Consider the following 122,854-nt stretch of genomic DNA (forward strand, 5'->3'; position numbering starts at 1 on the left):
TGACATAACATTAAAATATCGCTATACTTGTTTATGGGTTCAATTCAGGGAATACTTGCCAAAAGTATCGTTTTGTTTCCAATACTTGTTAAGGGTAAGGTTTCACATGCCATTACTTGTTTACGGGTGCATTTTCAGATTATGGAAAATACATGTTTATTCGAGACCCCATAGTCGCGCATGGTATCCACTCATGAATGGAAGTGCCCCCCCGGGCGCGGGGCGCGAAGTAAAATTTCACTGTGTGAATTGATGTAAGAAACAAAATATTTTCAGCCACATACTCTATTCATGGGTAGGATATAATCATGTATTTTATTAAATAAGCAATGCCAGCGAGATGTGGGAGCGAACGATTTTTTTGGGGGGGGTATTAGTCTGCTATGCAGACTCTGAATGGCTCGTGAGGTGGGATCTGCTACTGGTTTGCGAAAGGGCGAGCGTAGCGAGCCAGTCTGCTATGCAGACTCGTTGAATCAGCTAAGGTACACACACTGCTATGCAGACTCGTTGAATGAGCTAAGGTACACACACTGCAGATGTGGGTCTACATTTGTAGACTAGGGGGGTATAAGTATGGCGATTTCCACCATTTCACTGATTTTCCTTATGCTTTTCCCCCTTTTAATTTTCTTTATTTTCTCCTCCTCTATCTTTCCCTATCCTTCTCCATGTTCTTCTTTATCGTCTCTTCCTCTTTCCTCCTTCCCCCTTTTTTCGGGGGGGGGGGGGGGGGGCCTTCGGGACCTGGATTCGCCTCTGCATGAACATTGAATTTCAGAACAGCTCTTTACCTTCTTTCAGTTGATAGGGAATGGTAACAACTTACAATGATAATATCTTTGATATTATCATATTATCTTTTAACAAGTGGAATGCCTCTGGCGGTCTCACCTGCATCACGCGATTCAATACAGCAGCAGTGCTGATTTTGAAAACTACTATAACTCGCACAAGATGTTCAGTGACACTTAGTTACTCTGATTTCCACGTTTTATGAACTAGACCAATACACTTACAGAGATATGATGGTACTTCAACAAATACCCCCAACGTGGCCAAAGTTCATTGACCTTACATGACCTTTGACCTTGATAATGTGACCTGAAACTCGCACAGGATGTTCAGTGATACTTGATTACTCTTATGTCCAAGTTTCAAGAGTCAGATCCATAAACTTTCAAAGTTATGAAGGTAATTCAACAGATACCCCCATTATGGCAAAAGTTCATTGACCTTTGACCTTGGTCATGTGACCTAAAATGCGCACAGGATGTTCAGTGATACTTGATTACTCTTAAGTACAAGTTTTATGAACTAGACCAACACACTTTCAAAGTTATGATGGTAATTCAACAAATACCCGAATTTGGCCAAAGTTCATTGACCCTAACTGATCTTTGACCTTGATCATGTGACCTGAAACTTGCACAGTATGTTCAGTAATACTTGATTACTATAATTTTCTAAGTTTCATGAATCTGATCCATAAAATTTCAAAGTTATGATGGTATTTCAACAGATACCCCCAATTCGGCCAAAGTTCATTGACCCTAAATGACATTTGAACTTGGTCATGTGACGTGAAATTCATGCAGGATGTTTAGTGATACTTGGTTAACCTTATGTATAAGTTTAATGAACTAGGTCCATATACTTTCTACGTTATGCTGTCATTTCAAAAACTTAACCTCAGGTTAAGATTTGGTGTTGACGCCGCCGCCGCCGTCGGAAAAGCGGCGCCTATAGTCTCACTCTGCTATGTAGGTGAGACAAAAACTCGTATTCAAGCTAGTTATAGAAAATAACTGATGATATCTCCTATAAAAAGCTTGTCAAATGGATTAACTTTTAAAAAGTTGGCAATTTGTCAACATAGACATTTAAATTTAAAGTTGTTATTAAACATGAACATTGAACTTCAGAGTTGCTACTCTTTATCTTCGCAGATTTTTTAATCCATATCATCAACCTTGACATTGATCTTGGGGTGTGAGAGTAACTTTGTTCTGTCATTCAAATCAGTCAGTGGTATACAGATGGGGGAGGGTGAGGGGTTTGAGGGCGCGCCCAAATTTTTCACGACCAAGATTAAATAAAAAAAACGAAGAAAGAAGGGTGAAATATGATATTATTTTTTGGAATATGATGTCAAAATCTATCCCCAAATTTGATTTTTGTAATAAAATTTCGACATTTTTGCTCGCACCTTTATAGAAAAATAGTTTTTGTCCAATGCGCCATATGGCCCCCTAAAAAGTGATGTTCGATGCATTTGTTATTATTCTCTGTCAAATGCATTGAAATACAAAGTACATAAAAATGCCACTGAATGTGTTATTCCAAGTCCGGTGTTGGTGTTGGAAGCACAATTTGGATTGCTTCCCCTAGCTCCAAAACCTATTCAGAGTTTGTAAAACTGATCCAGATCACATTATCGACACCTCAACAACTATAGTGAGTGACTTTTCAGGACCATCTTCATTTTTTGCTTGGTGTTATACTCGTGTAAAACATTGAACTTACACCAACACCAAAAAGTCAACACCAAACTTGAAATCACACAGTGTCTACGATGACCTTATAAAAGTTCGTTATAGGAGACATCAAGTGGAGTGATCTAAAATAAGCTTGCAGATAATCATCATGAACAATGAGTTTCAGGGCTACATTCCCACTTGTTTGATCTATACATCATGATTATACAAACAAACAAATACAAAAATACTTAAAAATATATAATCATACAATAGTAATAATTATTTTCTTGAAAATAATCATCGAAGGCATCTACAAGAGATATCAACAAGTGGGTGAGCTTTGAAATAAGCCTGCACTTGTAAACATGAACATTGAATTTCGAAATTGAGAGTTTTATCTTGAAATTTGCTTGATTGATCTAATTCGATGGCCTTGGGAGATAAAGCACACTTGTGTCTGGCCTTCTGTATTTTTATGAAGAAGTTCGAGACATTATGTCAACGTCTGCGTGATAAGAAACTTAAAAATATTATCCTGCAAACGGAGATTCCTGTCATACTTTTTCAAATTGGAGTGAAAAAAGACGCAAATAGACTGCGGTCGTTGTTGAATTATAGATGAAACGGTAAAATAATAAATCATATAATGAAGAGTTTTGTTCCAAAAGGAGCTAGATCCACTTTTGGTGTTTTTTGTAAATCAAGTTTTTTTAATTCACTACCTTTCCTTAGCCAATACTATTCTGTTTTGATATATATGATAGTACTATCATCTTAGATTAATTAAATAACGATTTAAAAAATTTAGCATTCATAATCAATTTTTAAACAATTTTTGAAATTCTATTTTTCACGGATTTAGCTCCTTTTGGAACAAAAATTAGTAACATGTCAATTTTAGCCAATTTAAATATGTTTGATTTTGGAAATTGAACACGAAACACGTAAATATGGCTAGCAGAGTACATTCCACAACTTTTCTGATGTTTATCCAATAAATTTTCGATATCTAATTCCAAACTGGAGCTAAATCCAAGAATATTCATAAAAATTGTAAAATTCCGTTATTTTCACCAAAATTTGCACTGATGGTGCGAACTTGTATCCAAAACATGTACCTGAAAAACTGAATGCATAACTTGATGTAAATAGGAAAGATAACCAATTTTAAATAACCGTATAGTGGATTTAGCTCCTTTTGGAACAAAACTGTAATTTGGATTTAGCTTCTTTTGGATCAAATTCAAATTTGCAATCAATTTTACCAACCTTTCCCCCCCAATAAAAAAAAATAAAAATGTGATATGTTGCATTGGATTCCTACGTCTAAGATATATTTCTATCAATAAATCAATTTTGGTCAAAAGTGGATTTAGCCCCTTTTATTGGAATCAAGCTCTTCAAATGTGAAAGAATTAGTAGAGTTGGAAAGTGGAACACGTGTGTATTTTTGTGTCAATCAGCTTTTCTTTCTGTTTTTTTTTAAATGAAATCCCCAACTGCCCAAGAATCAAGCAAATTAGAGTTGAAAATGTTACGCTTAAGACGTCATACAAAAGTACATTCCTTTGATAGTTGCACATCCAGCCCGTGCCCTCCCCTTTTGAGAACCATAATATAAATTTTTGATATAAATATGCCGCTCTTACAAGTGTGCCCCCCAACTTTTGAAAGTCACAGTATATATTTTGATGGGAATATGTCGTTCATATACACTACTGAGGACTATTTTTTTTGCTTGTCAAATTTTCCTCGGCAAAGTGTGCCCCCCCGTTTGGAAAATCCTGGATCCACCCACTTGGCTGATATACCAAGATTGGCACAGACTCTCTCTTTCTCTTTTCTTAATAGTTGGCGACATTGGCTCTTATTCTGTCAATTAACACATTATCTCTGTAATTGAGTCAATAAACTAAAATCTTGAGAAGTAGCCGCTGTAATAACGTGCCTCTTTGTTTATGTCGGGGGTAGGTGGGTTGGGGGCGATCCCCTTCCAGTGGCGTACTTAGGATTTTCCACAGGGGGGCAAATTCGTCCGCCGAAAAATTTGACAAGCAAAAAAAAGTTCGTCAGGGGGAGGGGGGGGGGGGGCAGGGATACGTCCCTTGCACGGGTTGTGACTCGTCAGGGGGAAAGTGCCTCCTGCCCCCCCCCCATAGGTACGCTCGTGTCCCCTTCCCTTGGGTCCGCCACTGATCCATGCATGCAAGGCATGAAAAAGGTCGATGAAAGTTCTGCAAAAAGCACAGGCATAAAAAATCTCATCAAAAATCGGATGTAGAATGGTGTTTGATAGCATCATGTCAGTGTGCCAAGGTCAAGCAATAATAGGGATTTTTTTTGCAATTGCATTAACGGGGATGGACTCTGTAACATGTTGAAGGGATGGTCCGGAACAAAATTCCGAAAATTTCATCAAAATCTGATAACAAATAATAAAGTTATTGAATTTTAAAGTTTAGCAATATTTTGGGAAAACAGTCGTCATGAATATTCATTAGATGGGCTGATGTTGTCACATCTCCACTTTCCGTTTTCTTATGTTATTACATAAAATCATGATTTTTTTCATTATTTCATATTTGTGTGAATAATATGTCTCCCTTATAATGAAATAAGTTGCAGCAATAAATATTTAATGCACTAAATCAGTTGCCAATCCAATTTTTCTAGTTCCTGTAGGAAAAAATTGAAATAACCTAATTTCATATGATAAAATACAAAAGAACAAGTGGAGATGTGACATCATCAGCCCACCTAATGAATATTCATAACGACTGTTTAAAAAAAAGATATTGCTAAACTTTAAATTCAATAACTTTCTTATTTGTTGTCCGATTTTAATGAAATTATCAGCATTTTGCTCAGTGAATTCCACTCTAGCCAGTTCGTAGTTCCTTTCTGCGCATGATCAAAAGATTCTACGCATGATCATCAGAAGGTCATTTGTACTAAAGTGACATGGTACTTTAAAATCTAATGAGATAAGCACCAACATTGATGTCTGATTATTCATATATTCTTTTGAATTGTCGTTTTCATTTACATCCACAAAAACAACAATGCTTCCACGAACGACTGGTATTTCACAGTTTGTCAAGTACATTTGCGCAACATGCTAAGATATGCATCAAAGTAGGAATGCAACAAATACCTTCATTAAGTGTTCATTGGTGTGCTATCCTAGTCACCTGGTCTATTCAATTTCTTCATTCTGCTATGTAAGGCAAGCTTACGTAATATCTCGCTTTGAAATCTGCCTATCATGATGAAAGAAATGAAAGGTCATTTGACCAAAATTGCCCATGAAGTAACTACGAACTGGGCCCCGTTGCAGAAAGAGTTGCAATCAAACGCAACTCTAAAAATCATGCGCAACTTGATTTTCAACCAATCAACAGCGCGTATTTTGGACTTGCGATTGATTTTTTGACTTGCGTTTAAACGCAACTCTTTCTGCAACGGGCCCTAGTCTATTAATACCGTGTTTACACATTGACTCGGCTCGCGTGTTGAATCCGCGAGCCGGGTTGAACACTGCGAAGAAGGGATCAGAGATCGCGTTTATACGTACATATAAAAAGGCGAGTTCAACACGGCTCGCGGATCTCGAACGGAAGAAGAATTATGACGTCGCAAATTAAAGGCGGGAAATTCACCGCCGGAATCGAATCTTGTCCGTGCGAACAACAACAATGCCAAAAGTGAAAGCGCGCTCAGTGACCTAGGTCAAGAGAGTTCGACACGGCTTTCTGTTTACACACGAAAAAATTGCCGAGTCTGACTCGGCTCGCGGGTTGAAACCTACGATTTTGGCGGATCGAAAAAGCCGTGTTCGACACGGCTCGCGGATCACACTGATCGCGTTTACACAGCATAAAATTGCCGTGTTGAGCACGGCTCGCGTGTCGAACCCCCGAGCCGTGTCCCTGTGTAAACACGGTGTAAGTTATAAATACTTTCAGTCCGGACCATCCCATTAAATCTATTGAATCTGAAAGTCAAACCGCATGCAATTGACATAGCTGAGAGTTTTTTTGTCGAAAGTTGGTGGACCAGATCGTTCTAATGTTAAGATTTGGACGAGACGAAAAATTGCAGATAATGTCGTTTGTCCCGATCGAGTCCAGGGGCCGATTGCACGAAAGGGTCTTTCCAAGGACCGTCTTTCGTGTCGCCCATCTTTTATGATGCGCCATGTGAAACGCATTTTAAATAAATCATCTGCAAACATATTTCATTCGTCCGTTATTTTAAACAAAATATTTGTTTATAAAATGATGTGATATATCATGAAATTGTAGAAAACAGAAAACAGACAACAGATTATCTGCATACTGGTTTGCGATGTGCTGAGTTCAGCACGCGAGCGGATTTGCATCGCTGCGGGATAAGATTTTTGTCTCAATACCCCTACCGATGTGTAGGCCTTCCGTGGACGATTTTTATCATGGATATCTAACAAATATGTTTATTTGAAATGGCCCTACCAGCGGACTAGTTTCCACCATGTGGAGTGAACGATTGCTGTGCTCATAATCTTTCATGATAACAATGCCTTGGAGACCACCTCCCGACCAGTAGAGGGCGTCATTGAAGTAAGTAATATCAAGGAGTGTTTTTCCCACCTTTTTCTCGTAGTCGGGGTCAAAAATGTGCGCATACAGGTGATTGGCAGAATATAAGTCGAGAGGCATTGTTAGGTCCTTGTAGAAGCTTTCATTCAAATGTGGGTAACAGAAAAATAGGCGTCTTGGCATCCCTAGAGTGAACAAAGAAAATGACAGCTTTTTTGTTTTTTGAATATTTAGAAAAATAAAATTATTTCACAGATTTTGGCGCCAGTAGACATATTCACTCATTCAATTAACAAGGTTATAACATTGACATTATATAGGGGCTGCGGTCGATCGTATCGGCCTCTGAATCTGGTTGTACAGAATTCCACATTTTCTAAGATTGGAAAACAACACTACTATTATTTTTATCATGATTCATGACTGCAATGTCGAAAGCGTAATAATGAGGAAAAAACTAGCTTATTAGGGCATAATATATTGCGTTACTTTCAGCCTCTTTAGCGCTGTACGTTATGCTCCACTATTTCAGAATGAGTTATTTGTTTAGTATTTTGATTGATATGCGGAAAATATATGAAATGGATGATAATGAAAAAAAAAAATCCACATACTAGATTTGTGAGTGTCACCACCATGACCATAGTCACAATGAGAACAAAAATGATTTGAAGTGAATTGATAGACCGAGGCTGAGGCCGCTGAGCATATTATTATGCCTTTAATTAATACGGTTTCATGACACCTGCTCCGGCAACATTTGCTCCTCTGTTAAATTTCACATACTAATGGTATGGCCAACTCCAACCATTGATTCAACATTTATACCCTAGGCCTATCCTAAATCTAAGCTGCCTTAACCATAACCCTATATCTTAGACGAAAGAAAGCCCGGGATATAATTGTCGTCGGATCAAATGTCGTGTCACCCCTCATACTTACTGCTAAGATCAATGCTCAATCCATTGATGACTGGTTTTAGTACATCATGATATACTGTCTCTGGAATACCAGTTCCGTTCAGTAGTATACGCTCAATTTTTGACTTCGTTGACCAATACAAGAATCTAAAAATATAAAATATGTCATGGAGGTGTGTCATAAATATGTTCATGAAATAAAACATATACCTTCACGAACGTTTAAACTATGACTTGCCAAAATGTAAGCTGAGAATTTCCATGACAATACCAGGCAGTTTGGGATTTGTGATACAAATTTGGGACGAAATTTAATTGGTAAAAAAATTGGTAATGCAGGGCATAGTCATATTCGGGGTCGGATCCAGAATTACCCAAGGGGGGATTTCTGACCAAAAAGGTCTTCACTACCAAATATTAATGGTAATTTACGGTACAAAAAAATAAATAGATAAATAAAAAGGCCTTCATTAGCGCATTTACGACGCCCCCCAAAATATGTAGCTCTAAAAGGGTAGGCAATTGCCGGATGTCCCCCACCCCCTGAATCCGCCACTGGTCATATCTTACACACATGTATGAAAATATTAAATCATTATGAGTTCATGTAAAAACCGATGAAATCTGTCAGTGTAGGCATGGCAACATCAACCCGGCTATTTCACATTCATGACCTGTTTTCACAAAATACTGCTAAACTTCAAAATTTCAATAACTTCGTTATTTGTTATCAGATTTCATGAACTTTTTATCATCGCGCTCAGTGAATTTTACTCTAATTATTTGAATATAACTATCTTAAACTCGGAGCACCCCTTTAGGAAATTGTTATCAATTTGTTCCGTGATTTTTGCTCTAATTATTTAGATATAATTATTTTCAGCTCGGAATACCCATTTTGGATAACACGCACCCTTGCTCCTCGTCCACTACCAAAGCCCGAGGAAAGGAAGCAAATCCGCTCACGAAATCAGTCTCATTCTTTGGAAATACGCTACCATTCCTAACATCCAAAGTCGTTATCATTCTTCCTGTTTTCGCGATGAAGAGAATTCCTAATGATTCCGCAAGTGCAATTGATCTTGGACCTAAACAAATTAAGAAAATAGATAAAATTGAAATTACCATTGAACATCGAGAAAGGAGCTCCAAATTTACAGATACAAACAAGGGGGGGCGGTGTCAAATATGCACTGTAAAAAAAAATGGGGACAATCTTAAGCACCACGAGGGTAATTACGTGTCAAACCAATTTGGGTCAGTGTTTTATGCGGGAAGAATTATCCAGAAAGATTAAAAAATAAGCAGCAATTTCTTTAGAACGGGCAAAGTTTCATCACACTGGATAAATATAAATCTCCAAGTGTTGGTTGGACACATATTTACCCTCATGGAGTATTTTTACCCAATATTTTTTAAAGTGTGCCTGAAGGCGACGAGCCCTATTGTTTTACAAGTGGAAAACTAACTGAGGTGAAAGGGGGAGAAGAAAGAAGGAAAAAGAAATAAATAAGAGTATATAAAATATGTTTGTTTCACAGAGCTAGCTAATATATCAGTCATTTGTTAAAGTGATTGGTTAACATTGGTTTGACTTTTAAAAAATCTGAGCTAGAAGGTCACACTTGTCACCTGTGTCTGTTACAAAAATGAAGCCCAGAAAAAATTGTGTTCTAAAATAATTATTTAGTGCTTCAAAAATTAAAATAAAAAGTGACCGGAAACACCATCTTAATTTCATCCCATACACTTACGTGTACTATTTAGGTGTCTATAAGACGCCTATTCACAAAATCGGGGTTTGCCTTGTAGTTATAGCTTTTCATTCTCATTAATGGTAGTTTTCAGGGTTTATTAGTTCTAATACATGCACTTGTACACATGTTTTATCTTGTTTTGAGAATTTTTTAAATCAGCTGCTCACAAAGTTAAACAATATCTTTAATGAGGTGAAGATTTTGTTTAATTGCCCACATCAATATACACTTCCCAAGAATTAAACATATCTATAATATGCTCTTTGGAATACAAATGCCTTTTTAGTAGGGGGTGCTTCAGTTAATTTGACTTGGTCTGGAAATATAATATCGGAGAAAAAACAGATTCTCATTCACTGTTTGTCTATACATCTTGGCGTATTTCAAGCATGTTAATCGCTATTCGAAGAAAGATGTTCACACTTAAAAAAAACTAGAATGTGAGAAACAATTTTAGTCGGTTCTGCGAGAGTGCAACTCCCAGAGTTGTCACTAGGGGTGAAACACCAAACATGAAAATTTTATATAACTAAGAAAACTTATCAAATTGAAAGTACCACCAAAATGTGTCATAACACGAACACTAGGTATTGATTTTTTTTCACTGTTGATCATCATTAAGCACGTCCGGTAGTGTTAGGTCTAACACCTTGTATTTTGTAGTGTATAGACGTACTGGAGTTTTCTTCAACATGGGCTTGATGGGTGACAGGTTCCTTGTTTTGCCCATCAGTGCCAGCACGATACACTTGGTGTACTTCGGTGTCAGTCCAGTACACCTTCTTCTCTACGGTGTCATAGGTGACGAAACTGGCCTCCATTGTGGAGGGGATAGAGGTGAAGTTTAAATCTTCATGGAGATCAGCAAGAAAAATTTTGTACGGAGTGATTGGATCCGTCACGATCATTTTTGCGGTCGATGCTACAAAAAAAAAGAATAGGAAATTAGATAGTAATTAATATTTTGCTTTCCATCAACTAAAAATATCCACAGTATTTGGGTAGAAACCGCATTGCGCAGACATCGAAATATGCTGACAAATCACAAATGGTTATAGATATGGTCACAAAGGTACGAATATCATCACTGTCCATATAGAGCAATTGTGGTGTTCGTGGATTGTATAGATTCGTAGATGGGACACAGATTCTTGCTGCCTCCTGAAAGGGAAATTAAACTTTGGGAACAATATTAGCTTGCGCGAAAACAGAAAATCAAAGAAACAGATGAACAAAAGTTTGAGAAAAATTGAATAGATAATAAGAAAATTATTTCGTCTAATACCCACTTGGTCTAAAATCACCTAAAGTCCGTATATCTTAGATGATTCTTTTGTTTTAATGAACGCTGTGGTGCTATCTTGCATAATACTTAATTATATACAAAACAAAAACAAAACACGAGATTACAGTGTGACAAGGTCATAAGCATATGCATAATCTAGACTGCTACGAAAGCAATATTTTGTGTTTGATTTACACTGCTTGCAATCTAGTTTAATAAGTGAATAAATATTTGCACCATATAGATAGGGACAATAGACTTTGAGGCAAGGGAAGTGAGAATTTGTTTCATTTTTGTTTTAATCTTACCAGTCGCTGCTGTTTCCATACTGGACATCGAGGTGCTATCTTGATTACTAGCTACTTCTGAAGAAAACAAAATATATTTGTAAGAAAAAAAGTTACGATAAATTGTCTAGCAATATTTATTGAAATTTATACATCTTGCCATTTAGAGAAAGAAGTGATGAAATATTTACACTCTAAGATATGGAACAGATAATTCGAGGGTTTGTAAATATTACCCGCAGCTGTAATCTTCGTGGTACCTAGCGTAGTAGTCATATCTGAAGAAAAGAAAAAAACAAATTAGTGTAAACAATTTGAAAAAGTGTTAATACATTGTGAAAAAGTTAAAGCATATCATTTTTTAATGATCATGGTAAATATTGTCCAGCAATACTTATTGCAATTTAGAGTAAGAAGTGGTTGAATATTTGAACAGTAAGATAAGGAAATAGATAATTTCGGGGTTTGATATATGAATATTTATAAATCTTACCAGCAATTGTAATCACCGTGCTATCTAGTGTAGTAGTGAATTCTGAAGTAAAGACAAAAGGGGAAAAATCATGATATAACATTTAACAGGGCATATATCAAAATTTCTTGCATCACGCCTGATTGCTTAGCATTTAAAAAAATGTATACAACTTGTAGTTTATAGAGTAACAAGTAAATAAAAACTTTTCTTTTTTTCGGCAAGACCCTCTGTTTGACTTTGAAGTGCAATAAATAAACTGACGTAATTTTATATTTTTGAATATGTTCCTTAAAATCTAATCATATACTTTTGATAGTTTTGACTTGTTTGTGTTATATTTGTATGAAACGGAAATCAATAAATCAAATAAACCCAAATGAAACCAAATCAAATAAATATTTGCACTGAAATATTATAGAGAAGAGAAAATCTAGACCTGGGGAAGTGGGAAGTGGTTTTACCAGTGGCTGTTGTTCCATAGTCAATTGTACGTGAGCTGACTGTTTCCATTTCCGTGTTCGCGATGCTCTCTTTCAAAATAGTTATTTCTCAAGGAAAATAAAATAAAACAAACAATATTAGACTACGTACAATATGATAAAGTTAATGCATATTAGAGTTTTTGTTATCACGACTGATTTTCCAAAACACTTTTTTAAAATTTATACAACTTGCAATTCAGAGTAAATACATAGGAAGCCTCGTAGTCTAGCGATTCTGACTCTAGACTCGTAATCAAAGGGTCGTGTGTTCGAATCCCATCGCGGTCTAGCGTCCCTTGGGGAGGTGTCGATCCAACTTTGCCACTCTCCACCCAGGTGTTAAATGGTTACCCGGAGAAAGAGAATATATTGTGTGCGGGCATGTCAGGATCCGATGACTATATAAGAGTGGATTACTATCATTCGCACTTTCAACTTTGCCTCTATTGTTCCTATGGGGGGGGGGGGCTGTTAAAGTGGGTAACAGTTAATTCTGTGGAAGAGACAGATCTGCAAATACAACGGGGGTCGTAGAAATTTTTTCGATATTTCGATCCAAAGTTGGACATTCTAAGCACTTATCTAACGATGAACACGATCGATCGTCACCTTACTTAAAAATTGAAGCAAACGCAAGGAGCAAGATAAAATTCTTTGATATTCTGACCTCAAATTTTGTCTTTCTAAGCATTTGGTAATAATGATCAGGATGGGCATCTAGCTATATGTATTTGATACGAGCGCGAGCGCCAAACTCAAGTGAAACTTGATTTTGGCGCCCTGGTCAAACATCAATGCGGCGCAATGGTCGAATATGAATTTAGTGCCCCTCCCTGGGTTGAACATGAATTTGGCACCCCAGAACAAACATCTAATGGGCGCCCCAAAGGTCAAGTAGGAATTTGCTCCTATGTCGAAAATCATTCCGGCGCGCCCATAATTATGTCGAACATGAATTTAGAGCCCCCTCCCATTTGTCGAACATCAATTCGGCGTCCCTAGCTAGATCATCAATTCAGCCCCCCTAGGTCGAACAGAAATTCGGTGCACTCCTAGATCGAACATCGATTCGGCGCCCATTCCCTCTTTTTCTTTTTTTTTCTTCTCTCTCTATCTCTTTTTTTTTCTCTTTCCCTTCTTCTTCGCCTCCCTCTTTCTTTTCCTCTGCTTTCTTCTTTTTGGCGCCCCCTTTTTGCCTACCCGGGGGCCTCGTCCCCCCATTATTCGTGCATGCATATACACAAGAGTATTATCGCATACTACGTTGATTGGTCGTACGGACATGTATTAAGTACGGGTAGAAGATTTGGGCCTAGATAATTATAATTACAACGACGTATTGACACACGAAGTTTATAAATACGTTTGCGTCCGTCGTATACACTGCAAAAACTCTGGTGTTGATTTAACACCAGCCCGGAATCTTTATATGTCCACGCCAGAGAATTATTGAAACAACACACCAGTTTGGAATCAAACCGATTCTTTTTTTAAAATACTAATTGGTGTTGTATAAAAACCTATGTATCTGGTGTTAGACTAATACCGAAACCGGTGTTGTTTAACACTTCTCTGGTGTGGACATAATACTGGGCTGGTGTTAAATGAACACCGGAGTTTTTGCAGTGTACGATTAATTATTGGAGCACCCTAAAGCGGAGATATGTATAATCACCTGGTAAGCTGCAAATGAGATGGCGACTGACGCTGCCCATACTCGCTGGTAGACGACCTCGTAGTTTGGGAATGAGTTTAGGTACGAGTTGTATCACTGTTCCATCGGGGCTGGTGATGGACTGGCATTCGTTCTGAGCGAGCACTGATACGTTCTTTTGTGGAGGTGCTGACGAATGACCTGGCGATGATGATGTCGCACGCCGTGATCGGTTCTCAATGTCCAAACCTGTAATCAAAGCTTTGAAATCAATAATAATGACATGTCAGGTAGCATATATATATATATATAAACAATCAAGAAGTTACAAAGTAAACAAATACATTTAAATAATGAGCCAGGACCTCTGAAAAAGCATCCTGTGCTTATAATTATTTGAGGCCCTAAATGACAATTAAGATATACAATAAAATACAAAAAAAAAATGATATTAAATTAACTTTGTTTAAAAACATAGCTAAAGGCCTGCACACCATACCTATTAAAAAACCACATACACCCGCAAACACACATTGCAACATAAGAATAAGGAAAGTGAGAAAGAAAAATTAGATAAGAGAGGAATAATAGAGGATAAAAGAAGAAGAAAATGGAGTCTACTCAGCTAAAAATGATAGTTTTTCGAAAATTGATCGTTTCAGTAATAGTTCGAAACGAGAGAGTGTTGAACATGACTTCAGATTGTTGCACAGTGAGTTCCATTCATGAACACCTGTGTACCGAATAGAATGAGTTTGCATTGTTAAGTAAGTAAAAGGAACACAAAGATTATTTCGCATACGTGTGTGGTAACTATGGAAGCAACAATTGGTTTTAAACATATTATTAAATATTTTGGGTAGAATTCCTCTGTGGTACTTAAACATAAAATGACAGATACGCCTAGTTTTACAAGATCATATTCAGGAATGATTTTTAGATTAAGAAATAATGGTAGACTGTGACTACAAAAGTCACTCTTTGTTATTAATCTTAGTGCTCTTTTCTGTAAAATATAGTGTCTCTAAAATACGTTTTACCCCATATCTCATTACACTAAGGTGTGGCAAGATTATAGCATTATAAATGTTAACTAATATTTTACCGGGTAAACAGTACCTAAGTTTTGATAAAACACCAATACTTCTTGAAAACTTTGAACAAAATTTTTATTGGCTCGGTATTCAATGGATTTTAATGTTTAGAATAGAAAATAATACACTTTGTTTTCTTACAATTTAAGGAAAGTTTATTACATACAAACCAGTCATTCAACATGTTCAATTCTTTGTTCATTGTAGCTGTAAGAGTGATTTTTTTATGTGAACCAAAACAACAGTATCATCAGCAAAGAGTGAAAATTTCAATAAATTAAAAGATTTCATAATATCATTAACATATATTAAAAATTGGAGGGGCCCGAGCACGGAACCTTGTGGTATACCTAAATTAACATCTAATTTGTAAAGATAAACCCCTGATTTCATATAAACTTATTTTTTTATTAAAAGAATGTAATGGTCGATGGTGTCAACTGCTTTCGACAGGTCCATAAAAACTCCACAACAAAACTTACCTTTCTCTATTTCATTTAAAATATAATCAGAAAAACATATCACACTTATAGAAGTGGAATAATTCCTCCGAAAACCAAACTGTTCCTGTATTAAAATGTCATTTTTAGTAAGAAAATCAGTTAATCGGTTCATATCACCTTGGATTGATGAAAAATATCATTGTAATATCTTTATTTGGAATATTAAACGAATAATACTTATAAGCTTATTTTCATAACATGATGAGAATTTGTATTTTTTAGACTTATTTTATACAATTTATTCTTACGACTTATGGATTTAAGTATGCCCTTATTAATCCATGGTTTCTTAAATTTAGATAAATTTTGTTTATTACAAACTGCCTGAAGTGGAAAACATTAATCATATGCATAAGAATTTTTTTCAAAAAAATTATTGTACATGTCATTAACATTAGCACAGTTTTCAGTACATGACCAATCAATATTTTTCAATCATTCTTTAGATGACAGTATATTTGCATTATTCATTAATCTCTTTTGAAATGATTTTTTCATTTGGTGGTAGTTATGTTTTATTGTTCATTTTTCAAAATAGAAAATACTGGGAAGTGATCGGAAATATCATCATATATGATTCCACTGTGGATCTTTTTGTCAAGTGAGTTAGTATAAATATTATCAATTAAGAAGCCCTATTTGCTGATATATGGGTCGGTTTTGATATCAAAGGATACATGTTGAAAGTATGCATCATATCTAAAAAATCATTTGTCTTCCTATGTGAACTATAATTAATTAAATTTATATTGAAGTCACCCATTATGTATATTTCTTTCTTTTCACTTCCCAATATTTCCAGTACATTATTCATTGATACAATAAAATCAGATATGTCACTATTCGGTGGTCGATATATGCATGCTACAACGATTGATTTGTTACCATGAGTAATTTCAATAAAAACACATCTCGTAATTATTTGTTATACATTAAAGGTCGCTAAGTAGCGAATAATTAAAGTTTTTTTTTAAATGTATAATGCGTGCACCGCCAACTTTGTTCTGTCTACACAGGTTAACAAGATTATTGTTTGTGATATTATATAAGTTCATATTTGTATTGAGATTAAACCAAGTCTCAGATACTGCAATAACACTAAAATTAAAATTGAGCGATGATAACAGTGCGTTAAAATGATCGAAATTTCTCTGAAGACTTCTGGCATTGACATGAAAAAGTGAAAAGTATATATATATGTGTGTGTGTGTGTGTGTGCGTGTTTGCGTGGGTGTGTGTGTGAGGGTGTGTGTTTGTACATATGCGACTTACTCGTGAATGGAAATAAGACCTACAGTTGATACAGATGGTATAACATTTTGCTCTTTCTCGTAATGCATCGTAGAATTAAGCATTCACGTATTTCGAAAAAAAAGACTTGCAAATGAGCATAATGATGATGAAAATAATTTGTCATTAGGCCTATATAGGGATAAATTCAATGTTGACGATTATGATTACAGCGATTGTTGATGTGTTGGTGATGATGATGACGGCGACGATGATAATGAGGTTCGTGATAATTGAGATGATGATGGTGATTATTTGGCGGCTAAGGTGGTGATAGTGATGATCATAATTGTGATGACGATGATTGCGGTAATGGCGACGACGATGATGAAGTAGACGACAATAGCATATTAGCATAACGGGAACAATACTTTTTCGTAATATTTGTACTCTTTGTCACAAATAAGTTCAGTTTTTACAACTTACTTATCAAGAGTACCAATAGAGTGATGATGCGTACATGTATATGTGTTACTTTTCCAACTGCCGGAAATTTCTAAAAGGAAATGAGATTAAACAATTTGATTTAATAATGGTAAAAACTACTCAAGTGCAGCAAATTTCTCGAGAGTTAATTAAAATTCGGAAAGAACTGCACAATAATAATAATTAAAAATGCTTGTCAATATTGTCAAATCACTTCAGTAACGATCAGTAGCGTACCTAGGATTTTCCACAGGGGGGGGGGGGGGCAAAATCGTCCGCCAAAAAATTTGACAAGGAAAAAAAAAGGTCTCCAACTTCACAGGAGGGGCCACCGGTGCCTCGTCAGGGATCAGCTGTGACTCGTCAGGAAGGGCAGGCATACGTCCCTTGCATGGGTTGTGACTCGTCAGGGGGGGGGGGCAGTCTGTCCCCCATATGAACGCTAGTGGTAACGATGCATTATTACTGCATTCTTTTAATCTTACACATCAACTATCAAGTTATCCCTATATTAGACTGAAGCGATTCAGAACTCACAATTGCCATTGCTCGTGTAGGTCACAATTGTTTATAGTGCATGGGCCATAATAGTACATGATATTTACCATTTTTGTAACATGAAAACATGAGAAATGTGGCTATATTCTAAAAAAAGCAACTCAGCATAGTCAAAGAAATATAAACAGTAAAAAAAATAGTTAATTCAATACTCGGATACAGACGCAGATGCAGAGCCACCGAGGTGGGGGGGGGGGGGGTGGTGGAACTGACTCATTGTCATTTTTGCGATATTTCAAAATATTAATAATAGGGAAAACGGCAAATCATGGAAAAGGGAGTAAATAAGAGATGGATTTATCGTTCAATTCTGTATCACCTCTATTCTCTATTGAGAAATGGGAGAAAATGCAATTTTCGGCCGTCTTGGATCACCCCCGTACCCTTGCCCCGCCCCTGATTATACTTACCATTTTGACCGAATGAAGATATCTTAATTGGAGGAATGACAACAGGTTGATGTTCTCATTTCTCGAAAAAGGCATAAGCTCAGATAATCGCAATCATGTTAATCCTTTGGAAACGTGTAATCAAACATCAAAAAATGAATGCATAAATATTCCGATTTAAAAATAAAGCAGGCCATTCCCTCTGATGTTGATGATTACAATTAAATAACTCACAGTCGTGCATCAATTACGTCCGGAATTTTTCAAAGAAAGTTTTTTTTCTTCTAACGAATTATTTTTGAAGTACGGAATATTCCGAGAACTGATATAAATTGTGATTTCTCAATAGTCGGCTATTTTATTAAAATAAAAATATGAAAAATAATGGCAGCTTCGTCCAAATTCTTGTTTGAGACTTTAAGACAGCGCATTGAACAGAGAATCATTCTAACGGTTGCGAGATTGATATTCGAAATGTGCAGAGGAGCAGATTAATGTATATTGATAAATCATAATCGAGGGTTCTAGTATCAAATACCTAATGTACCTCGAACAGCCAATTAAAGCGAGGAATACTGACGACGTCATGGGCGGCACCACAACGGACAGGGGCCGACTGCCCCTTATGATTTTTCACTTTGCTTGAAATTATGACATAACTTGGAAGAATATGAAAAAGGGGGACATTGCCACCATAGCGTAGGGGGTCAAAGTTTAGATATCTTTACAATACCTCTATTACCTTATATCAGAAAACGCATTACGTCATTTCTGGATTGTCTGCCCCCACAGGTATCAAATTACCTTTGCATCGACCCTATTTAATATAGAACACATATCTGGGGGCCGTTTCATAAAGCTGTTCGTAAGTTAAGAGTGACTTTAAGAACGACTGGTGATCCTTTCTTACGCGCTAAACCATCGCCTATGGTGTATACCATTTACCAAAAGAAAGGATCACCAGTCGTTCTTAAAGTCGTTCTTATCTTACGAACAGCTTTATGAAACACCCACCTGGAAAATATGTTAATTTCCCATTCTGTGGTCGTGGCCATTACCAGTCCCCACAATTGTCATTATTCTTCAATTCAATATACCAGTCCGATCGAATTCAAGGTGTGGTCATTCAAGGTTGCTCCATGATATTCTAAGAGAATAACAATCATTGGGATGAGAATAATTGATTCTCAATTTAGGGATATGGGCGGTTATTAAAAGTCTAAGCAGCATGTTTCTAATTAATTAAATCATATACACGCCCGGCTGTTTGGGGAGGGACTATTCTTAAGTGACAGATTTTTTTTTGTTATTGATTTGATGATCATTTTCCTTTCCGGGTATCATTGTGGAACATGGGTCTTATCGAATCCTTACAGAAACAGACATGTGCAAATAACCACCCTGGCCTATAGCTAACCCAACGAACTCAAATCAACTAAATATTTAGAACCTATTCTATCGCCTATTTATCAAGGCAGTTACCAACAAACAAACATCTAACAATAAAAAGAAACAAACCCAATAAATCCGGAAAAGAATGATCGAAGACGAATGCAGGAAAAGTGAAAGAAGATATTAATTAAAGTTTGCATAAAATTCATCAAGAAAAATTAAGTTATGGGAACTTCAAGTATTTTATGAAGTTATACAAGCAGCTCCCGATTGACACCAATCCAGTGAAATGCTATTTTCTAATAAAAAGTAAAAATTACCTTTACCAATAAGCACAATATTTCATTCAAACTTCGCCGAAGCCAATCAATCAATCAATCAATCAATCATTATTCAGACAATCAATCAATCAAACAATCCCTTAGTCAGTCAATCGGTCGATAACATTGACGTCTGTCGGTTCAACATAGCACATTGTTGCTATTAACAATGATGATGATAGTGATTGTTAGTTAACCCTATTCAACTTACTTGTGCAAGAGGAAGTAGTCCCCAAAGCATCCTTTTCACAGATCCACGTTCCCCTGTTCCTGCAATTCAGCCATATTCGTTCATAGGATCCTCCCAGGAACCTTACGGCAACGGCGTCATTTTCTTCTTGACTTTCAACAAATAGCAACGATGCCTGTCTCTCTCCGGCATAGCCTTGTAGATCGACACGTATGCTACTACAAGTCCTTTTTGCAGTATCATGACTCATGCCATAGCTTCCCTTCTGAGAATAACACTTTTGTCCATTGTAGAACCACCCCGTCGGACAGAGGTCTGAAAATGCTTCAGTCGAGTTTATTTACATGTATCTGCTAACTATTGTAATGTACAGCCGAGTAAATACATAAAGGAATTGAGCATTACAAATGCTAAATTATTATTGTATTAATATTGTTATTATCATTTAACTCTTGTAATCTTTCCGAACATCATCTTTATCAACATTGTTACATTGCCTATCGGTATAGTTAGAGGGAATACTATGGCTGTTATCATGATTTTTAAAAATCAATAGAAAAACTACGATTATTATCATAACTGTTTTTACTGTTACCATTATTTTCACAATTACTTGTAGATCTCGTTATAATCTCTCATAATTAGTATAAGTACGATCATCACTACCGTAAGTATCATTATAATTATCATTGGTATCATATTCGGGATGCCAATCTACCTGTTTCACAGTTGGTCCCCGTGAAATCTGTACCGCATGAACACGTGTACCCGTTTCCCTCTTCCATACAGATTCCTCCATTGCTGCACGGTTTGAGGGCACACGCACCCCCTGAAAGAAATATAAATGGTTGATAATGACTACTACAGTTATTTCAGTGGCTGCGGCGGTAGAAGCAGAGGCGGGGGGGGGGGGGGTTCGGGGCTGTGGCTTGATGGTGACCGCGATTTCTTACATGTCTTAAGAGAGAGATGTGGTCCTAAGTTAATTACTTAATATATTAATACATCAGGGAGACGATAAGCATAATGGAAATGATGCTCACGAAAGACCAGAATGCAATTAGGTCTTAATCTGTTGAAGCAACTTTTGGGGTTGCCTGTTGAGAAGATTTCTTAAAACTGTTGGATCGTTTGTTAATTACAATGATCATGATTAATGATGACCCATGAATTTTCTGAAGTTCATGTTTTACATGTAGATTGTCTTAATGCTCTACCAGCGGGTCATACATAGCGTAATAATCTGTAGAGTATCGAAGTGTGACGTCAGTTTCCATGGTGTCATGGCGGGCTGGTTCTAAACATAGTCGCAGCAGACGATCGTCTGTACACATTTGTATGAATTTGACTCGTCTGAAAAATAGGTTGCAAGCAATCAAATTCCGATAGCAGTCATTTTCACCTATTTCTTCCTATGAGGAACACACGCTTTCACTCGGCGGGCTCATTTGTTTTTAGAACCATGCCGCCGTGACACAACTGTCGTTATCGCTTCGGTACTTTATATAAATATCCTCGTCCAATATCGGTGCTGAGCGCCTAGCAGAAAGTCAAATTTTCATAAGTCCAATTTTCATAAGTCTTTGATATGACTCGCCCGGGGATCGAACCCACGTCCTCCCTTTAATGAGGCGGGCGCACCACCACTGAGCCACCATGCCCGATGGCTCCGTGGTGACGTATTAATGTATTGTCATACGATGTTTGATATGCGTCTGTGTTCGAGGGTCCTATGTTATCAACCATAGTAGGTTTATATGTCGTATGGATATATGATTTATGATTATTTGGTGCGCCTGAAAGTAGGGCTATTTTTAGTCACCTGGTAAATGGCATATGAGATGTCGACCAATGCTGCCCATACTCGCCGGAAGACGACCTCGTAGTTTGGGAATGAGTTTAGGTACGAGTTGTATCACTGTTCCATCGGGGCTGGTGATCGACTGGCATTCGTTCTCAGTGAGTACTGATACGTTCTTTTGTGGAGGTGCTGACGCATGACCTGGCGATGTTGATCCCGCTCGCCGTGATCGGTTCTCAATGTCCAATCCTGTAATTAAGGCTTTGAAATTAATAATGATATCAGAGTAGCATAGAACTACACTTGTATAAAAATAAGACGCATCGTTAATGATAAAGAACACTTAGCTCTTTCTCGTAATACATTTAAGATTAATGTTCGCATATTAAAAATAAGAAATGAAAATGAGCATGATGATGAGGAAAATAATTGGCAAATAGGCCTATCGGGATGATTTTGACGTTCTAGATTATAATTAAAGAGGTGTTATATGTAGGCCTAGTGTTGGTGATGGTGATGATGATGATGGTGACGACGACGATGATGGTGAGATGATAAATTATGATGATTTTAATGATGATGTTTATTATGATAATGCTGCTGATGATGGTGTGATTATGATGATGATGGCGGCTGTGGTTGTGATGATGGTGGTGTTTCTTGGTGATGATGAAAGTGATGATAATGATGATAATGATGATAATGATGATGATAGTCACGATAATGATGATGATAATTGATGATGATGATGATGATGATGAAAGTGATGATAATGATGATTATGATGATGATGATGATGACGATGATTGCGGTGGTTGTGGTGATGAGGTTGACAAAGAAAAAGAAAAGAAGAAGACGACAATAATAGCATAACGATTACAGTAGTAGTTTTTCGTAATCATTGGACATCGTGTCACACTTGAATTCAGTTTTAAAACTTACCTATCGATAAGCCAATAGAGTGATGATGTGTATTCGTGTTACTTTTCCAATGACCGGAAATTTCTAAAAAGGAAATGGGATTAAACAATTTGACTTAATAATGATAAACTACTAACGACCACTTATGAGTGTGGCAATTTCTTGAGCTTTTTCGTTAAGTCCTGGGAGCACTGGAAAATAATTTTAAAAAATGCTTGATATTGTCAATGCACTTCAATGACGATGCATTATTACTGCATTCTTTAAATCTTACACATTAATTTATCCCTTGATTAGCCTGAAGCGGTTCATACCTCATCATTTCTGTTCTGCATGTAGGCCATAATTATATACAATTATGAATACAGTTCATGGTAGGCCATGGTGCATGATATTTTACCATTCGTGTAACATGAAAACCTTAATGTGTTTATATACTTTAAACACCCAATAAAGAAAGAGAATTGTATCGACAGTATAAAATGATAAACGGGTACAGACGCAGCGCCATGAGAGGGCGGGGATAAACTGACTCATTGTCATTTATGCGATATTTCAAAATATTAATAATAGGGGAGACGACAAAAAATGAGAATAAAATAGAAAGGGAATAAAATTAGAGACGGCTTTGTCGTACAATTTTATATTACCTATATTTTCTATTGAGAGTTGAGGAAAATGCCATCAATAATTTTCGGCGGTCTTGGATCCAGAACTGCTTGGATCACCCCCGTACCCTTGCCCCGCCCCTGATTATGCTTATATACCATTTTGACCGATATGTTAATTGGATGAATGGCAACAGGTGGATAGACTCATTTCTAGAAAAAGGCAAAACCTCAGATAATCGCAATCATGTTATTCCTTTGGAAACTTGTAATCAAACATCGAAAATTATAAGGATAAGAATTCCGGTTTCAAATAAAGCAGGTCATTCCCCTCTGATGTTGACGTTTAAAATGGAATAACTCACAGTCATGTATCAATTACGCCCGAACTTTTTTAAAGATTTTTTTGCTTCTAACGAATTATTTTTGACATACGGAATCTTCCGAGAACTGATATAAATTGTGGTTTATAAATTTGATTTCTCAATAGTCGGGTAGTTTGTTGAAAAATATAATGTCAGCATCGTCCAAATTCTTGTTTGACACTCTAAAACAGCGAATTGAACAGAGAATCATTCTAGCGGTTGCGAGATTGATATATTTGCATATGAGCAGATTACTGTAATTACAAATACAATCGAGGCTTCTAGTATCAAATATCTATCTCGAACAATAAATTAGAGCGAGAAACACTAATGACAACATGGACGGCACCACAACGGGCAGGGACCGACTGCCCCTTATGATTTTTCATTTTGTTTGAAATTATGACAAACTTTTGGAAGAAAATGAGAAAGGAGGACATTACCACCATAGCGTAGGGGTCAAAGTTTAGATATTTTTATAACATATTACTTTATTTCAGAAAACACATTACGTCACATTTGTATTGTCGGTATCAAATCACCTTTGCACCGACCCTGTTAATGCGTACACCCTGTTAATGCGTACACCACAAATCTGATAAGTAGGCTAATTTTCCATTATTTGGTCGTATCCATTACCAGTCCCGCACAATTGTCATCAATGTATTCTTCAATTTAATCACGTTAATTTACCAATCCGGTCTAATTCATATTCAAGATTGCTCCTTGCTATTCGGGGAGAATAATAATCATTGGGATGAGAAAAATCGATTCTTAAGTTTCGGAAGTGCATGGGCGATTAAAGACTAACCAGAAAGTTTTTAATTAATGAAATCTTGTTGATGAATTTACACGCCCGCGTGCAGGTAAAGCGGGCAACAGACTGTTCTGCATTAAAAAAAAACAGCGCTTGAATAATTTTTGGTATTGATTTGATTATATTTTTTTTCAAGATAGTGGAACATTAGTCTAATCGAATTCGCACAGAAACGGGCTGATTCAATACATTGATCGTGACCATCACGGCAGCTTGTAATTTTGTCATTCCACAAAGCATATCACACCCTGTGCCTCAACGTTAATGAGCAAACAAAACAAAAAATCAATGTTGACGATGTCGTAGCCCTTCGCCACCGCGGCGTGTGGAGCATGTAGTCGCGCTCTGAAAACAAAAACAAGAAACAAATATACCAATTCGCAATTATTAGAAAAAAGTGTCTAAGATATCACACGAGACAATACAAGCACTGGCATTTTTACTTCAACAATTTTTTTTAGGTCTGGAAACAGTCAACAATCATCTTGGAAAAAATGTACATATTTAACGCAATACTAGTGTTATCAATAAGTTGCCCACAGAACTTTGGAAAACTTACAATTTTTTATTTATTGAAAATTAACACACGAAATTCATTCAATAGTGTGCATAAAATCCTCACTTTCACTCTAGAAAATGAAAAGTCGCCCCCATGACAAGCTCGGTCGCTTCGCTCCATGGCTATTGGGTTTGTTTAAATACTTGTCTTGCCCCCTGAACTGCCCCCTTTCTTTTTGCACCGTTGCCTTCTGTGTCCTATTTACCTTCTCTCATTTTTGTTTTGATGCCGGGGTTTTAAATATGGGCGGGGGGGGGGGGGCAAGACCGTTTGGGCCATCCACCAATGAGCTCTCAACCATTCAGTATTTCAAACCTATTCTATCTTCTATTTATCAAGGCGACCAACCAACAAACATCTAACAATTTAAAATAAGGAAACCAATTAATCTGGAAAAATGACCGAAGATGAACAGATGAATGCACAAAAAGTGAAAGAAGATATTGATTAAAGTTTGCATAAAATTCATCAAGAAAAAAAAATCACTTATGGGATCTACAAGTAATATGAATTGATACAAGCAGCTCTTGATTGAAACAAATCAAATAAAATGCTATTTTCTTGTAAAAGTAAAATTATTTTACATACAAGTACAAAACTTCATTCGAACCTCGCCCAGGAATTTTTTTTACGACAAACTTTTAAAATATAAGATATTCATATTCCATAACATTATGGGACAACTGCTTGCGTGTTAATAATAACCAATCCAACAATCCGTTGGAAAATGAATAAAAGAAGAACAAAACTTTTATATTTTATTGACCAGTACCATAGATTTTTCAGCTTCATCATGATCTTAAAAAATAATTTGGGCTCAAATGAACATTAAGTGTAATAACAATAACTTTTTGTCAGATGAGAGTTATTATTTTGTAACGTATTTTATATGAACGATTCATCTACATTACAAATGTTTTGAATAAATTCAAATACATGATGTGAAAGAATGGTGCTTCTTCTTAACAAAGATATCAAAAACATGAAATTTGACCAATATTTAGAACAGCAGTTTACGAGGTAGATATTATAACAAGTTTTGTAAAACGGATCCCAGGAGTACATTGAATGAAGGGAGGGCATATTATTGGGGTTACATTTTGATTATTCTCGCCCAAGTAAGTTACTTTGGTACCTCAAACATAAAAAAGGTTTCATATATGGAGAATGTTTGCTTGACTAATGAGGGAAATTGAAATGCTGTTAAAAATATATAAAGTTTTCTGAAAACTTGCCGTGAGTTGCCGGTCACAATTTTGATCTACGGCCGCCGTACGGCGAGTCAAAAACAGCAGTTTTATTTACTTTTTTCAAACTGCCTATGTAGCCTATAGCTGGTACAAAATATGTTAAAACGGTCGTTTGCGACTCGCCGTACGGCCACCGTAGTGTAAATGTGACCGAGGTATTAGTTAGATATGTACAGGTTTTACTTAAAACTAATCAGTCAAATTGACTAGACCATGCAGTAGTCAGATCGTTGGAAATGATATGACAATCACTGATAGTCACGTTTCTGACATTATAATCTAGCCAGAAATCACTCTGTTCGAGTAAAATACGACTAGAAAATAGTCAAATATGACTAGAATGACAGTTGTGCCCAGCTGATCATAATATTAACTAGTCATTTTTGACTGATTTGTTTTTAGAGTGTAAGATTCGAAGACCGATAAGAACTTTATCCCTATTGAGCAGGCAAATGTAATTTTTTTATTTCTTTTTACAACAGCATGCATGTGACCTTGCTGAGCATGTCAATTATTATTTTAATATAATTAAGATAGCAATCACTTCGCTTTAGCTATCAACAACGACTCTTGCGGGTTTCTCCACTCTACATCCATCATTAATTATGATATTAACGAATCATGAAGGATTCTTAAACCTGAGGGACGGATATTTCATCATATAGCTGTTCTTTAAGAACGACTGCTGAACCTTCCTCATGCGCTCAATAATCACCAATGAACATTTGGCCAATACATTCCCCCAATAGTTCGAGATGACCTTTGGGTTGCTTTTAGTTTGATTACTTTTCAGGCAACAATGGATATAAACATAAGGTGGTTTCAAATTAAATTTGTAAACAAAATATTGTATGTGAAAGATTATCTGTTGAAATTTAGTATAGTAGCGAATATGAAATGTACTTTTTGTATTGATAATGATGATTATGCATATATTTCGCCTTTGTATTCATTCTATTGTTATTTGGTCGAGAATAGAATCATGGGGCCGATTGCACGAAAGGGTCTTTGCAAGGACCGTCTTTCGTGTCGCCCATATTTTATGATGCGCCATGTGAAACGCATTTTAAATAAATCATCTGCAAACATATTTCATTCGTCCGTTAAAATAAACAAAATATTTGTTTATGAAATTATGTGATATATCATGAAATTGTATTAAATGTCATTTAAAAGCAAGCTAACGTCTTATTCTTTATCATAAATTTCAGAAACACCCCGCTTATAGCGTATCATAAAAGATGGGCGACGCGAAAGACGGTCCTTGGAAAGAACCTTTCGTCCAATCGGCCCATGGATATTTCAAAATACTCGAGAGGTGATCATATTAATGAATGACTAGTTTGTTTTTAGACTGTAAGATTCACAGACCGATAAGAAATTTATCCATAGTGAGCAGGCGAATGTAATTTGTATTCGTTTTTACAACAGCATGTATGACGTTGCTGAGCATGTCAATTATTATTTTAATATAATTAAAATAGCGATCACTTCGCTTTAGTTATCAACGACTCTTGCGGGTTTCAACACTCTACATCCATCATTGATCATGATATTAATAAATCATGAAGGATTCTTAAACTTGGTGGACGGTTGTTTCATCATTAAAGCTGTTCGTAAGTTAAAAAGGACTTTAAGAACGAGTGCTAAACAGTGGCGTACCTAGGATTTTCCACAGGAGGGGGGGGGGGGCCAAAAACATCCCCCCAAAAAATTTGACAAGCAAAAAAAAAATAAAATAAAGGTCTTCAATTTCGTCAGGGGGCAATAAAGGTCTTCAAGCTCGTCAGGGGGGGGGGGGCGGCAAAAAAGGTCTTTCAAGTTCGTCAGGGGGGGACAGGGATACGTCCTTTGCATGGGTTGTGTCTCAGGGGGGGGGCAGACTGCCCCCCCTGCCCCCCCCCCCGTAGGTACGCTAGTGCTGCTAAACCTTTCTCACGCGCTAAATAATCACCAATAAACATTTAATGGTGAATATCATTTAGTACAAGAAAGGATCACCCGTCGTTCTCAAATTTACTCTTTAACTTTCGAACAACTTTAATATAAAACGGCCCCTTTTTGTAAAGTAAAGTACGACTCTGTGAACAATATATGGTAATCTGTATATGAGTTTCTCAATTATTTTGATTGTGGAGAAGTGAAGGAAATGAAAGTGGTACATTTTTAGTCTATCAGAAAAACATTAAGCTAGTTTTTTAACCCCTTATGCAAGTATACTGAAATGAATCCAATCTCTTTTGATTAAAGAAGTGATTCTTCTATGCCACTTTCATTCACGTTTCCATTTGAATTTCAAATTTTCTTTGGTATCATATCAGAGCGACTAAAAATTTAGAGGTTTATAAAGAGACAGAATATATATTATCAATGAAAAATGGACCTATTTTGACAAATGAGTTCTTCAGAAGAGTTTGGTTGCAAAAGGGATTAATTTCACTCCAAGAAATTTTTTTTTTAAATTCTTCCATATTGCAATATTCTTATGCGAAACAGAATTTTCATGATACCCTACCATAAGAACATAAAATTGGTACGAAAAGAAATCTACCTGTCTTTTTTAAAAAGATATTTTCTTATATCTTATGATTTCAATCTTTTATATTGTAAAAACTTTTTTTGTAATTTGGCTCTGTGCTGCGATGGAAGTTTTATCTAAATAAACCATTCTGAATTGAATTGACTTCCAAAAAAGTCTGTGTGGACCTAACCCCTTTTGCAACTAAACTGAAATGGACTTATCACCCCTTTTGAAAAAGGTGATTCTTCCTTGCCATTTTAGTTCACATTTAATGGGAATTTCAACTTTTCGTTGTTATCATCTTATAGAGCTACTAAGATTCCATACATTGAGACAACCCCCCCAAAAAAATCCAATAAAAAAAAAAAAATCAAATTTGATGAAAAATGGACCTAACCCCTTTTGCAAGTGAGCTCTTCAATTTACAAAATGAAAAGAAAAATAGGCTGCTAGGTTCACTTAATGCGTATGACAGACGGCTGCTACAAAGAAGAAAAGTGAAAAACATTGGATTTTCAAGATGGTCGAAATACTAGGAGCCCCTGTAATAATATCTTGTTCGTATGATCCTTCTTATAAAGGTAAGACGCAAAGAATACAATGTTTGTATTATTTTACTGAATATGAATCGATCTTTCCAGAAAGTTTTTTTCATGTATTGTCCCACCTATTGAAATTTGCGTACAGTACCGTACCGTAATATAATTCAGGAACCGAATGCACGTGCACTCCACTCACACAACATGCGAGGTTAGTATGTACTAACCTCGTACAATAGACCGTGTTTGACCCTGGATTTCGAAGAAGTCGGCAAACATCGCTTCATTGCTGAAGTAATATTTGCCGAAACTCCTTCTCGCCACGCACCGGGGCTCTTGCCGGAAAGTAGTTTATTAAATATGAAAATAATAATAAAATAATAATCAGTCTACCGAGGAGACTACTAGGGTGTGAAACATTCTCTCTTCCTCTCTATAAATTTACTTGTATTTGGCTACTGCATTTTGAAGTTCCTCTTGAGTCTATGTACACGGGTGTCACCCATCTATGAATCGATAGAATATTCCAGATAACATGTTAAACATGTAACACTTATTAATAACACATGACATTCATGACATTATTTGCACCGAGCACAAGCCCAGAATGTCTGCATTAATTAATTGTGTCCTTATATTGGTTATGGTATACCATACATCATGTATTTTATATTACACACTTTTATTGTTCTCTTTTCAAACTTCGGAAGGAGAGGTCTGTTGACAGGCATCACACTGTCTTGATTGGGTATTGGGGGGGCCTAGGCAGTGCTTGTTTTTAACTCTTCATGCGTTGCGTTCGCATTATTGCACATCCGTAGGCGTGTTTCGTTCGCATTTTTGCACAACCACGCATTTCCCATAGACGTCCCCTGTCCCATTGTTTTTCGAACAATTGCATGCCCCAGAGCGTGGCTAGCTCCAATGTATAGCCTGGCATTTTTGTATACCGTACATGTGTACCAATCGATTGATCGCGCGTGCGACATTAGTTTAGCGTTCGAAGGATTATCGCACTTTACAAATTACAGAATCTTTGAGTTTTCCCAAAAAATCAATACATCCTGATCACAGCCGGAAGATCATTGAAAAAGGAGAGGATAAAATCAATAAAACCCTCCTCACAAACAATACCATGGCCAGGTTTATTGTTAGGAGTCTGTGACTCATGGCACGAATGTGAATGAGACCCTAAATTAATGCAACACAAAGGGGGTATACAGGTGAACGCATGAAGAGTTAATAGCAACAACGCGCATGCTGAGAAGCCCGTTCAAATTACTGATCCGGGTTGGCCAGAAAATAATATTCAAACAATCAAGGATTTGTGATGAGCCCCTTTCACGATCTCATTCAAATTTACTGAAAGCAGCGCTAATCCATTATGCGTCAAAATTTTATAACCACAAAAACGACAAATTGATATAGGCGTAAATATTCATATCTGAATGACACGCGCCTTAAAACCCAAGCGAACAACAACAACAACAGGCCCTAAACGAACAACAACAACAATAATCAGTAGGCCTAAAAAAAAAGCAAATTTTGCTTACCTCGGCCTCGAAAGTGACTTCGCTTGTCTCTTTCACGGAAATACAAGGAAGCCTGTTGGTGGCGCTAATAATTTCACAACCTTGATTCAGCTCATCGGTAATTTTATAACTATATCTAAATTCTTTGAATGCGCAATCCTTATGATTAATTTACTATTAAATTATGGGCACCAATGAATGAAATACCTTTAAAAACATAATTAAAGATTATTATTGGTGATGATAATACTCATTTGCAATTAATTTAAAAAGATGACTGATAAAAAAAAATGAAATAATATACGTGCCTGGAAAGAAACCAGCAGTACAAGCTTTGACGAACGTCAATAATACGTATACGGTATACCAAAGTCTAAACAATGAAAAGATTGGACACTTCACGGACTTTGCGTTGTAATGCCTTGCGTCGATATGCGTGTAAAATAGTGTAGGTGCCTATTCTTTCCCTTGTCGTGTCTTTGATATGAATATAAATCGCGCGCCCTCTTCAGGAGAAAATTGATATCCACGCTGATTGATTTCTATCTCCGTGAAATCTTCACTAAAGATCAAGAAAATATACATATTTTTAGAAAGAAACTTCAAGGAGAAGTCACGGAAGGATCTAAATGATTCGGTAAGTGTCATAGCAGGATGTGGAATACCAAATCATACATGATGTTTTATGTGGGCAAAGCCCACTGTATTTTGGAAGTGTCGTGTGTGTCGCGTGCGTATGACTGATATTCCTTCGCACGCGAGATGATATGAACCCATGGGTGGGCCGAATGCACGGAAGGGTTAGGACTAGAGTAGACAGCTGGCAGCCGTCTGTTTCGAGGAGTTTTTTAACATTTTTCAAAAAATAATTTCTCCTCATACACAGACGGCTCGCTATCGTGCAGCCACCATTAGGGGACTTGCAATGCAAAATCCCCCCTTCGGGGCTCTTCAATTTTTGTCTTTAATGAATAAAAATTTTGAAAATTAATGCTACCAAAATGCAAATTAATATTCCCTCTTGGCATTAATTGCCCAAAAATGGAGAAAATTAAGTTAAAAGGAACAAAAACAGTGACTTACCTCGGCTGTCGCGCAAATTCTCTTCCCCGTTTTATCCGATCTTAAGTACATAAACATATGGCCATTGAGTTCCCTGTACAGATCGCGCTAGAACTTCGGTCTCTGTATTTGGTGAGTGAAGCCAACGGAGTTTAGCTGAACAACCAACAAAACAGAGACCGAAGCTTTTGGTCTAGGACTAGAGCGTCTTTTGTGTCGACCATCTTTTATGATGCGGGAAAAGTGGGGTGATTCTGAAATTTATAATAAACAAAAAAATTTGTAAGCTTGCTTCTAAATCAAATTTACACAATTTCATGAGATATCACATCATTTTTACTACGTACGGACAAAGAAAATATATTTGTAATTGTAGATAATTTATTTGAAATGCGTTTCAATTGGCGCATCATAAAAAATGGGCAACACGAAAGAAGGTCCTTTTGTTGGTCAACGTAAGTTGCCATCTTGGATGACGTCATCATCCTTACAGACGTATTTACCAGTCGCTATATATTGCAATTTGTGCCGCTGCTTTGTGCTTGTGGATGTGCGTGCGTTCGGTACTTGTCGCTCGCATTGATTGGCCAGGATATCGAAAATTTATTCGGAAAGCCTTGATAAAGCACAACTCATTGACGGCTGCCATTTTTTCCTCTCCAGCAGAAAATTAAAAAAATAAGGAATAACCACGGGAATAACTCATCGGTAACATATATTTTTAATATTTTCTTAGAATTTACATAGTACTTATCAAAAGAAAGATTAGAGTCTAACGAAAACAGTGGGCCTTCGTTTGAGATAATATAATGTCATTTAGAATCTAAAAGAAATTAAAATCTGGACAAAACCCGTCCTCCGAATTGCTGACCAGATTACACATGCAGGCTGGCACTAACACACTATCGTCGGTGAATGGGGATTATAGTAAAATGTCAGAAATTGTTGAATAAATGCCCAGAAACGACGGGGATATATCGGTGTTACCGTAGGGAACCACCGCGCCGTTCACGTTCACTTTGTCTTTGTAGGGCAGAACTGACCTCCAATTTATTGGATTCAACTTCAAGAACTATGTAGTCACACGTATTGCGAGGTTAGTATGCTATACTATACGAGGTAAGTGTGCTATACTCACCTCGTACTACGAAAGTGTTTACACAATGGATTTTCTAGTTCTACATCGCTTCATAACAGGAATAATGTTAGCCATAACTTATTCCGCTACTCACCAGGGCTTTTTCTGGTAAAAAGCGTTCCATTTTCAATTTTAAAAATATTTCCTTATATAAAAAGCACGTATATAAAAGAGCAAAAATCGCTTACCTCGGCCTGGAAAGTGGATTCGCATGTCTCTTCCACGGAAATGAAAGGAAGGTCGTTGGTGGCGTTAATACATTCACAACCTTAATTCCTTTGCATTGATTTAGTTGTTATCGTTTTTGTGCCTAGTGTAGTGTATTTGATATGAAGATAAATCGTGCGCCCTCTTTAGCTAATAAAAGGGTTCACGCTAATGACCACACAACACAGAAACGAGGGCTGAGGTTTCTTCTTGAGTTCTTTTATTGACCGACCAAAAAACAGCCTCTGTATGATAACAAAATATAAACAAGCACATGATTGATATAATTACCACACATTACATAATACAATAGCGGTATCAAAAGTAATGCAACATAACAAATTTAGATTTACATTATCAATCAAGGCAATAATCTACATTTTCTTCATTAACAAAGACAAAGTAAATAAAGAATAATACCTCTTTCATTATTAGATATAAAATTGTATCAACAATATTTTTGTATTCAGAACTTTCCATAGACCATGCACTCACCGTTCAGAACACTAATTCCGCATTTGCTTCAACATCTTCAGCCTACTGTATATTGAACATGAAGGGAAGTCCTTGCAGAAGTCCTATAATATAAAGATTGATGCTGTGCATGTCACTTACATACACAACCATACATGTAAGTGATACATAACTATGGGAACATTAGATTTACTATCAACACTGACTTTTTATTAATTTTTTTTATTAAAAGTTGTGCAAGAATTACTCTAATAAATTTAAATCATCATATCAAAATGAACATTATACATGTAGCAATATAGAATATAACAAAGTAAACTCAGGCACATAACAGATCACTATCAGGTGAGCTTTCTGTCCAATCAAATATTCAAAAATTGGGTAATTTATAACATGCATATATGTATATATATCACAGTAATAACATATCAATGAAATAAACATTCATTTTACTAAAATAAGATTATATAATATCAACTTCAAAATCAAACTTTCTTCTGCAGGTACAAGTACATGTACATCATCCAACAACAAAAAGTAGGAATGCCCATGCTACTCTCTCCCTAGCTAACAATAAAAGGGCAATGGTGCACATCAAAGTACAAAAGAATCCCTAAAGAGCGTACATGAATTGGCATTACTACTACCCCCAAAAAGGTGGGAAAGAATTAGCCAATGAGCCGAGAGGGAAAGAGTAATAAAGATAAAGTTGGCAGGTATAATGTGAAATATAGATTCATTATATACTAGTATATTATATTCAAATGCTACTTGTACTGAAATGAAATGATAAAATATACATACATGTAGTATCCTTTTAACTAGTTTTCTAAAGAAATATTATACAAGGAAAACCCAATTTACAACACTAATTAGACAAAAAAATTTGGAAATAGAAGAAAGCTACATATTTTTCAATGAGAAGGAAAATCAGCACTTAAATGACGCTATATGAGGGATATTCATGATATCAGGGGGAATTCAGTTCACATCGTTCGGTAAGTTTCGTAGAAAGATTTGATTTTATAAAACCTCTTATATTCGCGGAAGGGCCATGCAATTGGTGCAAGTTTGCATGCGCTTTGCCTTCAATTTTCCTGTACACGGCAGCACGTAATGCACCCATGGGCGTTTTGTAGTCATAAGTCACAATGACACAAGTGTGCTTGTACAAATTAACGAGTGGTTCCCGAAACTAAGATTTGGCCAATACATTCCCCCAATATTTCGAGATGACCTTTGGGTTGCTTTTTGTTTGATTCCTTTTCAGGCAACAATGGATATAAACATAAGGTGGTTTTTCAAATTGAAATTTTAAACAGAATATTGTATATGAAAGATTCTCTGTTGAAATTGGTATAGTAGCAAATATGACATGTTCTTTTTGTATTGATAATGATGAAACAATTATTTTGCCTAATGAACTCATTCTAATTATGTAATTTGGTCAAGAATAGAATCATGGATATTTTAAAATACTCGCGAGGTGCTTACTTGAATGAATGAAAACAAATTGTTTGGATTTTGTGGTACAAATAATGCTATTAAGTGTATCATGATGATCGTAAGAAGAGAGATATATTTAGCCAAATTGAGAAAAGAGAATTTACCTTCATTTACCCAAATTATGTCGGCTTTAAAACTTTAATTATGAAATGGAAAAATATATATGTATGAACCAAATTTTAGAGCAAATAATTTCAGAAAGAAATGGTTTTGTTTCAGAAACTTTTTCGAACAAGCTTGCAATCTGTCACCTTAATAAACATAATTATTACCAATGTTTATTTCTTAGATATATGTATCAGATCTCTTTTTTTTGCCAAATTTGTTTTGGCTGTGACAATTTATTGATTGTATAGTCACTTTGACTATATGTCTATGTATTATGAATTATACCGTGTTTATACTGTATGTCTGAAAAATTGTAAATGTTTATACAGTATAATTTTAAAATAAAGAACCCTGTGGAAGGGGGAAAAAATCAGGGGGATCTACTAAATAGTTGATATATACTAGTATTTTGCTCCCTTTTGTTGATACATGTAGGAATGTAATTTAAGTAACTTTCATGGCGCTCACGCAGTCTCACACCGGCAGACGTAGAAAAATTTTTCCAACAGTATTTCCTCCCAAATGTCACAGCAAGTCTCTCAATTACATATCAAGGTCAATATTCCAACCACTTTTCCAAATATCGCGATCAGGAGTGGCTATATTTTGGCTCAAAAAACAAATTCTCATTCAGACATTGCTTCACTCGGCCTGCCTGGCTCCCCCCTCAGTTTTGGTATGGACTGAAGTCAGCGACTAAAATTTCTGCACGTGGCTCATTACTACATGTACATGGAACTTCATATCAAAATTACAGTGAATTCGAGTGTTGCGACAGGATTCGAACGAATATGCCAAGATCGTAGCTATAATACAGCCGCTCGTGATGTTCGGACAAGTGGTGGTTGTATTCACCTTAAACTGTGACTGAGAGACTTGCTATGACGTCTGCAAACAGTAGGCTGTAGTGGTGGGGAAATTTGCTCGAAGTCGGCCAGTGCAAAATTGCATATCACATTTTTATTATGTTTTTAATAGATGTAGAGGGTTATTTGTATGTAAACATTTATGACAAATTAATTAGCTTTCTAAATTACTGAGCCTGTTCTACATGTACATGTTCCTACAAGTAAATATACCTTTGATATGATTCACTGATTATTATGTGCTGAAAAATATCTTAACCAAGGATACGTTTTTTTAAATGTCATGATAAATTAAAAATTTAATAGGTCCAGCTCATGAAACTTGGACATAAGCGTAATGGTGTATCATGGAACATCCTGCCTGAGTTTCAGGTCACATGACTAATGTCAAAGGTCAATAGCATCAATTAATTTTTGCCATGTTGGGGGTATTTGGGAAATTGCCATCATTACAAAATTTAAGAGTAATCAAGTACCATTTAAAATACTATGTTGGTTTACTTTCAGGTCACATAACCAAGGTCAAAGGTCATATAAGGGAAGTGAACTTTGGACATGTTGATGGTACATGTACATGTATTTGTTGAATCCTGCCATCGTAACTTTAAAGTTTATGGATCTAGTTCATAAAATGTGGACTTGAGGGTAATCAGGTATCACTGATTGTCTTGCACAACTCTTAGGTCACATGATCAAGGTTAAAGGTCACTGGGGTTAATGAATGTAGTATCTCATCATATAAATGTTGCTTTTTAAGATTTAATATAATACATGTATAACTATTCAGTACATTAGTTGCTTTCAAAGTCAGCAATGCTGCTGGTGTGAATCAGGTATTAAATGCGGGCAAGACTGTCAGAGGCATTCCACTTGTTGTAGTATTACTTTTTCATGTTAGGCATATTTTGAATTCATTATTTTCTCCTTTTTAGAAGTTCACTTAAACTAATGTATGAAATTGATTAGATGAAATGCATGCATTTTTAATGCAAAGTGCACTATTCGTGCATACAACCTTGTAATGCAAACCATGCAAGTTCTACCAACCTCCCGGGGGGGCCACTTACATTGACGAGTGGATACCATGCGCGACCAAAAAAACACGTAAAAAGGATGTCCTTTTCACGATAGGGCACGTTAACGTGATAAGGGTGTCAAAAACACAAAAATAATGAAAAAAGGGTATCTATTTCGCTAGGAAAATTACGTGTTTAGGGTCGAATTTGCGGGAATGATAAAACAAAATTAGAATGTTTTATAAAGGATGTAATTTTTGCCCCAACACAGAATCTGATTTGCGCGAGGTGTAGAAGGTTGGGTTGTACTAAACCAAATACGGTAAAGCTGACGACCGAAGGACCCCTAACAATAAAACATTCCCGTACTTGTTTAGGGGTTCATTTCAGGGAATATTTGCCAAGAGTATCGTTTTGTTTCCAATACTTGTTAAGGGTTGGGTTTCACACGCCAATACTTGTTAAGGGGTGCATTTTCAGAATATGGAAATTACGTGTTTAGGGTGCTTTTCGAGACCCCATGGTCGCGCATGGTATCCACTCGTGAATGGAAGTGGCCCCCCCGGGGTGGGGTCGTACTAAACCCAAATAAGGTAAAGCCGACCACCGAAGGACCCGTAACAATAATACATTCCTGTACTTGCTAGGGGTTCATTTCAGGGAATATTTGCCAAGAGTATCGTTTTTTTTTTCCAATACTTGTTAAGGGTGTGGTTTCACACGCCAATACTTGTTAAGGGGTGCATTTTCAGAATATGGAAATTACGTGTTTAGGGTGCTTTTCGAGACCCCATGGTCGCGCATGGTATCCACTCGTGAATGGAAGTGGCCCCCCCCCCGGGACCAACCTACATACATGTAATGTACTGACTATATTCATCCTCTTGCAGTAGTAAGCCATATATGCAGAAAATAAACAAGGAAAATTAATCAATCTAAAAGTTAATTGATTGTACTCTTCCTGAATTAAAGGGGGGTGCTCCACACTGAAAATTATACATGTGGTTTGTACAGTGACACACTATTTGCTCTTGTGACAGTATTTTGTCTCTGATAAAGGGTTAGAGTTAGGGTTGCAATAAATTTTCATGTTACGCTAATATAAAGATAGGGTAATACCCTATCTTAAAGTTTATGTTAGCGTAACATGAAAATTTATGTAGTTTTAAACCCAGCATTGAGGTTGGTCTTTCAGTTAGTGTGTGAAGTTTACAGCAGAGCCATTTTCCATGGAGCAAATGTCAAGGAACTTGTTTGAACAGATTGAGTAAAATCAGAGTATCAGACAAATACAATACTGAAAAAATAATCAAAATTGGATGAGGAGTAACAAAGTTATCAGAGTTTGAATTGAATTTTCAATGAAGCAGTTGTTCTCATGAATATGCAACGATTGAGTTGATGATGCTACCTTGGATTATTGTAAGCTTCCAGAAAGGTATATTAACCTCTTTAATGTGATTATTTCAAACTGTGTGATGATAGTTTTGTTTGTGTTTCTTTCCAGTTGATGTCTACCTCCATGACCAATTGTGGGGAGGGTCAATGACCTCAAATGACCTGGCTATAGAGGTCATGACCTTAATTTCTGAGCTGGAAGTTCTCTGTGATAAAGAATCGCATCAGGTAAGATTATATCCCAGCCCTTCAAGTCAAGTGGAAAGAATCATTTTTTTTATCAAACCCAGAATATGAAATAATCCTAATTTAGGGACTATTTTTTCACATTGGGGCTGATTTATTTTTGCTATTTCTTTCATTTTAAGAGTTAATTTCATTCTCCAACAGAAAATATCCCCATTCAGTATGTACATGTAGGATATATATTATCTCATTATTCTTGAATAGGCCTATTGTTTGTAGCAGAAACATTTCGGTTGCCCGAAAGTACATGGACATGTACATGTATTTCATTTGGGGAATCGTAGAGGTGATTTGGCAGAACTTTTTATAAAAGCAAAATCACCAGAAATCGCATGTTGCCCTCATGTATTTGATATAACCTTTTGATTTGGGATAAATTACATTGCCTTTTAATGCTTCTTTATTTAGCTGAACTACTAAACATCATGCAAATTGAGATTTGATGGTTTTTAAGTGATTGATCGAAAACCACTCTGAGTTTCAGAATACCGCTTTGTGCATCCATGCCCTCTATTCCTCGAACGGAATGTATTTGTTTCAAATATTTGTTTGAATTTATAACTTCAGAGGTGGGTTAAGTATGTGTTATGAACTTTTTTGCTGCTGTGACATTACACACTTGATGTGCAATTGAGACAAGTTGGAGTGTAGGATGAGGACACTTGGTACAGATACACTGTAGGTGAACTTTTTTTTCTGCCTGTCAATTATGTTATCATGGATGTCAATACACTGTACCGATCAGTTTACCATCAAAGACTGTCCTGCCGAGTTCCTATGGGAGTTACCATACACAGAAACAGAAACTGAAACCAAAGTGCATGGAATATTAGTGGCGAGGAAAGAAAACTATTATAAAAGCCAACGTTGTTGCTGTTGCTGCTGCTACTACTACTACAATACATGTACATCTACTGCATGTACTACATGTACTACTACTACTACTACTACTACTACTACTACTACTACTACTACTACTACTACTACTACTACTACTACTACTACTACTACTACTACTACTACTACTACTACTACTACTACTAAGTACTACTACTACTACTGTTACTACTACTACTACTACTACTACTACTACTACTACTACTACTACTACTACTACTACTACTAAGTACTACTACTACTACTACTACTACTACTTCTACTACTACTACTACTACTACTACTACTACTACTACTACTACTACTACTACTACTACTACTACTACTACTACTACTCGTACTACTACTACAATACTTCTACTGCATGTACTACTACTACTTCTATTACTACTACTACTACTACTACTACTACTACTACTACTACTACTACTACTACTACTTGTACTACTACTACTACTACTACTACTACTACTACTACTTGTACTACTACTACTACTACTACTACTACTACTACTACTACTACTACTACTACTACTACTACTACTACTACTACTACTAATACTATTACTACTATTACAACATGTACTACCAATACTGCTACTGCTACTTATACACCTGCTCTCTCTCACTAACTTCTTCTTCCCATTATACGGTCTGTAATTCTGTCTATTTGAATAATAGTATACAGAACAAACATTTATTCAATATGTAGGAATTTAATTATTCACCTTCATTTTAGAATATGATATTTTTAACTTAAAACAAATCAAAGTTATTAAGTCCTACATGTACATAAAATGTTTGGTTTTAAGTGAATCTTCTTACTGTCCTGCTGATGATTCTGGTCTAGAGCCCTCTATTGACAGATACATGTACATGCATATTGTGTATTTCTTTTTTTTTTTTTTTTTTTTCTTTCTTTCTTTCTTTCTTTTGTTCTTTCGTTCGTTCGTTCGTCCGTCTGTCTTTCTTTCTTTCTTAAAGTCTTTCGTCCATCTTTTCGTCTGATTATTTCTCTGTAATTTTTTCCTCTCTCCCTTCCTCCCTCCAGGGAGGAGTGTTACACACTACACAATATCTGCTGTGTATGCCATGCTTACAAATATCTTTTGGCAATTTTTTATGTTTGTGTTTAAATGTCTTGTGCATTGTCTTTAAACAAGATCTAGAATGCTTCTACAGAATATTACATTTATTTCTTTCTTTATTAAAAGAAAATATTACACGTATTTCATATCACAGGATGGCAATCAAACTAAATATCAGAGAGGAAGCCAGAAGAAGACCTACACAGCTACATTTGAAACACAAGGTATGTCATTAAATATTCACTACCACGATCTGATACCTAAAGCATATAAAAAACATCGGGAAATGCTGTAAATTTGATCAAAACTTATGAAGTTGTAGAATTGGAGGGTTAAGAAATATTTTGTGAACATAGCTAGTACATGTGTATGCATGGCATCAGGAATTTAGTTTTGCTGATGATGTCATACCCTCATTCGTTTTTGATTAAAATTGCATTTATTTGATATTGCCATGCATGTGCGTATGTACAATTATTGATGTAAGATATAGTTTATAGTTTATTTATTTTTTAAATTATAAATGAATAAATAAAATAAATTAATGACTGAATGAATTTATTTATTTATTTAATTATTTATTTATTTATTTATAATTTTGTTTATTCAATTATTTATCTATTTTATTTATTTATCTATTTATTTATTTATTAATTCATTTATTAATTCATTTATTCATTTTTTTAAATTCAGTTATTTATTTATTTATCTATTTATTTATTTATCAACGATATTTATTTATTCATTTATTGATTTGTTTGTTTTATTTGATTTAGCCTTTGTACCTCCAGTATGATGTTGTAAATGAATTAGTATGGCTGAATTTTTTTTCATCACTGGGAGAAAGCTTTCTTACCAGCTTGGGTATGCTTAATTCGATTTGATTTGATTTATTGAGAAATATGATGAACACAACATTGCAATGTCAACAGTAGGCTAGCACAAGACATCATATACATGCATATTACAGATTTAAGGAACAGAGTTTAAAAGATTGGATTACATCAGTTGATTGTTGTATTAAAGTATAAAATGGGTGTGCTTGCTGAAAAAAAAGCAAAGCTTGTACAAAAGACAGGCCCCGTATAAATTTGGTTTTTATTTTTATTTTATTTCATTTTTGTCTTTTTACGGTAATTTACACAAAAGATCAAGGTCAAATCAGTTGCAATTTGCAAAGTATCAGCAACTGAAGGATTAAAAAATTGTAAAAATTACAATATGAGAGGGAGAGAGACAGGGAGAGTAGTGTGGGGGGGGGGGGTGGGCGTACAGATGGGGGACAGAGGGAGGAGTGCAGTGCAAATGTTAAAAAGAAGCCGGGCAGGAGCAGGTACTTCAGCTCATTGCAGTCAAAGAAATAAATGTGCCTATAAAGGAACTGGAATATCATCGTTGGACACATTTCTTTTATCACGAGAGCATACATAACTCGATCTAGAAAACATGCCTGACATAAAGATTAGTGCTTTTCCATGTATACAAGGAGTTCAAAACTTTATGAGAAATGCTCGACTAGACCCTTCGAAGCGGTTGCAATAACTCAAGTCTACAATGTGCATGTACATGCTGCTCCTACAAATGGGAGGATATCACTCGACATGGGTGCACTGGGCATACCCAAAAGCTTTTTTTCTGTGAGAGAAAAAAAAGAGCGGTGATATAAGATCGGGTGAAAACACTTGAATGCAATTGGGACATGACAACGGCATGGCTGTCACTAGCAACGGAGATCGCTGTCACCAGACCACTTAAACTCAAAGGACTTTGTAATAGCCAAAGCTTTGTGTATATGGGCATGTAATTGGCTTTGGCTTTGAATGTATGGTACATGTATACATGTAAATCTTTAGGTTGCTAGATTGTTTGAATATTTACATTTTGACAGTACAGTGTACTGTCTTAGTCTTGAAGTACTAGTGTGTAATAATTAAAACAAGTCAAAATATACATAACAAACATTATTATTTGGCAAAACAAATTTTGAAACAACACTTATTAACCCCAACCCCCCATGTAATTGTTGGAGGTGCAGTTCTCACCACCCACAACCTCCCCCTCCCCAAAAAAGAGGTAAGTGAAATGGACTTGGTGGATAGAAATGACCTGAAGCAATGATCGTAGTGAGTCAAAAAAAAATTGAAAAAATAGGGATAGATATCTAAACAATCAAATATATGTCAGTTTCACTATAAATAGTATTGTATCTCTTCTTTAATTCAAGACATAATGGCGAAATCATGCATGAAAAATTATTGAAAAAAATAACTTGGTTTCCTTGTTTGGTTGGACACACTATACAATGCAGAACATTTGATTGTTAAAAAGTTAGCAGGGTTTGCAATCTTGACCATAAAACACATATTCGTTTCATCAGTGAATATATTCAGTGAATATGAATGGGTTGTATGCACTTGAACGAAAGCTACCACCGCCATTCCATTAATTGTTTTATTTACAATTTCGAGGTGTGATAGTGGGGTAGAGTTACATCTTGATATTGCTATTAAGCACCTGATTGGGATGTGACCCATTTTCAGTTTCCCTCATAGTGGATCTATTAACCTCTTTGCGGTTTCGTCCATGTGTTTCATCATCAGCTTTTAATAGCGGACTGTATTCATTTAGCAAAGGTCATCCGTATTGGTTTCAGTTAATAGCTTGTGGATTAGACTTGTGGAACCTCCTTTCGAGTGAAGTCGATTGGTGTATCGCAAGAAACCATTGATTGCGAGTCAAGTTTAGGTCCCACAATTAGATGAAAGTTATTCATTTGATAGCAAATTTGCGATGAATTGATCGTGTGCTTCTTGAGTCAATAATTTCAAATTTAATTTCTTTAATTGAAAATACTCTATTACTTATCTGAATATTGCAATTGATTGCATTACAATATGGGTTTTTGTTCAGTGAGTTCCTACATGCACATGTACCAGGATGTTCTGTGTGAGAACTCATTGCATCACCCTTGTCCCCTTTGCATTCTTATGGGGGAAAAAATCATGAAAAAAATCTCATGGAAATTAAAAAAACTTCTATAATGTATTCTTGAAAGACATATAGGAGACAAAGAGAGTTTTCATACACTATCCTTGCAAAATTAATTAAATAAAATATGACTTTATCGAGCACCCCCTAAATAAAAATTGTTCTCCAATACAGTGTAGCTTAAAAATGGCTAAATCTGCGTCTCTTCCTACATGTAGATAATTTTAGAGCTTACATGTATTTCATTCTGAACATTTTTTTCTTGCATTGTGCATGTACAAGCAACCCTCTGCTTAATCTTGTAGAATGATCAGTAATGTAACAACAATATGACATCATCCGAACATCATTAGTTTTCCGCCATCTTGTTTTTTCAGCTGCGCTGCTCCGGGACAAACTGGAGAAACTGATGGCGAAGCATCCCGATCCCAAGCCGAACAGTCTACAGGTAAGAGGTTGCTAGTCTGCAAGTGCAGACTCAAATTTTCACTTTGAGCAATTATATTATGTCTGTAGTGAAGACTAGACTCCAAACTCTCTGTTTGAGTCAAATAACTGTGTATAGACCTTTGGTAGAGGCAGCCACTGTACATTGTGAATATAGTTGCGCTACTTCAGACTCTGCGTTGTGTACTATGCGAATTGCGAAAACTGAAAGTCTTGGCCTGCAGACTAAGAAGTTGTAGCGCTGCATGGAGTGGGTTCACAGACCATTTTTAAGTTTTTAATTGGATGTCTCCCTCTCGGGGCCAACATTCAAGGTCTGCTCGTTGTTTGAGCACTCAAATATAGCAAAGATTTGAGGAAATCACTTTGGCTCATTCTTGAAGGAAGGTAATGCAGTTTTAAATGAATGTAAGCAAAATGTGACTTTGGATCGATGGGGCAATGTTTTTGAGGAAATTACATCTCTTCTACCCTTCGTAACTAGAATGCCTTTGAACATGCCAACATTAAAGTCACCTTCTTTGATAATGGTCAAGTCCACCTCAGAAAAATGTTGATTTGAATACATAGGGAAAAATCAAAATAGCATAACGCTGAAAATTTCCTCAAAATCAGATGTGAGAAAAGAACGTTATGACACTTTAAGGTTTCCCTTTATATTTTTCACAAAACAGTAATATGTACAACTCAGTGATATGCAAATGAGACAGTCGATGATGTCCCTCACTCACTATTTCTTTTGTTTTTCATTGTTTGAATTGTACAATATTTAATTTTTTACAGATTTGACATAAGGACCAACTTGACTGAACCATATATTATCAAACTATGCTAATTCCACATGTTCAGGGATGAATAAATCGCTGTTTCACTTGACAATGAGGAGAAAATTAGAATATTTTATGTAATAAACACAAAATAGTGAGTGAATTACATCACTAGTCTCCTCATTTGCAAAACATCCAGGATGTGCATATAACTGTTTTGTAAAATTAATTGAAACTTTAAAATGTCATAACTTTCTTAATTTACATCCAATTTTGATAAAATTTTAGTGTTGTACATGTACTTGTTGGATTTTTCTCTTTTTATTCAAATCAAACTTTTGTTGGGTTGGACTTGTTCTTTAAAGATGTATGTTTGTGTTCTATGGCAGTACATGTACATTAATTTGATATAAAAAGTCCCTGGGTTACGGATACTAAATTCAATCATAAGGCAATAGGTCTACCAACGTATGAAAGATCCCTCTTTTTAATAGTCTTAAGGTGTAATATCATCCTCATTGGATACTTATTACATGTGCATGCAGATGCACATAGAGCAAAATACTTTTTAGCTGTTATGCCTCAGTTTGGCACCAGGAAAAAAACAATACACGGTGGCTTGGGGAGATATTGCCTCTGAAATGTTCAAAAGGGTGTCACACAACATTTGCTCCAGCGGCAATTACTCAGGGCTTAAGTTTGTCTATTGATGTATGGTTAGGGTTGTGATAGGGTTTTATATAAGATGGTTACAGGTTAGGTTTAGGTTAGGATATTATGGTAAACCTGGGGTTGAAGTTGGTCATTCATTTTAGAGCGGACCAAGAGCCAAGAATCCCCAATCACTACAAAGTTAAAGCTTATACAATGTTGCAGATTTTGGTAGTAGGTTGTAAAAAGTTGCCCAGAAAACTAAGAAATGATAATTTTGTGTCTCCTTGACACTAGCTAGGTTACGTTTTTTTCTCCAAAGACATGAAATTGTGGTGTGTTTTTGTGAACAAAAGCTTACTGCCCGTGTGCCCCAGTTACCACACTGAAAATAATACAATACTACCTGTGTCAGCAAGAAGGCATGGCCCTAATATTAAATCATTTTGAACTCTTAACGTTTGATATTACCTAAAAAAAGTTACTGGAAGAGTGCATGTTCTTGCAAATATTATTCTTTAAACAACTCTGAGTGTAAAGGAAAAACAATTTTCTGATTCCTTGGGCAATAATTATCTTGCGTGAAAGCATTCAAGTCATACGCATTAACCCCTTGAAATAAAGGCAAAAGGCTCTGTCTGTAACAATATAAAGAGAAGGCAAATGCCATGGCTTTCTAAAGTTTATTTATATTGCCTGGAATAGCAGTCGCTTCTCTTCCAGACCGAGCGGAAAATGTGCAACGCAAAGGTCATTCATTCATTCACTCACTCATTCATTCATTTGAGTGAAAAGCCAATGTAGTTCATTCAGAAGAACATGGATGTGGATTTTGCCAGAGGGCTGTTGCTACAGTGTAGTAGTGCGCTTTGTTTTTTGTGAAGTGGATAATTTGGTGGAAGATAAATATTAAGGAAGCGAGAACAGCGGGTGCAGGGGTATGAAAGAGACTTGCAGCGAAAGGAAATGCTTGTCTTACAACAGCATAATATTAGAACATGAAAGCAAAAGGATGGGATTTTCAAAAAAGTTTTTTATATCAAGGAAAAAAGTAGACAAATGAATAGATCAAATCAAAGTTTGACAAAGTCCTGAAAAATGATAAAAGCAAACAATTGTAGGTCTCCAAAATGTTGAAATGTGAATTCAACTGAAAGAATAATATGTGCATGACAGTTTTAAATGGATATAAAGCAAAACAGTAAAGATAAATTGTTTCAAGTTAAAAAAGTGGAATCAAGAAAGGCGGAAGTAAAATTAATTTATCACGGAATTGAAAGTCTACAGTAGGGGAATCATAACGGAGTGTAAAGCCCTAAACTAATCCAAATAAAAAAAATATTGACTATGAGGTAATAAAAAATAAAACAACTTCTCTATATATTCTGAATTCATCTTTATGTAACACATTAACATCTGCACCTGATTTATTTGTAGTCCAAAATGCACAAAAAACAAAATATGAAAAAACTGTTTTGTTCCTTTTGATTTGATTTTATTTTATTCATATATATATATACATCATTTTAAACATAACATATTCATTTACTCTTTTATGAGAGCTTATTTCATATCTACAGTAGATTAGATTATTGAGTGTTAAGAAATGGAATTTCTGAAATTAATCACATCTTGTGATATACCTAATCTAGCTTGATGAAAGCATTGATAGATTTAACCTATTCACTTCAAAAGAAATGTTTTTTTTCTTATCTTATTTAATATTCATTCATTTATTTATTATTTGTTTATTCATTTATTAGTTTTTGTTTATTTATTTTACTTATCAATTAATCAATATGTTATTTATTCATTCATTGACCTATTTATTTATTCATTTATTATTATTCATTCGCTCATCAATCTATCTATCCATCAATTCATCCATCCATCCATCCATCCATCCATCCATTTATCTATTCATTCTTCATTTGTATTATTTTCTTGATTAATATGCTCAAGTCAACAACTTTAAATTGGGAAAGGTTTGTATAGTGAAACTTACCTGTTTTAGTATGCTTTACTCTCCAAATTTCAAAGTTCTTATGAAGAGAGAAACTCTTTGGAATTGCAAATAATTCTATTTAATTTTCTGGTTTTGTTCAGGCCGAACCAGCAATTTGACCACTTCAATATCGAACAAGGAATCTATCCCTGAATTCATCAATCAGTGTCTTAATAGTGCAAGTTATTGAATGTGCTCCCTATGAATCTGCAGGGAATCAAATGAAATCACTCGGACCACCGAGGGCAAAAGCCCCACCTCGCTAATGAAAATACTGATTATAAGTTAGACTAAAGCACTCACGACTTTTTACAGGATTTAATACATATTGTAATCAGGAATGAACATTATAATGAAGGAAAAAATGGCCTCTATTTGGAAAACCTTAATCCCCCTGGCCCCTGCCCTTGTCGTACATGTTGTTAAGTGCCTGTCTTTTAGTCCTTGCTGATGCAACGAACCCCATCATGTCTAAGAATGCAATACTATTTGCCGACAACCCAAGAAACAAAATATCCCCTGGTTGCTGCCTGCCGGGGCTCGGGAGATATTATTGTACGAGGCGCGTGCATTGTAAGCTTGAATGTAAGCATTGAGCCGGTGGTTGGTGAGTTTTTAATCATTCCATCCCAGTAGATAGTGTTTCCCCATCTTCAAGGCCAGGGGTTCATGGCCGTGAAAAATGAGGTAAGCCCGGAGAGCGACAACATTCGCCTGTCAGCGTCAAAGGTTTGATTACCTCGTACGTAGGGCATCTGGGGCATCTAGTCTTGTACTCAGACTCCTCTTTTGTGTCATGTGCAGGTCAGAGTTATTGGTAGTCCAGATTGGAGGTTAATAATGTATGGACTTTCTCTATCTCAAAGCTTCCAATCTCTAACCCAATGCTGATCCCCTCATCTATCAGGAAGGGAAATAATAGGATTGGCAGTGGGTTAGGGATTGGGAGTCAGGAGGCGGTCTGTGACAGCTTCGGCAAAAATGGCTTCCAAACATTAAAGTCCATTCTGGACTAAGTAATTGGAGGCAAAATCAATTTCATAATTTTTTATCAGAGAAGTAAACTTCAGCCCCTATCGTATGAACCATTCATATTAATAACTTTCAATGTTTTATGCTATTCATTGTTGATGAAAGTAAAGGGAGTTTGGTCAAATATTTGATTTCAAAAGCTCTTCACATCCTGGAAATGCCGTCTATTGCCGGAGAAAGTTGGGTAGGGGTGGGGGAAATTCTGGAGTATCCTGATGAGATAATTATCTAAGGAACATTTATACATGTACATCACTGTGAAGGTGGAGTCATTAAAAAATTCAGAGTGAATCACTCAGCCCGTTTAAGGGTACATGCTAAAAAACTTATGAAATCGGAATTTCCTATCTTTGATTGAATATATATATATTTTTTCTCTATTATGTGAATGTATAGTCTTTAAAAACAGTCACAATGATTCTCTTGCAGCCCGTTTAAGAGCTCAGTATGTGCAAAAAAGTTTTGAAATTGGCATACATGTCCCTTTGTTGATTTAACTCTAATGGGGCTTTGCAAGAACTTACAGTGCAAGTTCAATTACATCATCAACTTCCATGCAGTTCCCCATACATGTCATGCCGATCATCATCCCAAGTACCTTATGTTTTGTTATTGGTTGAAAAACAGTCTGTATTTGTAGACTAAGATATCAGTGTCTCCTTAAGAAAGAGAGTATCTGCACTAAGGGACTCAGAATGATACAGGGAATGCATTTACATACATGTGCTTGAAAAGTAGGTTTTCTCTCTCAGTCTCGGCTTGTGTTGTGTTCACTGTCTTGGGGAGAAAGATTTTGAGTTTTCCACCAAAACTATTATTAAAGAATTTCTACCCTTTTTCAATGGTGATAGAGGTGTAAAATATGAAAAAAAGCCAATATAACCCCCCTTCCCCTGAAAAAAACTTTTGTCAAGGCTCTTTACTTTATGACAGCAGTTTCAAACTACATACATGTATAAAGTGGCCAATGCTTTGTGTTATAATTTATCAATCTCACCATGTGCACTGTATATTTTAGGGTTTTGGGGGATGCCGTGCGTTATAAAAATGCCAATGATTATTAGATTGATTACAGAGAGAGAGAGGGAGAGAGAGAGAAGTATGAGATAGAAATAAGAAACAACCCCAAAAGTAGGGGATGAAGGAATACAAGAGGGACATTTTCAATTCCTGCAATTCATTTTTAGGGCATATTGAATTGTCCCGTTCATAAATTCTTCTCCCCTGTTTTGTGTAGATTATTTTTTAAACTTAGCTATCGAGCATTCCCTTTTTCACTTTGCTGGCATATGATGTACCTCGAAGCTACTTGCTATGTGATTTGGAAAAAAATCATTTATTGAGTAATCCCTCTAGTTTCAAGGGTGTTTTAAACTTTCTGTGCACACGCTTTTTAGAGTCAGCGGAATTCTTATCTTGCTTTTAAGAAGGTAATTCCAATTTGGTAGGATCTTGAAAACTGTTTGTCATTGATTCTTACCTGTACATAGACTCTGGTACTGGAAACAACATAAATTGAAATGCCCACAGAATTGAACAAAGCTTATTGAAAGGTAAATGCTAGTTTTGGTAACGATATCAAAGTGAGTTCGTACAGAATCCAATGAAATGACCACCAAAGTGTCTGTATAAATAAAACGTTTGTGCCAAAGGATTCTGGAAGAAATTGTGTAATTGCTGAGAAATCAGCAAATAAGCACAGCAGGATTCAGGTAGAGCGTCGGGCCCGACATTCAAAGCAATAATTATACACTGTCCCACGTGCGCTTATCTGTGTTGGGGATCTTCAGTCTGAATATTTTTCAGTGTAGATTTCAAGATTTTACAAAGTTCAGTTTATGTATTTGTACCAGATCTAGATCCTCGATGATATACTGACAAGTAAGCCTTGTTTTACAGACTTTCTCATGAAATCAGTGTTTACTGCAACTACTGGAATTTCTCTTTAAAAAAATGGTATCTGCCAAACAATTTTTTGGGGAAATGTAATTTACAGAGTAATGAACAAATGGATTTATGAAAAATATTGAAATGTGCATCAAATCTATGTCTAACATAAATACACTTTTTTCCTGTGTTAATAGCTACACTTGGAAAAGCATGTAGTAATTAAATTAATTTCACGCAGGCCTTAATTATTAAACTAAACGTTTTTGTTCTAAACAAACGTTCTGGCATATGATAAATACTTCAGGATTGCTTCAAACCATTCTATACCATGCTTAACTCAAACTTAGGCAGTTGGTACTTTTGGGGGGTTCAAAATCAGAATCACCTTTGTAGGAAATTCAATCATTATTGCAAACATTTATGTCAGACGGGAATGGCTTGAGCTTTATACAGACTATAATGGTCGTTTTAACGATCTTTCATCTTTTAAATGCTTATAATCACAGAGCCCTGACTGAGGTAGACCAGCTTTTAATGTTAATATTATATTTTTATCATGTATCTTGCCATCTGTAACTCGTAACACATTTTCGTATTTTTACCTTGTATTTATTCCCTTTTTCTGTATCTCATAATGTCCTGTTACTATGTTTTTCGTGCATTGTATGTATTTTATTGCTGATCAGGCCACTCTGTATAAATATTCGAGAATAAATAAATAAATAAATGGACATTCATACGCATCGTCATATCTAAAATAGAAAATTTGAATCTCAATATCATATAGTACCACATTATAAATAAAAAGTCTCTGTGTTGTTGCATGCTGCTATACTTCTTATCATATTTGCTGGTTCCCTCAGGCAAGGAGTATAGTGAAAGGTACTTCAATTATTTTACCGCTTTCTATTTTTATTCTCATTAATTTTTATAACTTTCATTTCATATAAAGTTTCAGGTATTGCACTTTGCCTCTCACCTCATTAGCATTTTTCCCCTTCTTTTTGCTACAGTTTACTATGCTTCTGAAAATAGGGTTGGTGCATATGCACTCCCTGAGGTACACCAAGATAGAAAGTGTATTCATATAAATGTGTATGTATGCATTGTGTTGCATTCTGAACTACATTCTGGAGTATTTTGAAACAACTTCCTCATTTTCATGCCTCATTAAGAACAAATATTTACCAATAATTTCATTCTCTCATCTCTTCAAAACCACTTTTCGATTCTCCCATGAAACAGGCAGAAATAAACAACAATCATCTGAGTCTACATGTACAGTATGCGTGCATGTACCTTTAGCTTCTTTTTGTTTGCTGATGAGAAAGGCAGCTGCTTGAATTGTTATTTTTTAGTATGAAATTAGGACCTCAACTGAAGCAGCTCCTTGTCCTACTACATATCTCTTGTATATAATTGAAAATATTCATGAGATGTCATTGGAATCACCTGTGCTAATGCATTTCTTACAACAAATACCAGGTTTATTTGACTATTAAATCTGTGCATATTGAACCAAAGTATTCTGTGGCTCTCTTTTTGGCTGAAAAACAAGAAATGACTGTTTAGGCTTCAAATTCTAACTACTGCTACATCAGTAGTCATCTTAATGTCAGGTAAGTGCCTCCAGCTTCCTATAGATGCAGTGATTTAGACAAGCTTACAGCTTCTTTCGTACATTTAAATCGTTCTATATTCTGAGGCTGTGCAGAAAACTGTGGCTGTCGGTCGGATTTATTAGGGACTGCATTTCAGTAGTTGACTCGCCCAGAGCGTTTGTATTAGGCTTTCATGAAACAGGTGGCGACATTCCAGTGATGGCTTAATAGGGATGATGGCGTGTTCTTACTGCTCAATTAACGTCACCAAAGGGAACTAACATTTAATTGATGCGATTGAATTCATGCTCCGAAGATATTCATTTAACACTTGTGAGTTGTGACTGAATGTAGGTTTTAAGTGAACAGCCCCCTCTCGTGATACAGTGTCTTATAGTTGATATCTTGTGATACATTTGGCCATGTTCAGATAAGTTGTCCCCAATTGACTAACAAGTTTTCGTTTTCAATGTGGTGAGGCAAAATTACTCCTCTGAGACTATGCATGTACTTTAATTTTCCAATATACCTTTGCTAAATTTCTTACATACAAACATTTTTGATATGGCTGATGAATTTCATTGTTGCAGCTCTCGTAGATTTATGTGTATTAATTTGCGACAGCGGCATGCTAAGAGTTGAACTTCAAGAGTAAGATTGGTTTTCAAAAGATGCAATCACATGAACATGTAGATAGACAGAGTACATGTTTACATATTAAAGTCAGCATCATCATGTGTGCACAAGTATGTAGGCCTATAGCAAAAGCGTAGTTAAAATCATTATTTCAACGATCAGGAAGTTATAGTGTGAACACGCTGAATGGGCACAGCTGCACAATTACTTCATCCAATATAACTACATTGTTTGTAGTCACTGTATAAAAAGTGAACATAGCCCTAGTCCCTATAGTTACACGAATGTTTCACATTTATCGGCTGCTGTAAATGCATTCATGGTGCCTCCAGGCCAGATATGAAATGTCAGTCGGATGTGTTATTATTCCATCATTTAATATCTGTCTGCCGTTATATCATAATCACGCCTACCGCTATAGACAACTCCCCCCAACTTGATGAAGTTGGATGCATTTCATGTAGGCTACATGTATATTCGACCTACATTTAAATAGATCAAAGTTCTTTCATTAAGATTGCCTTTCACGAACATGGATGTCCAAAGCTGAAAGAAACGTCATAGTATCTTTCTTCTTTCGAATATTACTCCGTTTATATTAGGGCATTCTTAGAGAAGTTTTAGTAGTTTTTGAATAGAGACTTTTCATTTTCTCAGTATGTACATTGTTAAGATAGCATTTTTAAAATTGTAACATGAAATATAATGTAGGCTTTCCCTTTTTGATTGCTTCGTTTTATTTAGCCCCCTCTCAACTATAGAGAATAATGCCGAAATTTAAATTTGAATTTTAGATTAAGTATCTTATCATTTTCAGCAACCCTTTTATTTGTAAGAAAGAGCCAATAGAACTAGAATTAAAATCTTAGTATGGGTGGCATGATCATGATGATCATGTGTTTGATCAAGGTTAGCAAAACATAAGCGCTTGCCCGATAGGCTGGAGCAAGTAAAAGTTATAGTCGGGCAAGTGTTTTGAAGTAAAGACCAAAACTACTTGCCTGAAGTGGGCAAGCAAAATTCTCACAGTAGAGTGACCAAAATTAGGGTCGATATGATATACTGACCCTTATTTTGGTCATGGCAGGCAAGATAAAATGCAATAACAAAGTAGATCAGTTCATGTCAAAAGAGATAAAAAGGTCAATGCTTTATAAAACCGCACAACTTTCTTTTGGAGAGGTAAAAAAAAAAATTCAATGATTTTTTCGCGCAAGTGGAATAGATTTTTGGGCAAGTATATTCCAACTATTTTCAAATTCACTTGCCCGACTCGGCAAGTGCTTCTAAAAAGTTATGTAGCACCCTGCCTAAACAAGAATACAATTTGGAGCATTCATATTATTTTCATAGAATTTTTTTTTACCTGTATGTAACAAAAGATGCTCAGACCTTAGAGTGTAAATCATGCATATGTACTGTGTGCCATTTAGAAAATAAAGCATTCTTTTGAAATGCACAATTGGATCTAGACTTTCTGGAGGGTTTTTTTTCTTCAAAAAAAAAAAATGCTCTGGTTCTGAGTGCATAGTGTACATGTAACAGTTGTGTTTTGACATTTTGCAACTTCGTGTTTGAAAATATGTTTTTTTTTTATTCAAAGGTTAGTGCCTACTGTTTGACATTGATTCTCATAAAGATAATATAAAGCAATTTGCTTTGCAAGAAACAGTTCAAGCATTTTTATAGCTTTAAAAGTTTCTTGTCGTGATAAGGGAAACAAATGTGCACTGTTAAAACTGTGGTGTTAAAACTGACACCAGTTCTATAGAGGACCACACCCTGAGGTGTCAAAATTACACCCTAGAGACTGAACATAACACCAAAGAGTATAAATGTAACAACGAAAGGTGCTATAATAAATACGTGTTAAACTAACACTGTCAATTTAACACCGGTGTAAAATGTGGTCCTCCACAGTATGTACACTGATTGACACCATTGTTTTTGCTGTGTCCAAAGGACTAAAAAGATCCCTTTGAAGAGAGAAAATAGAGAGAGAGGGAGAGAGAGTGATAAACAATAGAGGGAGGGCTAGAAAGAGAGGGGAAGGGAGAGGGGGGGGGGGGGCAAGGAGGAAGGGAGTGGTAAGAGAGGAAGGGAAGGGTGCAGAGGAGTTGTATAAATCATCGTCCAACCTCATTTTTTTTCCAAATTTCAACTTCAGAATGGATTTTCCATCAACCTATAGTGTGATTAAAGAAAAAAAATGCTGGTTAAATAATTTGGCATACTCATATGTCCATAAAGGGTTTAAAAAATACATTTATAAGGTGGTAATTTCATTTTTAAAGTAATTTAATTCATGGATTTACAATGTATACTTTCACCAATTTTGAATGCGATAACCAATAGAAGACATGCATGCAGATTATATTCAAAGTGATTTTATAAAGTGATGAATTTTAACAATGATTATGCATAGACTACTGTATTAAACTTGCTTTTGAACACAACTCTGAAATTATTGCATGTAAATCCTAAATTGAAGCTTTTGATTGGCTGAACGTGTAGGTTGGTTAGAAATTATGCAACATGCACCCCCATGTACAAGCTTGGGATACTTAACTATTGAAAATACTCTGATACCCATGCAGCAAACAGTTTACATGCATTTTCTCTATCCTAATTTCAAGATAATATATAAAAATATGTCCTCTATACATTGACATTAAGAATATTTTGTGATTCTTTGTGTCTCTTTTTCTCCCACCTGAAATATAAGAAAACATGGTTTAATGTTCAGATAAACATGCCTTTTCCATCATGTAAATCCGTGCGTAATATCTTGGATGAAATCATCAAGAGGTTAGTGACATCACTATGAGACATACGTCAGCAACTTCTCGTTAGAAAATAGAAACCACTTAAAATGGTATCTTTATATCAAAATAGTGACATCCCGTCTGACAATTATTTCCTTTTATTGTGAAAAGCTTGATTACATGTGTTAAGAACACCATGCAGTATGTTTGTCTAAAGCTGTGCATTTCCCCGATGAGTGAATTTTGCTACACTTAGTGATATATCCCGAGACTCGTATCAGATTCCTAGATTATACCATGATGGAGCTATTTTTATGTCAGGGAATTCATTGTCTACTTTGCTTTTAGCTTTTCCATAAAATGTGGTTTTCCATGAGCATATTAGTAAGAAATGCCTTTCAGAAAATGTTTCGCTAATTTTCAATCTGTAAAAGGGATCACTGAACATCGCTGAACCTTGATGAATTGATTTGAAAAGCATAATGACAGATTTCAATTTTTCCATCATGTATGGTCTTTGATGAAAAAATGGAGACACATTTTGTGTCTAGTTTTTGTCATTTCAAATGGCTTATACTCAAGACATCCAGTCACTTGATAATTGTCATACTGGAATTTGGCTGCATATTCATATACTTTTTGGAAATAAAAGACTATTTAAACAAAAATGCCACGATAGCATACAGTACACTGATGGAAAGTTGAAGATTTTAAATGAAGTATATGAGTAATTAATAATATTTCTTTTACATGTACCTTTTATAATAGGAAATTTTAACACTTCCAAAGTTATTTCAACTTGGCAAAGTCAAAGTGAAAAGAGATGCATCTCTACTTTTGATGTTTTTGAAGAGTGGATATCACCGGTGAGAATTTTTTCAGAAACAAATAAATGAATAAGTAGATACCTGAATGAATGAATAGATAAATAAATGAACTTATTGATAAACCAAATAAAAAATGAAGGTCAAAATGACCACACCTTGTCTCACCCCCTCCCCCTTTATCAAAATACGCTTGCATCACCCTCTATATGATTGAACCATATTGAACAAGTAGTTATTATCTATTATTTAAACCAATTTGCTCTAAGAATATAAAAGAAATTGACTCCTTGTTTAATATGTTAGATCACCCTTGTAAGTATTTACATCAGGAGGGTATATTCATATCTGAAGAAGATAGCTTCAATCTCTATAGCGTCAGAGCCCTGTATAATGCAATGTTTACCAATAACAAATGTTAATTTGCTGCACTAGCAATCATTTTTTTACACTAGTTTATAACAGTTCTTAATTTGTCATTGGTACTAGCCTTATGGTTCTAATTTATATATATAAAAGGATAAATAAGTAGTCCATTAAGATTTGTTTGATATTTTTAAATAAAAATGGTATATATAAATTGATATCTTTTTTTATCATTTTGACCTCAACGTGAGCTCATGTAAGATCATTGATGCTGACCCAGTACTTCTATAATTTGGTTTACACATAATAATATTTTTTTGTATTAGTTAACAATTAAATGTACCCAACTCATACTGACTTAGTCATTCTATCCATTCCTACACACTTCTATAGACTATTATAGGCAAAGCTCATTTCCCTTCTACTTTCAAGGGGATTGCTTTTCTACATGTATATCTGATTTTTAAATTCCATACATAACATTTTGTGAACTCCCCATGATAGGCCATTATTAAGATACTGCTGTCTCTCTGTGCAGTCTGCCATAACATTGATAAAATTGCTTCACTGGATCTTCCAAGAAAATCAATAATTCAATGTCGAATGTGACTCAGGGACTCATTCCCTTCATGTCGTTGAGATGCACGATGAGTTTGTTTCAAAAGCCAATTCTCCCCGCTCTGTCTGTCTTGTGTCTTCTGAAACGGTTAGGTTTCTTCCCCAAAATAGTCTCTCAGGAGATGCACTAGTTGTTGGTAGGTCCCTGACCTTAAGGCCTGGTGACACCGCCTGAGCATCGTTGGAGCGGTCGTGGAGCGGTAGGGATAGAGGGTCGAATTTCGCTTTCAAAATTGGGGGAAAAAACGAAAACATAAAAAAAACAATCAAAATCGAAAATGTTTGAACGGTAGTGAGCGGTGATGATTTTTTTTCTCTCCGCTCCGTCACTGCTCAAACAACGCTCGGGCGGTGTGACCATGCCTTTACAGGAGATTTGATGAAGAGTTTCTTTTTGTTCATCAGCTTTGGTGAGTTTACATTACCCAAGGCCTTGTCATCCACTCACGTCATGGTCTGCTTTCATTTAGTCCAATGCCATTCTGTCCAACATTTCATCTAATAACCATGTAGACCTTTAACCATTTGTTCTAATCTTCACTTTGTCTAATCACCATTTCGTTTCACTACCAGTTGGTCTAATATCCATTTCAATTTCATTCCTTTTGCACAATTTAACACCCTGGTCCAATTAGAACAAATGGTATATGGACTAAATGGCTATTGGACCAACTGGTTATTAGACGGGATGGCATTAGACTAAATGAAAGTATACCATTTTGTGAGTGGACGAACTGATGGTAGACCAAATGATAGTAGACGAGTTGGCAATTGGAGGAATTGGCATTAGATCAATTAGGAATGAACCTCCTTGTGTATTGGTGATGGGAGGTGAAGTTTGTGGTTCTAAATTTGACTACATGTTCATTAAAATATGTCTTTTTTTTGAAGTCAAAATTGCTTTTAACCAGTTAGCCTACTGAGTTACCATAGACTTTGCACAGTGGTCATCCAGTTTCCGTAGGCAACGGGTTAGGGTTACAGACTTCGACATCGGGAATAAAAACCTCCCTTAAGAATAGACGAGAACTGCACTGTTGTATCTTTACCATCAAGCTTGGGTTGATTAACAGTAGTCCTTTCCATTGCCACATTACCCCAGTTTATTTTTTTTAAACAAAAGGAAATAAAATGTATTTTAAAACTTATTTACTTGTTTATTTATTTATTTATATTTTTGAAGGGGTATGTTTGTATTATTTTGCTACAATGATATATTTTTTTTCAGAAACATATTCTGGGAGTGCCTTGGGAATGTGTCATCAATACAATGTAAAGTTTATACAGAAGTCAGGAGTCATTGGGTTGAATTAACGAGCTTCTAAGCTCCTTGGTTGAATGTTTCCCTCTGTTGATCTTCTTGTTTAATACCCTCATCACGAGAACCATTTAACTGGCTTTTAAAGTGCTCTCAAAAGCCAGTCACTGCACTACCAAATGGCATCATTCACAATCGACTTATTTGTGTTTTTGTTATCAAAACAGCCTCTCTGTAATTCTGCCATCCCCCCTAAATTCTGAAAACATATGTATTTATACGATCCTGTACTTTCCCGTTGCTCCGGAGGGACTTGCTCTCAGATTTGCCAGTTTCCTTTTAACCCAGTTTGTCTAATCCTTTACCCCACTTTGGCTGTTCTCTGAGCATCACCTCTGCACCTTTTTGTTTCCTTCTCCTTTTCCCCCTCTAGAAAGTTGTTTGACCGTGTGCCATTTACAAACATGGTTTTCAAAAACATTGCAAAAGCGTCATTCCACAATGCTGCTGGGAGCACTGTACATGCACCCCAGTAAAGCCAGGGTAATACTGGGGGCATATTGGACACCTTATAGTCAGACAAACAAGCAAGATTAAGCATTTGCATTGAGTTTTTCTTTATAGAGACTCATATTCATGGTTTTGTTTATTATGACAAAAGTATGATATGCTTTAACCTCTAAAACAGATAACCGTTGTTGCATTCTTGTTATTGAAACACCACTTTGCTTTTGACAGATAGATTGTCCGTCTCCCATATGCTAATTGGACCTTTCATATGGTATTAGGTATCAAAAGATAGAAGGAAAAATTGAACAACCTTTTTATTGTTGCATATCATATTTCATGAATAGTTCGTTTTCACAAGTAAAATACATTCTGTGCCCCAGTTTTCATTTGTTTTCCATAGGACGCACTGTATTATGGTGCCCAAGGCATCGATGTACTCATATTTCTCAGATAGTAGCCAGTGTGTCTGAATATGCTGTATTAAGATGTCAATGAATTACTTCGTATTCCATATATTTACCTAATGCTCTCTCTTGTCCTTTCAATTTCCTGTCTACATCTTTAGAGGAACATTAGATCCCTGCATATTGATTGAGGTCAGCACCCCATTTCTGCTTTCTTTTCCCATAATTTTGAAGCATGTTTGGAGTGTGTTCAATCGTGAGGAAGATTGCCAACATGTGGTTGTTAACATTTGTGGATTTGCATCAGCTGTAACCAGCCACGCTATTAAACTGACGATAAGTCTCCAGGGAAGGTTCTCTGTAAGAAGCCAAAATAGTAAGTCGGGGTTCAAAAAGTAAAAATTACAAAATCTTTCAATTTCTTGTCTACATAGAGGAACATTAGATCCCTGCATATTGATTGAGGTCAACAACCCATTTCTGCTTTCTTTTCCCATAATTCTGAAGCATGTTTGGTGTGTGTTCAACTTCAATCAAGAGGAAGGTTGCCATTGTGTGGTTGTTAACATTTGTGGATTTGCATCAGCTGTAACCAGCCACGCTATTAAAGTGACGATAAGTCTCCAGGGAAAGTTCTCTCTAAGAAGCCAAAACAGTAACTAAGTGTTCAAAAAGTGAAAATGACAAAATCTTTCAATTTCCTGTCTACATGGAGGAACATTAGATCCCTGCATATTGATTAAGGTCAACACCCCATTTATGCTTTCTTCCATAATTTTGAAGCATTTTGCAATCATGTGGTTGTCAATATTTCTGGGTTTGCATCAGCTGTGACCAGCCATGCTATTAATCTGACAATAAGTCTCCAGGGAAGGTCCTCTGTAAGAAGCCAAAATAGTAAATCGGGGTTCAAAAAGTAAAAATTACAAAATCAGCCTATAATTCTGAAAAAGTAATTCTTTTATATCTTCACACTCTCAAATTTTGAAATTGTTGAATAGAAAAACAAGATACAAAATTTACTTTTACACCATATATGGTGGACTGCTTGTAATTTCCATTGAGATGGTACAGTGTGCGCATCTTATGCTTGGGTTAACCCCGAACTTTATTTCTCTTTTTTTAAAGAAATTCCTCCTGTAAAAAAGGGTTTTTAAAATCAATTTTGATAAGTTATAGATATTCTAAAGCTTAGGGTGTGCTTTTTCTAGTTCAATGAAAATCTCATGGTAAATTTGGGTAACTTATAGTTGAATTTTTATTTTGGGAATTAGAATGGTTTGCCACATTTGAAAATGGGAATTAGAAGTGCCAAGTCAAAGATGGTCAGTTGATTAAAGTATATTAGAAAATCTAGTTATGACCAAGTGATTGCAATCTTTTTAGGATGATTATATACAGGCAATTTGTAGGGGTACATCGTAAATATTTCATGACAGTTTTTTCCCATATAATCTTTTAAACCATGATGTTTCTTTTCTGCACAGAGTCATAGAACTTGTAATTGGACCCTGTATAATATAACATACAATTTCATAATTGTAAACAAAATTACACAGAAAAAAGAACAATTGTCAAATTTTGATTATGTCTGCTTATATTACAGTTACAGATCCCCACTGAAAATGAAAGCAAACTGTTTGATCAACAGAGAAATTGTATGATATGATATTTCAGTTTCCCTAATAATCCATGATAACTGACATATCAGTCACAAGATGGCTCTTAGCCAAGATTATGAATATTTTACCCATGATTCATTTGCATGTTCGTTTGAGAAAGAAATCAGTAATACAGTCACATTGAAAAAAACAAAACCTTTCACCCATTTAGCTTGTGGTCTGATATAATTTTTAGGCCAGGGTTTATAGAAAGTGTATATTAATTGCACATCATCATGATCACATAAAGCTGGTTGACAAATATCTATTTTATTTAAAAAAGTCATTGTCAGTCACTTTGTTGGAGTTTGAGAACAGGCTCACAAGTTACGATTCACTTGTTTTTGTTTATTTTCCCATTTCCTCCAGAAAATGTACTCCTTTTTTCAAAGTAGGAAATCACATTTACCTTTTCCTCATTCCCATTTCGGTGCGGAAAACAAGTCCTGGGGCCGGTCGGAGAGGCATTCTTGTTGAGTGCAACCCCAAAATCAATCGCAACTCCACAAAATAAACCCTTCTGATTGGCTGAAAATTGAATTGTGTCTGATTTGTGTAGTTACATTTAATTATAATTCTTTCTGAGACAGGACCCAAACCAGAAAGATCTCTAGGTTCACCTAACTTGTGTACTTTAACACACTCTACACCTACTCTTCTATACTCCAAAATCATGTCTTGTACGGTTGAGTATCTTCACCTGCTTTCCGTCCTCCTCCCCCACCCATCCATGAAACAAGGTGGGCGGTAGGGAAACCCAGGGGCAGGCCAATGTACTTGGCTTTCTCGTTCTTGTTTTTGGTTCGCCCAGCAAGGTTTGAGAAAGGTTTGTCCGAAGTGTTTGACCCTTCTTAACCTGTCCTCTTACTTTGGGGGTTGCATATTTTTTTGTGTTTTAAGATTTGTTTGTTCCCACAGTATTGTGCATACTTTTGACTATATGTACATTGTGTGTAACACAGTCTCTCTGTCTCCCTCTCTCTCTGTATCTTCCTCTCTTCCTTTCTTTCTGTTTGCTTCCTTTTTAACCCTCATGCTCTCAAATTTCTATTTCTAATATATACTCTTTTCTCTCCCTTTCTCTTTTACCCATATTGCATATATCTCCTTTAGTTTTTTCTTGCTTCTTCCTTCTTTTATTGCCACTCTCTTTCACCTTCTTTGAATTTTCCATCTCCACCCCTTCCACTTCCTTTCTCACCATCTCTCTCTTATGGTAATTACCTGCGTCTTTCCTTGCAGTTGTTCATTTATTCTAACTTGTATTCCACAGGTATTTTTGTACTCACTCACTCACTCACCATCATCACTTGTCATTCACTAACCCACCCCTCCCCACCCCCTCTCCCTTCCCCTCACCCCTTTCCCTCTCTCACTTATATACAAAGACTTTATTGTTCAATGCCTCCTATTTACCTTTTGACTGAACTTACACTGTAAACAATTGTGGTGTTGAAACAAAAAAAAATAGTTTGTGTTCCTAGAACACCACACCCTTAGGTGTAAAACTTGACACCATAGAATTTGAACATAACACAGATGGATATAAAGATAATAACCAATGGCATTGTTATTACACCACAGGATGTTATGTTAGGATCAGTGAGTGTTAATCACCTCAAACTTAACACAGAGTTATTGTGACGGATGTCCCTTTGTATGCACGCAGGATAACTAAACACCACACTTTTGCAGTGTATGAGTTCATATCTACCAAAGAAAGCGAAGGATCTTTTGGGGTATATGAAGAACCTGGGGGCCATTTTATAATGCTGATTTCTAAGTTAAGAGCAACTTTAAGAACGACCATTTGTAAATGATATTGACTATTAAATGTTCATTGGTGATTATTTTGAGTGTAAGAAAGGTTCACCAGTCATTCTTAAAGTCACTCTTAACGTACACACAGCTTTACTAAACACCCACAGGTATCTTTTGGATCAAATGGATGCACACTAATTCATTGTTTCACTAGTGTACACGTAATCCATCTCTGTAGATCCGCTCTCATCTTATACCCTATCTTCATTTCAGATTCCACCCTTTCTTTATACTTTAGTCTTCTGGTCATCTGTTTTTCATTTCTCTGTCTCTATTGCTCTCTTTCCAGTTTATTTATGCACAGTAATGACACTCTTCGAAATTTTATACAATGCTGTTTACATGAACCTTACAGTAGTTGTATATTGGTTTAAACAACCATGCATAATTCAGCGATATAAGAATTGAATATTAGAAATTAAACTTTGCTTAAGATTCTAATCACTGGTTTAAACTGTTGAAATGACTACTATAAGGTTTATATTGTAAACATTGCTGTGTGTTAAAAAAGTTAAACAGTGTTTTTACTGTTGCCTATATCTTTCCATTTCAATCTCTCACCTGCTTTCTTTTCTCGCCCTCTCTCTTTCTCTTGCATCCTTTCTCTCCCTGTTGCCATGCAAAGTGGTTATATTTTAGGCTCTTATTTTCCCCCCAAGACCTGAATAAACTCTGTTTCTATCTTTGCTCGCGGGCATTGCCAATTTGAGGAGAGGTTTCGTCTTACACACAATTTTCTTCTCCTCTGTCAAAGAATAAAGCACTGAGGCAGAAATGTACTGAATCTGTTGGGAAGGAGGAATGATTTTTTTTTTAAAAACCAGGGGGCCGTTTGATAATGTTGTTCATAAGTTAAGAGCGACTTTAAGAATGACTGGTTAACCTTTCTAACGTGCTGGTGTATGCAATTTAATAGCACAAGAAATTTCGGTATACTCTTCAATAAAATCAAGTAGATAGACAGACGGATGGGTGGATGGACGGACAGACAGAGAAAGGGATGTATAAATAATACAGACATATAAATATATAAATAAATGAATAAATAAATATAATATCACATATCATATACGTACATCACATATCTACATGTAGCCATATCTTTTTCATTTGGAGGCTTTTTTTACCTGGTTGTGGTGTCTAACTGACCTATGTTTATGGGGTCAGGTAACTATATAATCATGGTAATGTTGATCAACAGCCAATCAGAACCAAGGATACTGTCATGTAAGTTACCATTAAGTTAACATAATGGTAAATTTTTATGCAACGGGGCCCAGAATATCTACAGTGTAAATGCCATGATGTGGGGTTAATTACCTTTCTCCACCCCCTGAATTAGCATATTTGACAAAAATGTCCTCAGTTTCTTAGACAAAACATATCTTCAATTTCTGAGGCATCTAATTCTAAACCTAGGAGCTCATTTCTACATGTATAGCACTAGTTTATTCATGCCTTGTCATGGTGGCCAATGCATTTATGCAGTGCAGTATGTACAGTACATTGTACATGTATACTGTATAGCCCCTATGGATAATTAACATTTTTCGTTATTTAAGATATATTTCACAAATATCCGTAAAACCCATAGTACAGGAATAAAAGCAATATAGCTCTATGAAGCTGCTTGCTATTGTTGACCTCGTACCATCTAATATCCAAGAACCCCAGGACGATAAAATCTACTTTTTGGCTGAAAAAAGGCTATAAAAATTGAAAAATTTAGGTATAATTACCTTTTAACTCTAATATTGCCTGCCCCCAAATATATATGAAAAGACACCAAAACCAGAGAAAAAGACCACCAAATAAAGAAGTTGTGGCCAAAACTGTGATTTTGGGTGGTTTTGGCGGCCATTTTGGATTTTGGCCCGGCACACTTTTTTCTCGGACCCAAGACAAAAAATACTGTCATTTCATGTTGAGATACATTACAAGGAATAAAAAAAAACTGTTCCCATATTGAAATTACAAAAAAAGTATTTTTGACCCATGTATAGCCCACTCCTAATATAAACAAACAAATAAGTGAATAGATATAGTACTAGATGTAGTAGATTTAGAGAATGAATGAATGAATAAATAGGTAGATATACAGTGCGTCCCAGAAAAAACGAAACCGAGATTTAGCGATGATTTATCATGACTTAATCATAAATAAAATAGACAAATGACCTATCAATGTAAAGCTTAGACTCTCCTCTTTCATCTGGTATTACTTAGATTATTTCTCATTCACGCATGAGTGAGCAAAACAATTCGAAAAGGGGGTACCAAAAAGTCACTTGGCGGGCCGTATCTGTGTTTTAAAAAGAAAACCTCATTTTGAAAAAGTTCAATATCTGCTCTTTAATTTGATACCTCAATTACAGAAAATGGTCAAGAAATGACAAAGTTCTGGTTATTTGAAATAAGGCTCGAATTTCAATAATTTCAGAAAATGAAGAGGTTTTACAGGCTAGCGTTCAAACTAACTCGACACTCCGTTTTGTTGACGATCAGCCATGCATGAAGTCTTTTGTTACCGTGCGATAGCTTCTGTGGGAAACCAGTGAAAACAAGTTTATTTAATGAAATTAGGGAAATACAACCATTATTTCGAGAGATCATAACTTTTTTAATTCTTGTCCATTTTCTGTGATTGAGGTATCAAAGAAAAATGCAGATATTGAACTTTTTAGTCATGTGATTTTCTTTTTGAAATTCAGATACCCCCCGCCAAGTGAGTTTTTGGCATCCTCTCTTCGAATTGTTTTTACTCACTCATGCGTGAATGAGGAATAATCTAAGTAATACCAGATGAAAGAGGAGAGTCTAAGCTTTACATTGATAGGTCATTTGTCTATTTTATTTATGATTAAGTCATGATAAATCATCGCTAAATCTCGGTTTCGTTTTTTCTGGGACGCACTGTATAAGTAATTCTAAAGGCCTACAATTGCAGGATTCTTGTACCATTACTCATTTCACATATTCAAAGGTCTGAATAATGTTTGTACATCTAAAGTAGTTTCTTGGAAAAAAGACTTTATATTAAAAGTGACTGTAATTAAAGTTCAAACCTTTTTCTAAAAAGGGACACCTTTGAGTACCTTTGCCATTTCTATCTTCGCTAATAAACTTGAAATAATAATATGTATTTTAGTTTACGGTTTGTAACTTTATTACTTTGCAGAACTGAGTACAACCTTATGAACACAACCTTTTCTTCCATTCCTGCCAATGACTTTGTAAGCGTTTGTATGTCGGCCTATAGGAAGATATGTAATATGTTTGTGGCTGTTTATTTTAACTGTAGCAAATACATGTTTTTTTCATGAGAAGATAGAAACATATTTTTGCATTATTTCCAACCATTACCCCCTTAAGTGGTTAAGAATTAAATGCTTTATTAGACTGATAACAGTAATGATGACAGCAGATTTCTTGGAAATGTAGAAAAAACACCACATGATTAGGTGGTTTCAGACCGCCTCGAAGTTCGCCAGTTCCAGGTATTCTCTGATCGGGAAATTTACCCCGATCAGAAAATACCAGGTATTTTGGTAATGTGAAAGCAAACTACGCGTAATTTCCCCGAAAGAAAATACCCGCTAAATAGTAGGTACTTGGCGAAATTACGAGAACTTTCGTGGGGATTTTTCCAAGGTCGCAGGTATTTTGGCGATGTGAAAGCAAATTACGGGAACTTTTATCCCAGCGTGTCGTTGGGCGCGGCGGCGTGGGTGGCTGTTGGGCTAGTGATTTTGAATCTCGCGCCTTGACTGCTAATCAGACCACACTGCGCATGCTCGTAACTTCGGGAACTTATCCCGAAGGATGTGTTTCGGGGCGGTGTGAATGCAGGAATAATTAACGGGTATTTTTTAGCCTTAAAAAGTTCTCGTAATTTAACGGGGATTCTTGTGATCGAGGTGGTTTGAAACCGCCTAATGTGTACATTTAAAACAAAGTGTTATTATCCCTACAGGAGTTTTGTTCACTTTTTGCAAACATAGTGAGAGAGGGAGAGAGAGAGAGAGAGAGAGAGGAGAGAGAGAGAGAGAGAGAGAGAGAGAAAAGGGGGTATACAGAGGCTGGTGAAGATATTTTTCATCCATTCTTTTTGAGAAAATATTTTTTTTTTGCCATTCCAGGTTTATTATATAATTAATCAAAATTCTGATAGTGCACTAGGCCAAATTCTAATTCAATGTAGTGGAAACTGCAAAACATATACCGGTATCCAGTAAAAACAATCTTATATTTGATATCTTCCACATGATAACTCTTTGTGGGCTTACAAATCTCCCTTTTTTTTGGGGGGGGGGGAGGGGTGGGCTACATTTCACTTACTACCTTATTCTGCAACATTGGATAAGCATTAACATTGCTTACACTTTTTTTTTTGGGGGGGGGGTCTACAAAAACTTAAAAACAGGCTTCAAAATACCATGGCTATGTTGGTTTCCTTTAGACGTTGACATTAATGGTCAAACCTCAGGGTCTGTTTACACTCTTGACATGCTGACTTCCTGTTATATTTGTGTTTGAATGTGGTTAGTTTAATGGTTCCACAAGGTTAATATGCATGTGTGTGTTCCCATGGCTACATCTTGATTTTTCTTTTCGGAGTGTGAAAATTTCCTCTCAAATTTGTTTGTATTCATTGCTGAATTCAGTTAGATGAAAATTGCTGTTATTGTACCGTTGCTTATTAGTATTCAAGATAATATATTTTTGTATAGACCTCACGTTGATTGTCATTCATGTGTACATGAATTTGGGATCTTATTAAAACACACTGACACTTCATTTGACAACTAGTTTACATGCAAAATCATATCTGAGGTAATCTCAAAACTATAAAAAATTACATTTTTTGAAACATTTAGAAAAAAAAATAGCAAAAACGTACGCTCCAATATGATTCAGTATCTATGTTTGTTACATTAGTCATGACAAATACTTTTTTCAGGTAAATAAGAAAAAACTTTTTACATTCTTTTGGGTGCATAATTTCAGTTTGTACACTAACCTTGTATTCATATCAAAGAGAAATTTGTGTTTATTTCCTTTGCAACAGAAAAAAGGGAAGACAATGACATTGCATATTAATACAAGCTAATAATTGAATTTATTATATAGCGCTTTTTCCAGAGGATACAAAGATGTAACTCAATAAACTTGTAGGAAAATAATATATACATATGATCATATAAACAATTTTAAGAGATAAATGAAGAGATAGGAGGGGGGGAACAGAATGAAACAGATCTGGAGCAAAAATGGAAAGGAGAGACAAGAGAAGAGCATAGAAAAAGAACAACTGATAAAAGCCGAGGTTTAAGTGAGTTCATTTGTATGCTAACTCCGGGCTGATTTGCAAAACTCCTTGTCCATGACATCATCGGTGGTGAAAACTAAAGTGTTGCCCGCGGCAACTTATCCTGTCCAGTTTGCGAGTTCATCCCGTGGCCTAATGCTCAATTTGGACAGATCGTGTAAGCTTCTGACCTCATGATTGGCATTTGTATCAAATGATGCAGCCGCCACAGAGTCCTCTTTAGCACATATTTTGTGTAAACTGCATGAAATGCACACCCTCTCCCGAGGCATTTCCTAATTTTACTGCGCGTGGGCTACATGCGACCTTGTGATGCAAATATAGGTAACGTGTAAATGTTACCTGGAATGGAATATTCTTAACCCTTTGAAGCCTGGGTTAATTGTGACCCTCACCCTGAATTATTTCCAGATATCCAGATTATCGGCAAAATGAAGGAATGAATGATCTCCTATACTCATGATTCGAGTCCAGCCATACCAGCGGCACCTTACTCCGCTGGTACCTGGCCTGACCTGGTTGATGTTACTAAGCTTCCTGTACTTATGATAATCTAAAATTTTGTCTCAAAGTCACTGCTTTAACAGAAGTGTTATTCAACAATATTTACGCATAGTCCGTATACGACTTGCCATGTATTATCGCTTGAGCCTCCTTGGTAGTGTATTTGGTTCATTTTTTTTATAAACCCTTTTAAATGAAAGCCAATCGTCAACAAAAATATAAACTGAAGTTATTGACTGAATATCTCTTAAATGACATAATTTTTACATGAAAAAACACGTATCCCAATATAATTTGTTTCTTCCTCAGTTTTCCATTTGTTGCATTATAATTACTATTACCGATGTTTTTTTTCCATGTTTAATACCCAACCTTTTTAACTTTGCTGATGTGGTTTACGGTACACCATGTGGAGTGTTATAGAAGCAGTGGATAGAAGAAGAGAGGAAGTGGATAGGCGAGAAAGTGGAGATTTGAGAATAGTCCTGAAAAGGACTGTAAACCAGAAGGAATGTTGAGTGAGAACAGCTTGAGTAGTAGAGCTGATGAGGAGATGCTGGCTTGCGTCGGCGAGTAGAGATGATGAGTAGTAGAGAGACTCGACGTTTCGGACAGGTTGACTGTCCGTCTTCAGGACGGCTTCTATAACACTCCACATGGTGTACCGTAAACCACATCAGCAATTGTACATGCCACCATGCAAACCTTCAAACAACACCTTTTTAACTTTGTTCCTATCTCCCTGTCTTCATCTTTTTCATTTCGTCTTTCGTTCCAACATGTTTTCACATGTACTTTATTCTTTCTCTGAGGCTTTCTTCTCATATGCTGAGTATTTCAATTTATTTCATATATGTATGATTATTTTGATATTTTCCTATTTTGTTCCAAGTTGTATATTTTTAAAATGTCTGTATATAAACCATATGTAAACTGAATGTAATTCAGCCTTTTGCTGCTATTTTCAGTAAATAATGAAATAAATAAACCATTCAATCAATCAATCAAGTCACCTGATATCTAAAACCCTTGCGTTTCGAATCACATGACTTGGAAGCCGGTATTCCAGCTTTCCGGGTATGCGTGTTCATGGTGTAGCCAGTATTATTTTTTCGGGTTCAAAGGGTTAATGGATCATGTTGGTTTAAACAAAATGGCATAGTAAGGTAATTTTTGAATGTCTTTGATAGAGAAATTTGGAATATGATTCTTGTCTGTAGTCTGTATTGAAAACTGCAAAACTGCTGTTTAGACTTACCGTGCGGACACCGAAGGGGGAATGTGCCTGCAGCATAAGTATGAGTGGAACCAAAAAGTGTGAAAGGCTTATTTTAAACATGTGCTTTTTGAATCATAGACTTTCCTTTTCACTTCTTTTTCTTTAATTATTCAAACAAAACCAGCATTATGGCTCAGGGCAGGGACACTTGAGTATTGAATCAATTTATGAATGTACAAACCCTTTCTTGTCTGATATTTCTTTCCAGGAGTACCTCTCACAAACTGGACTAGGAACACTGTACCCCCGGTCAGCCCACTACCTTGAGGGTCTTCGGGGGAAGTCACAAGCTCCAAAGAAGTCTCCAATGGATGGTAAGTCAGGGTTTTCCAATTTAAATCTGTAAACTTTACAGGTACTCACTACTCCTTTATGCTTTCCAGACTGCAAAAAACTGAGGCGAGCATCAAGGTCAATCATGTGGCCTCAGAGGCCTGCAGCATGACCTTGGACCCTTGGCTTTGGCCTTGGGAAGTCAGTCTTTGTCCTTGACCTAGATCACTGCACTGGTCGCAACTTAAAGGGTATACAAACCAGCAGCCTAAGCCCTACCTCAATCCTGAACTACTCATATCTGACCAGATTCATTACCCATAATGCAACATTCCCAGCAGTGTAGTCTTGTAATATAGGCCCACTTAAGTTATGTTAATAGCAAGTTGCAAAGCAGGAACCTTACGTACAAAAACAATTCAACTTCTAGATTGAAGTATGATTTTTTGGCTAATCCTAACTAATGGTAATCTCAAACATTATATTTTAAAACTACTTTATAAAAAAACACACAGTCAATCAGAGTCCACACACAGTGCTGGCCAATTCGCCCCCTTTTAAAATAAAAATAATAATAAACAGTTCTTGTATAGCGCATATCACAATTATGAATAATGTCTCTATGCGCTTCCAAAGGACTTGGATATTATTACCCCAGCTGTAGCTTGGCTGCCGTAATTACTATGATTACAGCGCACACGCATTTCAAGGAATAAATTCCTGCCAGGTACCCATTCACCTCACCTGGGTTGAGTGCAGCACAATGTGGATAAATTTCTTGCTGAAGGAAATTACGCCATGGCTGGGATTCGAACCCACAACCCCCTGTTTCAAAGTCCGGAGACTAATCCACTGGGCCACAACGCTCCACCTAAGATTAAGTTTTAAGATTTTAAGATTTCTTGTTGCATGTGATATTTGCCATATCACTGCATTGGTCTGATCATGTACATCTTGTGTGTCATCAGTGAGATTATGTATTAATAAAGCCCACCTTGTGTGTGTGACATCTAAAGCGTGTCTTTGTGAAACAGTCCCATAATTTGATACTCACACACTGCATATGCAACTAACAGAGAAACTCCTTTATTTTTATTGAATAGTGCCATCTCTTGGCAAAAGTTACTTTTCCAGATTTGAAATATAATGTGGGGATCATATGACCTGCATTGGCTTAGCAAAATGACCAAAGTGTATTACCTGCAATGACTTTTAATCACCGGACCCATCTCCTTTTCTCCATGTACACTTCGTCATTTGGTGTAATCTGTAATGCATTAAATGAGTGTAGCTGAATTTACAAATTAACATTATGTTTTGTTTATGAATATGCTAAGTAACAACAATTCTTTGCTAGACATATGCAGTATTTCATATTTAATAAAGTCATAATTTCAAATGGGACTTCATAAATTGCTGCAGATGAATAATATATGTTTGGGTTTCCTTTTGATGTCTCAGTGAATATCCGACTTATGCATGAATGTATGTGTGCCTGTCATTTTGTGGTTACGTTATCAATGAAAGCTTCTGCATTTTGTAGAAAAAAAATCAGTCTTGGTAAAATTAGTTATGTCTGTGATTTTTCAGTGACATGTCCTCAGAACCACATTCATGTGTTTGGACATAGACATCATTACTGAGGCAACATGGTCATGCCTTTCAAATTAGGGGGGGGGGGTTAACTTGCGTTAATGGCAAGATGATCTGTCAGGCAATCTCTTCTCTAAATCTCAAAGGATATTCTAAATAAACAAAGCAAAATAGAGATTTTCCCTGATTACTATGAAATACCAAATCCTTGTATCTGATTGCTTTATTATAGATCAAATCTTTTACTAAAAGCCACAGGCTATTCCCCCCTCCCCCATGAGATGTCTAAATTGAAAATACAGTTACGATGGCATGCCAAGACTATGTTATGCCAGTCTTTTATGAGTATTTGACTCTTTTTAGATTATTCTGCTGTGCAAATCCTTCACTTGAGTTAACCGGAAAGGGGTCTGAATACACTGACATGTGTACTGAAGGCCCTCTCGCTCAGATTGAAATTGAAACCGCAAGTTTTGAATATGCTAGTCTTTTTGTGAAGACCCACTTGTTGATCAAATTTTCCATCAGGGTCTGTGCCTGCAGACTAGTATTATGTCACCCTAGAAGTAATAGACTGGTGTTGCAAGCATTCAGTTGTTAAATTTGTATCTGTTTCTTGCATCCTGGATAATTAAAATAAGATAATACCAGCATAAGCATGCAATTTGCTGAAATCTTCTTTCTCAGGGTACTTGTCACATCTTGCCGTAGTCAACCAAGTCAACGCACTTTGCAAACAGTTGCATCACGATGCCCAGAATCTTAGCAATCACAAATACATTGCTCACCAAGTAGCCCTTCTGTATGTAAGTATTCCGGATAAATGTTTAAATTCAATGAGTATTATATACTATTATTCAATATTTACACGTATTAAAAGGACAGAAAAAATGAGACTTATCTAGTGAGAAATTTTAACTGATGTGAATTTCTAAAATGACAGAAGTGAATGAAAATAGAGGGAAAGTAGAGAAGAAATCCAGACCTGCTTTTTGCCATCGATCGTCAATTGTTTTCCAACAGTATTTTAGAACCAATTACTATTTTGAGACCTCTTCTTTCACGGGTTTTTCAATAATCATCAATGATCTCTCATCAGATAGCCCTCAAATATGAGACTGTCAAAAGATTGTCAAAAGACTAATAAACCTTCGAAAATTTATTGAAAGACTACTGAAAGACTGTTTGGTTTGAATGTTTAAACTGTTTAAAAAAAGATACAGAGATCACAGTGACTAGTAAGAACCCTGAAAGATAAGTCTGGTATATAGAAAGACCTCATAGATCACTGAAAGTCCAATGAAAGCTCTTTGAGAGATGAAGCAAGTTGCATGGTCTTTCAGTGGTCTGAATGTAGGCTTGCTCTCTTTGCAATGACCCCAAAACACCAAAAATGAAAGGTCTATGATTAAGATGTGTATTTTGCTCTGTTGCTAGATTAAATTATAAGATACCTTGTCAAAAGTTTTTAGCAAGCATTCCACTATAACCTTTTCATACTGGCTTCCATGCTTTCCCCTATGGTTTTGTCTATGATGAAGGATGAGGATTAGAAATGAAATGTCCTTTTCTGTAATTTTCACTCAAAAGACGCATCTCGACTTTTGACGAGGTACCTCGGCGACTAAATTGAGTGTGATTGTTCTTGATAAGATTAGATGAAATGATACTCTTCCACTCTAAGCTATACATTCCAAGTGGGCATATTTTCTATTCTTCTCTCCTAGCAATCTTTGAATCAGCTTGGAAATGTGAAGGCTCTCCTGAGCTATCGTAATAACATCGAGGGTATGTTCAAGAAGCTGAAGGCTGCCCTGGAGTTGACAGCGGCAGATGGAGACTCGGTGCCTCACCTACCTGATGAATACAAGCAATGGTGAGGTTGATGGCAGTCATGGTTTTGGTGGTGGTAGTGGTGGTAGTTTTTGTGGTGGTGATGGAAAATGTGTTGGTGTGGGCTGTGTTAGTGGTGTGGATGCTTTTGATGATGGTATTGATGGTGGGAATCGTGATTGACATGGTATTTGTGTTCTTTTGGAGGTTATGTGTCAATGTTAAATTGGTGGTGATGCTGGTGGTAATGTTGGTGGTGGTGGAGAACAAAAAAGAGTTGGAAAAGAAGAAAGGAGGCTAATTATGATTATATTGCTCATATAGCACTGAAGACATCATTATCAGAAGTGTCTGAGTGTCATTCATGTGTAATAGATGCAGCATAAATATTGCATGATTACCAGTGTTTTTAATCATCTGATATCTCTTTCCACTGAAGGATTTGAATTTTTTGCCAACCTGTGAAAGGCAAGTAGCGGTTGAATGTTGTATGTTCCCAATGGAAATACATGTATTTTGATTTTTGTGAACTTTTTAATATTTCACATCTGTAATAACGAAATGGCACAAATGTGGGATGAACCCATTAAACAGTGACGGGGCTGCCGCGGTTGCTGAGATTGAGGTTTATTAATGAAGTGGCACAAATGCATTCTGATCCATCATACCCGACTTCTTTGAATATCACAGTCAGTGCATTCACTCAGTGAGGGGAATCATCCTTATTAAATGTTCACCTGTACCTGTATTATTCATCAGTAATGCCCCAATTACACTGATGGAAATGAATGCAGGCTGACAGAAGCTTATATAGGTACCAATGTCAGACCATAAGTCATTTTGGAGTCGGTTTCGTTGGTGTGACTATAGCAAGGGTGTTGAAGATAATACTGCACTTTGAAAGTGGCAGTGCGGTATACCCTAAGAGATAAGTCTTTTTGGAATGATTTTGGTTCCATTGGGGGCTCATTAGGCAGTGCTGCACCAGCCCGAGTATGCTCAATCTCGCAAAGTCGTGATTTTAGCCCAATCAACCCTCTTTGTGATTAATCTTGAGATTCAAGAAACTCTTTCTCCACCATCGCAAAAAGAGCGATTCCTGCTAGGCATGGATGCATTATGGTCTAACGTCGTGAATAAAAAAATAACGAGTATGTCTGCATCTGCAAATTAATGGGATAATTTGTAAAAAAGCACAGATTAATCCAGCCAACTAGTGTGATAATTGCGTCTCCATTACAGTTCTGGATAATTTGCCTGATCAGAAATAACGCGCTAATTTTAAAACTCGGGCTGGTGCAGATGGCCCTATTGAGCATCGATGGAAATTCATGTATTAATCAACTAACCATTTGTTGAGGGTTTCCAAGAAAATGCTCCACTTTGTCAGAGTAGTGCCTCATCCCAAAGGAAACTGCAACATTTCCATTGGAACTTGTTGCTCATTTGTGATAGATCTTTTATGGAAATGAATGCATTAAGAATTATTAGTCATGTGTCAGGGGTGTCCGAGTATGCCTTTCACGTTTCCTTCAACATAGCTGTATTCCCTTAGCATCTTTTGTCCAATGAGGGGATGTCTTTTATACTGCATGTAACTGGGAATTTAAAGCTAAATGAAAGTAGTTGCAGTAAAACACTTCGTGAGAAAGTCTGTAAAACCAATGTTAAGTATGACTATATCATCGTGGATCTGGTACAGTTACATAAACTGAACTTTGTGAAATCATAAAATCTTAGCTGAAATACGAACACACTGAAGATCGCCAACACAGATAGGCACACATGGGACAGTGTATTATCATTGCTGGAATAAAGACCAGACGGAAGTGACTGAATCCACGCTTATTTTGCTTATTTCTCAGCAATTACACAATTTCTTCCAGAATCCTTTGGCACATATTTTTTATTCATCCAAACAGACACTTGGGTGGTCATTATATTAGATTCTGTAAAAAGCCATTTTGAGATCGTTACCAGAACTGGAATTTATCTTTAAGTGCAACTCTAAGTCACACTTACATGTAAATCTTTGTGAAACAACTCCCATGAGGTTTCAGTATAAAGTGTTTTTGGATTCTACACTAAACCGATCTTGTTCTTGTTGCTATTTATGGGAACACTCTCAGTGGGATGACATGTTTCGCGCGAAATTTTAAACTCCAGCATATAGGCATTCCACATACAGGCTCGCTCGAAATGTGCGAAGATCGCTTCTCAAAGAACAGTTGCATCCTCACTTACGCTAAAACCAGTTTAAGGAGGCAAAGCGATCTTCAAAACTACATCGCGAGTTGGTTTTCTGAACTGGTTTGGAACATTGCTTTCAAGACTGCTTTGACCGTTCTCATTACATGTCAAACTAGTTTCCAGTAAATTAGTTTTAGAACGGTATCTATAGCACTTTTATGGATCCATGCAAATGAGGAAGGATCACAGAACAGCTTTGGTGATGTCTTGACAGGAACATGTTGATGGTACAATGTTCTGAAGCTTTAAGCTGTCAGTTACTTTCCCTTATGAGGATCATTTTAGTTAGGCTCATACCAATAGAATGGTATTCATAAGATGAACACATATTGTCATACTTGCAGGCAGGGGGGGGGGTAGGAAGGGGAGTTAGGGATGTAAATGAAGAGGGGGGTGGGTAGGAAGAGGAGTTTGGGATGTAAATGAAAAGAAGGGCAGATGAGGATTTTAAAAATAGAAAAAAAACACAAAAAAAAACAGGGATGAGGAGAGGTTGAGGTTGATGTAAAATAGCAAGAAGAATTTGAAAATCTTTCATAAGGGGAATATAGAAGTGAGAAAAATGAGAAGACTTTACTATATAGCAGATAATTGTAACGAGACAAAAACATGGTGAAGTATGAGATTTTGTTGTGAACGTAATGTAGGTCTGAATGCTCGGTTTGAAAAAAAAAGCATCATTGATGATCTAATCTTATTATTTTCTTAACGGATATATATGTTTTGTTCTAGTTGTATTAGCTCCAATTCCAGTGATCTAGATTATTCAATTTATTTCAAGTTATGATGATACCTCAGGAAAATCCCATACCAGTCTCTGTATCATAGTCATAGCACAGTGATATTGCAAAGACCTAGTTTTTGCAATTTTTTTCCCTATGCCTTTATTTCGAAAATATCCCCCATTCCACCCCCTCATAAAATAAAAATGAAAGAAGATCAAAATGAGAAACAAATAATGATGCCTCGGGAAATAGATTCATGTTTCTCTACAGTATAGGTCTATGATTCATGTAACATGACTTATGTGATATGAGTATCGCTCAGTTCCATTTCATGGCAAAGAATCAGAAATTTGATATTTGTCATTATAAGAGAATAGCAAATTTATACCAGAATTTATCTGTAATGACCTAGTTCTAGTAGTCCTAATTAATAATGATAGATCCCCATGTGACAGATCTAATTATATGAGAAATGTCAGGACTGCTGATTCTTTTCTGGAATTGAATCTTTTTTTTTTAATTTGTGGGTATAAATGAGCACTGATGAACATGAATCGGATCATGAATAATCCGATGCAGGTGCTTCTTCTTTCATTAGGAAAGAAAAAATAAGGAAACTCCCATTAATTTGACATTTAGAACAGGGTCAGACAGCAGTCTTTCATTAGCACAGCATGACACCCCTAAAAATAGATTGAAATCCATATCAACATAAACTGTTTGTTTGCCAAAGCTGTAATCTAGATCTTATTTTACATTTTTCATGTACTCCATTTTTATCTACAGGTGTATGTGAATATTCTAGTTTTCATGAATTAAACGAGAGCAAAAAATTGAAAGTACATGAAAATTGGGCCAGTAAATAAAAAATGCCAATGAAAAGAATTTGAACGCAATTCATGAGATGATAGCAAAGGTAATGGTCATGATGGTGATGATGCTGCTGCTGATGATGATTATGATGAAGGTGTCGATGATGATGAAGATGATGATGATGAGGATGATTGGGATGATGGTGATGATCGTGATGATGACGGTGACAATATTACCGACTATGATAATGATGATGATGATGATTATGCTAATGAAGATGATGATGATGATGCTGCTGCTGAAAAATGATGATGATGTTGATGATTGTGATGATGATGATGATGGACATGATTATAATGATAATGTTGACGCTGATGATTCAAATTGATTTAATTTGCTTCTCTCTAAAAAAAATAATACAGTGCATCAAGATGAAATTAATAAAACGATTCCATAATAAAGTAAAGCAAAACAACAATTACAATTGTAAAACAATCAATAAAATGACATAATACATAATGTAATAAATGAAAAAAAAAATTGGCCTATCGTGGCTACTCCCTTATTTAAAAATGATGAATAATGATAATGACAACGATGATGATGATGATGATGATATGACAAACTTGTCGGACGACAAATGTTTGTTAATGACAGCAATGATGATGATGAACGATGATACATGTAATGACGAAAGTGATGATGATGAAAATGATAATATGACAAACTTGTCGGACCACAAATGTTTGATGTCACACTCCCCTTTCTGCTGTGATTTGCTTAATATAAGACCTCATTGGAAAGAGTCTAACAGGATTCCATTTCATATGGCAATCAAACTTTACCATTTTGTAAATGTCTACACTTTGACTGGGGGACACAAGATTTGCTCCTACGATTATTGGGGGGGGTTGTAGTATAGTGGTTATGACTTGCGTGTCAATCTGAGGGACGTGGGTTTGATTCCCAGCCATGGTGTGTTTTTATTCAGCAATAAATTTACCCACATTGGGCTGCTCTCAACCCAGGCGAGGCAAATGGGTACATTGTACAGTAGAAATTCCATGAATGCTTGAGCGCCTAGGCAGCAAACCTAAAACCAGGGTAATACTAGCAGGGCCAGCTTGGAGACCAGATTTTGGAACTGAAGTGGCTATCCTGGGTAAATATACCATCATGATTATTGATATTATTATTATTCCTCCTTTCTTTATTTCCTATTAATAGATGTAAGGTTAGGGTTGTGATAGGGTTTCATGTTAGGTTTAGGGTAGGGTATTGCATAATCCAAGGTTGAAGTTCAATTAGTGTGTGAAACTTGTAGTGGAGCAATTGTCGCAAGAGCAAATGCCATGGAACCCTTCGACTGAGACACAATATCTATATTCTTTTTCTTGACAGGTTACTGGAGCTGACAGTATCGCTACAGGAAGTGATGTCATCATTCAATTCTTCTTTCAATCAGCCTCTCCTCCCGGCAATGGGATTCCTCCAACAAACGCTCTGAGAGGACGATAGAAGAGGAATGAGAATCTGGAGATATGATTGTGAGACATTTATTTTCCCTAGAACACTGAACATTACTGCTCAGAGTTCCTCTGATCCTCTAAACCTCTTCTTGGGGTAGTCCAGTTCGTTTTATGAACTCTCCTGGTGACAGTGTGGCAGAGGGTCTTTGCAACAAAGCCTCTGACAAAATGATTGATAGAAGGATCAAACTAAGGAGATTCGCTTGTGAAACAGTTCTTCCCATCAAAACACTGAACGTTGTGGCTCAGAGGCTAACTCTGATCCTCTAAACCTCTTCTGCAGGTAGTCCAGTTCCTTTTTACAAACTCTTCTCCCAGCAATGGAGTTCCCCCAACAAATGCTCTGACAGAATGATCAACAGAAGGATGCAATCTTCGGAAAGGCTTTCATGTGGGAACCTTCTTCCCTGCAGAGCAATGAACATATGTGGCTGACAGATTTATTCTGATCCTCTAAACCTCCTCTTCAAGTAGTTCAGATCCTTCTGGGAACTCTCTGGGTATATAGATAGGTGGAACATGGTGAACACAATGCGATATAGAACTTGCTGTCATTATGGTAAAACACAAGTCCTAGACCCAGTTTGTAAACCCCCTGTCTGACCTTCCCTACATGTGCTCAGTGGATTACTGAAGGTTACTAAAGAGACACTGATTTTCAGTGTTGACCTTTTGGTGTTTGTGTCAGGTCAATTTTTACACAATTATAACACTAAACATAAAATGAAGGTGGTCCCGAAAAGTCACTCACTAGTTGTTGGGATGTCAATAATGTGATCTGGATCAGTTTTACAAACTCTGAATAAGTTTTGGAGCAAAGGGAAGCAATCCAAATTTCAACACCAACACCAAGGCCAACACGGAACTTGAAATCACCCAGTGGGTCTCTTCCAATTTCTCTTCCAATTTGCTAATCTCCTGCATGATCGGTCACATTCTTATTCAACAGTGTCTGAGTAGTGTCGGGTAAAAAATGGTGGAATGAAATGAGGTACATTTTGCCTACATGTACGCATAGTGTCAAAGTCTTTATTTTCTTTATTTGTGGTTCAATATACAACCCTGAGTAGGGCTGAATATTTTTGTATTTCCGAGGTTGCATTCTTTGAACGTTTGATGTGCTATCCAGGTGATATTCAATGTGTGAGGCTTAGTGTAGTCTTAATTGTTTTAGTCTTTCTGCATTATTTGAAAATATGCCAATGATCTTTAATTGTGATCTTTTGAATCCTTTTGTATTTTTCCTGTATATCTAAGCAAATGTATATTCAGTAATTGTTTTTTAGTGAATGCTTTTGGAGCTATTCTGTAATAGGTCAACTACTTATTTATCGTCGGGTATATGTTTAATGCAAGGTGCTGGGTTGCAATCAAATTATTTTAGGGTAGAGTACATGTAGTACAAGTATTCTTGCTTCCTTCAGAAAACCATAATCTGTTTCTAATCAGGATTAACAGGACTGTACCTTGGCGATATGATTACATGTGTTTACGTTACCATCCAAAAGACGTGACTCATTGATTGACGTGGGAGGTGTTTCACATAGAATTCAGCGTGACTCTAGATTCTTTCTTAAATGCTGATGAGCTTGTGATATGAATTCCCCAATCTTAATTATGAGTAGCGAGCGTCCTCTTAGCATGGTTTTAGTTCTTAAATGGTACTCTTTTAAAATGAAACAAATACAAAGAAGCTCTTATTTGGCCCGATTGATCACCACACACAGCTCTGTACCTCGTTCCAAACACCGATTAAGGTCACATGGAAGCCCAGTGATAGGGTCCCTTAAAAACAACCTCTAATACGGGAGGCTTTTCATTTGATATTTAACATGTTTTGCTTTAACCGAAACTGTATTTCTTACAACACATCTCGGAGTATGAGAGAAAGACATGTGATTTGTAGTTTTATAAAAGATTCATAAAATGGCAATATGAATACTTGTAACACCTTTGAAAAAAAAAAGAATTACAATCAAATACTCTTCTTAAATCATGTATGCAAGGAATAAGTTAACTTAAAATATTTTGTAATCAATCATCCCAAATGATCCAGTCGATTACCCCTCTGTTGATGTCGTCAAGGCCTTCTTGAGTGGGATGCAGATGTAATCACCAAAATCATTTTTTAAATTGCTTACACATAAATATATGTGCACCTGCACTGCAAGAACAAAAGTTTTTATGGATTAAAGAGAAATTCCAGTAGTTGCAGTAAACACTGATTTCATGAAAAAGTCTGTAAAACAAGGCTCAATTGTCAGTATATCATCGAGGATCTAGATCTGGTACAGTTACATAAACTGAACTTTGTGAAACCTTGAAATCTACGCTGAAAAATGTTCAGACTGAAGATCCCCAACACAGATAAGTGCACGTGGGACAGTGTATTATGATTGCTTTGAATGTCGGGCCCGACGCTCTACCCGAATTCTGTGCTTATTTGCTGATTTCTCAGCCATTACACATTTCTTCCAGAATCCTTTTGCACATACGTTTTATTTATACAAACAGACACTTTGGATTCATTGGATTCTGTACGAACTCATTATCGTTACCAAAACTAGCATTTACCTTTAACAGGATATGTGAAAATCATACACACATAGGCAGTCCATGCAATATATCTCCTTCATTTAGAAGCAGAATTTGCACTGGAAGAGGAAGAAGAAATTCACTGACTAAATTATTGCTTTATGACATGCTCCTCGAATGACGAATTTTGAATCTGATTCATTACGCAGGATTTAGTGTCATAGTATTGCTAATGAATTGAAACATTCCTGCTTGAACTGTTTAAAGTTGGGTCCAGTCTCATTACAACATTTTGTTATAACAAATGCATAATAACAAGTTTACTATCAGCCAATCAAATTGAATGATATCAGTAGCTTTAAAGTTTTTATTTCAAATTTTTTATTATGACAAGTTTTATGAAATGGGGCCCCTCGGCTTCATAACACAAAGTTTTGCAATCAAGATCATTGGGGGCAAGTGTGTTTTCTTCACAGCACTAACCAGTAACCGATTAGAAGTATTCTTTCACATTTCTCCTCCATGCAATCCATCGCAAACCCTTGTGATAAGAAGCCCTTATTATTCTTTGAAATGTGATTCTGTATTCTTATGCAACATTAATGCAACTTACCAAAAGTCTGTGCTGCATTTCTTTAGCAGACGACATTTTTTTTTCATAGCAGCTTTTTCTGATTCTTTGTTATTTTGTCTGTGAAAAAATGCCAAGATTGGTGATGAATTGCTGCGTACAGAATTCCTGCAAGAACGTGCGACTCTGGCATTTTCCAAGGACCCTAGATTGCATGGTCACATGAGAAAAAAACTTATGTATGTAGATATGATCTTGTTATTATTCTTTTCTTTTAGTGCATCTTTTAGTGCATGCTAAGGTATGTTATTCTAACGTTTTTCACCTTGAAAGAAACTGATGCATATATGCTATGCAAGTTTGATTCCTTGACTCTTTTGTTGCATCACCCACCAATTTTTTTATATGTAATTAATGGTAACTGGAGCAGATTGATTTTTACTGCTTGTTGCATATATAAGAAGCAGAGCAGCAATCAATAATTTTTGACAAAAAATTGACTCGCAAATGAATTCAAGTTTTCTGCCATTTATTGCAAGTTTCCTGCAATTGATTGCAACTTTCCTACTATTGATTACAAGTTTCCTTCCCTTTTATTGAAATTTTCCTGCAATTGATTGCAAGTTTCCTGCTATTGATTACAAGTTTCCTTCCTTTTTATTGCAAGTTTCCTGCAATTGATTGCAAGTTTCCTGCTATTGATTGCAAGTTTCCTGCAATTGATTGCAAGTTTCCTGCAATTGATTGCAAGTTTCCTGCCATTGATTGCAAGTTTCCTGCAGTTGATTGCAAGTTTCCTGCAATTGATTACAAGTTTCCTATCTCATTTTATCTGTTGGTTTGAGATCGGTTTCATCGGCAGGACTGAAGCATTGTTATCTAAAGCTGAATTGTTTTCTAATAATTCTTCATATGAATGTTTCAAGTGCTAAAGGCCTTTATGAAAATAATATGAAAAGCCGACAATAAAAGCGAAACCTCAAAATGAATTTTAGGATATATTTTTTTCTAAACCATTCCATTACCTGTGATCATAACTCTTAAGTATGTAGGAAGGACCTTGTTTCTGTTCTAGTAACTCCCATAGGAACTCGGCAAAGCAGCTTTCAACGCCAAGCTGGTATATAACCAATCATATGTGAAACATTTGCCCTCTGAGTTAATCAGTCATAGTGGCTGACCTTATGGACGACAGTGATTTATAGAAAGAAAGAATATGAAATCCAAAACTTGCAAAGTTACTCCAAAATGAAAAAAAAAACCCAGGAATTGAGGGCCTTTTGCATATGAAAACCCTCCATATGTTGTTATATTTGACTCAATTCATTTTTCAAAATCCTCATGTGTATTTGTGCTACTGAGCATGTGCATGTCCGTGAAGTAAGTATTCCAGAAAGCATGCTTTAACTTTAGTTTAAATATTACTTTAAGAGTGATATTTATTGTCATGCAATATTATGTAGGATTTGCAATTTTGTTGTGTAATTAGAACAATCTGTAATATGTTTCTACATGTGGAAGTAGAGTGTGTAGTGTGTAAGAGATGTTCATGTACATGGTGCATTGTTTGTTATTAGATCTGTAGAACGGGTCATTAAAATGGATAACATTCAGATATGCAGTTTTTGTAGTTTGTGTTTAAGTTTTCAATGGAAATATAGAAGATGATGAGTAAATAAAGTCTGATGTAAAATTAAGAATAGTTGCATGTACTTGATGGACAATTTTTTAATTATAGCAAATGATAGAGGTAAAACAAAAATCAATTATATGTTTGGTAAATTCTCACAAATTAAAGCATATGCCACTTCGCCGGACGCAGTGGTGGCACCCTCCCCCTCCCCCCCCCGAAAAAAAATTTGAAGAAAAAAAAAATTACTGGAAAGATTCACCATGTGTGCATGGAATCCTTCAATTTCACTTTTGAAAATGGAAAAGTGTTTCCATGACAAACTCGGTCTTTTCACTCCTTCACTTTTGACTTTCTGAGAATTTTTTTATGAGTCTTGCCCCCCCCCCCTTTCCCCGGAAATGTCTGTGTATGGCCATTCCACTAAGTGAGATTCAAATATTTGATAATACTCTAATATTATTGACATTATTGACCCTTTACCAAATAAAAGATTAAGAGATTAAGATGGGCTTTAAAGGAAACAGAAGGAAGTTAGAATGAGGTTAAATAAGGGGGAATTTGATACGGGGGGGGGGGGGGGGGAGTTCATGGTACAATTTCTCTGGACTCGGATTATCATTGAAAACTGTGATGAGCTACTGAAAACTTTGGCCCCTATTCAGAATTCGGGCTTGATTTATTTTATTATGTTCTTTTAAATCTTAAAGTAATAAAAATGCAAGGCTAAAACGAGCAGATCACTTTGCTCGGTCTCTCTCCTTTAATTCATTATTTTGAAAATAACCGTTCTTTGCATATTATAGCTAGTGCAACAAGAAATGACAAGAATTCAAATCATTTTGATGAATTTTTCAGTTTAGAAATTGCGGTCACCAAACCGACACAGAATAATGACACAACCTCCGGTAACCTCTTTTAATGGGGATTGAAAAAAATGTAATAAAAACATTCAGAATAATACGAAAACCAGCGCGGTGTTAAAAGAATTGAATTTCAAGTAATTGCAGGTGTCTTTGTTAGCAATCCACGCTGTCAACGTCCCGGTAGGTAGTAGACAGCATTTTAAGATTGGCAATGGATCGGGCATAACCTCGGGATAGCAATGTACGTGCTAGTGTTTTCACTTCTGAGAATTCTCGAGTTTCTATTCCACGTAGAGTCTATTGTCTATCAACATTGTATCAGCGATAATCCCATTGTGACACTTTCGCCATAAGATTGATATCTAAGATTTTTGTTTTCATTTGCTGCCTGTCTTTCTCTCACTCTCACTCCTTTCCACTAAAAAGCAGAAAGCAAAGTTTATCCGATGCCGTATTTTTCTTTTGATACAAAGTACCCCGAATTTCGATGTTGATTTTTATCGTAAATTGAATAGGATGAAATTAAAAGCAGATGAACATCTTTCTTTGAAACTAGAGGTAAATCCTTCAAGGAAAACAGAGATGTGATGTGATGATAATTAGTGAGGCTGAAAAACGGGGAAGGGGCGTATTAGATGTGGATGAGAGGTAAAGGGAGGAAAAAAGAATGCGAAGAGGAAAAAGAAGAGGAAGGAGGAGAAGCAGAAGAAGAAAAAGAAGAAGAACGGAAGAAAAAAGAATAAGATGAAGAAGTAGAAGGAGGAAAAAAGGAAAAAGGATGAGAAGAAAAAAAAGACGAAAAGAAAAGAAGATTTTTCTTAACAATGCCTACCCTACATTTCTATTATTTGCTATTTTTCATATCAGCAAATGGCGAAAATGCGAACCGTTTAGTTAAGTATTTTTCAAACTCAAAAGCATTTAAATCAAGACGATAAATCCACCTTTCCTCACACTGTGCCCTGCAGACCTCACCTTCATGTCAACACATCACCTTACTGTTTCAATACCCTACTTCTCCCCCCTCTCTCTCTTTCCTAGAAATAAAAACATCTTCAATCGGTATCGATATCCTTACTCATTAAGAGTTATTTTAAAGTAATTGGCCCGTATTCTGAAGTCAGGTTTAACTTAGGCCATGCATGGTCTAACTCTGTGCTATAATTATGGGAAGCCAAAAGTGTCAACATTTTTATTAAATTGTATGCTTCTTATATGTTTACTGTGCTCTTTCCTGATTCATCGATGGTGCTGACAATAATCTATTTATACTTCCTACACAATTATGAATGATTTGAGAGCCAAATGAGCTGAAATATTATCTCTCTACTGTTATAGGGATTTATGTAATAATGGGCTATCCATACTTAAACCACAACTGTAAAAAACTTGCGCTTAAGTTAAACCCGACTTCAGAATACGGGCCATTGTGGTTTAAGTATGGATAACCAATTGTTACATAAATCACTAACAGTAGAGATATCATACTTCAGCTCATTTGGCTCTCAAACCATTCATAATTGTCTAGGAAGTATAAATAGATGATTGCGTTCACCATCGATGAATCAGGAATGGGCACAGTAAACATAAGAAACATACAAATTAATGATAATTTCGATACTTTTGGCTTGCCATACTTAAACCACAACTTTAAACCTGAGTTTAAGTTAAACCTGCTATCAGAATACGGGCCATTGAGTTTATTGAGTTTATTTTTGTCCTCTCATTTTCCTAGCCTAACATTGGCATGTAATTGATGGACTTCCTAACCAGTTCCAGTAGTAAGACAATTGCAGGAATGCATCCTTATTAGGAAAGTGCTTCGAGAGCCCACGTGCTACCTCGCGCTCGCAAAGGTGATCCTCTTGACAATATCATCTTCGTACTCAAGACCTTTGCAATTCATTGTCTCCGAAATATTGACGCATACTACGGACACGCTACCCATGGCGCCATCTCGTATTTATGATTGCATTTGATACTGGTGGAAGTAACATATCACTGAGAGCATGCTCTTTGGTATCTCATTCCCGATTATTACATCTCTTTTTTGTGTCAAAGAAATTTAGGCAATTTAGAGAAGTGGGGGTATAATGTTCGGTGTGCCCTTTTATATATAGGAGCACTTGAAATAACGATTGTGCTGAGAAGATAGTTTAAATTCAGTATGCATAATAATAATGATAATGATAATAATGATGATGATAATAATGATAGTGATAACGGTATATTTGACCAGGGTAGCCACTTCAGTTCCGAAAACTGTTCTCCCAGCGGGTGTACATTCGGCCAGTGCCCCCCCCCTTTGAGAGCCATACTCATTTTTAAAATGTAAATATATGCCGTTCTTATATAAGACTAAGTGTGCCCCCCTTGAAAGTCACAGCATATATTTTTAATGGGAATATGTCGTTCACACACAAGTGATGACCCCTTTATTTTGCCTGTCAAATTTTCCTCGGGAAAATGTCCCCCCCCCTGCTTAGGTATATATCATGCATGTTGCACAGTATGCACACTACATATGGTTCGATCTAACTTTGATGTGAACCTCGAGTGCGTGCACATTGTGTATGTAGTTAGTTGTCGCCAATTTACCAGACATTTGCGAATGCAGATTAGATCTCAAACTGTTTGTTTCGAATGTGCTATAGAGCTTTGTGTTCAAATTCCACGAAACATTTTTCATCAAAATTAACGTTTTCTTCCAATTTTGGTAGATGGGCCCATGTAAGAAATCTGATATTTGGTCCTGGAGTAAAAAAGAAAAAGGGTGAGAAGCGCTGCTGTAGATGTTTTTGTAGTACGAGAGGGGTACAGAGATAAACAGGCTAACGAGGAATAATAGCAATCAAAATTATGATTTAATGTACTTGGGTAAAATCGAATTAGGTCTGACATTCAATGTCGAAATAATAATGAAGTGACATAACGAATAACTGTCCCGTTCCATTCTAAGATGGCCGCCAAAGAAGGTCGAAATAGAAAGCTCTTTTGCATCTCTGACCAGATGATAGATTTCATAATTGAATCATGTCCAAAGATTATATTTGTGACGGGTTATTAAGATGTTACATTAATTTCATATCCAATTTGTGTCCTTATACTTTAAAGGGCAAGTTCACCCTGACAAAACGTTGGTCTTAATAGAAGAAGGAAAATTAGAGAAAGAAAACATTGGTGAAGGTTTCACGTAAATGGATCGAGGAATTACATGATTCTTTTTTTTATTTGTGATGTCATATACAAACAGTTTCCACATATTATCATGTAATATACTCTCCATAAATACCACTTTCTTATTGGAACCTAAATATTCTTTTTTTATATTAGGGGGGGGGGGGTGAAACGATGTGTCTGATACCTTTAACGCATCAATTAAATCACTTTCAGTGTTTTTATTTTAATTTTTTTAGAACATGGCACTTAGGGGATTTATATCACATGGCATATGGAGGAGCTCCTCGTTTCTGATGTCACAAACCCCATACCCTCGTAACTCTGTGGCGGATTTTCATCAAACCTTCCCTATCTTATTTCCCTCTAATTTGTGGCATTTGTTCATTAAAATCAACTTTTTGTTATATAGGCTAAACTTCCTCTCTATAGAGTAGGTAATGGTTTGATAAAGAGTGAAATTTCCTTGTGACATCAAAACGATGTTGCTGATTATTAAAGCTGTATCGGAAAGGTTACTTAAAAGCTTCTTAGTTTGATATTCACGATATTAATAAGTGACGCTGTTCCTAATTTTGTTCATCATTTTTGAAATGTCACACAGGGAAAAAAAATCGCCGGATTTAAAAAAAAAATTAAGTGTTTATTTGGAAGTATTATTTAACACAAACTGAAGAACATCGCTACATCGAAAATATTCGAAATATATATTATGATCATGAAGATGGTAACGATGAATGTAATCACAGTGGTGACAATGACGACACGGATGATATCGATGCATGGTGATCCTGACGATGACGATGATGATGGTGGTGGTGGTAGTGTTGAGGATGATGACAATGATGATGATTATAACGAGGATGGCGATGACGACGACGATGACAAATATAATGATCATTATGGTGATGATGATGTTCAAGAGAAATACCAGTAGTTGCAATAAACACTGATTTCATGAGAAAGTTTGTAAAACAAGGCTTAATTGTCAGTATATCATCGAGGATCTAGATCTGGTACAGTTACATAAACTGAACTTTGTGAAATCTTGAAATCTACGCTGAGAAATATTCACACTGAAGATCACCAACACAGATAGGCACACGTGGGACAGTGTATTATTATTGCTGGAATAAAGACCCGACGGAAGAGACAAAATCCGCGCTTATTTTGCTTATTTCTCAGCAATTACACAATTTCTTCCAGAATCCTTTGGCACATATTTTTTTATTCATACAAACAGACACATGGGTGGTCATTATATTAGATTCTGTAAAAAGTCATTTTGAGATCGTTACCAATACTGGAATTTATGGCAATGGTGGTAACGGTGATGAAAATTAGTAATAAGATACAAATAATGCATGTTACACTGTATTGATAATCTTAAATTCCAATGACGAGAAAGATACTCTTATTTTAATACGAGGAACGATATGAGGGCTTATTTTGATGGCATACGATGATCGGATAATGATGTCAAAGTTAGGCAAAGCATCCCTGAAAGCATTTTTGAATTCGTTTTATGTTTGAAACATGAGAACACCATCACGAGGCGAGTAACAAATAGCGTGTATTAAATAATAATCAAGATTATGGAATAGCACGTCTTCAAGTACCTCGTATTGAAATTCACACCGAAACATATCCCTTAAACCGAAATTTGTCCGGATTGATTAGCAAGGCAGAAGAGAGTAACCACAATACCACGAAAATAATGTCCTGCTTTCATTTCTTGGGGAAAGCTCATATCTTTGGGCCCCGGGGCCGTTTTTTCTTCTCGATCTGCAATTCCGAAAACATCCGGACTAAACTCTTGAAATCTCAGGCAAGGGTATTTATGGTTGGTTTATGTTTTCATGCTTCCCGCGCCCAGCGGAGATGGCGATAGCACAATGGATGAGCAGAATAGTACACGGGCGGGTGAGTCGCATTACGGATGCGGCTCGTGTGAAAGTAGTGATAGATTGAGGAGACGATGAGGAGGAGGAGAAAGAAAAAGAAAGATGTGAATGTGTGGGAAGAGGAAGGTGTTTAAAAAAGGGATCTGCACGAGAAGGGCAGAGTTTATGTTATGTTTGTATATACATGTGTGTGTGTGTGTGTGTGTGTGTGAGAGAGAGAGAGAGAAACAGAGGGAGGGTTGTGTGCGTGTGTGTGTGTGTGTGCACGCGAGCGTGTGGATGTTGGCGGCAAAGACCTTGTTATGTTGCGTGCGTGTTGGTGTCCGTGATTGCGAGGGAGAGAGCGTGGGAGATAAAAATTGACAGAAAGAGATAGAAAAAAAACAGAGGGAGAGGGGGGAGACGAATATGTAGATAAAGTTAGGGGGAGAGTAAAGAGAGGAAGAATAAAAGATAGAAATGCAAAGAGAGAGAGGGGGGGGGGGTGGATGTGAACATGTATCAGAGACGCGATTATACATTTTTCAGTAACTGCGACTTTTACGTAGCTTTAAAAAAAGGGACATTGGGCCAAACATGCATAACCAACCTGTGAATAGAATAAATGGAGTTACAGATATGTCATGTAGAATCTATTTCAATTACAAAAACGGACGAGTTCACCAAAAGATGGGTTACACTGCTTGGCTGGCCTAGTATAAAACATTCAATAAACAAACACCTTATTACGAGAGAAAGAGAACTCAAATAATTTACGTGCAGGCAATAGTGGAATAAAAGATCTTCAAAATAAAGATTTGAAAGAAAGAAACCTGGAACGGACAAGGATGCATTTCCCCTGAAAATTGCCCGACTGGGAAATCATCCACACATTCTTAAGTAATCTCCTCCATAATGTTTTCCTTTCTCTCATGAAATTCGATTTTAAAGCGCTTGCGGAACTCGTATAATACTCGTCTTTAGTTTTCAACAGTAGTGCTTAGAATGGATAACAAATATTGGCAGATATTTTGTAAATCTGTTATCTAGGATGATAATTGGGAGTTTAAGGTGATATCGATATCGACAAGTCCTAAGACCCAGCAAATGCCATCGGAGTACATGTAGGCTTATACTACCAATGAAGTTACAAACTTACTTCTTTTCGGACATAAGTCAACTTTTGCTTTAGAATGATAATATAAAAAAAGGTCGGCTAATGAGTGTGTATGTGTGAGGGTGTGCTAGCGAATTTTAGCTGCTGCATTCCGTAATAATGATAATAATAATAATGATGATGATGATGATGATAATAATAATAATAATGATATACATTTCTTGTATAGCTTATATCACATGTGAATAATGTCTCTATGCGCTTCCAAAGGACTTGGATATTATCCACCCCAGCTGTAGCTTGGCAGCCGTAATTACTAAGATTACACGCATTTCAAGGAATAAATTCCTGCCAGGTACCCATTCACCTCACCTGGGTTAAGGGCAGCACAACGTAGATGAATTTCTTGCTGAAAGAAATTACGCCATGGCCGGGATTCCGTATGCATGTGTGTGTGAGGGTGTGTATTTGTAAAATGGTGCTAAAAGTTAGTGAACATCACCAGAAAATGTACACATCTAAAGTGTTCAAGTTCTGCCATGTTTTGTATTTAATTGTGAATTCAGGCGATGAACTATTACATTCAGTAAAGTTTGTTTCTCTGGACTCGCCGAACATTGCGTTGTTGTTGTTATACATTCAACACTCAGCATGCAAGGAGTGCATTTTGTGTTGCGGTTCACAAACTTTTGAGCTTAAAGGTATTGTTTAACTTTGTGAGCAGCCGATTTAAAAAATTCTCAAACCAAGATGAAACATGTGTACCAGTGCATGTATTAGAACTAATAAACCCTCAAAACAACCATTATTGAGAATGAAAAGCTAATACTACAAGGCAAACCCAGATTTTGTAAATAGGCGTCTTATAGACACCTAAATAGTACACATAAGTGTATGGGATGAAATTAAGATGGTGTTTCCGGTCACTTTATATTTCAATTTTTGAAGCACTAAATAATTATTTTCGAACGCAATTTTTTCTGGGCTTCATTTTTGTAACATATCCTAGACACAGGTGACAAGTGTGACCTTCTAGCTCATATTTTTTAAAAGTCAAACCAATGTTAACCAATCACTTTAACTGTAAGTCTGCGTGCTTATAGAGAGCATAATAGTACGGGAGGGGGAGCATTCAAGAAAAAAAATATTCTGTGGGACTTTGTACATACATGGAAGAAGAAGTAGTCCACGGTCCCGAGGTGGCACGTCTGTGTTCATACTCTGATGTCGGTTAGCACAGCTTCTGCCACCTGTGTGTGATCTGATGTGCAAACAGACGAGGTCAAACTCCTTGTTATCACTCGAGTTCGACAGAGCCCGCCAAAAGCCGATGTAGGCTCCTGATCAGAGGTCGAAGATTTATCATCCGGGATCATCGACGGATTCGTAGTCATAATTGCCCATCGATGATGCCCGAAAACTTAGGTTAAAGAACAATTTGACATGAAGGCAACAAATACATTAAAAGATGTTAATAATGTGGGTAATAGAATTTTAAAATTACACCTATAATAAGTAGTGCCTTGTAGAAGACCATCAATTGCTAAAAAGAATACAAACTCGTCAATTTGATTTACGGGATAGGCTTGAGAGTTCAGCGAGGCAAAGGATCCGAAAAAAGAATGTCTCCTTCCTTTGACATGTGTAACCGACCTACTTGTACAGTTGTAAATGGACCGAACATGGCCAATTGCTCAATCTATTTTCAAGCTCAGTGTTTTTATGGCGGGAAACTCAGTCTTAAAAAGGTTTAAGAATGAAGAAAATGTTGACCTACTTTCTTCGAGCGTCATACGAAACCTTAAAAGGAAAAAAAAGCACAAGTGCAAGAAAACAAAGAAGAAGAAGTAGAAGAAGGAAAGGGAGAAGAAGGAGAAGACGAAGGATAAATGAGGAGAAGAAGAAAATTGGAAGACGAGGGAGTAAAATATAATAGTGTACACATTTATATTGCCGTGTATTAATCATGGTAATCGTCAAAATCGTCATTTACCAAGCAAGCTGATGATGAAGAAGAAGAAGACGAAGAAGAAGAAGAAGAAGAAGAGGAAGAAGTAGAAAAAAGGAGGAGGAGAATAAGAAGAAGAAATTTGGAAGAAGCCGAAGGAGTAAAACATAATAGTGTACAATAATTATTGCCGTGTATTAATCATAGTAATCGTCAAAATCGTCAGTTACCAAGCAAGCTGATGAAGGAGAGGAATAAGAAAAAGAATAAAGAGGAGGAAGAGAAGAAGAAGGAGGATAAGAACAAGAACAATAATAATAAGAAAAACAAGAAGAGAAGGAGTAAATATAATAATGTACATTTATATTGCCGTGTATGGTACTTGTCAAAATTGTCAGTTATATAAATTACCAAGCAAGCTGATGAAGATAAATGAACTGACAGAGAGAGAGAGAGAGAGAGAGAAGGGGGAGGTGGGAGGGGGACAGATGGGAAGAGATAAAAAAGGGGGAGATTTGGGTCGAAAAAGAGGGTGCATGGGCTAAACAAGCGGCCAATGGTACTGACATCGACAACCACATTCGACCAGAAATGTATATATCACAGTCTGATAGTGCGAAAAGTTTTATTTATCCAATCTAACATGTTCAGCTTTTATAATTTCGGGGGAAAAAAACTATGAAAAACAACCCAATCCAAAAAAAAAGGATGCAATTCCAATAAAAATAAGAACATTAAACATCACGGATTTTGATCCCCTGCCCCCCAAAAGGATAGGAATGGTTATTACTTTATCAGGCCATGAGAAAAAGAGGAGGCACAAATGACTGTTTGGCTGAAATAAATTAAGGGGGGAGCACGTACCCTTTTATTCCCTTGAATCAGTGACCGGAAGTAACTGAGGTAACATTAATGAAAAGTTCATCCGAACTCATTCCGAAAATGATTACTTGGACCAAGTCGTATTTACCACTGAGTCCTCGTACACGTGCATTTTTTCTAAGCTATAATATGTACACATCTACTCTAGATGTGATATTGTTGAACTTAAATCTGGAGATGGAATTGGAACTCAAAATATGGGAACTGAGAGGGGGGTGGGTGGGTGGGGACGTGGAGGGGCATTATTGTGTAAGTCTGATAAGGAATACAATGTCTCGTTTTTAGAGTTAGAATATATCAGCACTTATATCGCTTCCGAACAGGTTTATATCTACTTTAGATAGGGAATCAAATACGATGATTCGAACATTATTTAAGACATATACTCCGTACGGATTAGATGTAGCAATTATCTTTTAAAAAACGATTCCATTATCTGAAAAAGATATACCTTCAGCTTTCTGTGAGAGAAGGTTGTAATTTGATAACCCCAGAATGTAACTAGAGAAAAGCGTAATAACAGGAATGTACGGAGCCAGCAACACACTGTCCCAGCAAAAATAAAAGATTTGAAAAATGTATTTCCCACCTCAGCTTCGGGCACTTTTTGAGCACAAAGAATGAGATGGTGATGAAGATGTCTTTGGGGATGATGGTTATTATGAGGACAATATAAAAACAACATACTCGAATGTAAAGGGTGCATTACCTAACATTATTTTGTCAAAACTCGTAGGGCAAGTACCGGACTGGTATCGAATTCCCCATAGAACTCTGACAGACAACATTGCTTTAAATCCCATCCCACATTATGGGATAGCTTGGCCTGTTTGAACTTCCAATATTGATTTCACCTTTCCAAATCACAGAACGGTAAACACGGAACACCTGCCAAAACTTGCAACACTTTACCACATTAGCTTCTATCACTAATAAGACAGATGCGGGGTAATTCAAACATTCGGGAAGAATAAAGGGGAACGGAGGGGTAGTTGTGTGGGCATGATGTGATGGGAAGGAGTGGCAGAGTCAACGAGAGAGAGAAAGGGGGGGGGTCGTGATGACAAGGGAGACAGACAAAACTAGATGGATAGATAGATAGATGGATGGATGGATAGATAGAAAGATAGATAGATATGTAGGTAGGTAGATAACGCTGGATCAATAGATGGATGGAAAGATTATAAATAAATATACATGTATATCACAGATAGATGGATGGATGGATAGGTAGATAGATAGATAGAGATGGATGAATGGATAGATGGATGGATGAATAGATAGATGGATGGATGAATGGACGGAAAATTAGATAAATATGCATGTATATCAGAGATAGATAGATATATAGATCGATAGATAGATACTGCTGGATCGATAGATGGATAGAAAGATTTAAATATACATATATATGAGAGATGAACCGATAGACAGATATGTATAGATACCGGTGGATCAATACATGAATAGATTGATGGAGAATTGATAGATAGATGCTTAGGTACGCAGATAGATAGATAAATAGGATAGATAGATAAATTAGACAGATAGATAAACTAGATAAACTAGATAGATAAATAGATCAAGTGATAGACAGATATATAGGAAAATAAGAATTAAAAAGGTAGATCTGATAGGCAGACAAACAGATAGATAGATAGATAGGTAGGTAGGTAGATAGATAGATAGATAGATAAGAAGACAGCTATAGATAGATAGATATCGGTGGATCGATACATGGATAAATAGATAGATTAGATAAAGAGAGATAGATAGATTGATGGATACATACATACACCAATAGATACAGTGCAATAGATATGGAGAGACAAAGATGGGAGGTATAGAAAGAAGATTGAAGATGCGGGGATTCGGGGTGAAATCACATTCGCAATGTTTAGTGACTAACATCCCGATACAAACAAAACCAAATCCCAGACGTGTTAAAACCCAATCCACCTCTAACACAGAAATGTGTGATGTCTGACAACATGACCTATATTCGTGTAAGGTTGTGTACAACCTTACAAGAGTAGAAGGAAATCAAAGAGGGGGGGGGGGGGGGGGGGTGATGTACGCATAAAGAGGGGTGAGATGGAGGGGTGCGGGGAAGAGGGAAAAATTGAAACGCCTAGCCCTCGCAAGTGGTTGCCGCCCCCCCCCCCCCCAAAAAAAAAGGTTTGCGTTAGCCGTAATTGAAAGGATTTGAAAATAAAACGAAATCTTCTTAGGACGGTGACCAACATCAGGATTTACATAATAATGCTAGAGATTTAGATTAAAATTCTACAAAGTGATTCTGATATCAATGTGTAGTCCTAGCCCTGGGCAACTGACGCATCGTATTATTTGATTTCACTTTTACATGTTAAACCATCAGCTCCACTTGATGCTCCAAAGTATTATTATTGAAACGAAATTCCGACAGACTGAGGGTTGTATTTTTTACTTGGTACACAATCATGAAAATGCCACTGCAGTAAGTTGTAAGGAAATCGTTTAGGCGCCGGCAAGCCCCTATCATATCGCTGCATAGGGAAAGTGCCATTTTCTGCACACAGAAAACAAACCCCAAACAACTTAAAAACGACATATGTACAATATGGAACATACAAGATGACATTTTATCAATGTGTAGATGAAAACATCGCGCGATTGCCTTCAAGCGAAAGATGTCTCGTCAAAGCTTTCACAATGGATCGCAATTAAGAAAAGAAGAAATGAAAGACTAAGGGGCTTTGGAAATCGGCGCGGTTGTTTGAGAGATGAAACGAGGGTGTGTAATTTCCTGCCCGAAATTCCCGATAGAACTCTCAACCTTAAAAAACAAACATTTTGCCGATGCTTGTTGGATTTTCCTCATTTTGATATCAAACACGGCAGAGCAGTTTCTTATGGAGAAATACCGCCCCCTTCATTTCATAGAGCAAAATTCTTGAAGGGATGAGCACCTATGAAATTTTTTTGGTTGTGAAATTATGTGCCGCGCTTTTGAAACGCATTAATGTTTGAGAGTCTCACTGCAGCGCTGGGTCCGCATTATATCTTCATAATTAAAATTAAATCGATTGGTGTGTAAACAAGCTACCAAGGGACCGACGGATAAGGTCCTCTCCGAGAGACCTGGTAATGAAAATGTAAACACCTTACCAAAATATTAAGTTTTCATGATGTGTCCAGTTTGACAACATTTAATTTCAAATGCTTATATATATTTTTTTTAACAAACAATGACCCCCGCAAATGAACCCTATGATATACCGCTATGAACCCCCCCTCCAAACAATTGGCATCAAGACATTCAAACACAACCATTTCACAATGTTTAGACCATCTTCCCCCTTACGCTTTCATTTAGCAGTTTAAGAGTTTCAACAAATTTATTTTTAGAACATCGCAGGATCAGTTTTCGATCAGTAGCATGGGTAAATTCAGACACCAAAGACTTGTCATCTATCCCATCCCACACCAAGCTGCCACGGCTTGTGTTCATGTCATACACAGGAGATGAGATAACAATCTTTGTTATTCTAGCTATAGTCTGCTTCTCTCTTCCCTGTAGTCCCATATGCACGAAGCGGTATTGTCTGTTTTCGTTTAGCGCAGTGTATTATTGCCGGCGGGTTGTTTGTTGGAAAAGAGACCAGATGCAACTCATTTTTTTCTCACATCTCGTTCTCATCCCCACTGTATCTCTTAAGCTTCCTCTTTGATATTTTTCTCCTCTCATTTCTTCCTCTGCCTTTCTCATTCATCTTCCGATTTATCTTTCAGCATATTTTCTTCTTCTTCTTTAACTTTCTTCTTCTAATTCTTCTTCTTTCCTTCTTTAAATTTCCTTTTATTCTCCTTCAAACTTTTTTCTTTCTTTTTCATCATCATCATCATCTCCTTCTTCCTCTCCTTTATTTTCCCCTTCTCGTCTTCTTTTCTTCTTCTTGTTCTTCTTCTACTTCCCCTCCTTCTTCTTCCTCATCCCTTTCTGCTTCTTTTTCTTCATCTCCTCCTCCGCTTTCTTCTCCGTTCCCTTTCTACTACTTCGTTTTTTCTTCTTCTTAATCTTTTTCTTCTTCTTCCTCCTCTTCTTTTTCTTTTTCGTCTTCTTCTTCTCCATACTCTTCTACTTTATAGTTTTCTTTGTCTTCTACTTCATTTTCTTCTTTTTCCATTTCTATTTCTTCTTCTTCCTCCTCCTGCTCCTCTTCTTCTTCAACTTTTTAAAAGTCTACTACTCCTTTTTGTTCTCTTCTTTGATAATATCCATTAATAATATTTTATTTTCTTTAATATATAGCTTATTTCTGTCCTTCTATGTTGTCCTTTCACTTTCACTAGGTCGGCCAGAATACATGTGTATATCTTTATTAGATATGAACGTTTCGGTAAAACTTTTAAATTTCCAAATGAATTACATTTCGACGTAAGGAGTCGTCTTCAATTCCACAATTAGCTGAAAGCATCGTTTAGCATCGCAATCAAAACACATCACGCGTAATATCATGATCTATATTAAGAACATTTTTTTAAAATAATTTAGGAGGTCTGATCGTTGGAGACAAAAGTTTGTTTATCTATCATGAAAGCTAAACTATATTTTGTTACCTGTTACCATCTAAGGTTTTTTGACACATTGTGTGTATACCATACAGTTTAGTTTTAGTTTAGTTTATTATTCTTTATTTAAAAATCATACCCGTCAAAAACGACGGCCAGCCTAAGAAGTCCTATGAGTGATGACATAGCACCTTAAAAAATTACAACCATGACAACCATATTCTAAAAAGGCATTTCGTCATGAAAAGCATATCATGTACGATTATACATAACCAAAAAAAACTAGATTTTAATTCGTCATTAGGACGAATTAGGTGGTCTGTCATGATTTTTCATTCAGTGTCGGCTGATGTTGTATGAAATGATTTTTTAGATATGATTCATAATCTTGATCATAGACATTCTAGGAATAAATTTTTACCATTGCTAAATGTGATTATTAATGTGGTGATAACAACCGTCAGGATTACAATGATAATGCAATACGGTAAATACGACATGAAGTTTGGAGCACGTATAATGCCTTAAAACTCCTCAAAAATTTGATACGATTTACCGAAATTGGCTTTCCAAAATTGCGCTATGAAAGGAGCCTTCTATTTCAGAGCAGCAAATTTTTAATCTACAGTTTCATGTTTTGTATGGAAAATCTTTTTAAAAATTGTTTATTCTGTCAACAATTTTTCTTTTAAGCTTTCAAACAAGAATTTTCACAATGTTCAAAACGTCTGGTAAATTTGAATTATTTTTAATGAGAAATTTTGCAATGCTACAATTTCACAGCATTCACTTCAAAACTCACTAGTGATGTATCTGATGAAAGAATTAAGTAGATTTTTTTTTTGGGGGGGGGGAATGTTTGCAAAATTTCTGAAATTCCTAAACATTTCACATTATATTTTCCGTCAAGAATTTTCAATATCGATTTATTAATTGTGTATGACTTTAGCATTAACTTGAAAATTCTTTCTTGATGACTTTACAAAAAAAAAGTTAGGTGAAAGATTCAAATACAGGCAATTTTCCCGCAAAATTTCAAGAAAATATTTATTTAAGTAAATTGCATTTTTTTTATTTCACAGAAGGTATCTGAAAATCTGTTATATGTTATATTTAGTGAAAATAACCAAATAAAAAAAAATCTGGAAATTTCCACAAAATGTCCGGAATGAAATTTTTCAACACAATAGCTTCTCGATATTGTAGCGTTTACTAAGAAAATGCATAAATGATGTTTTACAATGTTAAAATTAGCTCTTAAAAAGTTCCGGAAAAACTACGAAAAATGTCCTACATGAAAAACCGCAAAACCAGTGGGCTTAAAATTTGCAGGAAGACCGTAAAATTGACTAATAAAACATTTTCTTTAAAAAATTCGCAAAAATTAGGCCAAGAAAAATTTGTCGAAAATTTAAACAGCTCACAACATATTGATGCTGTGGTCAAAAGTGAAAATTATTCACACGTTATTTGTAGAGAATTTTTTCGACTACATCATATCAAAATTTGAGAAAAAACTAACCACTAATAAAAAAGATACGGTCAAATATTCATAAATACGTTGACGTATATTACAAAAATGTGTAATTTTTATTTCTAACACAATTTTGTGGTTTTTACACAATCTCCAAATGAGATATTTACTCTATCCAAGAGTGAGGTAAAATTGGGGGTCAACGGACTCCTTGAAGAGCTACAGTGAATTTTATATAGGCATATTTTTGCCCACTTTTGACTTGTTTTGCGAGTTTGCATGCGCGTGTAATGAACATTTGAATTGACGCGCATTTGCGTATTATTGGTCGTAAGAGGCTGAATGAGGTATCAAATTAATCGGAAGATCATGGACAGTGAACAGACATAAAATAAATGACGACCCGAAGATGCATACCGATGGTAGGAGCAAAAACGCGCACGCATACCTGTGCGCGCGCAAATTTTTGACATGCTCAAAATGGCCTGAAACGTACCCAAATTTGACCACGATTGATTTGGGGAATTTTAAAATTTTGACGCGCGCGTACGTGCGCGTCGTGACCTTTGCATGACCTCTGTTGACATGTCCTGATGACTTGTCACCTGAACTTGATATGATGCAAAAATTGATGATTTTTTATGATTAGTTGCGATGATATGATCAATCATTTAATTTTACAAAATGGCGCCTAGATGACGTCATCATGATTTGATAACCTTGAAAAGTTTCGTTTCGCATGTCCATAATGATTGCCATACATGACATGAAAATCAAGAAAATTGACATGCCCGATATTGAGATAAAGTGGTTACTAGCTTTGGCAATAAAAATAAAGAAAATTCTGACGAATATAATAGGTGATCTGTCATATTCATGACAGACCACCTAATAAGGAAAAAAAAAAAAAAAAAAAAAAGAGAGTCAAGCGAGGTTTGAACCACCGACCCTAGCGTTACCAGGCAGGTGCGTTATCCAGTCGACCACGATCTTCCGGACAGACAGGGAGCGCAAAACAGGAAACATATTGTCAATGTAAATTGTTGCAAGTAGAAAAATGTCATGATGACAAACCTAGTACAAATTCCAGTTTGGAGAATAGTACAAGCTTTAAAATGAAACAATGGACATATTTTCTAAAGGGTACATACTAAGGTAAAACATATTGAAAATTTGGCGAGAAAAGACCAATATTTACGAAATTAGAATCAATTTACATGAGTGGTGTGACATCATGAAACAGAAAACACTAATTTTTAGTTCCGACGCCATGTTGATGACGTCACGAAGTTTTTAAGGGTCAAATGTGGCATAAAATCATATCTCCAATTCATACTCTATTCGAATAGGAAAAAAAAATTGGGGGTCAACGGACTCCTTGAAGAGCTACAGTGAATTTTATATAGGCATATTTTTGCCCACTTTTGACTTATTTTGCGAGTTTTTACGCGCGTGTATTGCACATTTGAATTGACGGGCATTTGCGTATTATTGGTCGTAAGAGGCTGAATGAGGTATCAAATTAATCAGAAGATCATGGACGATGGACAGACACAAAATAAATGACAACTCGAAGAGGCATAGCGATGGTAGGAGCAAGAACGCGCACGCATACCTGTGCGCGCGCAAATTTTTGACATGCTCAAAATGGCCTGAAACGTACCCAAACTTGACCACGGTTGATTTGGAAAATTTTAAAATTTTGACGCGCGCGTACGTGCGCGTCGTGACCTTTGCATGACCTCTGTTGACATGTCCTGATGACCTGTCATCTGAACTTGATATGGTGCAAATATGAATGATTTATGATGATTAGTTGCGATGATATGATCAATAATTTAATTTTACAAAATGGCGCCTAGATGACGTCATCACGATTTGATGACCTTGAAAAGTTTCGTTTCGCGATTCCACAATAATATCCATACATGACATGAAAATCAAGAAATTTGACAGGCCCGATTTTGAGATAACCTGGCGACAAAATTTGGCAATAAAAATAAATAAAGTAAAATCTGACGAATATAATAGGTGATCTGTCATATTCATGACAGACCACCTAATAATAAAAAAAAAAAAAAAAAAAAAAGAGAGTCAAGCGAGGTTTGAACCACCGACCCTAGCGTTACCAGGCAGATGCGTTATCCAGTCGACCACGATCTTCCGGACAGACAGGGAGCGCAAAACAGGAAACATATTGTCAATGTAAATTGTTGCAAGTAGAAAAATGTCATGATGACAAACCTAGTACAAATTCCAGTTTTGAGAATAGTACAAGCTTTAAAATGAAACAATGGACATATTGTCTAAAGGGTACATTCTAAGGTAAAACATATTTAAAATTTGGCGAGAAAAGACCAATATTTACGTAATTAGAATCAATTTACATGAGTGTTGTGACATCATGAAACAGAAAACACTAATTTTTAGTTCCGACGCCATGTTGATGACGTCACGATGTTTTTAAGGGTCAAATGTGGCATAAAATCATATCTCCAATTCATACTCTATTCGAATAGGAAAAAAAAATTGGGGGTCAACGGACTCCTTGAAGAGCTACAGTGAATTTTATATAGGCATATTTTTGGCCACTTTTGACTTATTTTGCGAGTTTGCACGCGCGTGTAAGGCACATTTGAATTGACGCGCATTTGCGTATTATTGGTCGTAAGAGGCTGAATGAGGTATCAAATTAATCAGAAGATCATGGACGATGGACAGACACAAAATAAATGACAACTCGAAGAGGCATAGCGATGGTAGGAGCAAGAACGCGCACGCATACCTGTGCGCGCGCAAATTTTTGACATGCTCAAAATGGCCTGAAACGTACCCAAACTTGACCACGGTTGATTTGGAAAATTTTAAAATTTTGACGCGCGCGTACGTGCGCGTCGTGACCTTTGCATGACCTCTGTTGACATGTCCTGATGACCTGTCATCTGAACTTGATATGGTGCAAATATGAATGATTTATGATGATTAGTTGCGATGATATGATCAATAATTTAATTTTACAAAATGGCGCCTAGATGACGTCATCACGATTTGATGACCTTGAAAAGTTTCGTTTCGCGATTCCACAATAATATCCATACATGACATGAAAATCAAGAAATTTGACAGGCCCGATTTTGAGATAACCTGGCGACAAAATTTGGCAATAAAAATAAATAAAGTAAAATCTGACGAATATAATAGGTGATCTGTCATATTCATGACAGACCACCTAATAAGGAAAAAAAAAAAAAAAAAAAAAGAGAGTCAAGCGAGGTTTGAACCACCGACCCTAGCGTTACCAGGCAGATGCGTTATCCAGTCGACCACGATCTTCCGGACAGACAGGGAGCGCAGAACAGGAAACATATTGTCAATGTAAATTGTTGCAAGTAGAAAAATGTCATGATGACAAACCTAGTACAAATTCCAGTTTTGAGAATAGTACAAGCTTTAAAATGAAACAATGGACATATTGTCTAAAGGGTACATTCTAAGGTAAAACATATTTAAAATTTGGCGAGAAAAGACCAATATTTACGTAATTAGAATCAATTTACATGAGTGTTGTGACATCATGAAACAGAAAACACTAATTTTTAGTTCCGACGCCATGTTGATGACGTCACGATGTTTTTAAGGGTCAAATGTGGCATAAAATCATATCTCCAATTCATACTCTATTCGAATAGGAAAAATAAATTGGGGGTCAACGGACTCCTTGAAGAGCTACAGTGAATTTTATATAGGCATATTTTTGGCCACTTTTGACTTATTTTGCGAGTTTGCACGCGCGTGTGCACATTTGAATTGACGCGCATTTGCGTATTATTGGTTGTAAGAGGCTGAATGAGGTATCAAATTAATCAGAAGATCATGGACGATGGACAGACACAAAATAAATGACAACTCGAAGAGGCATAGCGATGGTAGGAGCAAGAACGCGCACGCATACCTGTGCGCGCGCAAATTTTTGACATGCTCAAAATGGCCTGAAACGTACCCAAACTTGACCACGGTTGATTTGGAAAATTTTAAAATTTTGACGCGCGCGTACGTGCGCGTCGTGACCTTTGCATGACCTCTGTTGACATGTCCTGATGACCTGTCATCTGAACTTAATATGGTGCAAATATGAATGATTTATGATGATTAGTTGCGATGATATGATCAATAATTTAATTTTACAAAATGGCGCCTAGATGACGTCATCACGATTTGATGACCTTGAAAAGTTTCGTTTCGCGATTCCACAATAATATCCATACATGACATGAAAATCAAGAAATTTGACAGGCCCGATTTTGAGATAACCTGGCGACTAAATTTGGCAATAAAAATAAATAAAGTAAAATCTGACGAATATAATAGGTGATCTGTCATATTCATGACAGACCACCTAATAATAAAAAAAAAAAAAAAAAAAAAGAGAGTCAAGCGAGGTTTGAACCACCGACCCTAGCGTTACCAGGCAGATGCGTTATCCAGTCGACCACGATCTTCCGGACAGACAGGGAGCGCAGAACAGGAAACATATTGTCAATGTAAATTGTTGCAAGTAGAAAAATGTCATGATGACAAACCTAGTACAAATTCCAGTTTTGAGAATAGTACAAGCTTTAAAATGAAACAATGGACATATTGTCTAAAGGGTACATTCTAAGGTAAAACATATTTAAAATTTGGCGAGAAAAGACCAATATTTACGTAATTAGAATCAATTTACATGAGTGTTGTGACATCATGAAACAGAAAACACTAATTTTTAGTTCCGACGCCATGTTGATGACGTCACGATGTTTTTAAGGGTCAAATGTGGCATAAAATCATATCTCCAATTCATACTCTATTCGAATAGGAAAAATAAATTGGGGGTCAACGGACTCCTTGAAGAGCTACAGTGAATTTTATATAGGCATATTTTTGGCCACTTTTGACTTATTTTGCGAGTTTGCACGCGCGTGTAAGGCACATTTGAATTGACGCGCATTTGCGTATTATTGGTTGTAAGAGGCTGAATGAGGTATCAAATTAATCAGAAGATCATGGACGATGACAGACACAAAATAAATGACAACTCGAAGAGGCATAGCGATAGTAGGAGCAAGAACGCGCACGCATACCTGTGCGCGCGCAAATGTTTGACATGCTCAAAATGGCCTGAAACGTACCCAAACTTGACCACGGTTGATTTGGAAAATTTTAAAATTTTGACGCGCGCGTACGTGCGCGTCGTGACCTTTGCATGACCTCTGTTGACATGTCCTGATGACCTGTCATCTGAACTTAATATGGTGCAAATATGAATGATTTATGATGATTAGTTGCGATGATATGATCAATAATTTAATTTTACAAAATGGCGCCTAGATGACGTCATCACGATTTGATGACCTTGAAAAGTTTCGTTTCGCGATTCCACAATAATATCCATACATGACATGAAAATCAAGAAATTTGACAGGCCCGATTTTGAGATAACCTGGCGACAAAATTTGGCAATAAAAATAAATAAAGTAAAATCTGACGAATATAATAGGTGATCTGTCATATTCATGACAGACCACCTAATAAGGAAAAAAAAAAAAAAAAAAAAAAGAGAGTCAAGCGAGGTTTGAACCACCGACCCTAGCGTTACCAGGCAGGTGCGTTATCCAGTCGACCACGATCTTCCGGACAGACAGGGAGCGCAAAACAGGAAACATATTGTCAATGTAAATTGTTGCAAGTAGAAAAATGTCATGATGACAAACCTAGTACAAATTCCAGTTTGGAGAATAGTACAAGCTTTAAAATGAAACAATGGACATATTTTCTAAAGGGTACATACTAAGGTAAAACATATTGAAAATTTGGCGAGAAAAGACCAATATTTACGAAATTAGAATCAATTTACATGAGTGGTGTGACATCATGAAACAGAAAACACTAATTTTTAGTTCCGACGCCATGTTGATGACGTCACGAAGTTTTTAAGGGTCAAATGTGGCATAAAATCATATCTCCAATTCATACTCTATTCGAATAGGAAAAAAAAATTGGGGGTCAACGGACTCCTTGAAGAGCTACAGTGAATTTTATATAGGCATATTTTTGCCCACTTTTGACTTGTTTTGCGAGTTTGCATGCGCGTGTAATGAACATTTGAATTGACGCGCATTTGCGTATTATTGGTCGTAAGAGGCTGAATGAGGTATCAAATTAATCGGAAGATCATGGACAGTGAACAGACATAAAATAAATGACGACCCGAAGATGCATACCGATGGTAGGAGCAAAAACGCGCACGCATACCTGTGCGCGCGCAAATTTTTGACATGCTCAAAATGGCCTGAAACGTACCCAAATTTGACCACGATTGATTTGGGGAATTTTAAAATTTTGACGCGCGCGTACGTGCGCGTCGTGACCTTTGCATGACCTCTGTTGACATGTCCTGATGACTTGTCACCTGAACTTGATATGATGCAAAAATTGATGATTTTTTATGATTAGTTGCGATGATATGATCAATCATTTAATTTTACAAAATGGCGCCTAGATGACGTCATCATGATTTGATAACCTTGAAAAGTTTCGTTTCGCATGTCCATAATGATTGCCATACATGACATGAAAATCAAGAAAATTGACATGCCCGATATTGAGATAAAGTGGTTACTAGCTTTGGCAATAAAAATAAAGAAAATTCTGACGAATATAATAGGTGATCTGTCATATTCATGACAGACCACCTAATAAGGAAAAAAAAAAAAAAAAAAAAGAGAGTCAAGCGAGGTTTGAACCACCGACCCTAGCGTTACCAGGCAGGTGCGTTATCCAGTCGACCACGATCTTCCGGACAGACAGGGAGCGCAAAACAGGAAACATATTGTCAATGTAAATTGTTGCAAGTAGAAAAATGTCATGATGACAAACCTAGTACAAATTCCAGTTTGGAGAATAGTACAAGCTTTAAAATGAAACAATGGACATATTTTCTAAAGGGTACATACTAAGGTAAAACATATTGAAAATTTGGCGAGAAAAGACCAATATTTACGAAATTAGAATCAATTTACATGAGTGGTGTGACATCATGAAACAGAAAACACTAATTTTTAGTTCCGACGCCATGTTGATGACGTCACGAAGTTTTTAAGGGTCAAATGTGGCATAAAATCATATCTCCAATTCATACTCTATTCGAATAGGAAAAAAAAATTGGGGGTCAACGGACTCCTTGAAGAGCTACAGTGAATTTTATATAGGCATATTTTTGCCCACTTTTGACTTGTTTTGCGAGTTTGCATGCGCGTGTAATGAACATTTGAATTGACGCGCATTTGCGTATTATTGGTCGTAAGAGGCTGAATGAGGTATCAAATTAATCGGAAGATCATGGACAGTGAACAGACATAAAATAAATGACGACCCGAAGATGCATACCGATGGTAGGAGCAAAAACGCGCACGCATACCTGTGCGCGCGCAAATTTTTGACATGCTCAAAATGGCCTGAAACGTACCCAAATTTGACCACGATTGATTTGGGGAATTTTAAAATTTTGACGCGCGCGTACGTGCGCGTCGTGACCTTTGCATGACCTCTGTTGACATGTCCTGATGACTTGTCACCTGAACTTGATATGATGCAAAAATTGATGATTTTTTATGATTAGTTGCGATGATATGATCAATCATTTAATTTTACAAAATGGCGCCTAGATGACGTCATCATGATTTGATAACCTTGAAAAGTTTCGTTTCGCATGTCCATAATGATTGCCATACATGACATGAAAATCAAGAAAATTGACATGCCCGATATTGAGATAAAGTGGTTACTAGCTTTGGCAATAAAAATAAAGAAAATTCTGACGAATATAATAGGTGATCTGTCATATTCATGACAGACCACCTAATAAGGAAAAAAAAAAAAAAAAAAAAAAGAGAGTCAAGCGAGGTTTGAACCACCGACCCTAGCGTTACCAGGCAGGTGCGTTATCCAGTCGACCACGATCTTCCGGACAGACAGGGAGCGCAAAACAGGAAACATATTGTCAATGTAAATTGTTGCAAGTAGAAAAATGTCATGATGACAAACCTAGTACAAATTCCAGTTTGGAGAATAGTACAAGCTTTAAAATGAAACAATGGACATATTTTCTAAAGGGTACATACTAAGGTAAAACATATTGAAAATTTGGCGAGAAAAGACCAATATTTACGAAATTAGAATCAATTTACATGAGTGGTGTGACATCATGAAACAGAAAACACTAATTTTTAGTTCCGACGCCATGTTGATGACGTCACGAAGTTTTTAAGGGTCAAATGTGGCATAAAATCATATCTCCAATTCATACTCTATTCGAATAGGAAAAAAAAATTGGGGGTCAACGGACTCCTTGAAGAGCTACAGTGAATTTTATATAGGCATATTTTTGCCCACTTTTGACTTGTTTTGCGAGTTTGCATGCGCGTGTAATGAACATTTGAATTGACGCGCATTTGCGTATTATTGGTCGTAAGAGGCTGAATGAGGTATCAAATTAATCGGAAGATCATGGACAGTGAACAGACATAAAATAAATGACGACCCGAAGATGCATACCGATGGTAGGAGCAAAAACGCGCACGCATACCTGTGCGCGCGCAAATTTTTGACATGCTCAAAATGGCCTGAAACGTACCCAAATTTGACCACGATTGATTTGGGGAATTTTAAAATTTTGACGCGCGCGTACGTGCGCGTCGTGACCTTTGCATGACCTCTGTTGACATGTCCTGATGACTTGTCACCTGAACTTGATATGATGCAAAAATTGATGATTTTTTATGATTAGTTGCGATGATATGATCAATCATTTAATTTTACAAAATGGCGCCTAGATGACGTCATCATGATTTGATAACCTTGAAAAGTTTCGTTTCGCATGTCCATAATGATTGCCATACATGACATGAAAATCAAGAAAATTGACATGCCCGATATTGAGATAAAGTGGTTACTAGCTTTGGCAATAAAAATAAAGAAAATTCTGACGAATATAATAGGTGATCTGTCATATTCATGACAGACCACCTAATAAGGAAAAAAAAAAAAAAAAAAAGAGAGTCAAGCGAGGTTTGAACCACCGACCCTAGCGTTACCAGGCAGGTGCGTTATCCAGTCGACCACGATCTTCCGGACAGACAGGGAGCGCAAAACAGGAAACATATTGTCAATGTAAATTGTTGCAAGTAGAAAAATGTCATGATGACAAACCTAGTACAAATTCCAGTTTGGAGAATAGTACAAGCTTTAAAATGAAACAATGGACATATTTTCTAAAGGGTACATACTAAGGTAAAACATATTGAAAATTTGGCGAGAAAAGACCAATATTTACGAAATTAGAATCAATTTACATGAGTGGTGTGACATCATGAAACAGAAAACACTAATTTTTAGTTCCGACGCCATGTTGATGACGTCACGAAGTTTTTAAGGGTCAAATGTGGCATAAAATCATATCTCCAATTCATACTCTATTCGAATAGGAAAAAAAAATTGGGGGTCAACGGACTCCTTGAAGAGCTACAGTGAATTTTATATAGGCATATTTTTGCCCACTTTTGACTTGTTTTGCGAGTTTGCATGCGCGTGTAATGAACATTTGAATTGACGCGCATTTGCGTATTATTGGTCGTAAGAGGCTGAATGAGGTATCAAATTAATCGGAAGATCATGGACAGTGAACAGACATAAAATAAATGACGACCCGAAGATGCATACCGATGGTAGGAGCAAAAACGCGCACGCATACCTGTGCGCGCGCAAATTTTTGACATGCTCAAAATGGCCTGAAACGTACCCAAATTTGACCACGATTGATTTGGGGAATTTTAAAATTTTGACGCGCGCGTACGTGCGCGTCGTGACCTTTGCATGACCTCTGTTGACATGTCCTGATGACTTGTCACCTGAACTTGATATGATGCAAAAATGATGATTTATTATGATTAGTTGCGATGATATGATCAATCATTTAATTTTACAAAATGGCGCCTAGATGACGTCATCATGATTTGATAACCTTGAAAAGTTTCGTTTCGCATGTCCATAATGATTGCCATACATGACATGAAAATCAAGAAAATTGACATGCCCGATATTGAGATAAAGTGGTTACTAGCTTTGGCAATAAAAATAAAGAAAATTCTGACGAATATAATAGGTGATCTGTCATATTCATGACAGACCACCTAATAAGGAAAAAAAAAAAAAAAAAAAAAGAGAGTCAAGCGAGGTTTGAACCACCGACCCTAGCGTTACCAGGCAGGTGCGTTATCCAGTCGACCACGATCTTCCGGACAGACAGGGAGCGCAAAACAGGAAACATATTGTCAATGTAAATTGTTGCAAGTAGAAAAATGTCATGATGACAAACCTAGTACAAATTCCAGTTTGGAGAATAGTACAAGCTTTAAAATGAAACAATGGACATATTTTCTAAAGGGTACATACTAAGGTAAAACATATTGAAAATTTGGCGAGAAAAGACCAATATTTACGAAATTAGAATCAATTTACATGAGTGGTGTGACATCATGAAACAGAAAACACTAATTTTTAGTTCCGACGCCATGTTGATGACGTCACGAAGTTTTTAAGGGTCAAATGTGGCATAAAATCATATCTCCAATTCATACTCTATTCGAATAGGAAAAAAAAATTGGGGGTCAACGGACTCCTTGAAGAGCTACAGTGAATTTTATATAGGCATATTTTTGCCCACTTTTGACTTGTTTTGCGAGTTTGCATGCGCGTGTAATGAACATTTGAATTGACGCGCATTTGCGTATTATTGGTCGTAAGAGGCTGAATGAGGTATCAAATTAATCGGAAGATCATGGACAGTGAACAGACATAAAATAAATGACGACCCGAAGATGCATACCGATGGTAGGAGCAAAAACGCGCACGCATACCTGTGCGCGCGCAAATTTTTGACATGCTCAAAATGGCCTGAAACGTACCCAAATTTGACCACGATTGATTTGGGGAATTTTAAAATTTTGACGCGCGCGTACGTGCGCGTCGTGACCTTTGCATGACCTCTGTTGACATGTCCTGATGACTTGTCACCTGAACTTGATATGATGCAAAAATTGATGATTTTTTATGATTAGTTGCGATGATATGATCAATCATTTAATTTTACAAAATGGCGCCTAGATGACGTCATCATGATTTGATAACCTTGAAAAGTTTCGTTTCGCATGTCCATAATGATTGCCATACATGACATGAAAATCAAGAAAATTGACATGCCCGATATTGAGATAAAGTGGTTACTAGCTTTGGCAATAAAAATAAAGAAAATTCTGACGAATATAATAGGTGATCTGTCATATTCATGACAGACCACCTAATAAGGAAAAAAAAAAAAAAAAAAAAAAGAGAGTCAAGCGAGGTTTGAACCACCGACCCTAGCGTTACCAGGCAGGTGCGTTATCCAGTCGACCACGATCTTTCGGACAGACAGGAAGCGCAAAACAGGAAACATATTGTCAATGTAAATTGTTGCAAGTAGAAAAATGTCATGATGACAAACCTAGTACAAATTCCAGTTTTGAGAATAGTACAAGCTTTAAAATGAAACAATGGACATATTGTCTAAAGGGTACATTCTAAGGTAAAACATATTTAAAATTTGGCGAGAAAAGACCAATATTTACGTAATTAGAATCAATTTACATGAGTGTTGTGACATCATGAAACAGAAAACACTAATTTTTAGTTCCGACGCCATGTTGATGACGTCACGAAGTTTTTAAGGGTCAAATGTGGCATAAAATCATATCTCCAATTCATACTCTATTCGAATAGGAAAAAAAAATTGGGGGTCAACGGACTCCTTGAAGAGCTACAGTGAATTTTATATAGGCATATTTTTGCCCACTTTTGACTTGTTTTGCGAGTTTGCATGCGCGTGTAATGAACATTTGAATTGACGCGCATTTGCGTATTATTGGTCGTAAGAGGCTGAATGAGGTATCAAATTAATCGGAAGATCATGGACAGTGAACAGACATAAAATAAATGACGACCCGAAGATGCATACCGATGGTAGGAGCAAAAACGCGCACGCATACCTGTGCGCGCGCAAATTTTTGACATGCTCAAAATGGCCTGAAACGTACCCAAATTTGACCACGATTGATTTGGGGAATTTTAAAATTTTGACGCGCGCGTACGTGCGCGTCGTGACCTTTGCATGACCTCTGTTGACATGTCCTGATGACTTGTCACCTGAACTTGATATGATGCAAAAATTGATGATTTTTTATGATTAGTTGCGATGATATGATCAATCATTTAATTTTACAAAATGGCGCCTAGATGACGTCATCATGATTTGATAACCTTGAAAAGTTTCGTTTCGCATGTCCATAATGATTGCCATACATGACATGAAAATCAAGAAAATTGACATGCCCGATATTGAGATAAAGTGGTTACTAGCTTTGGCAATAAAAATAAAGAAAATTCTGACGAATATAATAGGTGATCTGTCATATTCATGACAGACCACCTAATAAGGAAAAAAAAAAAAAAAAAAAAAAGAGAGTCAAGCGAGGTTTGAACCACCGACCCTAGCGTTACCAGGCAGGTGCGTTATCCAGTCGACCACGATCTTCCGGACAGACAGGGAGCGCAAAACAGGAAACATATTGTCAATGTAAATTGTTGCAAGTAGAAAAATGTCATGATGACAAACCTAGTACAAATTCCAGTTTTGAGAATAGTACAAGCTTTAAAATGAAACAATGGACATATTGTCTAAAGGGTACATTCTAAGGTAAAACATATTTAAAAGTTGGCGAGAAAAGACCAATATTTACGTAATTAGAATCAATTTACATGAGTGTTGTGACATCATGAAACAGAAAACACTAATTTTTAGTTCCGACGCCATGTTGATGACGTCACGATGTTTTTAAGGGTCAAATGTGGCATAAAATCATATCTCCAATTCATACTCTATTCGAATAGGAAAAAAAAATTGGGGGTCAACGGACTCCTTGAAGAGCTACAGTGAATTTTATATAGGCATATTTTTGCCCACTTTTGACTTGTTTTGCGAGTTTGCATGCGCGTGTAATGAACATTTGAATTGACGCGCATTTGCGTATTATTGGTCGTAAGAGGCTGAATGAGGTATCAAATTAATCGGAAGATCATGGACAGTGAACAGACATAAAATAAATGACGACCCGAAGATGCATACCGATGGTAGGAGCAAAAACGCGCACGCATACCTGTGCGCGCGCAAATTTTTGACATGCTCAAAATGGCCTGAAACGTACCCAAATTTGACCACGATTGATTTGGGGAATTTTAAAATTTTGACGCGCGCGTACGTGCGCGTCGTGACCTTTGCATGACCTCTGTTGACATGTCCTGATGACTTGTCACCTGAACTTGATATGATGCAAAAATTGATGATTTTTTATGATTAGTTGCGATGATATGATCAATCATTTAATTTTACAAAATGGCGCCTAGATGACGTCATCATGATTTGATAACCTTGAAAAGTTTCGTTTCGCATGTCCATAATGATTGCCATACATGACATGAAAATCAAGAAAATTGACATGCCCGATATTGAGATAAAGTGGTTACTAGCTTTGGCAATAAAAATAAAGAAAATTCTGACGAATATAATAGGTGATCTGTCATATTCATGACAGACCACCTAATAAGGAAAAAAAAAAAAAAAAAAAAAGAGAGTCAAGCGAGGTTTGAACCACCGACCCTAGCGTTACCAGGCAGGTGCGTTATCCAGTCGACCACGATCTTCCGGACAGACAGGGAGCGCAAAACAGGAAACATATTGTCAATGTAAATTGTTGCAAGTAGAAAAATGTCATGATGACAAACCTAGTACAAATTCCAGTTTGGAGAATAGTACAAGCTTTAAAATGAAACAATGGACATATTTTCTAAAGGGTACATACTAAGGTAAAACATATTGAAAATTTGGCGAGAAAAGACCAATATTTACGAAATTAGAATCAATTTACATGAGTGGTGTGACATCATGAAACAGAAAACACTAATTTTTAGTTCCGACGCCATGTTGATGACGTCACGAAGTTTTTAAGGGTCAAATGTGGCATAAAATCATATCTCCAATTCATACTCTATTCGAATAGGAAAAAAAAATTGGGGGTCAACGGACTCCTTGAAGAGCTACAGTGAATTTTATATAGGCATATTTTTGCCCACTTTTGACTTGTTTTGCGAGTTTGCATGCGCGTGTAATGAACATTTGAATTGACGCGCATTTGCGTATTATTGGTCGTAAGAGGCTGAATGAGGTATCAAATTAATCGGAAGATCATGGACAGTGAACAGACATAAAATAAATGACGACCCGAAGATGCATACCGATGGTAGGAGCAAAAACGCGCACGCATACCTGTGCGCGCGCAAATTTTTGACATGCTCAAAATGGCCTGAAACGTACCCAAATTTGACCACGATTGATTTGGGGAATTTTAAAATTTTGACGCGCGCGTACGTGCGCGTCGTGACCTTTGCATGACCTCTGTTGACATGTCCTGATGACTTGTCACCTGAACTTGATATGATGCAAAAATTGATGATTTTTTATGATTAGTTGCGATGATATGATCAATCATTTAATTTTACAAAATGGCGCCTAGATGACGTCATCATGATTTGATAACCTTGAAAAGTTTCGTTTCGCATGTCCATAATGATTGCCATACATGACATGAAAATCAAGAAAATTGACATGCCCGATATTGAGATAAAGTGGTTACTAGCTTTGGCAATAAAAATAAAGAAAATTCTGACGAATATAATAGGTGATCTGTCATATTCATGACAGACCACCTAATAAGGAAAAAAAAAAAAAAAAAAAAAAGAGAGTCAAGCGAGGTTTGAACCACCGACCCTAGCGTTACCAGGCAGGTGCGTTATCCAGTCGACCACGATCTTCCGGACAGACAGGGAGCGCAAAACAGGAAACATATTGTCAATGTAAATTGTTGCAAGTAGAAAAATGTCATGATGACAAACCTAGTACAAATTCCAGTTTGGAGAATAGTACAAGCTTTAAAATGAAACAATGGACATATTTTCTAAAGGGTACATACTAAGGTAAAACATATTGAAAATTTGGCGAGAAAAGACCAATATTTACGAAATTAGAATCAATTTACATGAGTGGTGTGACATCATGAAACAGAAAACACTAATTTTTAGTTCCGACGCCATGTTGATGACGTCACGAAGTTTTTAAGGGTCAAATGTGGCATAAAATCATATCTCCAATTCATACTCTATTCGAATAGGAAAAAAAAATTGGGGGTCAACGGACTCCTTGAAGAGCTACAGTGAATTTTATATAGGCATATTTTTGCCCACTTTTGACTTGTTTTGCGAGTTTGCATGCGCGTGTAATGAACATTTGAATTGACGCGCATTTGCGTATTATTGGTCGTAAGAGGCTGAATGAGGTATCAAATTAATCGGAAGATCATGGACAGTGAACAGACATAAAATAAATGACGACCCGAAGATGCATACCGATGGTAGGAGCAAAAACGCGCACGCATACCTGTGCGCGCGCAAATTTTTGACATGCTCAAAATGGCCTGAAACGTACCCAAATTTGACCACGATTGATTTGGGGAATTTTAAAATTTTGACGCGCGCGTACGTGCGCGTCGTGACCTTTGCATGACCTCTGTTGACATGTCCTGATGACTTGTCACCTGAACTTGATATGATGCAAAAATTGATGATTTTTTATGATTAGTTGCGATGATATGATCAATCATTTAATTTTACAAAATGGCGCCTAGATGACGTCATCATGATTTGATAACCTTGAAAAGTTTCGTTTCGCATGTCCATAATGATTGCCATACATGACATGAAAATCAAGAAAATTGACATGCCCGATATTGAGATAAAGTGGTTACTAGCTTTGGCAATAAAAATAAAGAAAATTCTGACGAATATAATAGGTGATCTGTCATATTCATGACAGACCACCTAATAAGGAAAAAAAAAAAAAAAAAAAAAGAGAGTCAAGCGAGGTTTGAACCACCGACCCTAGCGTTACCAGGCAGGTGCGTTATCCAGTCGACCACGATCTTCCGGACAGACAGGGAGCGCAAAACAGGAAACATATTGTCAATGTAAATTGTTGCAAGTAGAAAAATGTCATGATGACAAACCTAGTACAAATTCCAGTTTGGAGAATAGTACAAGCTTTAAAATGAAACAATGGACATATTTTCTAAAGGGTACATACTAAGGTAAAACATATTGAAAATTTGGCGAGAAAAGACCAATATTTACGAAATTAGAATCAATTTACATGAGTGGTGTGACATCATGAAACAGAAAACACTAATTTTTAGTTCCGACGCCATGTTGATGACGTCACGAAGTTTTTAAGGGTCAAATGTGGCATAAAATCATATCTCCAATTCATACTCTATTCGAATAGGAAAAAAAAATTGGGGGTCAACGGACTCCTTGAAGAGCTACAGTGAATTTTATATAGGCATATTTTTGCCCACTTTTGACTTGTTTTGCGAGTTTGCATGCGCGTGTAATGAACATTTGAATTGACGCGCATTTGCGTATTATTGGTCGTAAGAGGCTGAATGAGGTATCAAATTAATCGGAAGATCATGGACAGTGAACAGACATAAAATAAATGACGACCCGAAGATGCATACCGATGGTAGGAGCAAAAACGCGCACGCATACCTGTGCGCGCGCAAATTTTTGACATGCTCAAAATGGCCTGAAACGTACCCAAATTTGACCACGATTGATTTGGGGAATTTTAAAATTTTGACGCGCGCGTACGTGCGCGTCGTGACCTTTGCATGACCTCTGTTGACATGTCCTGATGACTTGTCACCTGAACTTGATATGATGCAAAAATTGATGATTTTTTATGATTAGTTGCGATGATATGATCAATCATTTAATTTTACAAAATGGCGCCTAGATGACGTCATCATGATTTGATAACCTTGAAAAGTTTCGTTTCGCATGTCCATAATGATTGCCATACATGACATGAAAATCAAGAAAATTGACATGCCCGATATTGAGATAAAGTGGTTACTAGCTTTGGCAATAAAAATAAAGAAAATTCTGACGAATATAATAGGTGATCTGTCATATTCATGACAGACCACCTAATAAGGAAAAAAAAAAAAAAAAAAAAGAGAGTCAAGCGAGGTTTGAACCACCGACCCTAGCGTTACCAGGCAGGTGCGTTATCCAGTCGACCACGATCTTCCGGACAGACAGGGAGCGCAAAACAGGAAACATATTGTCAATGTAAATTGTTGCGAGTAGAAAAATGTCATGATGACAAACCTAGTACAAATTCCAGTTTGGAGAATAGTACAAGCTTTAAAATGAAACAATGGACATATTTTCTAAAGGGTACATACTAAGGTAAAACATATTGAAAATTTGGCGAGAAAAGACCAATATTTACGAAATTAGAATCAATTTACATGAGTGGTGTGACATCATGAAACAGAAAACACTAATTTTTAGTTCCGACGCCATGTTGATGACGTCACGAAGTTTTTAAGGGTCAAATGTGGCATAAAATCATATCTCCAATTCATACTCTATTCGAATAGGAAAAAAAAATTGGGGGTCAACGGACTCCTTGAAGAGCTACAGTGAATTTTATATAGGCATATTTTTGCCCACTTTTGACTTGTTTTGCGAGTTTGCATGCGCGTGTAATGAACATTTGAATTGACGCGCATTTGCGTATTATTGGTCGTAAGAGGCTGAATGAGGTATCAAATTAATCGGAAGATCATGGACAGTGAACAGACATAAAATAAATGACGACCCGAAGATGCATACCGATGGTAGGAGCAAAAACGCGCACGCATACCTGTGCGCGCGCAAATTTTTGACATGCTCAAAATGGCCTGAAACGTACCCAAATTTGACCACGATTGATTTGGGGAATTTTAAAATTTTGACGCGCGCGTACGTGCGCGTCGTGACCTTTGCATGACCTCTGTTGACATGTCCTGATGACTTGTCACCTGAACTTGATATGATGCAAAAATTGATGATTTTTTATGATTAGTTGCGATGATATGATCAATCATTTAATTTTACAAAATGGCGCCTAGATGACGTCATCATGATTTGATAACCTTGAAAAGTTTCGTTTCGCATGTCCATAATGATTGCCATACATGACATGAAAATCAAGAAAATTGACATGCCCGATATTGAGATAAAGTGGTTACTAGCTTTGGCAATAAAAATAAAGAAAATTCTGACGAATATAATAGGTGATCTGTCATATTCATGACAGACCACCTAATAAGGAAAAAAAAAAAAAAAAAAGAGAGTCAAGCGAGGTTTGAACCACCGACCCTAGCGTTACCAGGCAGGTGCGTTATCCAGTCGACCACGATCTTCCGGACAGACAGGGAGCGCAAAACAGGAAACATATTGTCAATGTAAATTGTTGCAAGTAGAAAAATGTCATGATGACAAACCTAGTACAAATTCCAGTTTGGAGAATAGTACAAGCTTTAAAATGAAACAATGGACATATTTTCTAAAGGGTACATACTAAGGTAAAACATATTGAAAATTTGGCGAGAAAAGACCAATATTTACGAAATTAGAATCAATTTACATGAGTGGTGTGACATCATGAAACAGAAAACACTAATTTTTAGTTCCGACGCCATGTTGATGACGTCACGAAGTTTTTAAGGGTCAAATGTGGCATAAAATCATATCTCCAATTCATACTCTATTCGAATAGGAAAAAAAAATTGGGGGTCAACGGACTCCTTGAAGAGCTACAGTGAATTTTATATAGGCATATTTTTGCCCACTTTTGACTTGTTTTGCGAGTTTGCATGCGCGTGTAATGAACATTTGAATTGACGCGCATTTGCGTATTATTGGTCGTAAGAGGCTGAATGAGGTATCAAATTAATCGGAAGATCATGGACAGTGAACAGACATAAAATAAATGACGACCCGAAGATGCATACCGATGGTAGGAGCAAAAACGCGCACGCATACCTGTGCGCGCGCAAATTTTTGACATGCTCAAAATGGCCTGAAACGTACCCAAATTTGACCACGATTGATTTGGGGAATTTTAAAATTTTGACGCGCGCGTACGTGCGCGTCGTGACCTTTGCATGACCTCTGTTGACATGTCCTGATGACTTGTCACCTGAACTTGATATGATGCAAAAATTGATGATTTTTTATGATTAGTTGCGATGATATGATCAATCATTTAATTTTACAAAATGGCGCCTAGATGACGTCATCATGATTTGATAACCTTGAAAAGTTTCGTTTCGCATGTCCATAATGATTGCCATACATGACATGAAAATCAAGAAAATTGACATGCCCGATATTGAGATAAAGTGGTTACTAGCTTTGGCAATAAAAATAAAGAAAATTCTGACGAATATAATAGGTGATCTGTCATATTCATGACAGACCACCTAATAAGGAAAAAAAAAAAAAAAAAAAGAGAGTCAAGCGAGGTTTGAACCACCGACCCTAGCGTTACCAGGCAGGTGCGTTATCCAGTCGACCACGATCTTCCGGACAGACAGGGAGCGCAAAACAGGAAACATATTGTCAATGTAAATTGTTGCAAGTAGAAAAATGTCATGATGACAAACCTAGTACAAATTCCAGTTTGGAGAATAGTACAAGCTTTAAAATGAAACAATGGACATATTTTCTAAAGGGTACATACTAAGGTAAAACATATTGAAAATTTGGCGAGAAAAGACCAATATTTACGAAATTAGAATCAATTTACATGAGTGGTGTGACATCATGAAACAGAAAACACTAATTTTTAGTTCCGACGCCATGTTGATGACGTCACGAAGTTTTTAAGGGTCAAATGTGGCATAAAATCATATCTCCAATTCATACTCTATTCGAATAGGAAAAAAAAATTGGGGGTCAACGGACTCCTTGAAGAGCTACAGTGAATTTTATATAGGCATATTTTTGCCCACTTTTGACTTGTTTTGCGAGTTTGCATGCGCGTGTAATGAACATTTGAATTGACGCGCATTTGCGTATTATTGGTCGTAAGAGGCTGAATGAGGTATCAAATTAATCGGAAGATCATGGACAGTGAACAGACATAAAATAAATGACGACCCGGAGATGCATACCGATGGTAGGAGCAAAAACGCGCACGCATACCTGTGCGCGCGCAAATTTTTGACATGCTCAAAATGGCCTGAAACGTACCCAAATTTGACCACGATTGATTTGGGGAATTTTAAAATTTTGACGCGCGCGTACGTGCGCGTCGTGACCTTTGCATGACCTCTGTTGACATGTCCTGATGACTTGTCACCTGAACTTGATATGATGCAAAAATTGATGATTTTTTATGATTAGTTGCGATGATATGATCAATCATTTAATTTTACAAAATGGCGCCTAGATGACGTCATCATGATTTGATAACCTTGAAAAGTTTCGTTTCGCATGTCCATAATGATTGCCATACATGACATGAAAATCAAGAAAATTGACATGCCCGATATTGAGATAAAGTGGTTACTAGCTTTGGCAATAAAAATAAAGAAAATTCTGACGAATATAATAGGTGATCTGTCATATTCATGACAGACCACCTAATAAGGAAAAAAAAAAAAAAAAAAAAGAGAGTCAAGCGAGGTTTGAACCACCGACCCTAGCGTTACCAGGCAGGTGCGTTATCCAGTCGACCACGATCTTCCGGACAGACAGGGAGCGCAAAACAGGAAACATATTGTCAATGTAAATTGTTGCAAGTAGAAAAATGTCATGATGACAAACCTAGTACAAATTCCAGTTTGGAGAATAGTACAAGCTTTAAAATGAAACAATGGACATATTTTCTAAAGGGTACATACTAAGGTAAAACATATTGAAAATTTGGCGAGAAAAGACCAATATTTACGAAATTAGAATCAATTTACATGAGTGGTGTGACATCATGAAACAGAAAACACTAATTTTTAGTTCCGACGCCATGTTGATGACGTCACGAAGTTTTTAAGGGTCAAATGTGGCATAAAATCATATCTCCAATTCATACTCTATTCGAATAGGAAAAAAAAATTGGGGGTCAACGGACTCCTTGAAGAGCTACAGTGAATTTTATATAGGCATATTTTTGCCCACTTTTGACTTGTTTTGCGAGTTTGCATGCGCGTGTAATGAACATTTGAATTGACGCGCATTTGCGTATTATTGGTCGTAAGAGGCTGAATGAGGTATCAAATTAATCGGAAGATCATGGACAGTGAACAGACATAAAATAAATGACGACCCGAAGATGCATACCGATGGTAGGAGCAAAAACGCGCACGCATACCTGTGCGCGCGCAAATTTTTGACATGCTCAAAATGGCCTGAAACGTACCCAAATTTGACCACGATTGATTTGGGGAATTTTAAAATTTTGACGCGCGCGTACGTGCGCGTCGTGACCTTTGCATGACCTCTGTTGACATGTCCTGATGACTTGTCACCTGAACTTGATATGATGCAAAAATTGATGATTTTTTATGATTAGTTGCGATGATATGATCAATCATTTAATTTTACAAAATGGCGCCTAGATGACGTCATCATGATTTGATAACCTTGAAAAGTTTCGTTTCGCATGTCCATAATGATTGCCATACATGACATGAAAATCAAGAAAATTGACATGCCCGATATTGAGATAAAGTGGTTACTAGCTTTGGCAATAAAAATAAAGAAAATTCTGACGAATATAATAGGTGATCTGTCATATTCATGACAGACCACCTAAAAAACTATGAGCGATCACCATGTTTGCCAACTTTTAGCGTCAAAATATATGTGAATATATTTTGTGAAATTCTAGACCAACCAAACAAAGTTCCTGTACATAGCAATCTAAAACCGGAGATGTAGGATTATGATTGCTGAGTACACACAACTAGACAGGAATATGTCACGATTCAAACATTACACATTACAAAGCAAAGATTAAGGGAATTATTATATAGGTTAAAGAGAAATGCCAGTAGTCGCAGTAAACACTGATTTCATGAGAAAGTCTGTAAAACCAGGCTTAATTGTCAGAATATCATCGAGGATCTAGATCTGGTACAGTTACATATACTGAACTTTGTGAAATCTTGAAATCTACGCTGAAAAACGTTCACACTGAAGATCACCAACACAGATAGGCACACGTGGGACAATGTATTATTATTGCTGGAATAAAGACCCGACGGAAGTGACCGAATCCGCGCTTATTTTGCTTATTTCTCAGCAATTACACAATTTCTTCCAGAATCCTTTGGCACATATTTTTTATTTATACAAACAGACACTTGGGTGGTCATTATATTAGATTCTGTAAAAAGTCATCTTGAGATCGTTACCAAAACTGGAATTTATTCTGCCAATACTGTAGACACGAAATTCAGTATGATCCACACCCCATTAAAGGGGAAGTTCACCCTGACAAAAAGTTTATTGTAAAAATAGCAGAAAAAATAATAAAAAATATTGCCGAAGGTTTGAGAAAATTTCATCAAATAATTAAAAAGTTATTAGAATTTCAATTATTTGATTTGTGACGTCATATGCGAGCAGCATTCCTACATAGCGAATGGTTAAAAAATCAATGAAATGTCATTTTCTCAGAAAATTGATAATGGTTTTTACTGTAGCTTTTGTATATCAATAGACAAATCATTTCACACCCGATCATGAATAGAAAACAAAATTAAGTTATCAGG

The 122,854-nt window shown here is 36.4% G+C and overlaps 2 protein-coding genes across 2 annotated transcripts; one reads left to right on the forward strand and one right to left on the reverse strand.

Annotated features, from left to right (window-relative positions):
• Positions 1-8,856: 8,856 nt before the first annotated feature.
• On the reverse strand, positions 8,857-25,365 carry LOC121430236 (protein eyes shut homolog). The gene is made up of 11 exons (XM_041627513.1): positions 25,356-25,365; positions 22,823-22,885; positions 21,902-22,129; positions 20,798-20,908; positions 13,939-14,178; positions 12,243-12,329; positions 11,800-11,841; positions 11,543-11,584; positions 11,328-11,384; positions 10,411-10,656; positions 8,857-9,065 (listed from the first exon to the last, which is right to left on the reverse strand). The coding sequence occupies exons 1-11, from the start codon at positions 25,363-25,365 to the stop codon at positions 8,857-8,859; spliced, it is 1,335 nt and encodes a 444-aa protein (XP_041483447.1).
• Positions 25,366-29,371: 4,006 nt separating this feature from the next.
• On the forward strand, positions 29,372-80,100 carry LOC121429938. Its single transcript, XM_041627198.1, has 8 exons — positions 29,372-29,502; positions 38,877-38,995; positions 41,153-41,222; positions 44,364-44,434; positions 70,563-70,668; positions 72,908-73,026; positions 73,948-74,096; positions 79,243-80,100. The coding sequence occupies exons 1-8, from the start codon at positions 29,442-29,444 to the stop codon at positions 79,346-79,348; spliced, it is 801 nt and encodes a 266-aa protein (XP_041483132.1). The 5' UTR covers positions 29,372-29,441; the 3' UTR covers positions 79,349-80,100.
• Positions 80,101-122,854: the final 42,754 nt, after the last annotated feature.

The sequence above is a fragment of the Lytechinus variegatus genome, chromosome 16, assembly GCF_018143015.1.
Source record: "Lytechinus variegatus isolate NC3 chromosome 16, Lvar_3.0, whole genome shotgun sequence".
Classification (NCBI taxonomy): domain Eukaryota; kingdom Metazoa; phylum Echinodermata; class Echinoidea; order Temnopleuroida; family Toxopneustidae; genus Lytechinus; species Lytechinus variegatus.

Bases quoted from the DNA above. Each gene is read 5' to 3' on its own strand.
- LOC121430236 (XM_041627513.1), bottom strand. The intron at 11,585-11,799 runs GTAAGATTTATA...TCTTTTCTTCAG, and splicing joins CACGGTGATTACAATTGCTG to ATATGACTACTACGCTAGGT. The intron at 11,385-11,542 runs GTAATATTTACA...TGTTTTCTTCAG, and splicing joins CACGAAGATTACAGCTGCGG to AAGTAGCTAGTAATCAAGAT.
- LOC121429938 (XM_041627198.1), top strand. From the start codon at position 29,442: ATGGTCGAAATACTAGGAGCCCCTGTAATAATATCTTGTTCGTATGAT. The intron at 44,435-70,562 runs GTAAGAGGTTGC...ATTTCTTTCCAG, and splicing joins CCAAGCCGAACAGTCTACAG to GAGTACCTCTCACAAACTGG. The intron at 70,669-72,907 runs GTAAGTCAGGGT...CTTCTTTCTCAG, and splicing joins AAAGAAGTCTCCAATGGATG to GGTACTTGTCACATCTTGCC.